This window comes from Thermobia domestica, chromosome 10, assembly GCF_964235325.1.
Source record: "Thermobia domestica chromosome 10, izTheDome1.hap1.1, whole genome shotgun sequence".
Taxonomy (NCBI): Eukaryota; Metazoa; Arthropoda; class Insecta; order Zygentoma; family Lepismatidae; genus Thermobia; species Thermobia domestica.
Genome location: NC_137463.1, coordinates 72,846,457 through 72,990,635, shown reverse-complemented (window position 1 = coordinate 72,990,635; position 144,179 = coordinate 72,846,457). Strand labels below are relative to the sequence as shown.

At 35.6% G+C, this 144,179-nt stretch overlaps 1 long non-coding RNA gene across 2 annotated transcripts; it reads left to right on the top strand.

Annotated features, from left to right (window-relative positions):
- Nucleotides 1-45,721: 45,721 nt before the first annotated feature.
- Nucleotides 45,722-106,427, top strand: LOC145662014 (uncharacterized). 2 transcript variants are annotated; one of them, XR_014126948.1, is made up of 3 exons: nt 45,722-45,857; nt 103,160-103,294; nt 106,288-106,427. It is a non-coding gene; the product is annotated as an uncharacterized LOC145662014 (long non-coding RNA). The 2 variants fall into 2 exon arrangements; XR_014126947.1 differs by lacking the exon at nt 45,722-45,857 and adding an exon at nt 47,225-47,511.
- Nucleotides 106,428-144,179: the final 37,752 nt, after the last annotated feature.

Genomic DNA, 144,179 nt, shown 5'->3' with positions numbered 1-144,179 from the left:
TCACCATTGGATTTAATGGCCTGAAATTAGTTAACTTTAGAAATTACATCCGGTTTCTCTTGATCAAATTCGCGGGTGTCGCTTGTAAGTATTTTTATACTGCCGTTGACTGGTAGAGCCTGTTTCAAAATTGAGTTTGCTTATTATTAAAGGCTTCATGCTAGAAAATTAATTAATTAATTAATTAAATATAATAATATCTAGACTTATAGGCCTTCTGGTTTACATAAATTTATTTTAACCCTTTCGCTGCGAAATTCGACTTTACTGACCTGATGACTTTTACCTTTGGCTGTGAAATTCGAATTTAGTCCACAACGTCTATTTTTGTTTCTACTTCGCTGCGATATTCGACTTTAGTAGAACTGATGATACAGAATATTTCGTAGTGATAATACATTGCATTGTGCTGCCAACTCGTGGTGATTCTTTGAACTACGGTAGAGTTACACGAATTATTACGAGAGTCTTGTTTCATTTGGTAAGGTGTGCTTCAGTGCTAATTGGAGCGATAAGCTATGGCATTCATAGAGAAGACAATAAGAGACAATCAGGCTGCTCTCTTGTTAGATTGTGAATCCGAAGATGAAGGTGGTTAATTCAGCATGGAAGTGATGATTTTTTTTACCACAATTCAATTTGTTTTTATAAAATCTTGCTGATAGATGGCAACACTGAAATCTTAAGGCCTACTGGATTGGTTGCCATAGAGTTCTTTCTAGACAGTAGCAGGAAATACTCTTGCCGAACGTCATGCGGAAACTATGAATGCTACATAAGAATTTTCAGAAAATTCATTTCGAAATATGCTGGCAACACTGACAAATGAGTTGTATGGGGTGGATGAAACACAGTACAGACGTCTGTCGATATTAGGAAATATACTAGTATCAGATTGAGTTCGAATAATGTGAGGGATGCAGATAATCATAAGAATGGTTAATAATAACAAAATCTATCTATAAAATATCAAAACAAGAAGAAAATATTACAATAGGATGGGAACACTGTTAATCGAGATGCGCAGAGAGATCGGAAAAACCAAATATACTTGTAGTGATAGTAATATCAAATTACCTACACCTACGTTAAGAAAATATGACATTCTCTAGCAAATAATGTTATTTAAACATACTGTTCTAAATAGGTTGGCAACACTGACAATCGGATATGTCAGGAACATAACAAACTAGATTATCTGCATCCTGTGGTGACAAGGATTATTTCTGCAACGTTTGGTTTCGATTCTAAGATTTTCATTTTCCTATGAATAAATGCCAAAATTTGGGGATTGTCTCAAAAATAACTATGCAGCGAGAACTCTAAACTTTCGAGTTACACCCCATGAAGAGAAGCAACGCACCACTTGCGAAATCGTGCATTATAGCGCAATTAACAAGTCAAAACTTTTGACGAGCTCTTTTCCTGATTCTACTCAATAACGCACAAAATGTTTGTTTTGTACTTAAAAAAATTGTTTTCCTGTTAACTCTTCGTTTTGTAAAGTGCGCTTCAGTAATTCCCCAACGAGATTAAACGAACTGATGGTAACGATTTCAAATTTGAACATACATATGTCATTAATATTGGCGAAGTTACGCATGTATAACCTTGTAAACATCTGACTTTACCAACTTACAGAATCTCTCCATTTTGTTTAAAAATATCATGTTTACAATATATAATATTTAAATTCTTGCTTTAAAACATTTTTCTCTGTTACATGGGAAACTGATGTAGTCATCATGTAAAGTATAATTGTATATACTGTATTTTAAATGTACACACAATTAGCTTTATAGAATAATAATTCCGCATGATGATTGGATAACAAATTATTAATAGATACATCATAGTTTACAATGGATATACAGAATTATTGGCTGTATGATAAACATAACGAGATTAAAATACTTTAAGTAGCTTTAGAGCATGACACATTCCGTAAACTTAGTCTGAAATCACTATATCCTGCAGGTTATGTAAGCAGGGAATTCAAAACAGCTTCAGGAGAATAACAACCATTTCGTGGGAACCGGCAGGTGACACTAATATTAGCTGGGAACCATGTGTTGACGAGAAACACCGAACATGCGGGAACTTCTCTGTAAAGTGTAAAATTTAAATCACAAGGTTATAGGTGCTGGACAGAAGGAAACTAAATTTTACTTTCGAAACTACTTAGTTTTAAGAAAAGGGCGGAGAGTATTACCGCATTAGCCAAAATATTGCACGACCTTAGTTTTCGGATTGGTTTTAATAGAAAAATAAAAATGCTCAGCTTAAAATGTTACACATAGTTTGAAAATAGGATGGGTAATGTCATTTGACAAAAATTCGTTTCAAATAGCTTACAGTAGACTTCCGATAGTACGGCACGTTTGGGATTTGGCCAATGTCGGATTATCGGGCAGTGCCTTCCGCGATCGCTAAAGATTAAGTCGTGAAGTTAATACAACTGTTTGGCAGGAAATATTGTTTACCAATATTAATAATCATACAACAAAAACTTAATTTTAATTGTACATTTTAAAGAATAAAAAGACTGATTCAGAATGATTGTACTGTTATAGGCCTACAATGAATTAAAATAATAACTGATAGCCTGTAAACATGTTGCAAACTTACATATAGGCTGAATAAGTACCCCGTATAAAATATTACGAAATGTGGCCATTGTGACTTGGCATAGCAATCCTTGTAGATAATGCAAATGTGAGTATTGTATGCCATCTGTGATAGTATATATACTTGATACAAGTGTTTAACCGCATGAAAGCTGAGGATTACGTGTCCATTCTGGATAATGAGGTATTTGGATTTGTCCAGTTTCTGCGAAATGGTCACGTTCACCGAGCCAGGATTGTACGGGAATGGTTTTCTAAACATGAGGTAGACCTCCCAGATCTCAAATAGCCAGTGATTTAGCCTGATATCAACGTTATCGAGATCAACATCCCCCACGTTGGCCGCTTTACGGGACCAGTTGTTCAAGGAATGAGCCAAATTGGACTTAACGTCATCCTCTTCCACATTGACAGCATTCAAGAAAATCAATGCTATAATCCACGCCCGGGTAATATAACGGCTTATTGAGCAATAAAGTACGCACTTCATAATTTTTTGTCTGATGTGCGTATAATTAATCAGGTCTGTAGCTTGTGTACTAATAACAGAGCTTGTATAATAATAATAATAATAATAATAATAATAATAATAATAATAATAATAATAATAATAATAATAATAATAATAATAAAAGAAAAAATTCTACTATGCCGGTGCAGGACCATGGGGCTGTCCGGATTGTTGGATGCCAGACCAACGAAAGTTTACTATATTTATCAATTACAAAACTATGAATTTTTAAAATTTGATAAGAATGAAATGTGCACATTTAGTGTTTTATTTCCAAATGAAGAAAAAAGAACTACAATACCTACTTAATCAAAATATTCCGCTGTAGTATAGCCAATGATTTGGTTCCATAAGGAAGGAAGTCCAGAGTGTGATACAAAGGAGTCCTTAGCCACACGTCCATCGGGGAAGGTTTCACTCCCAAGAAGAGATCGAGATGCCAGAAGAAGTGGTAGTCAGTGGGAAAAATATCGATGAAATACGGTGGGTGAGGAAGATTTGGGTACCACCAAATCTGCTGACTATTCTGGATAATTGTGAACAAATTTACGGTGCATTTCGAAGTATTCAGATATGATGAACCATTTCCGCCATAGATCACCATACCAGTAAAAGCACCCTCTCTTTCTGGGGGACAGCGTGTTACAAAAGAAGGCCGTTTATGAAACTTAAAATATCGAAATTATTCAACTTTTCCAATAGCAGAAAATGTTTGTTGAAGGTAGTGAGTAACTAGTTTATAAAAACGTAGTACAATGTACATATATGAAACAAAGCGTGATGGAAGAAAAGAAAGCAAGGGACAAAAGAAAGCAAACAAGAAGTAGAATGAGTAAGAAGATAACAAGATGATGAAGAAGAATAAAAATGTAAGAGTACCCTTCCTTTTTAAAAAAAAAAAAAAATAAAAAGACAAGGAAGTCAATTAAATTTCCGTTCTGGAATTCTGTTCACTTCCAGCAGCACCAACACACGGTTCTGGGAGCTTCCGGTTACAACAAGAGAAGCACAGAGTAGAAACGGAGAAAGAGAGAGTGATCTAGTTGATGCTATGCCCTTTTCTCTTTCTCTAGGTCTCTCTCTCTCTCTCTCTCTCTCTCTTTCTCTCTCTAGTATGAGCGAGAAAGATGTGTGACGACCGGGGCAGAATAGAAAGGCACTCAAACAAGGTAGGTTAATCAATTCGCAAAATTGCTACGGGATTTTGAATCTATTTCTGTCTCTTCTCTCTGTTCCCCACACACTCACTCAATTGATATAAATTGCATCCACACACACAAACATACACATCCTAATATATACAGGGTGTTACACGAAATATGACCAAATTTCAACAGGCTATTCCTCTAAGAACAGTCAACAAAAACGTCCATATCAACATCTATACGATACATCATCATTTCGGATATATATACACAAAGGATATTCGACAATATACTTACAAGATGGCAAAATGCCTGTCGAAAGCATAACGGAATTGTACGTTTGGAGTCATGCCAATTCTCTTGTCTAATTGTTCATTCGTCGCCTGTCGAGGATATTCACGATCTAAAGGAACACATGTTTCAAAATTGCAACACAATTCAAGGAACGACAGGTATCTTTAAACATGTGCGTGGATTCGTTATGTGCCGTGCTTGTGCCTGTCACTGCGCATGCACAGGTCGTGGTTATTTCGAATATATCTGCGCCCAGTGTGCAACCATATTCTGCCTCCTCCAGAAAAACGTGTGTCATTCCGAAGGTTGCAATTAACAATTAGTCCCATTACTGGTTGTCATGATTCCACCTGCCTCCTTAACTACGCTTACTGTACACTGATGACTGTTTCCACTGTTAGCAGCATTTCAACACATCTCTCAGGATAATTGATGGTCTGTTCATATCTACTTGCATACTTTGTGGTGTCTCTTTTGGTACACCCTGTACACCTCTGAAACGGTGTGGTATTGAATACATATAAATATAGAGTTTTCTTATATTGCCTGTTTTTGAGTAATCGCTCATGAAGCTTGAAATACATTAGACTAACGTACTACGTGTTAAGTATCCCACGTAGTAATATGTATAAACAAAATAAGAAAACATTTTGATTACCATCGGATCTTTGGGAGTTCGTTTCAGAGCTAAGGTCTCTGTAGTGGAGGAGTATAGAAAAATTGGCTGGTAGTAAACCTTGTTGTAGTGTCATGAAATGTGTTAGTTGGAAGATGAATGGCAATTGTTTGACTTATTGATGTATTTGTATTTTTACAATCCATGTTATTTACCTATGTGGGTCTTGTCACCACAGCATGGCGCGTCCTCAGATTACGGACCGAGGGATGGCCTCTAGATACTGAATAAGCTGCGAATATACTGAATAAGCAGTCGCAGACAGACGACTAGGAGTGGTCCTCCAGTTTGGGGGTTTGGGTAAGGCTAACAACCTCATCCTGTAAAAAAAAAAAAAAAAAAAAAAAGGCACTTGTTCAGAAATATTCACAAAAGCCACAGACAAGCACTGATAACTTGGAACGACCTTAGCAAAAGAAAATGGACATGAGATTTGGAACATGGAATATTAGAAGTCTTTATAGGGCAGGCGCGTTAAAATCCGTTACGAGTGAGTTAGAGAAATACAGAATGGACCTAGTTGGAGTTCACGAAGTTAGGTGGGAAGAAAATGGATCTGTTAATTCCGGGAATTTTATGTTATTTTACGGGAAGGAAATAAAAATAGCCAATTAGGAACAGAGTTTTTCGTTCACAAACGAATATTACCAGCAATTAAACGGGTTGAATTTGTTATTGACAGACTTTCTTTTATTACTCTTAAGGGACGGTGGTGTGTTATTATTGTTTTAAATGTACATGCCCCAACGGAAGATAAGGATGACGATATAAAAGACAGTTTTTACGAAGAAGTGAAACGGATATTTGACCAACTCCCGCGATACCATATGAAAATTCTATTAGGGGATTTCAATGCGAAGGTAGGACGAGAGGATATTTTCAAACCGATTATAGGGAACGAAAGTCTGCATAAGCAAAGTAATGACAACGGTGTTAGACTCGTGAACTTTGCAACATCTAAAAACCTAATCGTGAAGAGTACAAAGTTCCCACATTGTGACGTTCATAAATACAGTTAGGCCTCATCAGACGGAACAACACATAATCAAGTTCTAGTAGATAGAAAAAGACAATGTAGCATAATAGATGTTGCGTCGTTTAGAGGGGCTGGTTGTAACACAGAGAGCTCATCGCTGCATAAAGGAAATATTCAAATTCTGAAAACAGAGAGGTTTAATTTAAAGAAATTAGAAGAGAGCCAGGTAAGAGAGTAACACCAGATTGAAGTTTCGAATACATTCTTGGTTTTAGAAGATTCGCAGTGCACTAATGTTGAGGATATCTGGATTGAAATTAGAGATAGCATTAAAATTTCAGCAAAAGAGAAATTAGGACACGCGGAAATACATAGGAACAAACCATAGTTCGACCAGGATTGCATTCGACTAGTAGAAAAGAGAAAAAAAGGCAAAATTATCTTGGCTACAAAATCGGAATGGAATAACTACACAAAATTTCGTAGACATCAGGCGGGGAACTTCCAAAACTTTTAGAACAAAGAAACGCGATTTTTTTTAAAACTAAAATTAAGAAACTTGAAGATAATATAAAAATAAAAACATTCGGGACATGTATAAGGGGATCAACGAATTTAAGAATGGCTATCAACTTCGTGCTTATATATTAAAGAAAGCTGGCGGAACAGTTCTCAGTGATATAGATAGCATCTTCAAAAGAAGGAAAGATTTCTTTGACGATTTACTTAACACGCAGCCAAAAACTAATATGTGTGAAGAAAGGGAAATTCCAGAACCTAACCGAATAGAAGTAGAAATGACTATAAAGAAATGTTAAAAAACACAAATCTCCGGGTGTAATAAATGACATTCAGGCTGACTTAATTTTAGCTGAAAGCGAAAAATTGTGGAACAAGATACACGAACGCATTTTCCGTATGTGGAACAAGGAAGAATTGCCACAAGAGTGGAAAGAATCAATCATTCTTCCAATTCACAAGAAAGGCGACAAAACTGACTGTAATAATTATCGAGGAATTTTTCTTGTCAACATCCTATAATATCCTATCAAACATTCTATTAGCAAGAGTGACCCATACGCAGATGAACTTATTAGACATTATCAGTGCGGATTTAGACGAAATCGATCAAAATCGACCAAATATTTACCATTCGACAAATACTGGAAAGAAGTGGGAATACAATACCCCGGTACATCAACTATTTATTGATTTTAAAAAGGCTTACGACTCAGTTAGGAGAGAAATATTGTATAACATTCTTACAGAATTTGGAATACCAAAAAAGTTAATTAGATTAATTAAGACTTGTTTAAATGATCGCAAAGTGAAGTCTGGGTAGGAGAATTTTTGCTCAGGAGCTTTCACGTCGACAATGGCATGAAACAAGGAGATGTGTTGTCGACATTATATTATTCAACTTTGCCCTGGAATACGTTATAAGGAAAATCAAAGATAGAACTAGGGCCTAGAGTTGAATGGTGTTCACCAGGTTATGGCGTATGCCGATGATGTACATTTAATAGGGGATGACAGGAAAACAATAGAAAGAACGCAGAGGTCTAATTAAACACTTACAGGGACATGGATTTAGAAGTAAATGCAGATAAAACTAAATACATAGAAGTTCGTCGAGATCGTAATACGGCAACTTATGGATGCGTTAAAATATCAAATAATACTTTTGATAAAGTGGTTACTTTCAAATATCTAGGATCAACATTAACAGACGAAAAGCATAGTCACGAAAAAATTAAATATCGACTAAAAGCAGGGAATTCGTGCTATTATTCAGTTCAAAATCTTTTGTCGTCGTGAGAATTTGAAGCTTAAAGGAATTTGAAGCTTAGAATATACAAAACGATAATTATGCCTGTTGTTCTGTATGACTGTGAACCATGGTCGCTTACTCTGTGGAAAGAACATAGACTGAAAGTATTTGAAAACAAGATTCTGAGACGAATACTCGGACCCAAGAGGAATGGGAATGAGGAATGGCGGAACCTTCATAACTAGGAACTACATAATTTATACGGTTTACCAAACATGGTTAGCATCATCAAATCTAGGCAGGTCATGTAGCCAAAATGGAAGAAACTAGGAACGCTTTCAAAGTTTTAACTGGAAGACCAATTGGGAAACGACCATTAGGAAAACCTAGGCGCAGATGGGAGGAAAATATTAAGATGGATCTCGCAGAATAGGACTACAGAGGTTTTTCAGTCTACATTTGGCCAATTTCGACTTACCTAAAAATTTAGAAGAATCCATGGCGCCAGGTCTGTAAGTGCTCGATGTGTTTCCCTTGGTTCCAAACAATAGCCCGACAGCGTAATTTCCACTGTAATAGGTTTCTCTGAAGAACTGGGAGGGGAATCTTGTCCCATTTCCTTTGCACAACTTTCCAAAGTCCTTCCACACTTGTTACACGCCGTTTTCCCAAAGTCCGCTTCAGCAATCCAAATCCACAATAGTCCATATAACTTGCATCTGGAGATTTAATAGGTACCTCATTGAAAGGTATCACCTGTATACCACTTGCCTTCTCCATCCCCCTGTGGAATGAGAGGGACGATCGTGAGGTATGTGATGAGGCCTTGTCCATGTGAATGCGCACCAGATTGGCGTCATTTCCGTACATTGTTGGAATCTCATGCTCGTAGATCGGCCGCATGATCTGCTCCTGAAAATACTGCGAATTTATTTTGCAGTTCTTCGCCACCCTACGAATCTTCAATTTACCTCGGTAACAGTAGCCAGTAACCCTTTTGCACTCTTTTGGGAAGGATTCTTTACAGACACGGGCCCACTTTCTGAAATTCTTGGCGCCTTTCTCTTGGTACATGATAGCTCTCGGTTTGCCCCAGTCGGAAAGGTAAATCCATGCTTCATCGAGCGTTACGACGTACATCCACCTTTGATTTGCCAGATGCCGTTCTTACAGCTTCCGGGCGTTACACTTTCGTTCCTTTTGCTGGGCATCCGTGAGAAGATGGCCGCGAGCTTTCATAACTTTTTCCAGCTTGAGTTGATGGTGTAACGTCCGGCTCACAGTCCCCAACGACACGTCAAGACGATTAGCCATACGCCTTTGTGTTGGCGGATTTTCTTGCATTGCCATTTTGCAAAGTTTCCTCTGCATGGTGGAAGTGGCCTGGGTGCATTCTCGCTTCCTAGGCAATTTCATTGGTGATGCAAATGGTAGAGCTTCGTTGCACTTATACTTTTTAATAACATTTTTATTCCACTTAAACTGATGTAGCAACCATTCTTCTTGCACTGTTTTCTAATGACATGAAAGAAAACGTTAAAAAAAATGTAAACGAAGAAAAAAAAGTGTAATGTTCTGGAGAGGAGTCGCTACAGTTAATTCTCTTTAACGAGGGCGATTACCAAACAACACCTACTAATTGAAATCATGATTATTCTCCAGTAAAGTAAATTCCAATAAACCTTTTGTTATTGTTAATTATTCCATATCGGACTCCCGAAGAAAACTCATCTAAACAACTTATTGACCGTGCCAATAGCGACTACTCTCAATCATGACTCCGTTTTCTTTCATTTAGAAATAGAAAAGAAGGAGAAGAAAGTAGAAGGGTAAAAGAAGGAGGTAGGAAAAGAAGAAAGAAAAGAAATAGGGTATTTTAATAAGAAACAGATTACTGGATAATTCCGGAAATATAGTAAAAGGTCGGGAAAGTCGTTGAAAGATGAATCATTCTAAATGTTATTAACGACTAATCAATTTTGGAATGCTTCGGAATAGACACATGTTCCCTCATACCACCCAGACCTAGCTCCAGGCACTACGATCGTGGGGTTGCCCAGACCTAGACCTGGAGATGAGAAAAGTGAAATCATTCTTTGTACTATTATTCCAACCGGTGATTGATAACCATCCAGCATCCGAACTCTGTTCTCTAGGATCGACCACACATATGAATTAGCCAAGAGGAAAAAAAAAATCAAACTTATAAACTCAATATAAATTTATGTATCGTATCAACGAGAATTTCAACTTCCTGGAAGAAAGATGTCGTATTTAGGCTCATCCTGCTATTCTTGTTTCACTCCTAGAGCCGATTTAAACCATTAGTAGCGGTCCTTCATGACCTAGGTTATTTACCTTAACACATCTATTAAAACATGACACATATATTACAGATGTTAATATGACAAATGATATCACTAAAATTACTTAAATTAAATCTATCATGCATTCACACGCTCACTCACTCAGGACAGTGTATATATGTTTAAAGGAAAATCAACTAGCTACAAGGGTACAAATAGTTTATTACATTCATAGTGAAAAGAAAAGACAAAACAAATAATTATGAAGAAAATATTAAAAGCACAAGTTCTTGGTTATATATTAATAGAGTACATAGTGTTATATTTTAGTAAATTTTTATATATTCAATCATATTGACATATGGAAAGAAAAAGAAAAAATAATTACATGTATCATATCTTAGGCATGCTAAAGCAAAATTATGATTTGCGACATACGCAAAGAAGACACTTATTTCACTTTAAAAAAAATGGACAAAGAGGAAAGAAAAAAAAAACTTTTAGGTGTATTAGAACTTATATGAGTCTCTACCTCACATTGAGCAATAAAATATTAATAATTTTGAGCGTTCAAATCACAAATCACGCACTAGTCGTAGTGTCCAAAACATTTCGCTCCATTTAACTTAGTTTGTGTATATATCTATATATATATATAACTAGTGGTTTACAAAAACCATTCATCGACTATATTTGGTTTGTAGCTCTTAACAGTTTATATCTGCAATCGCACACTGCTACGTTTATACCCATCTAGGGATTTCGAAAAAATCACTTTCACCAGAGGATGTTTCTCCTCTTAGACGGTCCATTTCCAACCTTATTAATTGAATAATTTCAAGTTATTTATTCAACACTGGGACACGTCATGAGACCTTTCCTTTAGATCACTTTTGTATATATGTATACATGGTTCGGATTTAAAAAAAAAAACGATCTTCCACAGGTGTACGGAGTATGATGGTTCAAATTGAGGATAGAAAAAAAAAACTGGTCAAGTCATAGGATACATATGCAGGTGAGAAGGATTCAAGGTGCACTTTCCACAATGGTTTTAGGTTAGTAGTTCAGGGATAATATTCGTTATGATGTGGGTTACGTTTAGACCTGCCGTTACTTTTCAATACATTCCATTACATAATTACAGAGGTTATCATTTACATTGATTCAGAAGAAAAGGAAAATTACTTGAGTGCACGGCGGTATTCTTGACAATATCTACATTCTTAAATTCGTCGGAAAACTCACTGGTAAACTATAGCAACCAATACACGTTTAGGGGGACAGACATGAGCGCTCTTACATATATTCATAATACATTTAATATCATACTTTTACTTTAAAATCATATTCACATACTAATTACATATACATTTCGACGTATTCATTTCTCTCTCTCTATATATATATATATATTTATAATAAATGCGCACACATTTAAATTAATCACCCCAACAATAAATTTTTTGAAAAGGTTGCAAGTACAAGAAAACAAATGACTTCCGACATTACATATGAAAAAGAAAATTGATTTTTTTTATCTGATACCGCGCGTATATAAATTTTAACTTTTATATAATCAATTCGTGCTTAAATAAAAAAAAAACTTTGTGAGGCAGGCACGTAACACAGAACATTCCTAAAGATATAACTAGATAAACCAAAATACAATTTCTGGGCCCAGATCAACTACAAGGTAATCGAAAACCAAAACAGAAAGGAAAGTGACCAACGGATTAAAAAAAACTTAAAGGGACGACGGTGAAAAAAACGTAATTGAAGTGTCGAAAAATATGAAGTCTTTGTTCATTTCGGCGATAGGTCAAAATGTGATGGAGGACCCAATCAATATCTACTTTATCCATGAATCGTGTCTTGCAACGTCTCAGCTGGTAATTTCAGATCAGAGTTGTACGTTAAATAAATCGTAAGCGACAAGTTCAAAATCGGGGGGGGGGAGGTTGAAATTTTAAAAAAAATCTCGAAGTAAGAAGGAAGAGACAAGAGAGAGAAAGCGGCGCCAACGAAAGGAGAAAGATTAAAGTACTACTCACTACACAGAAGAGTGATCGAATTTAAATATATAACAACTCATAGCCAAAAATATTCACATATGCCGAAAGAGGGTGGTTTACTTAAATACGTAAACTAGGAGGGAGGTCCTGCTGCCAAGGATGCAAGTTCTGTGTCCATCAGATCCCAATCCCACAAGAATTTGCTTGTAAGATTGAAATCCGATCCCCGTATCCGGCCCAGACCAGCAGGATAAAGGGAGAGGGGGAAGGGACCAAGTAACTGCGTCCCCAATTTTGAAATCTCTAAGTAAGAAAAAAAACATTCGATCCCTCAGAAGAACTAAGGAGGTTCTAGGACAGTAATGAAACTAGAGTAAAAGTAATAGCTAAGATATCCCTAATTAGTGATTTGCCAAAATAAAAAAAATTAAATAAACTGAATTTTGGATCGGTGATTTCTATTGCCAAACTTCACCGATAGCTCCCCTTCGCAGAATGCGCTAAATTCTGAGGCATCGATTAATTTCCATCACTATCTAGTTTGAAAACTAAGAAAAGAAAACGAAAATATTCAAGGGGGGAGGGGTCGATGCCCGGGTACGGGACAATAAATTTCAATAACTAATTGTTTTGATTCTGTAACCCTGTCAGAGCTGTCGCCTCCATGAACATTGTAAGCTAGCCCGAGTAGGTAACGTGAAGAAAAAAAAATCTCACAGAGCAGGATATTCTATTTTTTAAAACCGACCAGAAAATATAATTCACTACAGCCCTGATGTATAACTACTACTGTCTTTTCATAATTTATTATTCAATATGTCTAGTCAGCGATTATATGATGCTACCCATGCTATCAGATGGTATTACTATGGTTGATTATTATTATAACACATTAAACTACAAAGTATTACCATAGTCCGACTATATATCGCCCTCCGGTCCGCGTGATATTATGGTGCAGGGGTCAGAACCCGAGATGTTTGTAGCTACACGTATCTATTCAATATCTATATATCCACACGCGGCGAAGTATTCACTGGGCGAAGTATTCGCGGCGAAGTATATATTTAACTATATGGGTGTCCTATCTTCTATATTCATTTACTACAATATTCATATACTTTCATATTCATATTCGTATTAATATTCATATTATATTCATATCATCATTCTTTTCATTTACTATCGACGCTTTATTTTACAAACACCCTGTTTCCTCTATCTACGCCCAGCCTATATACACATTTCATCATAACACTTTAAAATCTATAATCACTACAAACATTTCCCATTCCGATCACCGCACGACAACCTCACTCGAACTCAAGACTCTTTCACCACACACACAATACTATGTAATACCTGGTAGCTTTATTAAGAACGAAAAAAAATCCTACGTATGTTCACTGAAAATAGAATTATCTGCGATAATATTTAATGTTTATGAAATTCTGCAGCAACAATGAAATTATTCTGCAGCCACAAAGAAAGAAATGAACATTTAATATAATTTCAAAGCGAAGAACTAGCATCATATCGCCCGACTTCTGTTAAAAATTACGTATAGTTTATTTACTTAAATATTTCGATTTCTAGACTAAGCAGAATGTTGAAATTTTCAGGATATATTAATTTTGGGTCACTTGACCTAACTGTACATCCATATGGGCTGTGAATTATACCTTCTAGGTTTTATTTCGAAAAGAAAGGTCAATTTCATGGAAACTAAATCACTAAGAACATCGACATACGAATGGCGGTTAGTACTGACTTTTGACACTATGGGCTAGCGACGATATAATCAACCCTTGAACAACTGAATGTGACCTTGTACACGGAATTATTGTACTATATTACGTTCACTTTTAAATATTGTGTATGAGTTCACTTAATGACGGAATAATAAAAAATTTATCGCATAGTAAATACTACACTGTCCATATTTAATTATCACACACACTCTTTCATCACTTAACTACCACTACCACTGATACTACATTACAAATATACACATACTACTTAAACTACAAGACACATCATGCCAATACACACCAATCGTCACTATCATTAATACATGTTATACTAATAATTATACACAGAAAACATTCAGATTTTACCATTTTAAATCGGCTCTATGCAAGGTAACGAAAGGAAAAGGGACAGAAAGGAACAGGGCCAACTAGCCCTTGTATTTACTAAATCACATTCTTAAAATCAACCTATTTAATCAATGCCCCGAGGGGACATATCGAAGTATTAGCTAACAATAGGACCCCTGCCCTGAAGGGGCAGGAACCCGGAACAAACTACATGTTCAACTCATCCCGCTGGAAGCCGTACTCCCAATTTGGGAGTCGGATAGGAGCCCTTACTGTAAATTTACACGTGCATTGTGATTACTATTCTAACTACAACGAAATTAAATACCGCCATGTATGTTTAAAAAAAAAAAAGAAATCACTCGCTACCTACATAAACAAATCTATAATGGACAGGTCTTGTAACCCTCAATTAGCAGGAAAATTGGAAGGTGAAAATATTAGGGGAAACACTGATCTTCAGAACCGGTTTTAGGAAAAGAAAAACGGAAATCACACTACTTCTGAATCCTGTCCATAGCGATCGGTAGATGAAATCATGGCGTCACTATATTGCACTTACTATTTCAGCTTTTTAGTCCAGTTTTTTACTATGAAATTTAATAGTTTCTGGCTCCTTGAGACCTCCAGTGATTTTACATGTTAATAAAATCCCAAATATTACCTTGTTTGCAGCTTTTCTAGCTCCTTTTCGACTTTTTAAGCTAGGCGATCAGAATCTAGTGTCTTCAGTAACACTTCCCGGCATGGAATGGAATAATTGCGCCCTAATATCATAGCGTGGGTTTATCATCCAATCAAAACAAAGCATTTTTGGCGGTGGGGCTTTGAAACGAATGAAATTTGGTAAAATCTGGATTAAACTAGTTTTTAGAGGGACCTAGGTATCTAAAAGAGAGGTGAAGGGTGGTCCTGAAATTCTGTCGAATTTTAGATTGGTTATTTGATCTGGAAAGTTCCGTCCAATAGTGGACCTATGTTTTCAGATAGCACTGACACCGTAAGAATTGTAATAATCCATTTACACATCCATATACAAAACTTATAACTAATTTAAAATATAAATAAAGATATTGATTCCCAAAACTATAATTCCCAATAAATTTTTTACAGTTTTCCATGTTAATTTGAAATAGAATAACGAACAATATTACGAATTATATGAACAGCCAGAAATTTTTTGTTAAACGTCAGGTACAGTCGGTGCAAAAAATTTCGGGCACCCTCCTATTAAAAACATAATCTCATTAGACTGTAATGGCATATTACAGACAGAAACACTAAAGTGGGCGTCATAAAGAGCCACAACATAGCCTTCCCAAAACTGGCTTAGTTTGGGCGGCATTTTTGCAACAGAGCGGAAACCCACACACTTGAAAACAAATTTACCACAACACTCACAACAATGGTCCTGTTTTGTGCGTTATTGTCGTCCGCGCGGAAAAAACAACTTCGTTCTCAGGAAGCGAGTGCACAACACTGCAGGACGCCACGAGCCAGGTCGGATGAGTCCATTCTGCCCGGGAGGGAGAAGGAACGAAATCGGCCAAACGTAGGCTGAACAACCTCTGTACAAAGTAAAAATGGACCCAGTTGACTAAGGAGAAAAGTCGATGGAGAGCCTTTGTGAACGCGGCATTGAACCTCAGAGTTCAATAGGTCATAGAGTTAGTTAGTTAGTTTGTTTGTACTTTAATAATTAAAATAAGGTTTCAGAATCATAAGTGCCTTACAAGAAAACATCACGTAATATTAACATGTATAATGTCGGAATTACGAGTTCATGTTAGGAATAAGTGAAAAAAGCTTGAAGAGAAGTATATGAGTGATTAGATCAATAAATATGATATAGGAGAACAATCTAACGGTGTTTGCATATTGCAGCAATTGGACTTAGCTTAGTCACAATACCTATCTATATTCAAAAAGTATTTCAACTTCTAAAGCCACTCCATTTTTTAGTGTAACACCACGTAGATTTTTAAGAAAGTTTATCTCTGAGATTAGCCATTACTATTCAACAGGAAAAGTAAGAAATAATTTATAGTACTGATAGAGGAATCATCATTAGGTGAAACTTGAAAAGTGCTACTTCTGCAATTGTGCATATTATTTTTCTCGTTAATACTGAATAAGATTCTCCACTTTCTGCAAGAAATATGATCTTACCAAACCTAACATATGGTTACTTTATGGCTTCATTTTGTGTGTGAAAATTAGTGTTTCGAGGTTTAACCTAAAGCAGAAAGACCATAACAAAATACAATTATAACAAGTGAGTTTGATTGGTTAGTTTGGTGTTTACCGTCCCTTTCAGTATTAAAGGTATGTAAGATATGGTCCTACAGTTTAATGTGGGATCTGAACCACATGGGGTACCACAGGAAAACAGATAAGTTTCCTATCACATTGTATAAGGATCTTCAACTAAACCTAGATAAGGGAAATTTATTACTTCAGTTGTTGCTATTATTTGTAAAATTTCATCGTTTCTTTTCAGCAGCAAGGCTATGTGACACATGAACCTACAGTTTAAGATAGTATTCGAACTACGAAAATAATTGCAATACTCTTCAAATGGGAATCGCAACAAAAACTTGCGTGCTAGCCACTAGAACAGCTGGAGGTCATTTACCACTTCGGGTTTCAATAGAAGGGTAATTGCGGAAGTTCATCCTTTCTCATTACATTGAATATATCTTTTTTTTTATCATTTACGTTCTATGGAGATCCAATACTAGAAATCGGTCGGAAGTAGTAACCTCTATCACTTCCGGTTTAATAAAAAATAGAAGGGAAAATGGAACGTAATTTTCCGACGCTGCTCCATATCAAAAGATCGTTGCTATTTATATCTTACCTTTTTATCTGATAACTATGGACAGACAGACAGTCGGACGTACAGTTGTGTTCTATAAGATTTGCCCTAAATTTGTGTAGCAGAATATGGAAATTCAGAGAAAAAGAAAAGCAGGAGCAGCAAGGTTGCCAGCGAGGCAAGAGTTGGTGGTGTCTCATCATGAAAAAGTGTTATGAGAATGGGGTCTCGTCTCGGAAAATGTATCTGTTTCATCTGGAAGAGCGCCTCTCGTCTTGTATCTTGTTATGAAAATTGTCTCGTCTCGTGTCGTGGGCAACCCCAACTATAAGTAAGAAGACACGTGTTGCGACGAAATGAAATATTTGTTTTACGTCCCATGTTTATGCCGTTTAGGCTAACGGAAACGGTGATGAGAACGATTAACGAGCACGTTAGCTACTACTGTTTTAATATAAGAAACACAGTAGATTTCAGGCTGTTATTGGATTTGGATACCATTGCCTACTCTTGTCCTTTTACAAGCCGGCGAGTGGCGATGTTTTAAAGAAACAATAGTTTCGTATGTGGAAAGTGGAGGTGGAGCCGGAACGCTTTTGAACTGCATTGTCCTCAGACCAAGCTTCCAAGAAAGAAATCGGATCAGGCTTAGTTATTTTTGTTTTCAGTGCGGTTAAGCGAAAAGAAATTAGTCGCCACTATCAACGATAGTTTTATATAAACCTCACACAATTACTATGAAGTTGCTGCCCTCGGCTCGTGTTTTATTTGTATATTACATCGAAGAGAAAATCCGATAGCAGCAATTCAATTATTGGAACACCAGTTACGTGTCGTTTGTCGTGGAAGACAGATGTGGTTGTGTCAGTATGGATGATAGGAGTGATTGTAAGATTACTGTAAAGAAAAAAATATAAAAGTGGTGCTAAAAAGCGAGAACACAAACGAAGATGTGATTTACAAAAAGCTGCACCTGACCCAAAACAACGTAGGCTATTTGAATCTGCGAAGTCCCAAGAAACAAATGAGCGTGATGTGACTCATTCGAGTACTGCAGGACAGTTGCCAGGTATTTTTTTTGTTTGTTTTTTCTGTCTAAGGTGTTTATAAATTATAATGTATACACCAAGTCTTTGGATGATTTCAGTCAATTGTAGCTTATCTTTTATGGCTATTTTTACTTGAAATTACACAACTTTAACAGGCAAACACGAAATTAACTGAACTGTTTGCTGCCGCGTAGTGCTTTCAAACGGGTCAGATCAGGCTTTCATGGGTCAGGGGTCGAGTCGAGCTGCTTGAGACACGGGTCGGGTCAGGTCACCTACGCTAGGGTTAGGGCTGCTCTAGCCACGGGTCGGCTCGGGTCAACTTTCTTATTCGCCGTTTCGGCTAAATCCTTCTCGGGTCGAGAGGGTCGGGTCGAGTTGAACGTCAACCCGACCCGACTCATGACCTGAATAGATTTTAGCCGAAACGACGCATAAGAAAGTTGACCCGAGCCGACCCGTGGCCAGAGCAGCCCTGACCCGACCTGCAAGACAGTGTAAAGTGTGTCTAGTTTGTACACTGCACCTGCCTCACGAATTAAATTTTTATGGCCCATTATATCCATCGTTGTATAATGCGTATAAGTATGTTCTAACTCTATCGTGTACCCAAGTATCATGTGAAAGAATTTTCTCGATTATGAAAGTAATCAAAAATCGGTTGCGTTCATCGCTTGGACAAGATTTGTTGGAAGACTTTATTATTTTATACATAGAAAGATCATATACGTTTGATTACGACAAAGTGATTGACGATCTTGTATCTAGCTCCAAAGAATTAGGTAGATATTTGAAATTGTGAGTGTAACTGGGGCATAATGAAGATATTAATATTAGGATACATTTCTGGCATTCATATTAATATTATATAATATTAGGTTACAGTATACAATTCAGTAGAAAATTTCAACCAATTTGATATTACAACTGGTTTACGAGGAAAGAAACTTACATTATTTCTGTCAGTGCTTTAATTATTTTGTGTTTTAAAGTTGACTTGAGATTAGTTTTTATTTATTGCACATGTATATATTTTGGGTTTTCTAAAACATGACATTCATTTGTTTAAATAAATGGTTTTAATTCATTACATAAAAAACAATAGCACTATATAAATAACTGAAAGCACCAATTCCGGTATTGTGTGTGTTTACAATAAAAAATGATAATGCCAATTACACACTGTATGAGTTACTATTAAAATGTTCCAACTTCATATTTTTTGTAATTAATGTTTTGCTTTTGTATGAATATATGGGATACTATTTATGGGTTCAAAGATGAACTTTTATATGTAATCCATATGAAGAATGCCAAGCACATTTTTTTACATTTTTATACAGTGGACCTTCATTTCAGTTTAGCAGGGTGGGCCCTATGGTTGCCAGTCCGCCCCTGAATGAAATGATGGAATGAAGAAAGTGGAAGGAAGCGAAAGAACCCGAGAAAACCCATGCACGTGGTGTTTGTCCACCACGAATCTTACTTGGCGCGAGCTGGGATCCTACTAGGAATTCCACGCATCAGAGGCGAACGCTCTGCCATTGACCCACCAGATCCCTCATCGCTACGAAATTAAAATCTGTCGATAGACTTCTCGGAAAGCCCTACAGTCAATTTAATCTGTCTATCCATTATAGAACTAATATAGCCCACATTATCTTTGGAGGAATAGTGTGATGTATGGGTATGATTTCCTTATGTTCACTGTTATACGGACAATGAATACATATATAAGGATTAATATCCGAAAATAGTTTTCAAAATTTGTGAAATAAAATTCATATTTCGGATGGTGTAGCTCTGGTGACACATATTTTGTACTTTTCTTAATTTGTATGTGTATTAGCATTGTTTCAGAGTAAGATTTGTTTGGCAGTATCTAAGTAAAGCACTAGCGTTTATAATTTTGTATATGCACAGTGTTACCCGACATCTTTTGTGCATAAATAGACGCCAATTGCAATAGTGTCGGCAGTGTGAGTTTTATGGTATGCAATAGAAAAGTTTAGGAAGATCTACAGCTTGCTGCCTGTGAAATAAAATCTGTAATTCGATTCCTGACTCAAAGAAATGTGACAACCGGCAGAAGTTCATCGCCAAATCTGTAAGACGTATAACCCAAACGTCATGAGTAAAAGAAAATTTCATAAGTGGGTGAGACCTTTCAAGGAAGGGCGAGAGAATGTTCGTGAAGAAACATGGTGTAATCACCAATGGGTCTCCGAAATCACCAGTGGCGTATTTAATGGGGTACTTCCGGGCTTTAGCTCCCCCGAAATCGTATTTACAATTTTAAAGTAAATGAAATATCTTGCAAAATCGTAAATACGCCACTGGTAATCACTAACAGTCTTGTGCATGTAGTAGATATTGATATTCATGAAAATAGAAGAGTCATCATTCCCAGACTTGGCGCCAATTAATCTCCATGTCTTCCTGTGCTTGAAACGGTTCCTCGACAGCAAGCATGGACGCCTCTTAGGTGGAAAAGTTTTATGACAACAGTCTGCAGAAACTTGTCTCAAGATATAAAATATGTTGAAAAGAGCTGAAGATTTGTTAAATCTCCTAAAAATATAGTCGAAATATTTAGTAGTTTATTATTATTATTATTATTATTATTATTATTATTATTATTATTATTATTATTATTATTATTATTATTATATTTGATTTCGATTTGACTTGATTTTAGAATCCCTTCAGCAGTAAAGCTGTATGCAAGTGGACCTACAGTTTAATGTGAGATCCGAACCACATGATCTCAAGTATGTTTTGAGGTCTGTCTTATCAGGTAAATTACTGTACACTGTGTACTAGGGTGGGTCGAAAAAAACGATTTCTTTCAAATCGAATTCTAATAGTGTGGAAAAGTTGGACCATCTATCGAAACGTATGAGTTTTTTTTTAAATCGCCTAATATCTTCAGTTCACGCATCCAGGTTAAAGTTTTACCAAATTGTCAAAAATCGTACTTTTTTTGGAACACCCTGTATAGAACACAAGTTGCTACTGATAGTTGTAATAGAGCGCTTATTCTCAAATAGGCATGTAACAATACACACAAGAAAAAAATCAACATCGGATAATATCTTTAGTTCTTGCTCTATCGTACCCTGGAACACCCTGTATAAAATAGTTTATGTTGCTATAGTTTTAATATGGCGGTTATATTTTTCCCAACCATGCCTGAATATTCAGAAAAAATAAAATATAAATTGGATAATATAATCAGTTCGTGTATTGGAACTTAAAAATCGAAAATTTTACGAAAGGAATCATTTTCTGTTTTCGATCTGAGCGTGCAGCTCTTCGCTTATTTCTGATCTTAGAAATGACCCAGAACTCACTACGAGGAGGTGACTGCACTTCGAGTTCCACCCACACCCTTCCCAACCACCCTACTATTGTAGAAGTTTCAAATTTATTTCGGGCACAACTTTAAAATCAGACTTCTTACTAAAATCTGGCATTATAGAGCGTGACAAAAGTGTGGTCCGAATAAAACCATCTCTGTTTAAGAAGCCACACACTTTTGTAGCAACCTCTGTTACAAATTTAACACATCTTTCTACGGACTGCGTGTGACATGGACATTTTACGTAGTCAAACTGTGGTAGTTCTTTTGTCTTTAGAAATGATAAAATACTAGCTGTTGTTACATGGGCTATTATTGGTGGTGATGAAAGTTTACACATTGGTATCAATTTGGTATAGTCAGTTGCTTCAAAATTGAGATCAGGTGGTAAAAAAATTTCACACACTTTTACCTGATGGTGGTTGATTCCTCGATTTCAACAATCTTCTGAAAGCTAATTCTCTTTTGTGTTTTCGTTCATTACATTTTAATGAGTTACCTTTCAGACATCTTTTCGAGTACCTAGATGGTGACACTTCAGGCCCCAAATCAGTTTCTGGAACTATCGGCAAACAATTGAAACATTGTGAGCAGCTTCCTGTTGTTGGTTATGAGAATATTCAGACCGAAGATATCTCCGTAAAAGAAAATGGTCTGAGTTAAGACTAAAAATATCTTCTTGATATTGTTAGAGCTATAAACAGCAGCGAGTGTCCAAGTAATCTTGCAGTAAAGGATCCAGGCCCAATAAGTCATTTAAGGTGGCTTACTATAGCGAATCGTATTTTAAGGTTATATATGAAACAAAATTCGTCGGTAAAAGATGGTGCAAAACGTGTTTAAATTGATTCAGACATCACGATATCTACCGGAAAGTTTACTAGAAATTATCGATTTTGTAATACAGCGAAACGCTTTTTTTCTCTTTTTTTGCGCACACTGAAAACCTTATTTTGGCCATGGCGATGGATGAACGGAAACACATAAGAGAATTAGCTTTCAGAAGATTGTTGAAATCGAGGAATCAATCACCATCAGGTAAAAGTGTGAAAAATTTTTTACCACCTGATCTCAATTTTGAAGCAACTGACTATACCGAATTGATAGATTGGTCAACGTGTAAACTTTCATCACCACCAATAATGGCCCATGTAACATCTGCGAGTATTTTATCATTTCTAAAGACAAAAGAACTACCACAGTTTGACGACGTAAAATTTCCATGTCACACGCAGTCCATAGAAAGATGTGTTAAACTTGTAACAGAGGCTGCTACAAAAGTGTGTGGCTCCTTAAACAGAGATGGTTTTGTTCGGACCACACTTTTGTAGCGCTCTATAATGTCAGATTTTAGTAAGAAGTCTGATTTTAAAGTTATGCCCAAAATACCAAAGAAATAAATTTGAAACTTCTAAAATGGTAGGGTGGTTGGGAAGGGAGTGGGTGGAACTCGAAGTGCAACCACCTCCTCGTGGTGTTTTGGGTAATTTCTAAGATCAGAAATAAGCGAAGAGCTGCACGCTCAGATCGAAAACATAGAAAATGATTTCTTTCGTAAAATTTTTGATTTTTAAGTTCCAATACACCAACTGAAGATACTATCTAATTTATATTTTCTTTTTTTCTGAATATTCCCGCATGATTGAAAAAAATACAACCGCCATATTAAAACTATAACAACAGTTACAGTTATATTATAACATCCTGTATTATTTTATACAGGGTGTTCCAAAAAAGTACGATCTTTTACAATTTCACGAGATTTTGACAGAGCAAGAACTGAAGATATTATCCCATGTTGATTTTCTTTTCTTCTGTATATTGTTACTTGCCTATTTGAGAAGTAGCGCTCTATTATAACTATCAGAAGCAACCTGTGTTCTATACAGGGTGTTCCAAAAAATATGATTTTTGACAATTTGGTAAAACTTTAACCTGGATACGTAAACTGAAGATATTACGCGATTAAAAAAAACTCATACGTTTCGATAGATGGTCCAACTTTTCCACAATTCGATTTGAAAGAAATCGTTTTTTTCTACCCACCCTTTTCTGTACTCATTAATTTTCTTTTTCATGTATAGTAAAGGTTCTATGCCTTCTTAAAATACGCACATTTGCTTTGTTTAAGGATAACTGGGCAGTTTATTCTCTGTTGTATTCTCAAACAACCGATACATACAATTACGGTATCGTATTTTCTGAGGAAACACTCGTACTTATTCTTTTTTAACCCCATACCCGATAACCTGGCATTTTCACAAACTCGTCCACCCCTTCGGTCCACATTAGACCGAGTGTTCGAAGCTCTACTGTATTATGAAATAGACTTTACTTTAAAAGTCCCCCGTATATGGAAAAAGAAATATGTGTGGGAATGAGAGAAGCAGTGTATTATGTAGTATATACAGAGAACAGAACAGGAATACAAACTGTTACTTTTACCTAATATGAATAGATAACACTGTTCAACAACGAAAATGTAAATTGAACAAAATCAGCTAATTCTTATTGATTTTGTGGTGCTGATCACGAATTTGAAAGTTATTTTCGAATATATAACTCTACTTTTCGTTTTACAGGCATGTCTAATAATAACGCTTTAAAAATAAATATATTCGCTTCGTTTGGGGTAAAATGTTACACTGATCCGGCAACACTGGAGAAACTATATGAACGCTTGGTTTCATTGTGTCCCTTATCTCAGTAGTGTTCTGCTATTGTTAGAAAAGACAGGTTTAGTGCAGTTATCAGCGTTTTGGGTGTGACGTTTGTGTAGTGCAGAACATAAAAATACAACTACAAGTACGCAAAAATACTGGTATTTCGAATGTATATTTTTAAATAGTTGTCGGAACTATTTCAAGTGACATTTTGAGGATTTCAATAAACAAAAATGCCGCGAAATTGTGTAAACAGTGCGGATAGCTTCTGCTACGTGTGTGGGGAAGTGACATTTTCCTCACAAAAGCAGGCTATAACACCACTAATAAGAAAAGCCTATCAATATTACTTTGGTTGTAAAATTGGAGACCAAGATAAATCTTGGGCACCCCACATTGTGTGTAACACTTGTGCCAGCAATCTAAGAAATTGGATTAATGGGAAGGGGCGCTCAATGCCTTTTGCAGTGTCCATGATTTGGAGGGAGCCAAGCGACCACATCAGAGACTGTTATTTTTGTAGGTTCCTTCCATTAAGAAGGGAATTTCCACGTAGAAGAAGCGGGCCTTGATCTATCCTAACATTCCTTCTGCAATGCGCCCTGTTCCACATGGAGAAGGACTACCTGTTCCTGACCCACCTAAAGAATACGATCTTTTTTCTGATGATGATCAAGAAGTTGAAGCTCCTGAATCAAGTACTTCGAAGGACCCTACGTTTGTTGTAGAAGAACCTCCATGTAAATCACATAGACTTACTCAAGAGGAACTAAGTGATCTAATCAGAGACTTGGACCTCTCGAAAAGCGAAGCCGAAATTTTAGCGTCCCGCTTAAAGCAATGGAATTTATTGCAGGAAAAAGTAAATATTTCAGTGTATCGGAATAGGGAGAAGATGTTGACTTCATTTTTTACTATGGAAGACACACTTGTGGCATGTAGAGATGTAAATGGTCTCATGAGGGCACTTAAAATTAATTACGAACCTACGGAGTGGAGGCTCTTTATAGATTCGTCCAAGGTGAGTTTAAAGGCAGTGCTTTTACATATTGGAAATGAACTTCTTTCAATTCCTGTAGGTTACGCAGTTCATATGAAGGAATCTTATGAAAACTTGAAACGTTTACTTCAAGCCATTAAATATTACGATTTTCAGTGGCTCATTTGTGGTGACCTTAAAGTAATAGCACTGTTGCTAGGTATGCAGTTAGGGTATACAAAGTATTGTTACTTTATATGTGAATGGGACAGTAGAGATCGTGGATCTCATTACCGCAAAAGTGATTGGAGTACCAGAGAAACTCTTCAGCCGGGAGTGAAAAATGTGCAGCATGAATCACTGGTAGATCGTAACCGAATTTTGCTTCCCCCTCTACATATTAAATTAGGTCTTATGAAAAGTTTTGTTAAGAGCATGAACCAAGAGGATGAGGCCTATAAGTACCTAAGAGGACAATTCCCTCGATTAAGTGATGCCAAAGTTAAAGAGGGTGTTTTCATAGGGCCACAGATTAGGCAACTATTTAAAGATCACAAGTTCGACGAAATTCTCCAAAGTGAGGAGAAAGCTGCGTGGTAAAGCTTGAAGAGTGTTTGTTCACAGTTCTTGGGAAGACACCGAGCAACAAATTACAAACAACTGGTAGCAAAGTTGTTATTGTGCTACGAAAATCTTGGTTGCAATATGTCCCTGAAACTCCACTTTCTTCATTCACATCTAGACTTCTTTCCCGAAGATTGTGGAGCAGTAAGTGACGAACATGATGAGCGTTTCCATCAAGATATTGCAGCCATGGAGAAGAGATATGAGGGAAAGTGGAGTTCTAACATATTGGCCGACTACTGTTGGACTATTGCAAGGGATGCTCCAGATGTAACCTACAAAAGGCAAGCCAAGCGAAGACGCTCAAAATAAAATAAACATAATTCTGTACAAGGGATCACTTGAAACTTTTGTCTACATTGCAGTGTAGTTCTCGCACAAAAAGGTATTTGTACATATTTTTCATGTTTTGATGTTAATACTGATTTTTATTACGGAATTGTTAATGTTTAACTTGACCACGGTTACTTTATTTTCTGTATCGCTGTGAAACTGGTATTTGCGCAATTTTGACAAAGGAAGTACAAGGGTATAGAAAGCTATAGGTTAGGGTACTTCTTAACTCCCCAGCTTATCACATCACAGTGAAATAGATAAAAAATAAAGTGAAATGTAGGTTTTTACAAGGATTTTGCTTAAATGTTCTATAAATATTAATACATTTGTATATATACAGCTGTTGTTGTACAAGGGCGTTTTTTTCACAACCTGAGCTAAGGAAATTTTTCTATTATCATTTCCTTTCATATTATGCTTAAATGAATGTGAAAATCGCAATTTCAAAGAATTTACATACTTTCGATCAAAATTTGTTGAGCAGTGTAATTTTTGTTCGCTTTTTAAAGCAAAACGCGGCTACGGAATTGATGTCTTCTCTTTCAGAACATATTCATAGATGAAAAGAACTGATGGTGATAAATGTTGCTGCAAACATAATGATGCAGATGAGAAATTAAAATGTATTCTGATAGTTGTACTGGTAAATGAGGGGCAACATCTATTAAGTAAACTGTCCTCCCTGAATGGCTGGATATGTATCTCTCTCTCTCTCTCTCTGTGTGTGTGTGTGTGTGTGTGTTTCATGTATCATTAGTCTGCAAACGCATAAATTAATCACTAAAGTGAAATATAATTTAATGGAATAAACTTACTAGAGTTTTAAGTAACGAAGCTACATTATTGACATGAAGCAGGCCTAAATTATTTAATAATTACATAGCACAAACGGATCGACCTTTTCTGTACAGAAGAGAAAGAAACTAAAACTTTATTTTCATGTTCATGTTTATATATATATATATATATATATATATATATATATATATATATATATATATATATATATATATATATATATATATATATATAAAGCAGGGATGCAAGAAACCACTCGCTCACTCGTTCGGGGCGAATGGTTCATCGGCGCGGGCGAGTATTTAATATCATACCGAAGGTAAGTATATTATTTCTATTGTGGGATGTAGGCTAGTAGCTTTTTTCTTGGGCTACTAAAATTTTGTTGCTTATTTGCATTCCTTATATAAAGGGTTAGACAACAGTGACACAACTTACACTGGATTAACACTGTATTATTGGACGGAGTATCTGAAAAGTCACACTGGTCTGAGGTTCGAAGTACATAAGTACTTTAAGAAACTATTAGATGAAAAGAAAACCTTTGTGAAAAAAATAAAACATGTATATTGAACATAAATTTTTCCGAATTAACAAATTACTCATTGTTGATGGTTTTATGATAATTATTAAATTATAAGCTCATTTTTCTGTTTCTTTCCTAGTTGCCTGTAGCTATATCGTAGCATGGCGAACGTTACTTGTTCTAAATATAAGAGAGGTTTGTTTTTGGTGTTCCGTGGCTTACAGTTTGAGACATATGGATGTCTTCAGTATTTCCTGGAACAGAAGACCTATCGTCATAGTTCGGAGTGAGAAAAGAATTAGCATGTTGAAGTTCCAATGTTTAATTTCTAATGCATGGTCTGCGAATGACAAAATTATATGTAACATAAAGTCTACCTTTTTGTGATAATAAATTATGGAATTAACAATAAATGTTTTCTAAAAAGCTTGTGACAAAATGTTGTTTAAAAACTGCAATCTCAAATAAAAAGAGATGTTTTAGAAACAAAATCAGTTTAACGATTTTTTTATGTGAAAAAGCAAACCAACTGACTTGTAAGTATAGAAAATTACTCTTTATTATGTAATAATTACATGTGTAAGCCCTTACTGTAAATAAAAATTGTACAAATGTATTTTGTGCTGATTTTGTCCTTTCTCGGCCACTTTGTGAATTATCCGCGGTTGCCACAGCACCAAATATATTTAAATGTAGATAGATATAGGTAGATCGCGGAAACGAGCAACGCAATGAGCGGATCGGTAGATCCGTTTTTTTTTTTTGAAACTTTTAAATCACTTCCTAAAATGTTTTCAAAGCAGATGAAAGTAACCCACGAAAAAACTTAGCTCAATTGAATAATATTGCATGGTATCCCAAACGACCTGAACTCAAAAATGTATTGGCAGTATACAATTTGACATCATATCGTCGTATGGGAACCAGAGGAACGTAACTCCATTTTCGTAGGTTTACAGGAGAGAGGGAAAAAAGTTGTGTTTTTCAAACAAATGTTCTTTTTAAGAAAATAGTAAATACATTATTGCATAGCAGACAAGTCAATGGCAAAGTGAACTTCAATAACACTCAAATAACATCAAATGAGGCTTTCAGAATTATGTTCATAATCCAAGCAAACAAAAATTCTATTCTTGGAGTTATTTTCTTTGGTTCTCATACGACGATATCTTGAATACGGGTAATGAAGGTTGAACCGTATCTATTACTGTATTGTACCATCATGGTCGACATCTTGAAGTCCGTGATCTTGAATTCAGCTTCGAAATTTGTAATAGGAAGAAGGTCATGTCACATGTCGTTTCCAGGTTATATTCAACTACAAATACATATCTGAAGTATTGTCCAAATTATCTTTAAATTCTTAATAGATATTACGTTCGTAATATCTCTTTATAAACTTACAATAATTGCCTTTCAAAACTACAAAGTATATTGTGGCATATTCTATGTTGTAATACCATGCATAACATGACGTCGTTTAGGGCACAATTTAACATTGGTAGATTAAGGTAATTTTTTTATAGGTTACTTTAATCTGATATGGGACCATGAAACAGAATGAAACTAAAAAAAAATCGGAAGTGAAAAAACAAGGAGTAGTTGTTTAAAACAATGGTTTTATTATCTACTGAAGAAATAATTGAAGCATTCTACCGAATATCTACCGGTAGTATGACACATTTTATAATGTGCTGAGTTACGAGTGGTATCAAGAACAGTACAGAACGTGAATGATATTTACTGATAGGCTCGATTTTCCATTGCCGAATACATGGGACTAATGTTCTGGCAAACTGGTCTCTGAGCTAAACAATGCTGTAGTCTAAGAACATACTAACAGGATTTTCTCAGCTTTTCTCAAATTTACTAAAATGAGCCATACAGCGTTATTTGGTGCAATGCTTCCAACTTTTACTATGTATGACTCACATTTAAAAAAAATACTCATCACCTAGATATTCTGTCATTATTGACAAATCATTTGTCGCAACTAAGAAGCTTCCATACTCCACAGTCTTCAACTAATTTCTTCATCTTCACGTATGCTTTTTTTTTTTGATACCGTCCTTCAATTGTAGCTTCCTTCGCTCCCTCCCTCTCTTTCTTACCACTTTACCCTACAGTCTGTTCGTAATGATACAGTTCCTTCTTAGCGAATGCCCCAACCAGTTTCTCTTCCTTTTCTCCATAATACCTAAAATTGTTCATTTCTCCCCCATTTCCAACACCCTCTCATTCTTTTTCTGCTCCATTCAACTAATTCTCTCCATTCTTCTCTACATCTACATTTTCAAAGCTTCTTGTCTTTTTTCATCTTTTTTTTCGTAATGTCCACGTTCCTGCCCCATATAGTAGTATAATACCCCACACGATGCATTTTATGAGTTTTTTTTTCAAGGATGTTATAAAATAGAGGATCTGCCCATACGTATCTTCATCATATGAACTCAATGAAGCCAAAAAAAAAAAAAAAAAAACAACTGAGCATCGTCCGATCCGGCACGTCTGATTGGCTACTCTCGTGTCCGCCATGATGGTTGGCTCAAAACATTGAAATCTTAGTGGCGCGGAGTGGGCAGAGTAGGTGTGGCGAAGCTGTGACGTCCATCGATTCACGATTTTGTTGTATGGGCAGATCCTCTATTTTATAACATCCTTGGTTTTTTCCCAACTCTTTATTCAAGGACCTACAAAGTAGACTTTTCTTCCTTCTAAATGCATCTTATCCAATTCTTATCCTTACTTCAACCAGGAACGTAGCCAAGGGGTGGGTCCGGGGGTTCCAGACACACCCCTTTGGAACCAGAAATAAAAAAATTAAGGAAGGATAGAACAAAAAGAAAAATCAGAGGTTAAAATATAAAGCTACAGCAAGCGTTTGGTTACTTTTTCTTGCGCGGATCTTTGTGTGAAGGAAACGGGGGACGGTCAAGTTGAAAATGGATGTTATTGTAACGGAGCATTCCGAAGACCATCTACCTCCATGCTAATCCTATGGACTACAAATGACGATCGTCAAACCGATACGATCAGAGGGACTTTCAGGTTAACTTAAGAAATGCTCATAATCACCAATAATATGAGCCTGGCAACATAGATTCTAGTTACACTTAGTAAAGAGATCTTCAATTTCGCGGCAACACTAATCTTTTTTATAGGATATCTTTACTGCCAAAAGAGATTTGGTTATTATCCTTGACGGCATTAAACGAAGATAAGAGAAAGAAGAAGGAAGAAGGCAAGAACAGAGTTCGAATGACCTCAGAAGACTATATCTTTTTCATTAACTTTTTTTTTTTATATTCTTTTACTCGAGATTTCTTCATAGCATGTTATTAAAATACTTAAACACAAATTAAACATAACTTTCTTACAAGGCTGTCTAATTCTTTATTATAAATTAACGAGAAATGTTACAGTTTATAAAAATAAAATACTTACTAATATATCCTCATTTTATTGTCCTAACAAATCAATATGGGTATGTTGTCAGTAAAATATTTAGATTGATCGAACCCCCAGTGTGTAACCACAGTATTTCGTGTCATGTCCCCTCCCCCCATTAGAAATCTTGACTAAACGAACCAATATATGTTGCCAGTAAAATAGTTTAGAATGATCGAACCCCTCGTATAATAACCACAGTATTTCGTCACGGACCCCCCCTATTACCAAATTCTGGCTACGTGCCTGGCTTCAACTCTACGTTCGCACTAATAATGTGTCGCAAACTGTCGAAAACTAATCACTTGTTCTATTTTATCATCTGCTACTCTTATACTTGACTTTAAAAAATACCAAGTAGATAACAACTAGTTACTGTATTAAAAATAATGTTATTACCATCTATAATAATTTGCTTCAAAAATGTTTATTTTCTTTAAGTTGCTCACTTAATTAAGTTAGTTATTTTTCGATGAAACCGATAGTAGGCACCATAAACATGTTTACGGGAATTTCTAAATTTGTACCAATTCTTATTCCTGCCATTAAAATGTTACAAATAACACTAATTATTATAATATTTCGTACAGACAATTGTTTTACCATTTCGTCACATTATTATATATACAGAATATTTCCTGTTCTCAGAGTAAACATATTCGTTTGTAGACTACCTTCTGAAGATTTTTTTCTTTGATGTATTTCTTGACCCAGTGTGACCACCACTATTACTTTCGTACTAGATCGTCGTACGTTCACCAACACACCTAGTACTTCTCTCTTCTTTTCTTATAAATACATTTGGGAGAAGAAAAAGGAATCTCATGAAAATTTGGCAATGTACGAAAATTTCACTGTTCCTGATAACTTTTTCTGCCTTTTTTTTTTTTTTGTCAACAATGGTACAGCTCACAGATGACGAGAAGAACCCTAGCAGAAGTAGTGTGACGTAGGTATGGGCTCGCCCACTTTTCGCACGGGTGTTTCAAATGACACCACGGAATAGCACGTATAACTTTACCCGGAGTGGCAGACGACATCTAAGTATAGACCACACCTCAAAAACCGAAAATGGACTTGACCTTGTCGTTGACCTTTCCCCGCTCCCCTGTTGTAGGGTTTTTCTCGTCATCTGTGAGCTGTACTTACAAGAGCGGAAGTGGAAAATAGGTGCCATCCGGTCGCATCCTCCAACGAGAAGGAATTCTGGCAACTTATAGTTCATTCTATTGGGAAAAATAGGAAGTACAAAGGTGTCAAAGAACGAAGGGTTAAAGCTAATATATTAATTGCTTATCCGTTTAAACAGTAGGTTATCAAGGAATTAAAACTCGATTTTATCAATAAGCTTATTTTAAGATATTTCTAGTTTTCCCTCAACATCCTCTATATTTGTCATACTTGTGTTACTTTAGTAGTTTTACATTGAGTTCTACCTAGGTAATACGACAATTAAGCAGGGATTTCGCCAGGATTTTTAGTTTGAGATGCAAAGACAAAATTGGGAGGGTGTAAGTGGTTTGCACAGTTTGTATCGAATTTTGACTAAAAAAAAATAAAGTTTGGTGTACTTTCAAGAATGTGATAGGTCACTCCCCCATCCACAGAGGAGAGGGAGCTGTCGGAAATCTTCTAAAATGTCATAAATTGGGTGAAACGGGAGCATATAAAATTTAATACATTTTCCTTAGATCTAGTACTTTTTTTTCTGCATAGGTTAGTACGAAATATTTTTTGCTGGATGGTCACACTGTCTTGACCTGATCGTTCGATTGCTATTAGCCGGAATCTCTTCACGATATATAACGTTAACATAATACTTCCTGTCATAACACTTCCAGGGAATCCTTTGTTCATCATTATCGCTGAGACAATACAAGGATATAACATAACTCTTGCAATGTGCTGATGCCAGCATAACATAACTCTTGCAATATGCTGATGCCAGCATAACCGTATTTATTATAGCACAATAAAAGAAGGTTTAACATTCAAAGTATAGCCCGTTGTATTTGATTGTCTGCAGCTACCGTCCTGCCAGTTGCTAGAATCCACGTCGAAACATGAATAACTAACTCTTTTACCTCTAAGAACAGGACGTGGTACCGACGTGGATTCTAGCAACTGGCAGGACGGTAGCTGCAGACAATCAAATACAACGGGCTCTTTTATTGTGCTATAATAAATATGGTTATACTGGTATCAGCATATTGCAAGAGTTATGATATATTCTTGTATTATCTTGTATTATCGCAGAAACAGATACAAAAAAATGTGTCATGCACAGAAACAGATAGTTCAGAATGTGCAATATCAGGGCTATGCTCCGGGCGTGGCATCATTTGATGCCATTAAGTTTTTGGAATTTTTGTTGTGTTTTTCGAGTCGAGTGCAATGTTGCGTTTTCCTATTCCGCGCTTCCATTCACCGTTCTATCATATTTTTGGCGTACTGCAACATACTCCTGTTCTAATTGTTTATGGTACGACATTGATGGTACGACCGTTAGGAACGAACTTGAAGTGAATTACCCCCCCCCCTCCTCATAGTTCCACCAAACACAGAGCATGACTTTATGCTCGAAAGGTCTCTGTTTGCCAACTGGTTCCGAAAGTTGACCCATGCTCAACCACTCTTTTTAAAAATTTGAATTTCGGAAAAATACACACTTTTTGTCGCATGTGACAATCCGCTTCAGGAAACGAACATCACGTGAATTTTGCAGCTGTTGTGGGCATCCATTCACTTCTCTGGGCCTGAATTAGGAACAATTGACGTAACACAGGCAGCTTTTGAGGGTTTTCAACAATTCATGACAGTAACGTACTACAATGAAATGAGACATACCAAACTATTTGACAATCGTCGTGTGCTGGTGGATGAATTTTCCTCAATGGAGTGTCGTACAACCTTAGAATCTGTTACACTGGGCCATCCGAACTTTGGCTGATCTTCGATATTTTAACAACGGGCAAAAAATTTCTGGAACCAAGGAGTTGCTATGGTATCGTTCATTGCACCGTTTCCTTTCGCATAACTAATATTTTGGATTGCTGTAAGGTATTTTCGTACCGAGTAGTATCATCCATTTCACGTCATTAATCCACTTTCTCGCAGTATGATGACATCATGACGCAAACTAATAATAATAATAATAATAATAATAATAATAATAATAATAATAATAATAGTAGTAGTAGTAATACGTATGGAACGGTTTTCGGTTCCTGAAAACCCAGTTCCGGAACCGAGTTTTAGGATCCAGGTCTGGAACCGGTTCCTGAGAACCGGTTCAGAATTTGTGTACGATGTCGTCTCGTAAGGAGGAACGTGTGAACGTAATCGAACAGGAATTTTTTGTGTGTAAGCTAAAACTGATTTTATTTTTCACAAACGAGTTCTGAAACAAATGGTGGAATACAAAATCACGAGGGTCGGATTTAGGGGGGGTGCAAAGGTGCACGTACACTTCTCTTTGTTGCAAATATACACTACCTAAAGTGGGAAACTAGGAGTGAGTTTTGTAAAAATCAATAGTTTCAGTCAATTTTTTGAAGGTTGAAGGAAAAGGATTCACCGAGAGCAGATATTTAGCATTTCCAGGGCAATTCCTCATTCACACCACAGATGCCTAAAGGCATTTAAAAAACTCAAATTTAATTCAAATGTACTGGCAGTTATTTAGTGCACTCCCCTCAAAAAATCTTGGATCCGGCCCTGAAAATCCCTACTGAACATAAATAGCTCGGGCTCATTCCAGCTTTCACTACTAAAGTAACTTGTACTTTTCCTGTGTATATTTAAGTATTTTCAATGAAAAATTACCACAATAATGTATCTACGAACAATTTCAATTTCCTGCAAATTCTAAATACATTGCAATGCAAAGGCAAAATTACAGCTACAGAGAAAAAACCCTAGAAATTTTTGCTTTCACACTGCGCTGCATCCAACAAATATTTTTATACACAAACATGTACCTATTCACAAACATGCATATCTAAAAAATGTAAAACCTTTCTGACACAAAATTCCCCTTCTGCTGATTGCTTTTAGAGATGGCCAGAACTGGCTCCTGATGTAACCGGTTTTCGGCTCTGAATAGATCCGGTTCTAGAAGATCCAGTTTCGGAACCGGGTTTTCGGATCCAGATCTGGAACCGGTTTCTATGATCTAGTTCTGAAACAGGGTTTTTCGGATCCAGTCAGGAACCAGTTCTGAAAACCGGATCTCCAAGAACCGGTCTCTCGCGGGACCGGTTCCGCTGGTACTATTCTAATTTTGGTACTACAAACTGCTAAATATTGGCTACAAATTTTTTATGCCGTTTTGATTACTATTAGAAAGAAAAATAAGTTATGCGTGACAGCTTGACCCGCAATCAAACTTCTAAGTATTGGTGAGGGTTCTAATTCGATTTTTGATGGTACAAATTGGTACATAACTGGTAACAATTTTAGTTCCGTTTTCATTCGAATTGTAAAGAAATTGTGTTGTCCTCAACCAGGTTAACGCAGTCCCCCCCCCCCCCGAATTTTTTTCTTAATTTTTCATAATCTATTATGGTTAAACTAAAACTCATTATGGTTATACTAAAACTCAAACTAAAACACACTAACCAAATACAAGAGTTATGTGTACCCGGTGCATTAGGACCTGCTTGACCCCCATTTTGTTTCGTTAATTTTTCATAATCCAGGACGGTACAAACGAAACAAACTACGGTGCAATCCGGTACAAACGAAAATCTTTCAAATGAGTCAATTAAATCGTTCGTAGACATTGTGGGAGGGCTGTGTGAACTTGACCTCCCCTACTTTGTTTTCTTAAATTTTCTCATATTGCAGTACAGACAAAAGCATTTGTCATACAAACCGGTACAAACGAAGTACTTTTTATTGATATTCTGAAATCGTTTGTACCGAGAGGTGGGGCGGGGGGGGGACAGGTTTACACGGGTTAGAAAAGTACATCTACAATACATATTACATGTATTTTGAGAACTTAGTATAAAACTGTCCTGAAACTCAAATCAGATATAAACCCACTTTTGCTTTCGTCACTGAAGTAGTCAATTGAACCTAGGCACGTTCAAGACCAGGGATGGGAAACCATTGGCTTTTAGACTTACAGTATAAAGCGTGGGTTTCTGGGCCTTTTGTAAAGTGCTATATTATACAAGAAATATGAAATATACGAAAAAAATATAATTCTAAAGTTACATGGATTAAATAATATACGTTATAATTATAATAAGTTTTCGCGTACAGTACATTCTTAACGCAACTATGAGATAACCACAAAAATTTGGTCTATTCGAAACAGTGTCTTCCACTATCATTTGCGACCTTCTTGAGAAATGGGCATTGTTAATGCGGCCTTTAAACAAAACAGATTCCCCACTCCTGTTCAAGGCTAAAGCAGTGCGAAGGAGAGGGGGAAGTTGAAGGTTAATGGAACTTCATAATTCTATTGAGTCGCGAAAGGAAGACGGCCCGATATTTTTGAGCACGAAGTTGCGTAAAAATAAAACTCGTCTTGAGTTCAGAAATATACGGTATTTGATTCACTTTCTAAATGTTTGTCATACTTTTTTCTTGTCTTAAAAGAATTCATTAAAAATTTTAGAAAATGAAAATTCTTAAGAACCACCCTATTTATAATATATCGCGTCCTTAGAGCGCAAAGATTCTATGTCCAATTTTAGAAATTTCACAGGAGAGCAAAAAGAATGGACATAGGATATATGAGGACATATGGCATATGACAATATTTCATCGATTATTTCTTGTAAATAATAACGATTTTGAACTCTTTTTTTGTCGCCATGTGAAAGAGCAGATCATGCGCCATCTATAAGTGTAAAAATCTCAATTTCGGAAAAAGTTGGACATAGAACCTTTGCGCTCTAAGGACGCGATATATATAACTACTAGAAATTATATTGTTCTGTACATTAACTATAGTTTTAGGTTTGTGATCTCCTCCCTCCAACAGGTAAAAGCATCAGTGACAGAGCTTCTGTAACTCTGTAACACCCAACAACCGAGCAACTATGCAAGAATATGAGAATGCTGCCTGTTATACGCGTTGGAATAGCGTGGGTGGAATGAGGCACAGAATACAGAGAATGAGCATTGATGGGAAGAGGGGGGAAGGTCGGGAGGCAAGAGGGAGGGGATAGCACACAAACGGGCTAACCAAGTTACCGTCGACGCGAAAATTTCCAAGCGGACTAACAATGCAATACCTCGCTTAACGAGAAAGTGGGAGATCAGAATTGCAAATCGCACAAGCATTTTGCCTGGCCTCTCGTGCAAAAATAATAGCGATTTTGAACTTGAGAACAAAGAGCTTGGAACTCTGTGTTGTGCTCGACATGAATTAAGGAATAGGAATCACATGCAAGATAAGTACAGCTATAGCTTCTGCATTGTAATGCGATGTCGACAGCAACTATAGGAGAGATCGGCAAAGAAAATAGTAGAACTAAAATAGGGAAATTACCTGTCTATCCCAGTCGAGGGAGTATAAATTTGTAATTCACATGGTAATATTATAACAGTCTCTGTTACATCAGGAGCCAATATTTATTTATTTTTTGTTCAACGTTTAGTTCTTTTTTAAAAACATAGAGTGCACTTGACGTTAATGAGATGCTTTTATAAATGCAATTTCATTTAAATCATCAACAAGGGAAGTAACATCAAAGAAGGGACAAAATAAAGTTCAGAGTTTAATTAACAAAATAGGACATTCTGGTAAGTACAAACTCCTAATGTAGTTGTTTTAACCCCATTGGATTTCATAAGTTTTATTTAAAAAGAAAAAATATTACAGAGTTTGGTTTATCAAACTAAAATCTTCTATATGTGTGCAGATATGTGTTTATGTACAATAATATAAATATTTAAAATTTTATAAATAATAGCTTAAATCATTTTTGTCACTCAAAATATTGGTAGATTCAAGGTACCCCAGAGGCCCAGGCTAGAATCTGCTTCTGCTGTACCTATACGTCAGATTGATTCCACACCACTCAAACCACGTTTCACGTAGTACTCTTACTTGTTATTACTACTGGCCCTAACCGTTTTGTTTGTTGTTAACCTGATTTATTTTATTTACTTACAAAAATAATTCCTAATCTAATATGTTTATGTTATGCATTTCATAATTGTTTAATTATCCAATGTTGAATTTCCTGAGTTATTTACGAGGGGGAGTCAAAAATTGTCTATATTTTTGTCATAACTTTTCTTACATTGCGCACTTTGTATTCTGTTCTCGCATATTTTATTGTTATACTGTTGTGATAATGCTGCGAAAGTATGATCTTAATTCCTCCATTTTTCTTCCTTCTGTTGCAGATATATCATGGCTGCTCCATTAGAAGTTTGCACCAAAGAGAAACAACGAGCAGTGATCCGATTCCTCTGGTCGGAGGGTGTTAAAGGTTCAGACATTCATCGCAGACTATCATCGCAATATGGAAGAAGTGCACTATTACGTAAAACTGTGTTTTTGTGGCTCGAGAAGTTTAAAAGTAGTCGAACAAGTGTAACGCATTAAGAGGGAGCAGGACGGCAATCAACCTCCACTACAGATGACAATATTCAGCAATCTCGAGAGATGGTTCTGGCGAATAGGCGAATCACTATCGACCTAGCTCCATCTGACTTTCACTTGTTTGGGCCACTCAAGGATGCTTTGCGTGATCGCCGATTTGCCTCAGATTTAGACGTGCAGAATGCAGTACAAAAGTGGCTTCACGACCAACCAAAAACCCTTTATTTGGAAGGAATACGTAAGCTCGTTGACCATTGGGTCAGGTGCATTGATAAGGAGGGAGATTACGTAGAAAAATGATGCGCATAGTATAACCCTAGCTTCATGTAAATGATGTGTAGAATAAAAAGTGTAGATAATTTTTGACTTTCCCTCGTAATTTGTTATATTATTCTTTACCTGCACCATAATTATAATTATTTATTATATTAATTAATAAATTATTTAATTGCTCGAATAAGAAGAAGAAGAAAAATTTAAGATTTAAATTGATATAAAAATTCGATATAATTAAAAAAATAAAATTAGAAAAAAGAATTGTTAATGTTTTTGAATATCGAATTGAACCAATGTGAATTATTTTAAAAGTGTTAAATAGAGCAAATTTTGAAGCAATTTTAATACAAAAGAGCATCCAGAAGTTAATTTTCAGACCGTAACGTAAAGATAGTCTGTATATGATATTTATGGTTATAAATTGATTATTAATTGTGATGATAGGCCTAACTGCGATCAAAATGTCGTATTAGAAGGTTTCTCTTAGGAGCTTAGGCCCTTTTCTTTAGCGTAGGCACCCCAAAATTAAATAACATGTAGAAATAGTAATTAATATATACATGAAACATAAACTGCCTAAAACATGGTCACAAGCTGTATAACCTTGTACATTGTCATAAGAATCCTTTGTTAAAGTATCTAAGTATTAACAAGTAAAGCTATTAGACCTATAGTTATATTTGGTTTCTTTAAATATATAAATATTAAGACTGGAAACTACTAAATATTTTTGAAAAACTAATATTTTTTCTTTTGCCCGTTTTTCGTAAGTGAAAAGAGGTAATAAAATCTAACTTACCACGATAATAGATAATGTTATTCTACACCCGAAAATACGAATCGGAAGAATTTTCAGTGTTGCCATTCATAGAAATTACAGTGTGACCAGAATTTGAATTACTCAAAAATCTAGGTAAAGGCAGCGACTACAAAAATGAACTCAACGGTAATTGATGACTTATCATGCTGTCTATATTTCTTGTTTACTACTTTTTAAATAATGCTTCTATTTATTTTGTAATAACTTATTTATTTTGTAATAATTTATGTAAGGTTTATAAAATAAATAGAAATATTATTTAAAAAGTAGTAAACAAGAAATATAGACAGCATGATAAGTCATCAATTACCGTTGAGTTCATTTTTGTAGTCGCTGCCTTTACCTAGATTTTTGAGTAATTCAAATTCTGGTCACACTGTAATTTCTATGAATGGCAACACTGAAAATTCTTCCGATTCGTATTTTCGGGTGTAGAATAACATTATCTATTATCGTGGTAAGTTACATTTTATTACCTCTTTCCACTTACGAAAAACGGGCAAAAGAAAAATTATTAGTTTTTCAAAAATATTTAGTAGTCTGCTCCCTTAATGTAATTAACTAAAGTTGGCATCACCTATAGAAATAAATTAAGTCGCGGTGTTCCTTGTCCCGCGCGATGTGATTACATTCAATATCTCTGACACTTACCGGAATCTTCTGAGAAGATTTTCCACGTCAGAACGCGTGGCGGGAACCCAGGCAATACTATATTTAAGTTAAAACAATTTATAAATTACATCCCAAATGGCTACTGACAGGAGTGGAATTCAAGGTTAAGGAAGAGCATCTCAAAGCTTAAACCAAATGCAAGAAATTTATATAAAACATAATTCCCTATATTTAAATAATCATATAGTTGTTATAGCTTGTTTTATATGCAAGATACAACATTTTTAAGTTTGACTTTTTCGAAATTTCAGGGAGGAAGCTCCCTCCTCCAGGCAGGGTAATTTTTGGCTCTCATTTCCTTGAGGTCAACACATATTTATTCAAAATTTTAAAACTTTATTATTTCTTCTCCTATTTTACCTAATTTCAATGGACTATAATGGATTACAAACATGGATTTCCGAATACAACTTATGCATACTAAAACTATCTTGTATATTAACAATCAAATTTATTTAAATTAAAAATTAGACATACTAAAATGAAAATTTTTATTATTCAAACATCTCTATATTGTTTAAGATCATTGTTACTTCGTAATTAATTTTAAATAATCAACAAGCAGTTGCTAAGAAATCAGTTTCTTTTGTTTGTGCGGTGTGGTTATACGTAGTTTACACAGGTAAGTCCTCCCCACTTTTTTTTTCTAGTGGCGTTGAGGAGAAAAACGTCACTAGGAATATGTGAAACCCATTTATATACTAGAACTACCATGAATTTACGTAAATATGGTAGTTTGTTAACTTGGCTGTTAAGATTACTTAGGGGCAACGGAGGGAAGGGGAACAGCGCCCCGGAACAAGACCCTCTATGAAAAGGAAGCTTTGATGGTTGTTTACCTTAATGGTATCTTCCTCAGGTTCCTTTCCCCTTTGTAATTTGCAGGCCATGGGCGCTGAGGGCCTATATACAATCAATTGGCATCTTCTCAGGCCCGGCAAATTCCCGAAAGATGCTTAAATATAAGAAATTAATTATGAACTCAGTTCCTTAAACTGCAATATATATGTTTTAAATTGTTAACTTTAGTTGCACAAAATGCTAAATATTATTATTATTATTATTATTATTATTATTATTATTATTATTATTATTATTATTATTATTATTATTATTATTATTATCAGTGGCGTATTTAGGGGTGGCCATCTCCAACAAAACACACATTCCGCCTTATGCAGAGTCGTTTTGACGTATGATTAGCGTCATATTAAAGGCCTGACTATTGCAGGAAACATATGTTAGTCGATCTCTTTAGTATGGTACTAATCACGCGCCAGAACGACTCTGCATAAGGCCCATTATGTTTTGTAAAAGTCGGACTACTATATTTTAAGAAAAGTTACAGAATAGTGTATTTACAGTTGGAAGAGGGGAATTTCACCCCTCATTATTCACTCTTTTCAACACTAAGCAGCAGAGACGACTGGAAATACTCCTCAGAAAATTTTATGTAATATTCCACCATAATGAAATGACTTTTGCTCCCAAATAGGTTTACCAGAGATTCTCTTTTACCCGATTATGTCCTCCCTTTTGAGCCTTAAAAATAATCTCGACGAAGTTTTAGGAGAACGTAGTTTTCTGGCTACAAACAATTACTTCAAGCTCATAGATTTGTAATGTAAATGTTTAGTTTCATATATAATCGGAAACGATGCGATTGTTTTCTCGGTATGTCTTTAACAGATGTTAAAACATGTCATATTAGGGAACCTCGTTTACAAAAGGTGTATTTTTTCTGTCATGAAGATGAGTAAAAAATGACTCCTCATTCCCCACCGTCTTCAGCTCCAAAGATTAGGGATTTTGTGAAAGCTTCAATAAACACATACACCTTATTGTGTCAAAATGATTTTTTTTTTTAATTAAAGTATCGTGGGACATACGCATGCCTGAACACCGGATATTCAAGACTTCACTTCGATGGACTCGTCCAGGAAAAAATAGGAAACAAGGCTGGCTTTGAAAAACTTTGGCGTCACAATTCGTCGACGTCTCCTGATACCATGCTGAAACTGTTCTCATTCTCGACTGATTTTAAATCCATTGAGTGGTAATAGTTGAAAAGCCTCAAAAAAATAACAGCCACATTGCATGGGCATCTAAAATATCAGAACGAAAGTTATCGAAAACGTATCTTTCAAATTTGGGAGGTAGGGAATAAGTATTTACTCCACATTTGGTATCTAAATTCACCATTCATTTTTAGCTGTATTCAAAACTTATTAATTAAGAATGTCTACCATAATAATAATATTATTAATCTTAGACTGAAGATTTTTTTTTTAAAAAAAATAGTAATCAATTCTGCCATTCAATCCATTATTAGTCTGTTTACTTCGTAATCGGAGAATACACTCTGAAATGATGAATTTTATCGGGCTGCCAGTGGAAGACAAGCGAACTTCGTAGCTATCACGAAGGATTCTTTAAAGTGAATATTTTAAAACATTTTCTTTAAGTTATAGTATTACGCAAGAACCAATGTTAAACACAATCTAACCTAAACAGGAAAACCGGTATAAAATGTACTTGTTTCTTCTAATTTTAAAATATTATTTTCCAACAAATATTACTGTATATTCCAAGTTTGGATATATCTCCCTGCGCTACCTACTACTGCAATACAATAACAAAATCCTAACTACAGGGTGACCTAAAAGTAGTAAAGCCTAGTATATACCCCTCCATTGATCAAGTATAACATTCTAGTTTATGGATTTATTTGCTTCGGCTGTTCCGAACTTAAGATATAAGTAAAAAGACATTAAAAACAAATAAAAAAATAAACTAAGTCTACCTGATGGATAACAATAAGAAATTATATGAAATACAATGAGCTACGTTTTCTTTAAGATTATTTAACGAAATCACTAAAAATAAAAAAAAAATCCAACTTTAGAGTAGTTTCATGGGTAAATGAAAAATCTTTCCCGTGTCATTTATATCGGACATTTTTATTTTCTACACCTCAAAATGTTTAGGCATCTCGGGCAGGATTAGAACTATCCTCGAGTGAAACCTTAACGATGTTATAAGTCAGTATAGTACTATCTATAATATTCATGATAAACTGTATTCTAGTGACAATGTGTATTCCATTAGAATTGGCAGAAAATTATTACGAATAGAACTTTTAAAAAATCGATCTAGTCATTCGTAATGATTAAATAGCAATGATACTGGGTTACTTATCCTAGAAAGAAAAGACATAACTGTCACAGCCGTAGCAATTACATTCAAATTGTCTCCAACGTCCCAATAACGCATAATCAACGCATAATCGTCCCATAATCGTAGGACGTTAAACTGAGAGAAAGAGAAAAAACAGGAAAGATAGCATTTAAGCCAGAGTTTAAGAAGGCGTTGCAAGTACACGCAGTTCAACTGTAAAGAAGAAATTAAGACAAATGGAATCCTATTTTGATTTTATAAAAAAAAAAATTAATTGTTCTGTTGGGTGAAAATTTAAGAGGCCTCATCCCGGCGAAATTAAAATACCGCTAATTTTTACAGTAATTATGTGATATCTTCAAATGGATGAAAGATAATCGAAATGTAGAACAAGAGCGCCCTAGACAATATTATTTTACATGATATACCGTTATCACGACTTACTTATCTGCTTTCGATTTTGAGGCATTTTGAAAATCGGCACTTATTTTCGCGTTTCTAAACAGCCACTAGGTGATTTGTGATAACAGGATCTCACAAAATAATATTGTCTAGGGCGTTCTTGTTCCACATTTCAATTCTCTTTTATCTATTTGAAGATATCACATAATTACTGTAAAAGTAGCGGTATTTTAATTTCGCTGGGATGAGGCCTCATAAGAAAGAATCGAGAATAAGTTTTCTATTAGAAAACGAAGGAAAACATTGGAAAATGAGCGCCTCCCCCATTTAAAGAAAAGTGCTACAGAAAGCAGCTGAGAGAGATCATGATCGAGTAAGATGATCAGATGTATTTTGAACATTTCGTGCTTGCAAGAAGAATAATGATAACACGAGATATTTATAACCAACTTATATATGCAGTATAAACTGAATACTTTGTCAATACATTGAGATACTGTTTGCATTTGATGAGATATACAGCTTAAACGGATATGATTTTCAATTCCATAATAAATTAATTCTTAGGCATCGTAGACAATAGATTCACTTACAAAACACTGCGAAGATAAGACAGAAAATGGATCTTTAAATTGTTTATCCTTTTCAGTTCAGCTAAATAAATCATCACGTCCCAATAACTGGATCCCAAAATATTTTGTCCTCATTAGACAATTAGAAATGTAATGACTTATATCGAGCGCTTATCAACCTATACTTCAACTAAATTCGTATTTCCATTTTATTTGAAGGTAATTGTTCACTGCTTTCTAAATGAAGAATCAATGCCAATACACAAGAGCACTTTCTTTTAATTTGACTGCAAAGTCACCTGAAACCAGCTTAAAATTTTCTTCTGATTAAGAATTGTTAAATGAAAGAGATGTGAAGTGGAGTTTTTTTTATATAAAACAAGGAAAATACTCTGGAAATTTTGGAGAAAGAGTATTCTTCTTCTCAGGATATTTTCGCGGAGATCTTACTTGAACTTTATGTACCGGTACTTACTTAAAAAGAGAATATTCAATCTATCATTGTGCTGTTAATTCGGGTATGATCATCAATGCTATGTCGTCTTGGTGGCATTTTCGAATTTTGTGGCCATGTTTTCATCGTCTTCTATTCTAAAAACAAAACCAGTGTTTAAGTAGGTTAATGACCTTTAACTCCTTCCGGGCACAGATAGTACGAATATTTTGATGAACAAAATAAATAACATTCACGTTCAAATTTAAAAACAAGTGAAATATCCATAATCATGAAAAGTCACCTCTCATTTCACTTTTATTCTTTATTGTCAAAAACTGGCATCTGATTGCAATTTAAACGGTATTAATTATTTTTATTATATCCAATGAATTGATTTGGATATTCGATTGTGCATAACTCGGGCACTAAAAGCCTGCACAATATATTTCAGACGCATATATGGCAGTTAAAGTTCTACCACCATCACAAATTTAATCGCGATTCTTAATTATTTACATATGTATGTGCTTTTGTTTTCGAAAATGTGGCGCAATTTTTTCCGCCCATAATTCGAAAGGGTAAAACATTAATAATTTAAATATTTATGTGATAAGTCAAGTTCTACAGCCGTGCCGTCCAATTGGATGTGTTCGTTGAATGAATTTTGCTTTGTATAATACGATGCTGGAAGCCGGAAGCCTACATAGCAAAATATCAGGTTGAGCCTTTTCGCAACAGATGGCGTTAGTATTCCCAATCTCTAATAACATAATACAAAAAACATATTTCGATGAGAAGTCCGTCAAGGTATCACCTTATCACATTACTTGTGAAACTGAGACAGAAGGTGAAATATTGTATTCAAAAAGGGCTGGACTCAGGATTAAAGCAAGATACTTATCGTTAATGAGGTGAGGTTAACTGTTTCGTTAAATATTTTTCTAATGTGTTGCTTGAAATAATAGCCTGTCTACCGTTGTGATCCGTTGTATGTTTTTGACTTCGCTTATTTTTGTTGATTGGTTGGAATTCAACGTCCCTCTTCAGCGCCAATGCTATGTAAGATGTAGACCTACAGTTCATTGAATCCGAACCACCGTGATGCGTTAAAATTTTAAAGCTGTCCCAGCGGGAATTCAAGGAACCTCGTGCACCAAAGGTGAGCACCCAAGCCACTAGACTAGTAAGTAGGCCTAGACAAAACTTATTAGTAGTAATTAAGACGATTATTCTCAGGGGGACAGTGATGATAAGAATGAACGAAATAGTGTAAGGAAGTGGGAGGAAACGGAAAAGTCCAGAGAAAAACAGGGGTTTCTGCACCGCAAAATATTATTATTACACACACACAAAACGTGTTCTTTGGGATGAAAACAAAAGATGGAAAAGGTCTTTTTACTGTTATGTGTAATAATTTACGACCGGTTCATACGGGATAAACATGATCAACAGAATATAGTGCAGAAGAGATTTTTAGATAATACACTATAACCCCCAAGAACTTTTCTAATTTCAAAATCGTCTACTCCCATTGGTGTACAAAGAAACTTTATTGTTACAATTTGCACATCAATCTATAAAACTGTATGTTTCAAATTTAGCTCAAGTGGTAGAAAGTTGGCTTTGCATTCGGGAGGTCGTGGGTTCGAATCCCGCTGCCGACCATCCTGACTGAGGTTTTCCAGGATTTCCCTCAGTCCTACCAGGCAAATGCCGGGATGGTACCTACTAAACAGGCCCTGGCCGATGCCTTCCAAAATCCTTTCCATTGTTGTTGTTGGATATCCAGTGTAAAATGGCCTCTGAGCTGTATCTGGAGATTGTTAAATAAATAAATAAATAAATACTCATTTCCGTCAAAAGCATGCAAAACGTTTCCATATACGTCTTTGGTACATATTTTCACATACAACTACTTACAGTATGTATCCATTTCTATACTTAAACATTATCAACAGAGAACTTGAAATTGTCACTATAACACTTGATTAAGTTCAGCGTACTTGGTCGCTGCAAAACGCCACCAAAATCATATTTTAAGGTATTTACCTTTTTGAACGCCATGCTGCATTGAACTACCTATGTAAATTAACCACGAGAACAAGGAAAGTAGCAAACCTGACTGCTAAGGAAAACAACGCTGAAGGTAAGCACGTTAGGACCTATTGCAGCGCGCGAAGACTTGTCTATACACTTCAACAACCAAACACGTTATGAGCCCACTCAACTATTTTATCTCTAAATGATACTCTTTCCTTGCTAGTTCATACAGAAGGATCTTGAGTGAAGTGTGCGATTGATATTTTCCTAAACCTATCTTTAAGGGTTAACACCATATAAAGTAAACATAACAAATTCATGTTATCTACCATTATTTCGATAGTGTAGATATTGTATAAGATAATTTCATTATAGAAAAAACGTTGAAGAATTCATGAAAAACGTCAAGTTCGAATGATCCCAGGATTGAAGATTACTGACATCAAAAAAACTCATACAGGAGCCTTAAATTGTGCAGTATAAAGAAAATATGACGTAGAAACATCAGTCTAAGAACACATAAAGGTAAGTGTTAAACATTAGTACAATTGTGGACTTTAATTTAGAAGATGCAAAGAAATAAGAGAAGATGCAAAGCTTTCATATTTATCGTGGAATCGTTATTAAGGGTTTACACTACAGCGAAATTAAACTACCGCTAATTTTAGTGTTTTTCTGTAATATCTTCAAAACAAATAAAAATATTCGGAAAATAGAAACGTAGTGAACTAGACAATACGATTTTGCATATGATACCGTTATCACAACTCATCTATCCCTTTTCGATTTGCAACTGTAGATAGATTTAGCATTTTTTGCGGGTTCTGTAAATAGCGGAATACCAAAAACAGATAGGTGAATTGTGGTAAAGGTATCACATGCAAAATCGTATTATCTAGTTCAGTACGTTTCTATTTTTGGAATATTTTTTATTTGTTTTGAAGATATTACAGAAAAACTCTAAAATTAGTGGTAGTTTAATTTTGCTGTAGTGTAAACCCTTAAGTGAGAAGTGACCTAAATGTGCACAAATATAAGCTACTGAATTCTAAGAAGGAATACTATAAGAGAAATCGTACCTTTCTTTTAATCGTACAAATTCTAATCTCTCTTCCTGGCAAAAGATAAAATTGCTGTAACATTTAGTTTAAATTAGTTTTCTCGGTCCTAATTTAACGTCCTATGAGTATCTACCGAGGGAAAATGAGACGATGGTAATGAAATGGGTGATTATGGTGGAATGAAGAAAGTGGGAGGAAACTAGAGAACCAGTGATGTAGTCCTAAAAATTTTCAGAGTGTATACGCTGTTTTGTGATCATGTATGATTGTCACAAAAGATATAGAAGGCACTTTTTTTTTAATGAACAATGTAAAACGCACGTATTAATTCAATTAAAATATAAAGGATACACTACTGTTTTATAGTCTAAAAGCATTTCGTGCTATTCTCTTCATGACACTTCTTACTTAAACCACCACTTCCCAAGACTCTCACCAACCATTCACGCCACCATTTCATCCATTCCTGCTTAATGCGCGTGCACTTCACTCCTCCGTCTCATTGCTTTGGGTCCGTGCGTTTTAAAACCACAAATCCATTTATCATAAACAGTCCAGAGCAAGGTTGGTATCCAAAAAAAAGCAGTCCACATCCGAGGCTTATCTTTCTATTGTGCTCGATGGTAGGTTTTAAATGCCAAATGATCGGCCCGGTACAACTCTAACCTGGAGGACCAGTGGCTGCCAGCAGTTCCGAAGAACTGGGCGATGGGGGCGCCCCATCCTGACGCCAGGTTATCATTGGAGTCATGACCCAATTCAATGAATATAAACGAAACAAAAATAGAAAGTACTGTATGCTTTGAAGCAGAAGGTACACTCTAATGATTAAAGATTAAGCAGAGGGTATACGGCGTGTACTGCCGTGCACCCTCGACTACAGCCCTGGAGAGAACTCCGAAAAAACCTACACTCATGTCTGTCCACCCCGAAGTCCAGGGACCCCAAGCGTGAGAGATACAAGTTAGAAAGAAATCATAATATTTTTAAAAGATTAATAATTTAAAGTTTTTTTTTTCAATATGTTTGTATGTTTACTTTTAATACTAGTTATGGAGTTATGTGCTGAAAATTTTTACAGATACTAAATTACAAAAGTCTTTATCTGCTTTCCTGAAAAATTGCGATTTAAGAGCCAAGCTTAAAAATGGAAGAAAGGCAGGCAACTCCCCTTACGTACAACAAAATTTATTCAAGTTTAGGTTTATTTTCTGTGGTAGTATATGCTACCATAAGATAACTGTATTGTGGCATGAATATTGTAATACTGACATTACAAATAAATGTAGTTTTACTCTTTTTCTGAAGTCTACAATCCTTTTCTAAACATTGATTCTTGAGATCTCCAAGTCTTTTGGAAACAAAGACCAGTTTCCTATTAACCTTTTGTGCAAAACACGGGTCGAATGAATCACATATTATACTAGAAAACAACAGAGTACTTTTTAAAATATTATTTCTTTTATTCTGCTGGATTTGATTTTTTAAATAAATTTTCTAAGTTCTGGCTTTAAGGATCATAAGTGGATAATGGTATGTTTTGGGGTCACTCAAATTAGAATAAACAGTTGTGAAAAATCAATAATTTACACAAGGCATATGATAAATCATTACAGTTTATTTGTAGTTAAGATGTTTCCCTACATTTATTGCTTTTTCAGTCAACCTACATTAAAAATACAAATAATGTACCAAATTTGGGACTTAAAACTACCTTAATTTCCTCTATTGTAGCTTTATTTTTATTTACAACATAATTATCATATACATACTGCATACTATCCTTCAATATCTAACCCTGTCTAAGGCAAAAATGGTGGGAAAATTAGGTAGATCTAAGAGGAATTCGTAAGAAGCATGAACTATTTTTTGGACTTAATCTCTGGAAGAAAGTCTCGTTTTGTGTGTGTGTGAACAGAAGTGTACAGTCATAACCAATGTGACCTATTTCAATAGAAGCTAAACTTATTTAAGCTTCTGTTGCATCAGCCTCTAAGAGATCATGACTTACCAGTCGTTTTGTGGCACTCATGTCTTTGGGATGATGTGTGGTCAGCTTATCAATAGCTCCCCAATTTTCTTCACGAGACTGAGTGAATGCTGCAATGCCAACAATATCTGGTGAGTATGAATGGTCACTCATTTTTCCTCGGACCAAACCCGACACTGCTTCACTTCATTGATATTACGAGCAGCGGTATTATAGTGCGGGTTAGCTAATATATTCACTCAGAGCCGTAACTAGAGACTTCGGCGCCCGGGGCGAAATAGAATTCGGCGCCCCCTACACTCACCACACCAAGCTTTCCTTATATATATATATATATATATATATATATATATATATATATATATATATATATATATATAGATAGATAGATAGATAGATAGATAGATAGATAGATATATAGATATATATATATATATATAAGAGAAGCAGCTGTTGTTATGCTATGTTTATTATTTTTAATCATGCTGCTTGCACAGACTATTGCAACAGCCAAAAGCGATCATTATTTATTGTTTTACGAATAAGAGCTGTTTTCAAGAGGCGTATTTTGGACTTTCTGTTAAACTTGACAAAACCACATTTCGTTGGTATACAGATCCACTTGGAGACCAGTTATGGAAATTTACAGTACAACTATTTGTAACGTTTCATACTATCGATAAGAAATGAAATTTCAATACATTAGAAACTATTCGAAATGAGTGATAGTATTAATTTCCAGTAATAATTGTAAGTTTTTGTAATTTTATTCTGTATGTGACCATACAAATAGCATTTTAATTTCGATTCTTTTAATATCAGCAATTAAACGGGTTTAATTCGTTAACGATAGACTTTCTTTTATTACTCTTAAGTGTAGGTGGTGTGATATTATTGTTTTAAATGTACATGCCCCAATAAAAGATAAGGACGATGATATAAAAGAAATTTTTTAAAGAAGTATCACGTTTATTCGACCAACTCCCACAATACCTTCTGAAAATTCTATTAGAAGATTTCAATGCGCAGGTATATTTTCAAACCGGTTATAGGGGAAGAAAGACTGCATAAGGAAAGTAATGACAACGTTGTCAGTTTCGTGATTTTTGGAACATCCAAAAACATTATCGTGAGGAGTACAAAATTCCCACATCGCGATGTTAATAAATACACATGGACCTCGCCAGATGGAAAAACATACAATCAAATTTATCACATTTTAGTAGATACAAGAAGACAGTCTAGCATAATTGATGTTTGCTCCTTCAGATGACACGACTGTGACACTGATCACTATCTGGTAGCAGCGATAACAAGAGTAGTGAATTTTGAACCTGCTGGTAAAAAACCGTTTTTCCGGTTTGTTTCCGGAAAAAATGGGAAAATAACAAAAGTCTTTGTATTAGGTTAGTTTTACTAGTAATGGAACCGTCTTTCTTTTCAGACGCATCAAAAATATAAGTTGAGAAATTTCAATAGTGTAAATATTTAAAAAAGAAGCATTCGGAAATAAAACTGTTGTAGATATTCTTGAAAATTAATAGGCTGCACTCATCAAGGGCGCCGATTTCTCTTTAAATTTGGGGGGAGCATTCAGATGCAGAAGGCATATATGAGGATTTTAAGACAAATTGCATTCAAATTATCCAATGTATATTTTTAAATAAAAAAGGGGGCCCCACATCAGCTTTGTGGGGGGCCGGGGCCCCTCGGCTCCCCAGGATCGGCATCCTTGGCACTCATTTCTTTTATGTGACTTTTAGTCGTTTACTCCTGGTTGTGCGTTAATTACAGAACTTTTACAATTGCATACACATCTACCACCATGAAGCGTTTCTGTTGCAACAAATAGGGCTCTTGAATAAAACTATGTTCTTAATGTGCTCTTTGATCTGGTGAAATTTTGTTAATTTTAACCAAATTACTTCTTAAAAGGAAGAGCAGTAGGATAATTTCACTAATACTCATGCACTAAGACATATAATTACTATTATTTAATATTCAAATACAGACTTTAATATAAATTTTATTTTAACAAAAGAGACACTGACCAAAGCTTAAAACCCACTTTATTTTAAATTATAATTTGGAACTGTTTCGGATATCTAGCATATCCTTCTTTAGACACTATCGAAAATAAATGAAAATACAGACATATATATATAAATATTGTTATGACAAAGATAACGGAAAGAATTTAAACTTTGTCATAACAATATTTATATATATGTCTGTATTTTCATTTATTTTCGATAGTGTCTGAAGAAGGATATGCTAGATATCCGAAACAGTTACAAATTATAATTTAAAATAAAGTGGGTTTTAAGCTTTGGTCAGTGTCTCTTTTGTTAAAACAATCAATCCAAAGCCATGAATAGTCTTACTATAAATTTTATGTACAAAATTTTGTATGTAAACAAATACTTGTTTTTAGTGCGACAAATTATAACTCTTGAACCACCAGACTAATCTCGATAAAAATTTTCAACCGATGAGGTTCAGGCCTAAGATGGATTTTACCATTTCACTTTGAAGGCGCAACTTGGAGGAAGGAAGTGCGGATAACGTATTGTAAAAAAAAATTGCACAAATTTGCAACACTGCAAACTCTGGCAACAGTGGACCGTGGCACACGATATGAGCTATTCAGGAAGATTAGTATATCTGTCGTGCATTAGCAAGTGCAGGAGAAGAATGACGTACAATGAAATGAGTTTGGCATTAAAAGAGGAACAGCGTTGTAAAATAATCGTGCAATATTGGAAAGACAATCCGAATGTTAAAAACTCAAACCTTGTGAAACGCTTCCAGAGTGTGGGATATTCAAGACAAACGGTGTATAATATTGTGTCGAAAGTAGGGAAGGGTCTGAACGTGAAAAATATGGTCGGCAGTGAACGGAAATCAACTTTAAGTGATCCCAAGGTGTTGAGACAACTTCGACGAGCTACTGCAGTAAGGTGGCAAAATCGTACCAAAAACTTGGTAGAAAATTTCACTGTGATAAAAATACAGTGAAGGATGCTTTACAGAAAATGGGAATTGCCAGACGTAAACGAAAACTATGCCGAAGGTTACGGAACAACAAATTGTGATTCAGAAACAACGTTTAAGAAGTCTGGTCACCAAAACGTTCACTGCTAAAAATGATGTACTCTGCATGATGGACGATGAGATCTATTTTACATTAGACGGTCACGAGTAGCAGCCAAAATCGTACTACGATCTAGGAACTGGTGATATGCCTGATTCAGTGCGTTTTCATCCGAAATCAAAATATCCACAAAAGGTGCAAAAGGTGTTGCGATGGCTTGCGATGAGTGAAAAGAGACTCTCTAAACCGCAGTTTTTTTTTTTTTGTTTTTTTTTACCACCGGTCTTGCGCTAAACACTGAACGTTATGTGAAGTTCTGTCTGCCGAAAGTTAAATAGTTTATCAACACGTATAATCGTGGAGACAATGGGATGTTTTGGCCAGATTTAGGCTGCCACTACGCTACAGCAAGTCTTGCAGCCATGGCATACGCTACATACCCAAAGATCAAAATCCTCCTAATGTTCCTCAACTTCGGCCTATTAAGGACTTTTGGGAAATTTAAAGAGACAAATGTATGCCAATAGTTATCACCCAACATTCGTTGCAAGTCTTATCCGACGAATCCGTAGATGCTTGAATGAAATTGATACATCGTGTTTCGCGTCACCCATGCAAAACGTTCCCCACAATTTTCGTAAGGTCAGCAGATATGGCGTAAAAGTGTTTGTACATTAAAGTCCAGATGCTATTCTTGTTTAACAATCAGAGAACACAACAAAAGTGCGGACGTTCAGTGTGGCAAACGGATTATAATTTTGTGCAATTTTTTTTCACCATTACAAGCAAAGGGAACGATATCAGGACTCGAGTTGCACAATAAGAGTTACATATCTTTAAAGAGCATCAAATAGTTAGTTAATTACCAAGTTTTTAGCTGCAGTCCGCCTATAGGGAAAAGTGATGGAACTTAAAATGTAACATTGGGGCCTATGGCAAGCACAAGAAAGAAAGCGTTTATTCCGTCTCTGCTATATGCGGTATTTGGAAGGTAGATAGTGATTCGAATGACATGTTCAAGCCATACAGTTGATGTGAAGAGTAGAAAAAATCGAATGATCCAAACAAAAGTAGTTTGTGCAGTATTTGCACATCTTACAATGGCCGTCGACTCGGAGTGATAACACAATTTAGTGGTAAGGAGTCGAAGGAGTACTAAATGGGTGTCTGGAATGTTTCCAGTTCGATATCCAGGTATCCTGCTTTTGAAAAGCAAATCGAACCATGTTGCGGAACAGGGGAGCACAGAACTGATACATCGTAAACGATTGGAGTTTCAAGAAATCACGGTGTCAGAAGTTCGTGTTCTGGGATTGTGTCAGTGACGAATTTGACAAAGTTCTCGTAAAGACGGAGAAAGTACACATCCAGGGTTGCTCTAGTCCTGTGCGTCCAGCCGGGATCAGTTTCTTCGTGAATGTGACATTCGCAGGAACAAATTTGTCGGAAAGCTCGTTGTCTTTGTTCGTTGTTGTAAGATATGCACATTGTGCAAACTGATTTTGTTTGGATCATTCGATCCTTTCTACTCTCCCCATCAACTGTGTGGCTTGAATATGTCGTTTGAATCGCTATCTCACTTTCCTAAATACATAAGAGAGACGGGAGAAACGCTTTCTTTCTTGTGTTTGCCATAGACCCAAATGTTAACTGTCAAGTTCCATCACTTTTTCCCTATTGGCGGACTGCAGCTAAAAACTTGGTAATTAACTATTCGATGCTCTTTAAAGATATATAACTCTTATTGCGCAACCCGAGTCCTGATATAGTACCCTTTGCTTGTTAGTGTCAAACCCATAGTTTTCGTCGTTGATGAGATGAACAGTGACATTTTCGAACAACCTTAAATTCAATTTCAGCACTGCAGCTTAGGGGAAAGGGAGGGGAGATATACAAAATGATCGAAAATGACCGATATTAGTGTCAAATCCATAGTTTTCGGGCTTATTGAGATGAACAGTGTCATTTTTGATGCAATTTAAATCCAAATTCAACGCCGAAACTTTAGGGAGGAGGAAGATGGTGATATACAAAAAAATCTTAAATGACTGATAATAGTGTCGAATCCATAGTTTTCTGGGTCGTTGAGATGAACAGTGACACTTTTAATACCGTTTAAATCCAAATTCAGCGCCTGACCTGGGGACGGGGGAGAGGGTATATATATATATATACGAATGATCGAAAATGACCGATATTAGTGTCGAATCCATAGTTTTTGGGGTTGCTGTGATGAACAGTAACACTTCCGATGCTGTTTAAATCCAAATTCAGGCCCGCAACTTGCGTAGGAATAATATATATATATATATATATATATATATGACAATGACTGAAAATGGTCGATATTAGTGTCAAATCCATAGTTTTCGGGATCACTGAGATGAGCAGTGACATTTCCGATGCCGTTTAAATCTAAATTCAGCCCCCATTAGTACTCCAAAAGGGTTAGGCGTATATGTAAAAGTAATTGAAAATGACTGATACTAGTGTCGAATTGATAGTTTTTGGGGCCCCTAAGTTCATTGGTGACAGTTTTGGTGACCCTTATACCCAAAATGAAACGTATGGCAAGATAGCCCCCCCCCCACTTTAGAAAATTGAAACAATGACTAGGTCATTCGTTTGTACTACGTTTGCACCGTTTCTACCGAAAATATTTTCGTTTGTACCATTTTCCTTATAGCGGTACCTGAGAGGTCAACTGGGGGGGCTATCTTGGCGCCAAGATGTCTCCCCCCGGTCACAGCACGAAAAATTGAAATACACCATTCGAAAGCAAATTGTTTGTACCGTCTGTACTAAAAAAAAGTTTTGTTTATACCCTGATATTTTTCGAGAAAGAGGGGATGACATTTGGGGTGGCTATCTTGTACGCATAGGCCCCGTAATGTGTACTTTTTCCATGCCCATTAATAAGTATTATGCGTTTATTCAAGTTAATTTATGTGTATTTAGAACTCTGTTCACTCACCTAAACTGCGTCCTTCCACGTTTAAGTTTTACACCAACTGAAGAAATCAACTGTTTATATCTGTCACATTAACGGCTCAAGAAACTCGCTGCTTTGATAGACAAAAGTCCAAAGCAAGTAAGTCATTGTTGAATAAAAAAAATACGATATTTACTTACGGAAAAGGGCAGAAATAGAGAAAATTTAATTGAATCGGTGAGTGGAAAAACACTATTAGTCCACAAAACGAATTTTGAGATATTTGAAGAAAGAAGTTTCGTTTGTTAATGCCACAAATGTACAGTCGGCATTATAGCATTCTGCTATAAATTGCGAGGTCTTGCAAATTGTACTGGTCTTACTTGAAGTTCTACATCTTTAGTCTTATTTTTGCCTTTACCTCAAAATGGTTTATTTTGGACACACTGTTTTCCCACTCGCCGATTCAATTTTAGCGTTGAGTTATTCCCAAAACGTTTTTTTTTTAATAGTTTGAGTATGCACAACCAGAGTTCTAAATACACATAAATTCACATGAATAAACACATAATACTTATTAATGGGCATGGAAAAAATACACATTACGGGGCCTATCTTGAGTACGAGTACAAGATAGCTCCGCAAATATCATCCCCTCTTTCTTGAAAACTATCAGGGTACAAACAAAACTTTTTTCGGTACAAACGTTACAAACGATTTGCTTTCGAATGCTGAATTTCATTTTTTGTGCTGTGATACGGGGGGCTATCTTGGCGCCAAGATACCCCCCCCAAATGTCATCCCCTCTTTCTCGAAAACTATCAGGGAACAAACAGAACTTTTTTCGGTACAAACGATTTGCTTTCGAATGGTGTATTTTAATTTTTTGTGCTGTGATACGGAAGAGCTATCTTGGCGCCAAGATAGCCCTCCCCCCAGTTGACTTCAAGTAACCCTATAAGGAAAATGGTACAAACGAAAATATTTTCGGTACAAACGTAGTGATGATCTTCTTTTGTGTGATTTAGTGTCGGACTCCCTGCATACAAAAACCAACAGTAGTCGCCCATCATTGAAGCAACCAATTTGCCTTGGTACCGGCGTTCCATTTGGGAAATTTCTTGGTGGAATCGCTCTCCGTGTTCATCACTCACGTCACACAAGTTTGGAGAGAAAAAGTCCAAGTGAAAATCAAGGAAAGGTAGCTTCAATGACATGCGACAGCATAGAACTTGATAGGTTGCTATCAAATCATCGACCAACTGTACATAGTGAGGACTCCTGTATTTCCCTAGGAAACCGTCACATAACGCAGCAAATGCATTCCATGCAGCGACTTCAAAATGGTTCATTTTATTTTCAAGACCTGGGTCATGAAGTAATTTCCTTATCTGAGGGTCAGTAAAAATTCCTGCTGCAACCTTTGCTTCACTTAAGTTGGGAAATTTTTCCTTAAGTACTTGAAAGTTACGCTCTCCTTGTCCAGAGCCTTCACAAATGTACTCATTAAACCAAGTTTAATGAGAAGTGGGGGAAGTAAGATTTGGTTAGCATTAATCAGTGGAGTGGAAGATGTATATTTTGCTCATCAACTGTGTATTGCTCACGCTTAGGCCAAAGCCTTTGTACATAGTGGTTTGCAGTGTCTTGGCTGTTCCACAAACACAAAAAACGACTATACTTTGTGTATCTTTTTTGAAAATCCTGGAGGATGGCTACAACTTTAAGATCACAATACATTTTCCACTTAAAAGAGTTGTATTTTATGGCAGACAGCACTTCATCCATAGTTTGATACGACTCTTTCATGCCTACTGCGTGGGCAATGGGTATGGACGGCCACTGATTGCCGTTATGCAGAAGCACTGCCTTTAAACTCAACTTAGAGGCATCAATAAACAGACGCCATTGCATTGGGTTATGTTCAATTCCAAGTGTATAGAACAGTCCATTCACATCGGTACACACACACATTGAATTCTCCATCCGATAGAACTGTGCGAATTCCTTCTCTCGATCCCTGTACAGTGAAATAGACGTGCCTGGTGCTAAAAGACGCCACTGTTCTAGCCTAGATCCAAGTATCTGGGCCTCATTTTTTGTCAAATTCAGGTCTCGCACTAAGTCATTAAGTTCAGGTTGCTGAATGAGGTGAGGCAACTGGTCATTTTCAAATTCCCATTCTGATAGATAATCACTTTCACTTTTGTTGCTACAATCCTTTCTTTCAGTCACTGTGCTTGATGGTGCTGAGGGTATTGGCAAATCCGGCTCGTGTGGTACCGGTTTCATTGCTGACATCACGCCGGCATACACAATAGAATGTTTATTTTTACTGGAATAACCTGAAACACTAGTCAGACAAAAGTAACAATCCGTTGTGTGGTCCCTCGGTTCGCGCCAAATCATGGGCACTCCGTACTTCATTGCTCGCATCTTTCCTTTCATCCACTCAGTTAGGCCGTGTCCAAAAGTGCATAGTGCGCACTTCGAGGATGCACACTCGAAGTTTACAAATGGAGTGTACGCTAAATAGTGTACACTTTATCAAATTAGCTTTTGATCCACACTTGTTTACAGCACCTCATCGTGGTGGAATATTGAACATGGATAACAAAAGAAGGGAGAATTTCGAGTACTAGAAAAAATTAACATGCTTTTTTTTTTTTTTTTAGATGAACGACCTTCCAGTTATATTAGAGATAAATATATCGTACAGATTGACAATATGGGGTAACCATATAATGACAAGAGATTCTTTTATGTATGTTAAGAGCTTCAGCTTTGCCTTATCTGCAAATATTTATCAGCATAAAAACCACTAAACTATTGATGATGTTCTATTTTATTAGGCATGCTTGCGCGAGGGAATATATATTTAACCCCCGGAAGAAAAGTTGCACTAGTGGTTAGTGAGCTGATGACACTGTTGCGTAGTAGCTTAGGAATTTCATTGCAGGTGAAAGTAGGCAATTTGCAAGAGCGTTAGGACACCGAAGGTACCAAGGGGAGCACTATTTACAATAATGTGGCTCAAAACTACTTTAGGATAGAGTTTATATTGAGTATAATTCCTTTCTGTGCGGTAGATACACAATAATGAAACTATAATTGTTGTCGTTCTACTGTATTGCTTCAGCTACAGGCATACTGATTAGACTATTTCTACCATATTGTGCTAATGTTGAAGTTCCTTATATGTTACTTTTTCTTTGTGAATCTATAGATTTTACCCGTAAATCTTAAAAATAGTGCCTCCATATTTTTAATCTACACCAAAAGTCAGGGGTGCCCACAAGGGGGGGCTATGACGCAAACTGCGTCATTGAAATATTTGGGGGGGGTTAAAATCTATATAAATATGTTTGATGAGGGGGGTAAAATTAATCGAAAAAAAGATTTGTTCATGGAAGAACACCTACGGATAGACAATTGGGGGGTGCGTCATAGACATAAGGGGGGGTGGGCACAACTGCCAAAAGTTAACACTTACTAAGATGACAAGGAAAGAAGTGGTGGAGTTGAACATGAGGTCCAAAATTTACAGGAAGAAGCTATTATGTCACTATGAAATACCAATTTATAAGAATCACGTGTACTCAAGGTGGATAATCCTAATTAAAGTAATATGTTGAAATATATATATATATATATATATATATATATATATATATATATATATATATATATATATATATATATATATATATATATATATATATATATATATATATATATATATAAGATTACTATCTTACAAGCCCTCTTAAATGAGTTCTGTACATTGTATACAATTCAAAATTTGCGTGCATTGCACTAAGCTTTCGGCGCACTACATCTTTCTTGAAGTATACCCGCTGTCTCTCCTACATACTTCCCACAACGAAAATGGTTACTCAGTAACGAAACAAATCCCCTCGTCCAAATATAATCATAAAAAGCTACTATCAATCTAATAAGAATTTTATGAAAATTAAGAGGCGGTTTTATGAAAAAATACAGTATGCAATGTAGTGGCTCTCATTGTTCAACTATACGAAAGGAATTATTTGTCAATAATCAATTCATAATGGGTAGCGTAATGGGATTATATAGATTAAAAGGAAGGCAAGTCTTTACTTTGGCCATTTCATTCAATGAATCGTTCAATGAACCGATTCGTAACCAAGGCTGAAAAGAACGTGCACCGCGAGTTTCTATCCTGCCTTCACTCGCTGACGCTCACTCGGCAATAATATGTGAATTAAATATTAAACTTTGATAAAGAAAGGAAGCAATTTAGTTATATATATATGAGCTTACAGGCAAGTTTTCAAAAGCGGAACCGAAAGATCAAATCGTTGAATCGAAGAATAGAAAAAAAAGGCCAAAGTAAAGACTTACCAAATGAATGATAAATGTGGAGAAAGAAATTTTTGATCTGTATTTCACTTTTGGGCAGCTGTCAAAAATGCAAAATGTATGGTAATTGGTATATTACAGTCTCTTAAGTGCAAGGAAATATGGTAGCTTTGAAAGGAATTTGTTTAGAATCAAAACTAGAAAATTAGGCCTATCTACCTACGAATTAACATTTGCAGCTGCAGCTGTAGCTGTAGGTATAGATAAATAAATAATCTAAGTATTCATTATTCTATGATAGAGCTTAACATTTGAATTCATACGCCATTAAAATTTGTCATTTACGTGCAAATAGCTCCATTACCGATAGTTTAATTATTTCAATTAAGCTACATAAACCATGTAATATTTAAACACAAATGCCTTTATAGCATTATTAAAGAAACTACTTGGTTGCTTTCCCTATACTATTTTAAATTCCATTGCATACTCAAAGAACTTAACGTAAATACGTTTATTATTTGCGTAACATTTTTATATTCCACTTCTAAAATCACTAATTTGTATATTTATCAAGTAAACTATTATTAGATCAGCCCACAAATATATTCATCTCAACAAAAGTATTAAAAATATGTCTTTTAAAATTTTGTTAAGTCACTTTGACATTATTGTTGTTCCTACTACGAAGAACTCCCATCTTAAGTACGCAAGTGTGCTAACGTAGTGTACATCCTCGCACACTACGTACTATGCACTCGCAGACTTGTGAACTTGGACCTTTTGACGCACACTAGGTGACGTCAGTTCCGGAATTTAGCGTACTTCAAATGCACACTTGTATCTTTTGGACACGGCCTAAGTGTTACTACACATGATACACAACACACATGAGGTGCCCATGATTTATCTTGAAGAGAGAGAAACGCGATTTTTTGAAAGCTTAAATTAAACTTGAAGATAAAAGTAAAAAAAAAAAAAAAAAATTCGAGACATGTTCAAAAGCATCAACGAATTTAAGAAAGGGTATCAACCTCACCCGTATAAAAGAGAGATGACGAAACAATTCTTACTGATACAAATAGCATCATGAATAGATGGAAAGAAGTCTTTGACGATTTCCTTAACACGCAGCCAAAAACTAATGTTCGTAGGAAAAGGGAAATGCACAGCAGAACCATACATTTCAAAGCCTAGACAAACAGAAATATAAAGGTAACCAAGAAAGTTGTGTCGTATTTTCACTCACTACCTTCCAACATCGATATACTACCTAAGACGTACCTGGAAGATCAAAAATAGTCCTCATCATCATCGTCAACCTTCTGCGAACGTTTTGAAGCCATGGAATCGATCGCGGTAGAAAAACATGGGCCGTGAAGCGACGAAGGTACCAAGTGCATTTTGCATCTCTACTAGGCATATAAACTGGCATCCTCTAAGCTGATTATCTAAGGAATGGAACAGGTGATAATCGGACGATGCATTGTCCGGGAAATATGGCGGTTGCAATTGTGTTTCCATACAAGGCGTAGAATGGTGTCTCGGGTCATCCTAGCCATGTGGGGCTTAGGTTTGTACTGTAACAGAAGGACCCCTTTGCGATTCAGGAGTGCTGGTTCCAGAGTTTTTTTTTCTTGAACGCGGATCAGCTGCTGACAGTACACAACTGCATTGATGTTCTGAACAGCTGGTAGCAGTTCCCGATGTACGATGCGCGAGCAGTCCACCAAACACACAGGAGGCCCTTCTTCTGGTGCAATGCTGGATTCGGCTGTTTTGGAACAGTTTCATGGAATACTATCCGATCATGACGCCACCATGGAGCTTCGTGCAGGATCCACTTCTCACCACATATCAACACCTTGTCCCAGAAATGGCTCCTTTCTCAAACGAGACAGCAAATAAACATAGGTGTCTGCTCCCGTTGTCTTCTGGCCCGGAGTCAAATCATGTGCGACCCATCGACCCAACTTATAGTGCTTCTCAAGTTAATGGAGGTGCTGCTGAATTGTTTCTCTACTCACACTGAATTGTAGTCCCAGTTATTCACATGTCTGGCCACTGTTCGTCACAATTGTTGCTGAAGATCTTCATTTTGACATGTACTGCTCTTCCGGCACATGATGCGTCTTCGAGTGCCTTAAACTTATTAAACTACCGCTACATTGTCCGCATAGTCACGACACCCTCACCCAAGATACGACATACCTACCACCCCGCTGCAGCGGCGTTTCAACAGTTTGAACTCGTACAGCATACACGCTCTTATGATGCTCTATGGAGGTTCATATTTACTCTGTCCTTACGCAAGTTCAGAATTAACTGAACTGCCACAACCAGGTAATATGTTGGTTATACTTTCACAAATTACTGACCTTCGTCTTATTTCCATTCGCATTCAACTCACAGTATGAGGGCCAATTCAACACAGAATTCCACAAAAAGCAACATAATTTTCTTGGATACCTTTATAGAAATTCCTATAAAGAAATTAAAGAAACACAAATATCCCGGTGCAGACGAAATTCCGCCTGAGTTAATTTTAGCTAGAGGGGGAAATTGTGGAACAAGATACACAAACTCATTATTCTCATCTGGAACAAGGAGGAATTACCACAAGAGTGGATAGAATGAATGATTGTTTTAATACACAAGAAAGGCGACAAAATGGATTGTAATAATTATTGAGGCATTTCTCTTGTGTCAACATCCTATATAGTACAGTAAAATTAGACAGAAAAACACCTAAACCCGGGCATCAAAAAAAAAAAAAAACAATGGTTTGGCTGTTCCAAATTATTTATTTTCCTTTACTCTAAGTGTGGTAAAAAGTCTCCGCAGAAATAGTGTTGGGTTTGGGAGAGGGAAGGGGTAGAAGGAAAGAGATTAGAAAATTATTTTTTCTCTTTGTTAAAGATACAGTTATAGTTTTGCTCCGGAGATGTCTCTAAATTATAAAATCTCGACATTTCCTCTGCGTATTTTTAAATCAACATGCATAATTATTATTTTAAGATTAATGTTTAAAAAAGTGTAAACGACATTCTCTTGTGTATCTACTTTACCTTTTACGTTGAGTTGAGTTGATTTTAGTTTAGCGTCCCGTTCAGCAGCGAGGCTATATGAGACGTGGACCTACTGATTAACGTGGAATCCGAACCACATGAGCTCCCGCCGGGAATCGAACCCGGGACTCCCGCGCCAAAGGCGTACCTTTTACGTTTAAAACCTATTTCTGATAATTTACTATGTCTTCCAAACAAAGGCACACTGATCAAGTATAACAAGTGGTATTACCGCTAGTTGTTTCATAACAGTTTTGATTTGCTTTGTGGACGTGAAAACGATATTATTATCATTGTAAGTATGAGTTGTGTATTGCAACCTTGTGTTGATAAAGGTGGTGAACTTATTCGGTTAACTCAAAAAGGGAGAGATAGAATAATAGAGTGTAGTGAAATTACGCAAGATGGTGTGAAGGAGAAATTCGAAACGGAAGTAGTGTTGGAAGTGCATAAGGAGTGTCGTAGGCGCTACACTTTAAAACCCAAGCCACCTCCAACTGTTCCAAATCCTGAGCTTAGACAAACTCCCCGTGCTCATTTGACTTCAAAACACAGTGTTTCTTGTGTGGTCGCCAATGTGTGGCCGTATCGAAATGCAAATATCCATACCAAGAAGAATGGAGTGAGGTACAGACAGTTGAGTTGATAAAAGGTATCCGTGAAGACGCAATAAGAAGAAATTGTGCTTGGGGACGAGAAGTATTTCTCAGACTTAGCAATGTCATTGACCTAGTCCAATGTGATGGTAGGTACCATAGGTATTGTTTGTCAAGATTCAATGTGGAAGGCTCAAGTAAACCTGGAAAGCCAGCAACTAGAGGCGGATCAATAGCAGACTCTGAAAGAGCTGCAGCATTTGATAAATTATGTCAATATTTAATTGAGAATTATGAATGCCAGTACACATTGAAGTAATTGCAAAAACTGTATAACGATCTGAACCCTAACGTGGAATCATACGATGACAGCCACCTGAAAAGAAAATTGATCGGGCGTTTTGGTTCCAACATACATGTAACAGATCTTCCCGGAAGAAGGGTCGTAATTTGCTTCAGTGGAACAGCATCCAGAATCCTGTTGGACGTCTGGTACCAAAATCGACAAGTTGTTGAAAAAGATGATGAATTGAGAGTGATCAAAACTGCAGCAGCAATAATTCGACGAACACTAAAATCTCAAGCTTATGGTTGTTCTCAGTTTCCAACTCTTGAGCAAATTCAAACGGGAAGTCCAGATCTTATTCCAGAATTACTGAAGACACTGCTTTATGAAATCATTAAACCTACCAGGATAACAGAAGAAAATAAAAAAAAGTACTGAACGGAAAACAATCGCTATTGCTCATTCCATAATTGCAGTATCTCGGCCAGAATCATTTGTGTCCCCTGTTCAATTTGGTATAGCAGTGTTCCTTCACAGAAGATTTGGGTCCAGGCTCTTAATTGACTTACTGGCAAATATGGGGTTCTGTTCTTCTTATAACGAAATATTAAAATTCGAAAGGTCAGTTACCAGGGGGGACAAATTAAACAAATCAGGGCTATATTCAGTATGTCTTTGATAATGCTGATTACAATGTACATACTGTGAATGGTCATGCCACTATTCATTCTATGGGTGGTGTATTGTATGTGACACCTGAATCTGCACTCAGTGTTGACACCTGTGTACCTCGGAGGAATGTCAGAACAAAAGAAATTGAACACAGTGGGTTAACAGAATTACAGATATACAAACGTCCAGATACATCTGGGTGTACACGTATAACTGCTTTAAATTGGAAAGTAATGCAGATTAAACCTTTATCAGCTATTACCACCCACACTTTGAATATGTTTTTGTTGTCTGGTATTTGGATTAATGGTTCGTGTACCGATAGTAGGTCTGGTTGGAGTGGTTGTATGGAAAGGCTGCATGCTGGACAACCGTATGAAACATCAGCAGTTTTGGCTCTTCCATTTGTGAATTTAGCACCCTCAAACCCTTCCACTATTTACACTGTTTCCTTCATGCTGCTCAGGAAGGTGCTAAGCAGGGTCAGGCTTGCACGATGGTTACGTTCGATCAACCATTATATGCCAAGGCTCGGGAAATTGTAGCTGCAGCCCCTCTCAGTAGCCCTCTGAACTCACTATTCATTCGCCTTGGAGGGTTTCACTTTCTCCTTTCTTTTATAGGATCAGTAGGTCACATAATGGCTGGAAGTGGTTTGGAAGAGGTGTGGAGTCAAGTATACGCAAAAAACAGCATTCCGCAAATGATGCAGGGGAAAGCATATTCCAGATCTATTCGTGTTTGTTCCTAACCCAAGAAGCCCTTATAACAGTTTTTCTTGATACACACGATCCTGATGTTAACAAGGAAGATTTAAAGACACTCTATTCGCAATTAACTTCTTGGACAATAGGTGCTGATGAGATAGTGAGGTCTACTGCAGTCAAGAATTTAGCAAATACTTTAGATGAGCAGCTGCAGAATTTCAAGGAACATGGTAGAACACAAAAATTGTGGATTTAGTTCATAGAAATGGTACATCTTATCAAGATGTTCATAAAAGCAGAGAGAACTGGAAATTTTTACCTCTATCTTCACTGTGTGCAGCAAATACTGCCTTTTCTCCATGCCACAGGACACTTGAATTATGCGAAATCGGCGCATGTTTATTTGCAAGATTGCCTACATCTACTGAGTATATTACCCGAAGAAGAGTTCGACAAATTTATCACCAGAAGGTTCTTCACCATTCGTCGAAGTAACAAATTTTGGTGCGGTGTTTGGACCGATATGACCATCGAACAAGTGTTAACGCGGGCGATGAAACGCAGCGGTGGGTTGACTGGTGGCAGAGGAATCACTGCATCAACTATCGCTACATGGGTGAAGTCGATGCCTGCAAGCTCCAGAATTGTAAAGGCAGTTGAGAGATTTGCATCTATTAATTATGCTTCCTCAGAGCAACACGTAGAGTTACGTGATGCAAACCAGAAGCTAAATGCCAAGCACCTAAAAGTTTTAATAACTTGGTTTCGACTGCGCAACCCTTTTACGAAACCTCCTCAGCTGTCTTCTCTCTCTACAGGTGTATTGGCTGGCTCTACTACAAATTGTGACGAGGCCAGTGATATTGGTCTTTCTGCAATAAAAGAGATCGAAGGGCTGAAATTCAGTGAAATCCATTTAAAAAGAAAGTATACCGTCAAATCGTTAGCAGCCGTGACAAAATCTGTCACCATCCGAAATGACACCACTCACGTCAACTCCAACCAGTTGTTCCATCGCATGGTTGGTAATGTGAGAACAGAAGAACTTTTAAGAGAAATATTTAAATATGAACTATGTACATACCCTCCCTCACTGTTCGATGAAACTGGTTTGATGAGGAAAGAAACCAAGTCTTCGATCCTAAAAGTGTTACCAAGTGCAGGAACCAATCCACCTCCTGATGATGAGATGGCACTGAGGGTGCCATATGTGGTCGATGAAGAGCATCTTCTACATCGTGTTGTTTGGCAACTCCCTGCAACGTTTCAAGTAATATGCCGACAATATAGTGACTATGTTCTCTCCCATTACGGAAGAGCTACTGTCGTGTTCGATGGTTAAAGGGAAGAACTCAACACAAAAGATTAGGAACATCTGCGAAGGTCTCGCTCAGCTAGCAACATAAATGTGAAAGTAGAAGACCACATTCACGTCACCTTTGGGCAGAGTGATTTCCTTGCCAACCAGAACAACAAGGAACAGTTAATATCCCTTCTGACATTACACTGGAAAGAAAGAAGGTGTCATGTGCTTCAAGCATATGGGGATGCAGACCCTTTGATTGTTTCGACAGCAATCGCAGAGGCTCAAAATGGGATGGAGGTGCGCGTAATAGGTGATGATACTGATCTGTTGGTTTTATTAATTACTCTTGCTCCCCCATACTGCAGCTTACGCTTAAAGATAATTGTGCCTGGTAAAGGAAATAGTCAAATAAAATTTACAATATTCAAGAAATGCAGCATGAAATAGGGGACATGAAGGAAGTTCTGTTGTGTGTTTCTGCCTTTACAGGCTGTGACTCTGTGTCCTCAATATATATGAAAGGTAAGACAGCCCCATTTAAAAAAGTTAAAAGTGATGAGGAACTCAGAAAAAAATTGCTTATTTTTAATTATCCTAATGCACAGGCAGACGATATTGCTGAAGCTGGCCATGATTTTTTTTTCTATTTTTATATGATTCCCACAATACACGAAATTTGGATGCTTTACGTCACCAGATATATTTAATAACAGTTGCAAAACAACCAGTGCAAGGTGAGTTTAAGTTAGCTACTCTATCTCCAACGAAAGCTGCAGCAAGGGAACATTCACTGAGAGGCTGCCACCAAGTTTAACAGTGGAATGGATTCAAGAAAACCCCACTAAAATGGGGCTGGAAGAAGGTCAGTGGATATCTGCGTCCAACACCAACAACTCTTGCTGCTGCTCCAGAATGGTTGCTACGCCTCATCTTTTGTTCATGCACAGGAGAGTGTTTAAGCGACTGTGATTGCCGAAGAAGTGCCCTTCAGTGCACAACCATGTGTACTAACTGCGCTGGATATGGATGCAATAATACAGATTTTGCCACTGATTCTGATGCGGAAGATGTGTTGATAGATGACGAGGATATGCAAGAATTTTCTGAAACAAATTCAGATAGTGATGAAAATGATAAAGAGAAATGAAAACTCTCTGTGCTTAATGCGTTAAGGTAATAATTTTCGTTTTAGGTTTGTCTAATTATATATGTTTTTTTGCTTTCCATACAGTAAACTCTAATTATCCTTGTAATTGGGTGGCGCGGCAAACTTATACCGGACAGTGCGCAAAATGGACAAAGAAGAATACATCTACACGAAATCGCTTTTGGAAAAGACGAAATTCGTTTGGTTTAGTTCTGACCATTTTAGCCCTACTCTACGATTTTGAATGTTATTATTCCTCTTGTTTACCTGGACTTGTAATATTCCGCAAAACAGCAGCTTACGTTTATCTCTTCACTTCTCACATTTTCATACCTTCATTCTCACCATCATGATTAATCTAATTGGGTAGAAAAGCGTGATTAACTAAGCAAAATCATCACCATCGAACGCTGATACACGTGTTTCAGACTTTGACCGTTTCCGATTTTGAGAACGCTCCTGCGTACACGTAAGTAATTACTCGACGTATCTTGTTTAACACACCGTCATTAACAAATCGTATATACTAACTTTCCTTAATATAAGTAATAAGTAAACATTTTTGTGACTCTTATTTTAAAATTTCGGTTGCGAGCGAAGCAAGCAATAAAATTTTTAACTGATGTATTTCTTTGCAAACTGACAAGAATATTGATTTAAAGGGCGCCACGTCCTTTACTCTTTTCCGACACTTTAATTTCTTCTTGCTCGTTCGGCGTCCCCTTGCTATCTGCGCCCCGGGCAACCGCCCCGCTCGCCCTCCCTTAGCTACGGTTGTGTCCACTACGCCTAAGATATTTTTTTATTAATAATTCAAGTAACATGAAAATAATTACCAACAAAATTATACCCAGAACATTCCCTTTGTTCAGAAGTTCGTAACACAATAATATGTATACACAGAAGCATACTCTTTTAATGGTCGTACTGTTACTACACAATTTCAACTTTTACGAGTATGCTGGTTTTGTAGATAAAAAAAGAAGACATTGTTACTCTATTCGTTGAATAAATTCGGAATTCAAGAAGAGAAATAAAGAGTCAAATGGTTTGCTGGAATAAGTAATAACGTATCAAACCATAACAGAACCCAGATGAGCTGGTGATAGAGATTACCCAAAGCTTTGAGTTGAAAATCGCTGGAAATAAAAGACACGATCAGAAAGGAGAGAGAGCAGAATCAAAATTACTTTGAGGTTTTTCTAGCCATCACATAAAATATATTCTAACCACGTTTTATGATTATGACTCCTGGGCGGCATCTACCTTCTATTCGAGACCTTTCACTTAATACTCCTTCCTATTGCCTCTCGTTGATGGCCCTTAATGTGCACGGGTACTTCGTTCCGTCTGGTTGAACCAATTCAAATGCTTTACCGTGGGACTGCAGACAGTAAGTAAAACCAGAAGACTTTTTTTTTTATTTCTTATGGATATTATATAAAGTCATCGCTAAGTTTTCAGGGCGACCGCTTTTCCTTGTTTGAATGTTCATTCATTTACTGGTCTATAGAACTATCACTAGTCACAGCTATAGCCATGAAGTACATGAGTAGATTTTTATATCTTTAAGCTCTTAATTAATGATCACAAGTGTCACTTTTATCGTAACTAGCTGAACCTACAATGATAATGTATATTTGATATGTACTTTCTAAGTATTGTTTCTATTTACAGGCAAAAGTGATATTTATAAGGCCCAAGCGGCTAAGAAAAAGAAGAAGAAGAAGAATATATAAAGGAATAATTTAAATATTTGTATTATATCGAGATATTTCTTGTTTTCGTTGCTATGACAACTTGTTTATCTGGTTGATATGGTAATGTAGAAATAGATAGAACGAAGAACCATCTTGTAAGGATTGAATGTTAATTACTTTGATGTGACAAATTCGATATATAGTACGAAATATATATTCTGAAGTGTATACTCATGGAGTAATTTTACCATAATCTTACGTAGTATATAAATATTCCAGATATGTTTGGAATCAGGGAATGTAACGGAAGAAATAACGTTGCAAACCTGTGCTCTCTACACAGCGCATCATTCACATATGAGCATGAATCTCCTTGTAATTCCTAACATCTGTACATGACCCTTTACAGACAGAAATGAAAGACATCTTCATAAAAATCGGCAAGGAGTACCATAAAGGGGAGATTTTTACGATTATTTTTTTCAATACCTCGCAGCGTTTCCATGATTTTAGCCTACTTCCGATTGGAGTTTCTAATTTATGTACGATCGGTGTTTTCTTTGTTCGTGTATGCTGTAGGTAATAAGCAAATACATTATATACACAATTAGTTATAATATCAGTGATATGTGATATTCATCGGGCAAAACACGCCAAACAATAAAGATTCCTCTTACAAGGGAACATTCCTATTTTGTGAATTCAATTGCTGAAAATGATTGCTACAACTGGATTCAGCACCAAAAGAAACAGAGAAAAAGAGAGTGTTTAGTGGTAGACCGTATACAGGGTGGGAGATAAGTGAGGGCAAAATGCGAAGATAGAACGTTGAAAATATCTAGAAATGCCATGTTAACTTTGAAGCTAGTAGAGGGATTGAGATCAAATGTTGGATATGAGGAATGCATGTAGAGCTCCACTGAATAGGGGTAATGTAAATCATAGGGAACATATGAAAAGCCGCCATGTTGGATTTAGCGTATGAAGAATATACGGGAAAGAGGTCATTTGACATATGGCTTTTGACGCGCACCGTCTATTGAATTCAATATTGGCCAATACGGTGTGAGACCTCTGTTTAATTGCAACTGTTATCGACCTTAAGAATGATTCTGTAGTTGATACAAAACTGGAGACAACACGTGGACACATTTGAAAAACGATAAAGATGGTCATTCGGGCTCGTCACAGCTGTGTGCGGTATTGAAATTGAAGCAGTAGTCGACAGGTTTCATGAACGCGCCAGCTGCTGTTCGCAAATAACCAGTTTTGTAGAAACCATGGTGAGTGATTGTAAGTTAATGAAGTTGTCCCGTTGTTATATTTTGAAGTCAGGTGACAGAAAAACAATATCTGTTATATATTTTACGAAATTCTTATACGGGCGGAAGAATAACACATCCAACGGTTGTATGAGTGACGTGCAACCATCAGGGATAAGGAGTTGTGTAAATTCAACATTATCCGGTTTTTGCACCAATTCTTCATCTTTATTGGTTCTCCATGAATCAACGAGGAACAGCAGTTTTATCTGCTCTAAAGAAAGCCAGAAAACGTCAGCTATGAACTCTTTCAAGTTGCCTTTGGTCATATTTGCACTTTTACCAGCATATGAACGAATATTGGGTGGAACGGGATGTTTGTTGGCTAGAAAGTGGCCACATTCACGTTTATGGTTGTTCCTCATTCATGTCACCTTTACGACAGTATTGCTGCATTGCCATAGCGTGGAACACCTACTGTTATAGAAGTTTCAAACTGTATTGGCCACTATTGATTTCAATATACAATGTGTGTCACATGACCCCTTTCCCGTATATTCTTCTTACGCTAAATCCAACATGGCGGCTACTCAGAGTTGAGTTTAGTTGATTTTGAGTTTAACGTCCCGTTCAGCAGCGAGGCTATATGAGACGTAGACCTACTAATTAGCGTGGAATCCGAACCACATAAGCTCCCGCCGGGAATCGAACCCGGGTCTCCCACGCCAAAGGCGCGTACGCTAACCGCTTAGCCACAAAGGAGCTCGCGGCTTTTCAGATGTCGCCAATGGTTCTTATTACGCCTATTCAGTGAAGCTCTACATACATTCCTCATATCCAACATTTAATCTCAATCCTTCTATTAGATTCAAAATTAACATGACATTTCTAGACATTTTCTACGTTCTATCTTTGTACTTTGCCTTATCTCTCACTACTCTGTATACGGTCTGCCACTAAACACTCTCTTTTTCTTTGTTTCTTTTGGTACTGAATCCAGGGCTAGCAATCATTTTCAATAATTGAATTCACCAAATCGAAATGTTGCCTAGTTAAACTGGAGAAACGATTATCCTGCGTTTTTCATAATTTGGCCCTGAAACAAACGCCTGAGAGATATACCACCCTGTATACAATTATGTGATGTTGGAATGTGTAACTCGTAGTATATGATGCTTGTTAAAATTTCAGCACTTCAAGTGTATCCCTAAAAAATGTAATAAAGAAATAATGGCTACGTTTTTTTAAAAAATATTCAATTGGAACTGGACAGTCTACACAAAATTTGGAATCCATCAGTGAAAACGGCGCGTTTCTAGCTCTTGTGGTTTTCGAGATCTCATTGTCGAAAGGATTGGAGACAAACATATAAACCTAGCACTTTAATATATAGAGTCTTGAGTAAGTACACTCCTGTGAAATAACATGCCCAACCACATACGAAAGAAAAGCATGTTATTATTATTTATTGGAGAATGTATATCATACTAGCTTTCGAGTAGCTGGGGGCCCCGCTCCCAGAGTCCCTCATTTGTTCGACGAAAGGTGTCGTACTTCTCATATCCCTGACATATCTCTAATCTTATGGGATTTCGAGATTTGGTCATTGTATTATAACAATTGCAACCTTCTTTATTTTTCTCTCCGTCTTTCTCTTCCCTTTCAAGAAAATATCGGAAGTCGTTGAAACACATCTTTAATATGAAAAGTCTAAATTTATTAAGGCTCAAACAGGTTTACTCAGTGCTGGTAAAAGTTTAACAATTTAAGAAACCGCCTTGAACCGCTTCTAACGTACTTTTATATTTATGAGTTTTAAAAACCAATGCATATATTTACACTAATGCACATTAGCATTATCAGTGTGCAGTCGTGATTTGGAATACGTGTATGTGTTCAAGATAAAATGGATAAAATCATCCCGGGCCTTAACATTGCGTACAAAAATTGAAGTCCGATAGTAACTACTACTTTTCGGATTCCATTAGGTTTGTGATACAGTTAAATAAGAGTGAGTAAAATGTGAGTTTCCTCCTAGGGGAAAAATAAATGAACAGTGAAACATGTATCTAATTATTTTAAATGGGAGTTTTATATACCAAATTTAAGGTCTCTACCCTTCAGAAATTTGGAGATATGGATATTTGATTACAATAATTGCCCCCCAATTCCTCCTTCCTCGTCGAATTAAAAAAAAACACTTCCTTAGGGGTGTCTTACATCACAAATCCTATGAATTGTCAAAATTTCAAGTTTCTAATTTAAGTGGTTTGGCCTGGGCGTTGATCTGTCAGTCAGGATCTCTTCTTTACTGTATACAAGGTGTTTCAAAACAACATCGACAACGTTTGGGAGGTGATTCCTGACACCAAGATAAGACGAAACGTATAGGCCAACCTGGGTGCACAAATGCTTCGTTTCGGAGTTATAGGCTGCCAAAAACATGAAAAAATGATCTTTAAAAATCCATAGCTCCAAAACTATCGGAGCTACCGTAGTTGGGTCAAGATTTCACTTAAGAACTAGTATGTACCCTATAACAAATACATGTTTCAGAATCCTAAGGTATTCATGCAACAATTTTTATAGAGGCTGTTTGGCTACGGGCATATAATTCGAAGTATTCACAAACTACCTCTTTAAAAATTGTTGCTGAAGTACCACACGGTTCTGAAACATCGATATTTAGATAGGGCACATATTCGTTCTTAAGTGAAGTGTTGACCCGACCACAGTAGTTCCCATAGTTTTGGAGCTATGGACCTTTAAAGTTCATTTTTTCATGTTTTCGGCAACCCGTAACTCCGAAAGGAAGCATTTGTGCACCCAGGTTGGTCTATGCATTTTGTCTTATCTTGGTGTCAGGAACAAACGTTGTCGGTGTTGTTTTGAAACTCCCTGTATATGAGGGGCTCGGGTACTTCCACTGAAATTAAGTTATTAGGTGGAATACTTGTAGGTTGTGATCGAACCACAGAAGAGTATGTAGGTAGTTTAATTTCGGATATGTATCTGCAAATGGTGAGGAAGTTTGTTTGACATGCGTCATTGCGTTGAATTGCATGGGAATGCTCAAGCTTTTCTTTATTTCATTTTACTCAAAAGTTAGATATTGTGGCATACCATCATATTCACCCAAGCCTCTCATATAGAGATTTCAATATGCTTAGTTTCCTTATATTTTTCAAGCCTTTGACTACAAACTTATTTTTAACAGAGTTATATTTACGCCTGAAATCATACGAGAAGACGGTTTTTAAAAGACGGATCAGTTGATAGGTTTTATGATAGCATGACTTTTTTTTTTTTTTTTTTTTTGAAAGCGGTTTAATGCAGTTGACGTGTTATTCACCTAATTAGTTAGCGTTCACGTATTGTTAAGAATAATTTGTTTCATTAATCAGCAGATCACACTAGTGGTTAATTGGCTTGAGCAGGAAGGTGGGGATTTCAGCCTGATACCCTGTCTGGCAATATGCTTGAAGAAGGCTAAGGTTAATTCATTGGTATTTACGTCCAATTCCAGCAGCGATGCTATATAGGAAGAGACCTAGTGTTTAAAAGGGATCTTAACCATTGTAGTTGTTTCGTGTTCTTCTATCGGAGACAAAATTCGAGATATCGCGCACTAGTAGCCAGTAGATCAGCCAGGAGAATTAAGAAGTCGAAAGTAAAAGAGAGCTACTACGAAAAAAGAATAGACGGTTAAAACTTACAGGTGCAAGAGGTTAGGAACGATAACGCGATAGATACTTCGGTTCTTAATCCTAAAGGAGACAATGAGAAATGAATGATAATAATGAAATAAGTTCTAAGGGGAGAATAAATAACCCCAATGCTCTCAGCAAGATACAAGCCCGTAGGTATTGGGATCGCTTCCTCCTAATGCGTTAGACAGGTTGACAGTGAAGGTCAGCAGTTGTTGGAATAGTATCTTGTAATTGCAAATAATTGGAAATTGATAGTATCCCAGTATTTTTAGGCAGCATGTAGGCCTAAATGTTAGAAATAACAACAAGCAGTGATCAGTCCCCACCAGGCTACTTCATACGGGTGAGGTTAAAGCTACATTGAGGTTACATCACCCTGTCGTGACGTAATATCACGTACTATTAGTCCACTTTGCACACACAACTTTATTGATAAAAAAAAAAGATTTACTTACGCTAGGAAACATAGCTGAGTGAGCGTCAGCGAGCGAAAGTGGTTAGATGCCCAGCAGGGTTCGTTTTATTCCATCTTTATCACAATTCACATACCACGTGATATTACGTCACGACCGGGTGGTACAACTTCAATGTAAATCTAACCTCACCCTCTTCATACAAATAAATACAGTGGCTTCTAAAATCTTAAATTTACTTTTAAGTAAATACAGAGAAGAGAGCAGAGACTAACTAGAATTAGAATTAGAATTATAGAAAGTCTTTAACTTTACATAGAATTAGAATCCTAACCGTTAGCTTGGTATACTTCTAGGAAACTGTAGGCAAGCTACCACAAAATATTTTTAATTTTTTTGCGTGATTTCTTTATTCACGGTCAAAGCCGGCTAGTTTCTCTAGTTACTTACTAATTAATAATACAATCTGTTACAAAATAGTTCTACTACGAACGTGAGAGACGTCTACTTCTTGTGTAAACAGAGCTTTCAGCATGGAATCTGCGGTTTTTGCTGTCTTTCACTGTAGGAGTAGAAGCCCAATCTAGGTGGATGTTTTATCTCTCTCTCCCTCTCTCTCTCTCTGCTCTCCAACTCGCAATCTGCGAAAACTTTTTAATTGAGTTATGTGTGACCTACTGGTGAGATTTTACAGGAATCGATACGCCCTATATGTAGTTATCTTTGACGTACGGTGGAAATGTCCTGAGCGAACCGAAAAGTGGTCGACCCACAGCACCGTGGTGGCAGAGAGAAAAATAAATAACGTGGGCGGGCAGTGAGCGAACAGGTGTGTTGTTACTCGAAAATGCAAACACACACCGGACGTCAAATAGGGGAAAATTAGAGAGAGAGAGAGAGAAACAAAATATGATGACGTTGGTTGAAAGAGCACAATATGATCTTGGTTTCGAGAATATTCTGTTGTTCAATATCATATTTTCATTGACTCTAAACTGGTTGAAATATGAAAGATCTATTTTCACGCTGGACATATTACTACAAATGTTTGCTTTCCATACCCTTTCTATATGTAACAGTTTATTTTTTAGTTTCATATTGTATGAACTGTATGACACGAACTAAAGAGTCAGCGGGTTAGAATGATATATTTACATACGCATGAAACTTCAAATTAATAATGAAAAATTGCTATTAATATTCGTTATTTTTATTTTCCTTTGAGAACTTTTTTTTTTTTAATTGTGGGAAAACTAAACAACAAGGCATATTTTGTTTTATACAAAACCGTACTTTCAAAAAGTATTCAAAGTGAGAATTCTTGTTTAATATATAGTCTATGTCTCTCTCTCTCTCTCTCTCGATATATATGCTTGTATATGCTTGAAAAAATTCTTGGATATTACAACGTTCAAATTACGTAAATTGAGATAATATACTTTACGAGTTGTTGATTGTAGAGTTGATTTTGAGTTTAACGTCCCTTTCAGCACCGAGGCTATATGAGACAGACCTACTGATTAACATGAAATCCGAGCCACATGAGCTCCCGCCGGGATGAGGCCCAGGCCCGTATCCAGGGGGTCTAGGGGGACGGGTCCCCCTAAATTTTTGCTGGTCTCCCTAAAATTTTCACGGTAGGCTTGAAAATGAACTATATTATGGTGATAAACTGTAATATAGTTGGATCCCCCCCCCTACATTTTTGGGCTGGCTACCGGTCTGACCGAGCCTCTCACGCCAGAGGCGCGTAAGCTAACCGCTTAGCCACAAAGGAGCTCAATTTACTATATGAGAAAAAGAACGCAACCTAAATTTAAAAATTAGCTGGAAGGGATATTGAATACGAAAAGTAAAACAATTATTTATCAAGTTTTCGTTGCGAAATACATCTCAAACCCAGGTATTCTAGTTTAAAAGTAGTTTTTTTTTTAAATATATATTTTCTTTTTAAATAAAGAGATTTTATTCCCACAAAGTGGACGGACTTCAGACACGTAGCGAGAATTTCATTTCGGGGATACAAGAACATAAAAATCTTTCGAAGTTTCCGCTTCAAAATCTTCCGTTATAGGCTATAGGTCTGGACGTTGCGACTGGGAAGCACTTAAATTCATTAAATTTCACTTTAACAACTAACTGCTGGTAATAATAATAATAATAATAATAATAATAATAATAATAATAATAATAATAATAATAATAATAATAATAATAATAATAATAATAATAATAATAACCTCTAATTTCTCATTGAAATATAGGTATAAACTCACTACAAAAAAAAAAATAAAAAAAAAGAGTTTAGTATTACTAAAAGCGTTTCAGACAGAGGAAAGTTCGTACTTCCTGAAAACTAGGTTCTTGTCTTGTTTAAACTATCCATGCTACTAGCACACGAAATTCGTTTCTGAATACAGATACTGTATACGTAAATATTAAGGTGTTTATCATTCGCTTTGTACAGTGTGCCGCTTGTCACCTGAAAACACGTTCAGGAATGAGACTGAAAATATTTTTTGATCTTGTACTTAAGTTTGAATCTTCAATATTAAGTGTGAGTTCGTGATGTTGGACTTAATTAGTTACTATGTTATTTACTTCCAAATATTAGATTTGGTAATATGTAAAGAGACGAACTGCTTAGCAAAGTACTTTACACTAAGAGCGCCCTTGTACTCAGTGTTTAAAACTCAAATATGCACACATGTATTTACTATTCAAAGCATTCAGCATTAAGCACAATCCCGTCTGATACAACTTATAAAAATTAAGTGCGACTGTGTTCTTAATATAAGGTGCTTGCTTTTATAAGCAGTCCTTCTCCTAAGTATTTTCATACCTAATATTTGGAAGTAAGTAGGCCTAAGTGATAAAAATCAAAGATCACGCACTCATGTTCTACATTCAATATTCATACTTAAATATATAGACGTAATTTTAGAAAATGTCGAATTATTGATTTTCTATTATTACACCAAAATAGCACCAAAGAAAACAAGAAATAAATTACATGTCAGAGAAAAATTGTAACTTATGCTCAATGATGCTAAGTAGGTACACGTTACTGTCTGTGTTCAACCGAAAATATTACAAGTTTAGCATCATCATAATTCTGAAACAAATTTCTCTCTCTCTCTCATTCATATTGCTCGCCCAACTCCATCATAAACATTATCTTTGCTCGAATCATTAGCAAAATAGTTATTGTCTCAATTTCCTTACCATTGTCCTGTCTTGCAAGAATTCACACTTTACTTCTGGATTTGAATTTACTTGCCCATATTTGGCGGAGTAAATGTTATCCCTAGAGTACAGGGTTGGATCCAGGGGAACCGATTGGGTAATTCCCCCCCCCAGAAGAGGAAACTTTCCTATTTATATATAAATAAAACCTACCCAAAGTTTGGAGCTCTTAAAAGTAGCTCTAAGTAGCAGTATTACAACCCATCGTCCGCCCACAGGTCCGTCCTGGATCCGCTTCTGCTAGAGTAGTAGGTTTATTCGGAGTAATCACGCCAAGAAACACAACTGTCTCCTATTCCTCATTAAGTACCTATTTACTCCAGAGTAGCAACCTAATATAATTTGGGGAAACTCATCCTGTGACAATTAAATTCCACTGTACTATTGTATTACTATTAAATCTGAGAATATATTTTATTAGGATTGTTATTTTGCACTATATTTCATTTCTTTTCTCTTCCCTCAGTTTTCCTTTTAACTCCTTTCCACTCCTGTCCTTGACGAAAATTTCGGGGAGACATGGCCCACCGTCCCTCCCCTTGCCTTGCCTACGTTCTTGGCGGACCTCAAAAGGTTGTACTTTCTCATTAAGCAGCGACACGTTAATGTCAATTCATCTGTATGAACACAATTCGTTGTTCAGTTTTGTGACAACTTCTTATGCCTTTCACAAATGCATATTACCAGCTTAACTGAAGTAAGGTTTTAAAAATATATTTTACTTTAAAAATCCTGAAAGATGGTGGGTTTTGAAGATTTAAGAGAAAATAAGCACCTTGTGATTTCACAATATTTTAACGTTTAATATGATTTGCTCCTTTAGCCGTGAAGATTACGGGATACAGCGTGTCGTGTTACAGTCTCTTGAGCTGATTTTCTTATCAATGCTTAGTGACACCTAGCGTTAACTATTATGGTATTCTAATTATATACGAAGTTTCTTTTTTCATATCATAACCTCTCTGCTTCTAACGCATTTTCAAATTTCTTTTAACTCGTAGCTTATACAGCTTACACTCTTCTTTTTTGTTTTTATCCTTTTTTATCTTTTTCTTCATCATCATAATCATCTTCTCTCACATCTTATACCTTTTTTTTTTTTGGTTGTCTGCTCGTTTCCCCACAACCTTTCATTGCGTTTTTCTTTTTATTCCCGTTCTGGGAAAATTGCTAATGCAATTACCGACAGGCTCAACTCTGGTGACAATGGCCTCAGGAATTGAGTTAACAAGGGTAGACGTACGGGACCAGAAGAAAAGTCGAAGGGTTTCGAGAAGTCGATGTCGAGAAGGAAAAAAATCTATAGAACATCGTGTAGAAAGGCTGAAGAAGGAAGGAACCTCCATTGAATTTTCTTTTACGAAAATATGGAGTCTCTCGGAATATAGCTTTCACTAATAGACGATATATATATGTACAGGGTAAGCCAATAGAAAGTATCCACTCGACTTTTCTCTTTTAGTTCAGCTGTAAATATATATATTTTAAAAATGCCAAAAACTCTGTTCAATTATTGTGAGCACAAATTGGTTTACTTCTAGATTAGTAAAGCAATAGATGTAATTGAAGATAAGTAGACAGAATCAACTGAAAATTTTTAAACAGCAAATTAAGTCATATTCTTTTATTTTAGTTTCAAAGGTATTTTCTTTTCCTGATTTAAGCCCTGGAAATCAAACTCTCTTCATCTGAAATTAATTGAATTACTCTTCTTTTATTCCCCGTTTGGCTGAAAAAATCCTGAAACTTGCATTTTATTATTTTGAATTAGTCAAGGTAAAAAAAAATTAAAAATTAAAAAACTTTAATCTTTTCCCCTCGAATAAGGAGAATCATGACGTACTTTTGTTATCAAAATTTTATTGGGAAAGAAAACGTTTAAACTCGTTATTAAGTAACATGTTGTACAGCCTGTATATAAATTACTACCAAGCAACATTTTTAACTAGGACAGTATCACGCAATGAACGGTAGGAATAGGATTATTGGACATCGGAACCAATAAGAAAATTAGAAAAAAGTTATTGCTTGTGTGTTCACTCTAAAAGAAACTCCAACAAACACTGAGAAAAAAGTCTAAAATTTAAGAAGGATTCGAATAATAAGATTTCTGGTGGGAACACCATGCCAAGACTAGAGTGCAACGTACTCGGAGGGTAGAGTCCTACTTAAACGAGTGACACATCGTATTTGAGGTGGCATCACACGTCCACAGATGCAAGTAGCATGTATCTTGCTATGTACTTCATCTTCTATTTCAATCATATTTAATAGGACACTACCGTCTGAGAACATTACACACCAGGCGGGCATGGTCTACCCACCAGAAGCATATTATTCAAACATTCTCCTTAAATTTTAGACTTTATTCTCAGAGAACTCTCGCTTTGAAATTTGCGTGATTCAATACATGTGTTTATATAAACATTTTTTTATGTTTTGGTAAGCAGAATCATCTGAGAAATTTATGACACGGTATTCATGATCACCTTGTATGTGTAGCACATTTTGTATGTAAGATGTCAGTGGTAACATTTTGTTATGCGTATGTGTGTTTTCATGTGGGAATGTTAAACTGGTTTCTAGCGTCTTTTTGTGGCGGATTACAGTGTGATTGAAGTAATGAAATGATGCCTAGCCATCGTTAAGTGGTCCACTAGGGGTAAGTTTAATGTGCATGCGGTATGATAATTACTTGTGTACAAGCCAGAAACATAGGAACCAGGATAGTGAGAAACCCGCCTATTTTCGCGAAACCATGAATCCTCTTCATCAATCGTATGTGAAATTCAGTAAATCTGAAGTGTTATTTACGTATTACTCCTTTATTGCAAAATAACTTAGCGTTTCACAACAGAAAAGTATTGTAATTGGCCATAATATTAACTCTGAAAATTGGATTTCCAACGTAAATAATACTATCTTGCACTCAGTGTGCTATACTTAGTTTATCTTATATTGCACCCGAAGTGCAAATTAATTGTTTATAAATCAGTATTAAGAGAAAGCTTGTGAAATATCAACGGAAGAGTGCTATAAACTAAATTCTATTGGAAATTTGTTCAGAACTGTAATTTTTATTATACTTAAAGAAGAACGTTTGTTGACTTCCCCTTCTTTCGCTCGTAAGTTTTGAATGGAGAAATTGATTACCTTATTCAAGCTTCGTCATTGACACGTAGCCTGAAAGCAGTAACGTTACTATTGTTCTAAAACTTAGTTTCGATGTTCGGTAAGCAATGTTAACATGCTTTTACATACTTGTAACCTACTTATTTCAGGCAAAAACTGTAAGGTGGAATGAACTTGAAAGATTAAGCGTTCAGAAACAAATTTTGCTAATCAATGTGTTCTTTTTTTAACTATTAAACATAATGGCTATATCCTTTAAGTTTAGGCTATTCTTTTGAAACCAAAACAAAATAATGTCACACTTGTTTGATACCTCAGAGTACTTAGTTAAAAATTTTTTAAGATTAATGCCATCTGAGGCGGCATGTAAGGAAAGTCACACGGGTAAAAAATAAAGTTTTAGTACTTGAAACTAAGGAAATAAAGATTATCCAATGTATTAATTGTTGTATACAACAGTTAGGACATTAAGAAAGGTTTCTTCTTTTAGTTCCAAACGAAAAAAAAACTGTAATTTTGATTAATGTACGGTACTTCACGAGCTGCCTCTGAACGTCACATAAATAGGTACGAATATTTATAGGAAAAAAAAAACTATCAGATCACATTATGAAAATTAATAAACTTATCTTTATCTATACTATCTTACTTCAATGTAACAACTTCTTTCATTCTCCATGAGACGTGTTAACATTAAAATCAATTGATTATTTTACGTTACATTTCTGTACCACAACAAGTTACAAAGTGATGCCTTAAAAAATGAATAAATAACATTCTTTTAGGTATTGCATTTTTATATTTTTTTTTTAAATTTTTGGTATTTGCATTCAGTCACTTTCATAAATTTAAAATTTATCATTATTATCAGTTGAAACTTTAGATGTTCTATTGTTCTGTATGACAACAAAAACTACTAATTTTTACAACCGCATGAACTTCCATCAGGTTTTGAACCCGATTCACCAGCGCGTAAAGTAGCCTTTGATTGGTTAAATTATATAGTTTAGCCTCTCTTTCAGCAACAAGATTATATGAGACGCAGTCCTACAGCCAAATGTGGGATTCGAGCCACATGAGCTTCCACCGGAAATCGAACCAGGGCTACTGACGCGGAAAGCACGCAAGCTAACCATATAGCGGCAAAGGAGCTCGGTAACCGTACAGTTTAGTTCATGGTTGAGTTAAGGTTTAACGTTCTTTTAATTATCGAGATTATATGAAAAGTGGGGCTACAGCTTAACGTGAGATTCGAACCAAATAAACAACTCCCATCCGTAATCACACCTGGGTTTCCCCGTGCCTTACGCCAGTACACTAACCATGTAAGTCTCTGTGACATTAGTTGAATGACAGTTTCTAACATACATATATACATGTAAAACTACGAAATATCAGTTATTGTGTTTGAAGTAAAGAAACGTTCACCATAATTTATAAAGTACTTCTTTTGTTTTTATACAAATTTTAATTAGACAAAACTTTTGTAACGCTTTATGTGTATAATTTTCTTGCTTGTTTTATTGTGTTCGCACTTTATAATTACGAAAACGTCCTGAAAACTAAAATTGTTAACATGAAGTAACTTATTACTGTTTCGGTTTTAAAATTTTCTTTCCTGGTTAAAAAAAAAAAAAAAAAAAAAAAAAAAAAAAAAAAGGGAGGAAGAAGAAAATCCTTAATTTTTAGTAACTGATGACATTCGAGCGAACGAATGCAACAAAATAAAACTGTTTATTTAAAAGATATTTAAGCGTTTCTTTCATCTAGATAACTAAAAAAGAGGTCAAATCATAACTTTAATTACTTCTCTATGAAGGATTGCACTCTAAGAGATCTTTTTTGCTTATTTTTTAATTAAGGGGAACTCTGTTTAACATTAAAATTAAGCGTACTTTTTTCCTCAGGGCTTTTTTTTTTAAAATATCTTTCTATCTTTTACACAGATATTTTGATTCATCTGTCTCTTACCGTATTAAAACACACAGACACATACACAAACACAAAAATGTAATCGTCTTATAAAAGTTTGAATTAAAAACAGAATCCTCCTTTTTGTAACTGTAAATTATGCAAACGTTTTAAAGCGGGTTTGCTGCTTTGAAGTTACGTACTTTGCAGATTGTTTTCTAATTTAATGAAAAATACGTGTTAGTTAATAGTCTGCAACATATGCTCTGCGAAGCAATTAAAATACACGTTTCGTTTCACACTGTGCATATATAGTAGTCTTCCAAAGTACGGGAATTTTAATACTGACATTAAAAGTAGTGTATGGATAACCACTGGTTGCAAAAAGAAGGATAAAATCAAACTTAAAATATGTTCTTTGGACAGTGAATCCATATCAAAAATAGCATTACTTGCTATCTTTTACCGTTTTTGCTCTAAGGAGCTTAGAAATTAGCAATTACGAATTAGATTTCTAGGCTTTCAGCATCTATAGCTATGTTAGCCCGGCACGTATGAGGGATGCCATCCGTCGGCAATCACACCATCCAAGGAAAAGGAAGGAAGAAAGGATTGGAGAAGGAAGGAAGCGGCTTGGGACCTATACAGGGTTTTCATAAAGTCTGGACGGATTTAATTCGCTTATAATTTACATAAAAATGCTCATATTGAAATCAAATAAAGTGCAAACGGTAGCGGAAGGATTAAATTTTTACCTGTAATCTGCACCAGCTCAATTCAGTCACCGCCACACCTCCAACTGGGCGCCATTTACGTCCACACATTCGCGTAGGCGGCGCTGGAATCCACTCACAGCGCTCAGTGTTGCAGGCGATGTTGGCGGCCTCCCACTTCGAGGACGGTCCAGGACGCTTCCTGTCTCCAAGAACTTAGCATGCCACTTTCGGATTGCACTCTCAGTCGGTGCCGGCTTTTTGAACTCTTTGGTGAACTTTCGACACACCAGAATTGGTGATTTTAGCTCTGCGTACCACAGAACACATTGCGCTTTCTCTTTCACCGACGCCATCTTTGATACGGTAAAAAAATAGTCTTCTCAGAGGAGTTTTTCATTTATTTATTTCTTTAAAAGACACACACACCAATACAGCTTACAACTTACTTTTAACAGTCAACATTGAAACAACAATGAAAACAACAATGGATGGAATTTGGTAAGAAACTGACCCTTGCCCTCCCTCTCCCTCTCTCAACGTGTTCAGAGTTGCCGCTTATCTAACAGTGTTGCCAACTAAAAATTTAATCCTTCCGCTACCGTTTGCACTTTATTTGATTTCATTATGAGCATTTTTATGAAAATTATAAGCAAATTAAATCCGTCCAGACTTTATGAAAACCCTGTATGTTAGATATTATCCCGGCATTTGCCTGGTGTGAATGAGGAAAATCTCAGTCATGCTGACTGGCTTGAGAAAGCTCTTTTACTTTTTCGACCGAGTGTCCCCACCGGAAATCGAATCCGGGACCACTCGCACCAAAGGTGAGAGCATTAGTGACTACGTTACTTAAGGTCACTCTAAAGAGGTTAATATCTAAACCGGAAGTGATAGTGGATGTACACCACTTCCGTTTCCAATAGAGATATAACGTCAGAGATGAAATATAATCTTGTGGTACTGAATTCATTTAGAAAACTTTTTTTCTTTTTTTACATAATATCGATTTTTCATGAGTGCTGGAAACGAGAATTATTAATTTTTACCACTTCTGGTTTGAATAGAGGATTAACGAAAGAAATGAAACCTATTTTTTTTTCTTTTGAACAATTTTAGGACGATTAAATTGGGTAGGTTTCCCTTAAATATGTAAAAAGGTTGCGTTGAAGGTAATAATATGGACAATCAAATGTGTTTGAAATCACTGCAAACCTTTTTATTCCTGAAGATATAACAGTGGTAATCTGTCAAACTAAAAATATGTATTTACACATAAATCCTAGGTCTGCTAATGAAAATTCATTTAGAAAAGCAATATTATTATTCCTAATAGGAGAAATAAATATCCACATGGACTTCAAACAAAGGCAGACCGTTACTGGTGAATGGTGAATAGGGAAACTGTCAGATAGAAATGAAGCGCTACGTGAAGAGTGGAGATTCAACGTCCAGTGTCAAAATGACCACTCAATAAAATGTTACCTAGTTCGTATTAGAACGTCTAATCACAAACGACCGATGTTATCTCTTGATCTGAGTGGCAGAATGTCATTTTCTATCACGAGGGCCCGAAAGTTGAAGAAAATTCTTCTTTTTTACGAGTGCCCAAAGACGAGGCTTAACATTAATATATGTTTATTTCGGGTCATTGTAGTTCAAAAAATGGTGGATTTTATTTGTCCTTTTTTGCCTTTTTCTGCGTTATTTTCTTTATTGGTCTTTTAGAAAGCTTTTTATAGGTCTTAACGTCTTTCTTTCACCTTCATCTTTCGACAATAAATTTACTGGCCATTAACTCCCATTAGAATCGCAGTAGAACCCGCCCTACCTCATTCTGAAAAATGGCGTCTAAATTATTAAAATAACTGTAATGGAATGTAAACAATAGATTAGGACTTAAAAAAAAGGATCAACAAATCTCTTTGGCCAGGTGAAAATTTTATCTTGAGCTGCTCCTGCGGAAAGGCACATAAAAAATTTATTTTCGTACGTCTTGCTGCTCAAGGCTGCCGAATTCATGTCCAGCGGGGAAGTAATTTTGTTCTTTACCTACAATTTAAAGCATAAAGTATTTAAATATTTTTATTATCTCCTAACTGATACACAGATCACTTATAATTTCAGAGTGTCACGGAAAGTGTGGTGTCCTGGCCTTCGTTAAAAGTGTCCGGCTTCTAGTTGTTCTCCAAAAGTGTTCAAAATGTAGAATTTAACTTGGACAACAGAAACAATATAACAAAAATGCAAATTGAACGACAAAGAAAAACATTTCATTGATAAAGTTTTTGGCATTGTATACTACCAGAAGCTTGTATTCCTTGAGCATCATATTCATAAAATATGTAATTCTGGGTAAATTGGGTCTTATTTTTATGCCCTTTTCTCAAGTTTTAAGGCCCTTTTAAAGATATTTGTAGGTTTTTTATAGGTCCTTTTTAGACATGTTTTTACGTCTTCAACTTTCGAACCCTATCTATCACAATTGTCTACGTGGAGCCACACAAAGCACAGATAATTTTAATTTTCTCTTATTTCATTTCATTAAGTGTTTCTTAAATAGTATATTATGAATACAAGACCTGTTAACATGCAAAATACTGCATTCTATACGGGAGAGCATGGTAGCCCAATGCTAGAGCTTAGTTCTAATGAGTGGGGAGTCCTTCGTTCGATCCCTGGACAAGTAACTTTCTGTTGGGCGGCCGTGGGTTTTCTTGGGGTACTCCCATTTGCTCCATCAACGACATTCCACCAATTCTTCCATCATAATTTACTTACCTTAATGATACGTCTCTCTTAGCCTAAAGGGACGTTAAGAAATAATTCATTTTTTTTGGAATTGTATATGAGACCACGCATGCTCAAACATCTTTCGAGGTTTTCATAGTCAGCTAAACTTAGGTGAGTTTAGCTCTAATTGAGCAAATACCGAAGTTTAAGTCCAAATATATACTTTCACACCAAATGCAATGAGACAATTTAATTTTTTTCTTTTTCTATGTATGCATGTGCAATATCTTTCCAAATCCACCCAATTAGTAAAACTGGGACAATGCGCGAGCTACAATGAGAAACTTTTTTCCTTTTTTTTTTTTTTAGAAAAAAAAAGACTGCAATAAAACATTTTCATTTCAATGCTATTTTTCTCGATTTTCTATTGCTGCAAAAACATATGATTTATTTATTAATTCCTTACAGGATAAGAAAGAAATATCTAATATGTATTTTGAGAATACAAAAAAAAAAAAAAAAAAAAAAAGAACAAGCCAGTGTGAATAAGTCTGTCCAATCAGTATGGTACGGTATAGTTTAAGATTTACCATGTATAACTTACGTAAAAATCACATTTGACATTCCTAAAAATGAAAAAAAAAAAATGACGTTATTAATGAGATATCAACAGTCGTGTTTTATTAACCAGTTGTTGAAAATACGGTAGACAATTGAACGAAATTAAATTTTTAACAAGAACAGTTTTCAACTTCTTTTCAACCGCTGTGCTCGTATGTTTTCTCGGAGTTCTCCCGTTTTCCTCACACTTTCTTCATTCCACCATTTCATTTATTTCTCCTCATTACCGTCTCCTTTAGCCTAACCGGCATAACCATGAGACGTAAAACTTAAAGATTTCATTTCATTTTATTTTTCTTTTCAACCGTGATATAACAAAGCTGTGATTTCTTGATTTTTTCTCTCAGGTGTTTCATCAGCATATGGTCCCGGTTTGAATTTTTTTCTGAATCCTACAAAAAAATAAGCAGTAAGTATTATCCAAGTACCTTCAGCTTAGAAAATGTCGTTGAACCAGAAACAATTACAATATATTATAAAAATATTTTTTAAAAAAATATTAATCAGAGTTTAACAAAAGAGCTTAAAAGCAGAAAATGATAATAACAAAGTGCTTAAAAGAAGAAAATAAGTCCTTACCATTATCTATAAACAAAAATGTGAAGTCTATGCAAAGAATCAATTTGTTTGAATGACAGTGTGGACTATTTTTCTATATCCATGGGTAAAAACTTTGAGAAGCAGATGATATTCCGTAGATGTCTGGTTCCTCCTGTACATGAAGGCTGTTGACGAATTCCAAACCATACCGATGCGTAGACACGAATGACATATTCTGCAGAAGTGTAAATTTGTTTTTTGAGTTGACGTTGCTGACGTAAAGTCGTAGTATTCTGCACGCAAATGTTAGCCACCGTGACTGCACCACGGGATTTGGTTTCTTATTGGCTAGATCTAAGGGGCATATTCCTGATAACATAGCATGGCAGATTTCGAGTAGATACTTCTGATCAGTACTGAGATCTGATATATTCTTTATCTACGTTGCCCATGTTGCTGTAATTGGGTGAAACTTCACAGCTTTTCTCTTTTTACAGTCTCCTAACTGGGCATCTATGGGTCCTGAGAACGTGTTTGGCCCTGTTGTAAACATCATCCAAGATATTCATCAGATGTTTTAACGACAATTCGTTTGTATGCAGCAATGAAACAAAGTGCTGAACTCCTTTATTTAAGTTTTTTCGAAAATGAAATCTTTGAATTTTACGTCCCGCAGTTATGCCGGTTAGGCTAAAGGAGACGGTGATGATGAGTAATGAATGAAATGGTGGAATGAAGAAAGTGGGAGGAAACGGGAGAATCCCGAGAAAACCCACGCACACGGTATTTATCCACCATAAAGTCCATTTTCGGGGGCTGGGATCGAACCCGGGACCCCAAACACCAGAGGTGAACGCTCTACCACTGAGCCACCGCGGCCCCCAAGTTTTTTCGAGACACGTTACAACACCATTCATTCTTCCAGTGACGGGACAGCAGTAAATGCTGGAAGAATGAATGGTACTTCTGAATGAAAGATCAGAAGTATCTATTCAAAATCTGCCATGCTGTGTTATCAGGAATATGCTCCTTAGATCTAGCCAAGTCCCGTGGTGCAGTCACGGTGTCTAACATTTGCGTGCAGAATACTACGACTTTACGTCAGCAACGTCAACTCAAAAAACAAATTTACACTTCTGCAGAATATGTCATTCGTGTCTACGCATCGGTATGGTTTGGAATTCGTCAACAGCCTTCATGTACAGAAGGAGCCAGACATCTATGGAATATCATCTGCTTCTCAAAGTTTTTACCCATGGATATAGAAAAATAGTCCACACTGTCATTCAAACAAATTGATTTATTGCGCAGCGATGATTTCTGCCCCCAGCAATGAAATAAGGGCAGTAGCTTGGAGACGGATCAAGGAAACTTGTGCAAAGATGTAGAAAAACCCGAAAAAGATTCGTAAATTTGTTGTTCCTCGGTTAAGATTTGAAGCGGATTGCTACCTCGAAATGATCGACGATGTAACAGAGCCTCCCATTATCGGGACGTTATCAGATGCAGAAATAGAGGACAATTCGAACCTGCACGATTGTAGAAGAATCTGCAGCGATGTTTCCTTGCAATATGCAAGCCGTCGAGCGAACTATAAAATTAGTGACAGAAGCAGCACTTAAAGGCCATGGTTTCAAAACTAGAGAGGCGATAATTAAGGCGACACTAGAATCGAGATAACGAATGTTCAAGTTTCAATCGAAGAAGTACTTAAGTCTAAAAATTACAACTAAAAGCTGTATTGGTAGAAAAAAGACAAATCTAGTTATGGTGGTTGGAGCTCGCAGTGCAGTCACGTCCTCGTCGTGAGCTCTGGGTTATTTTGCGTTCGGCCCGAAAACAAAACGAGCAGAGAGCTGCACATTTAGAATATTCTAAAAACAGTTCTTAATGTCAATGAGACTAAATTTATGCTCTGAACATTTATCTTTTATTATAGACAATCAGAAGCCGCCACATTCGACGTTTCTGTAGAGCTAAGCGGGTTGCCGCTTTACCAAAATCTTAAATTTTCAAGGCGGATGCGGCAGTGTAAGGGATGTGCCGATAATTTTTTTTTGTGCAAAGTCTCTGTCACTAGTTGCAACGTTTGCGCTCTACCCATTTTCAAATTAAAAAAAAAAAGTTTTTTCAACCAATCGTAGTCCAAGGTCTAGAAAAAGAGAATAGAACAATAATAAGAAATTGGAAAGAAGCGCTAAGGATTAAGAGAGAAAAAAGTGAAAGATTAATGAACAGGAAAAATAGACTTCAAATTCATGAATTATGAGATGGATTGTTAGAACAAATGGAAGGACAATAATTACAGATATGAAAAATTTTTAAGAGCAGTAATAAAAATAAAATTATGTGATACAACATTGAGTTGAGAAGAAACTTCAAAATTAACTGATATTTGGAATAATTTATTAAAATAATGATAATAATTAAAGAGAAAAGTGAAAATAATAGGTCTAATGATTATGAAAAAAACTATTGTAATAAAAATTTAAAATGAAAGAGTAAATTATAACAACATCTGATTGTTACGTATTAAATTTAAAATTATGAAGTGAAACAGTTGAAATTATACAATAATAATAATTTAATCTTATGAAGATGTTTTTACTAGTTAACGTCTGATGAAGATAACATTAAGTTATTGAAACTGTTAATAATTATTTTTCAATTTTAATAAATAAGTATATACAATGATCACAAAAGTATTTATTATTCAACTCTTCTCAGTGAGTTTTAATAGATATTTGCTTTGTTATATTTCCTGAATAGAAATCAAGAGCCTCCGAATCTGCATTTTTCCAGTTACAAATACTGTGGAGGATTAGTACACTTATCTTCAAATATATGTTTTCGAGAATTATGTGTGTAAATAATTATTTTACATGCATTTCTATTGCTTTAACCAAATGTTAATCATATACTTCATGGGTGCCCAAAGGGGAGGGCAGTGTGGGACCCTCTGTGTCTGGTTCACGAAAATGTATACGTAATATAGCAAACCACGTATATTAAATATACCATACGTAATATAGCAACCATAGAGATGGACCCCTCTCTAGAAAATTTTCTTCGGACGCCCCTGATACACTTCAATACTGTCCTTTGAAATAAAATCTAGGTGCGTCTATAATGAGATGAGAATAAAATCCCAAGAACAGAATGCGTGAAAATTGTCCTCCAGGGAACAACGTAATGAACTTGTTCTTTGAATGTGCTTTTCAGTTGTTTTTTTTTTTTTTTTTTTTGTTAAGATATGCATATTACGGGAAGGTCAGGGCAATTTGCACAGTCTTACAAAATATCCTCTTTTTATGTTTCCGTTTTCTACCGCAAGAGTGCGCCTTTAGTGTCTTTCTCAGCTTTATACTATGTTTCACGCTCTCTCTCTCTCTCTGTTTCTCCCTCTTGTGTTGTGTAATTCCACATTCTGTGTAAATCCTTGTAGTTTCCATTATGTCGTTCATTATTCAGAACCTTTTTCCCTTGCTGCTAGGAGCTAATTGACTGCAGAAGCTGCATGCGGCATGCGGCCTCTCTCGATGTTGTCATGCCGATGCTCCTCTCGCTCTGCGTTGTTTCTGCTTCTTTGCCTTGTCTTTGCTCATTCGTCAGCTCAGTGACGGTGCTCGCTGGTTCATACAAGAATGCTTCTACAATCTCTTCGTCTTCTAGGGTGACAAGAGACGCAAGGGGAACTAAAAAGGCCTCGGGTAACCATTAGAGAGGTTTCTACACTACATTGTATTACTAATTCACGTTACTTTTCATTTTAAGTATTACTCCATGGTTTAATTTACACATAGGGTGTTCCAAATAAGAAACGAAATAAAACTTTTTATTTGTTCTTTCCGACTCTTAAGAGCCCTAATCACTGCGAAATTAAAATACCGCTAATTTTACAGTATTATGTGATATCTTCAAATAGATAAAAGATAATCGAAATGTGCAACAAGAGCGCGCTAGACAATAGTATTTTTCATGAGGTACCGTTATCATGAGTCACCTAGTAGCTTTCCGTTTTCAGCGATTTATAAACGCAAAAATAAATGTCGATTTTCTAAATGGCTGGAAATAGAAAGCAGATAAGAGAGTCGTGATAACGTTATCTCATGTAAAATAATATTGTCTGGGGAGCTCTTGTTCCATTTTCCAATTATCTTTTATCCATTTGAAGATATCATATAATTACTGTAAAATTGGCGATATGTTTATTTCGTCGTGATGGATCCTCTTAAGAGCATTTCGAGTCAAGATAGGCCAGTAGAACAGCATTTACCTCTTAAATGAGGGTGAAGATTTTGAAACTTTTCGTTGTTTATTCTCGTACAATACCGAGGTTACGAAGAATGTGGTTTCTGAACCACAACTGGGAATTGAGTCCAGTACACTTGGTAGATATACGGACCGCCATGCAAGATCAATCCGTACAGTATAGGCCGTTGCACACCACATCATCTCCGCCTCCAAGAGAATTGAATTGCATGGTCTTTCCACCTACCCCTGCCGCAGAGTCAAGAATTCGATTTTATGATTGTGGTGCAACGGAAACTTATGCATAAAAATTGACAATATAGTATTGCAGTTATGTGCCAAATACTTATAATAGTTTAGATTAGTGTTTCCCATTTGGTAATCCGTGGACCCCTAGAGATCCACGGAACAATTTTAACGGGTTCCTTACATTACAGTATTTACATTCCATAATTAATAAGACCAACTTTTCCAAACTAGCAGTTTATTGTACAATGAACGTCTCAATAGTATAGGCAAAAGAATGCCATGGCGTTATCCATATGTCAGTAAAAATGGAAACAAACTGCAAACTAGAAGTGTGCATTATCTACAAGTGAGTCACCTAGTAAAGTTGAGTTGAGCTGATTTTGAATTTGACGTCCCTTTCAACAGCGAAGCTATATGAGACGGAACCTACTGATTACAGTAGAATCCTAACCACATAAGATAGCACCGGGAATCGAAGCCGGGTCTGTCACAACAAAGACACGTACGCTAACCGCGTAGCCACGAAGGAGTTCTGCCCTCAATGATATAGCAACTAAATTCAAGGATTGTTTTTCTCCACCAGATTTTGAAAACTTATGGATAAGAAATACTTTCGAGTGTGATGTGGTACAATTTGACTTTATCTGAGAATGAGCAAGAGCAACTTTTTTCATGTTACTTATAATTGCTCATTCTCCCTTACTGATATATAAAAGAATGTCTGTGTGTGTGTGTGAATAATGTGTCTCTATCTGTTATCAAATTTTCTCACAGAAAGCAGTCATCTAAAGACACTAAATTGTGTGAATATATAGATCTTCAACATTGTCCGAAGCAAAAAGATTACGATTTTTCCCCTGGCATCTAAAATCTCACATATGCGTACTATATGGCGCATGCTTGTAACATAAATATAAATAGATATTTGAAGTGTTAATATTGTTCAACTATACTTCAACGTAGATACCAATATATAAAGGTGCAAGGTACGAAGCCTAAGATAAAGATAAAAAGTGGTCAGCAACTTTGAATTAATTGGGAACCATTCGTCTAGATGACTCAGATCTGTTTTCACACTTTAATAATATGACACAATTATTTTATTTACGAGGTATATCTGCTCATTTTTTTGTTTTGTTTTACGTTCAGCAATGAAGAATATGTCATAAAAGGTTAATTACAATATTGCGAAAATTATTGTGTGTAAAATTAACATATTTACTTCTTTATGTTTTTATATTGAATAATAGAGAATACTAGAACACTTCCTCTTGATGTAAGATCTCTGATTCAATCAAAGACACAAAATTATTGCTAGGTTGGTTGATTAAAAGTTTAGCGTCCCTTTCAGCAGCGAGGCTATATGAGATGAGGATCTACAGCTTAATGTATGATCCAAATTACGTAAGTTCCCATTGGGAAGTGAAGCTGGGTTTCTGCTCCAAAGTGGCTTATGCTAACCATATACTGTATATCTGCTAAACAGCTCACCATAAGATTGTGATAGATAATACTGTGTTAGTGGGTTTTCTTCAAGATACTTTCATTATATTTGTACATCCTTATTTACTTATTTTTTGTCCACCCCTTTAAGTCATAGAATACAAGTGTGACACATTAACACTTCCAATCCTAAGCCCGAGCAAAATTTGGGGTTCCTTGCCAGTGATGATGCCAGAGACATGAAAGAGAGAAACATCGTGATTGGGAGAGAGAAAGAAGTGAAGTGACCCTTCTAGTTATTTAATACTGAAATGTAAAATCGTTCATTTTTTTGTTATCGCCAACTTTAATCTTTAATATATCAAAGTAATAAATAAACTAAAATAAATTTTCATTTTTCTGTTCTTCATATCTTTCTTTATTAGTTATTTAATATTGGACTCCCGAAGGAAAAATTAATTGAATTATTGACCGCGCCTACAGCGACAATTCCCAGTTACGATTTATCTTCAGTTTTATTTAAAGGTTGAAAAAACTGAGAAAGAGATATATGAAAATCAAGAGGGAGGTAGAATAGGGAGAAGGAGAAGAAGGAGCATAGAAGGGAAAAGGGAAGTTTACAAAGGTCTTCTAGAAAAATCTATTAAGTTGGAGGTAGGGATAGACCAGAAGGAAACTTTGGGATATTGGATAGTCTAGGGTTAATACAGACGAAGATAAAAGAGGAAGAGAAAGAAGAAATTAGAAGTGAAGAAATAGTTGATAATTATGAAAATATAGTAAGGAAGCTTAAATAGATATTGGAATGTGCTTCAGATCCATATTTTATTAATTGAGAACCAATTCTGAACTATTCCTGATGACACACATGTTCCGTCATACTACTCTGACCTGGATCCAGGTAGCTGTCCTAGTTGGGGTTACCCTGACCCAGCCCAGATGATGAGAAGTATTAATTCAATTATTTATCTGTTATTTCTGAGTATTAAATAACTTTCATCCAGTGACTGATTTTACATAGTGAAAGTCGAATACACGCATGAGTTAGGTAATGAAGAAAACAATCCCAAATGATACACATATTTACCACAAATCGGAGTTCTTGAAATATTGAAAAAACTGTCATTGTCCCCAGCTTATTCTGCTATTTCGGATTGCCTTTCAGAGCCGATTTGGATTACCTTTGGATTAGTTATGTCATGACCTCGGTCATGAATCAGATATACACAGGTTATAGTAACATATACATAATAACGTTATTACTCTATATTAACGTTAAAAGTCACCACTTAAAACTAAAGTTATCACTCATTCACACACACACACACAAACATACAGGACAATGTATTGATACAGGTAAATAGGTTTAGATTTGCTTTGAAGGAAATTATTACCTAGCTACATTTTGGTAACATTTATTACATCTATCAAGAATAAACACAAAGATGTTAATTACATGCAAATAAGTATACATATAGTTATATCATTATACATAGAATGTTAAATCGTGTCAATCTAAATTTAATGTTAGAAAGAAAAAAATAAAGAAAAAAGTTTAAATACAAATTAAACATTAGAGACATCAAATTGCATCTCATATATTAAGAGGGTTTTTCGAAAAGAATATTATCAAAAACGAGTCTTTCCTCGTCGTTTCGCATAACATCTTATTTCACGTCCATACCGCACCTTCTTGGCGTCCATGCACGTAATTTATCTTTAATCGAATATATACATGACGTAATATTTATGTATTTGCAACTAACACGCATTCAGTTTATAGAATCACTTATTTATATATTTTCATCCATTCGTAAATTAGGAATGACTAAAATTCCTGTCATTGGCTTTGATTTGACTAAGTCACTCATTTAATTACTTCGTTTGTTATTTCGTTAACTCAATATCTCTTAAATCATAGTCATATTATGTCATATTGCATACACACATTTTGCAATCGTATTTGTATATACAATTTAAAGAAAACGAAAATTTCATGAATTCGTAGAGATTTTGTTACAACCGTTGACGAATAATTTGTATGATATTACAGATGTTGCTAATCACTTTCACTCCAAGACCACGATCACTAAATGGAACACTATTTGGGTTTTGAAGGTTTGTATATGACAAGGGAAATGGAGATATGAATATATGGGAAGATTCCAGGTTCATCGGATTATGGATATACTTGACGATAGTTTCGGATTACGATAACCTGCCTTATTCACGTGTAACATGCAATTAAAGCAATAATATTAGATGATAATATACACACATCGTTAATCACATTACAAGACTAAGGATGATGTTAAACATAAGGCTGTATATTCCAAATTTACATTTTACAGTTGTCGAATTTGAAAATATGGCAACCAACGTAACCGTTTGGGATAGGTAGCAGGACCCTTTATTCACATTAATCAACGTATTTCGATATCATAGATTTATTTTCAATATCACACTTACATTCGTTAAATATTTATATTCAATATACATATATTTAATTATTTCCTTACAATTTTAAAATTGATTACACTGCTTAATAAAATCTTAGGGTAGCATTACTGCATCATATTCAATGAACTGGATTCGACCATACTATGGATAACCGCGCGATAATTTTAAACGCTTACATCCTTAACTACTTCGAAGTAATGAACATTCAAGGTATAAGGCAGGTACGTAAACTGCATTACGGTACAAAAACTTTCATTTTACATTTTGCCATCCAGATGATTAAACCTCAAAATTTAACAAACACTCATGTGCCCATACTTTACACGAAAAAATTCATCTTTGTAGCACAGTATCGAAACAAGAATGGAGACGATGACTATCACAAAGGTAAACTTCAATCAAAAATGGTAGAGAAAACGGAAGCAAAACTTGGTCGTATACTGGACGATTGGTCACAACTACAGTGGGCTAAATAGCGATGGAAACGGTCCCTTAATTTCTGACGAAAGTAAATAAGTCTACGAATTATGTCCTGCAATATCTCAATTGAATATTCAAGTTCAAATAAAGGTATGTCAAATGGTTAAGAATTGTCAAGTTAAAACGGGGGGAGATTGAAAGAAACAAAGAAGTCTTAGGGAAGAAAAATAGAAAGATAGCTAGAGAAGAGAAACAGAGGCGCGCCAAAAGAAGTAGTAATAAAGAACACTAAATACTACAAAGAAAAACGGTCGAATTTAAATATGCGACAATCGTCGACTTCAAGGCCAAAAATATTTTTAATATGCCTAAATAGATGGCTTACTAAATGGGTAGCCAACTGGGGAAAACCTCGTTCCCAAGAAGCAAGTCTGTGTCTTGTAAATAAGAACTTCACAAGATATTTCTTGTGAAATTGGTATTTAGTAACCGTCTTCGGCTCAAACCAACAAGGAATGAAAGGGGGAGGGGCAAAGTGACATTGGCCTAAATTTAAAAATTTCTAAAATAATAAAAAAAAAATATCCTACCCCTGGAAAACTGAGAAGAGTTCAAGTTAAATTATGAAGAAAATAGTATAAAAGTCGGTAAATAAAGAAAATCCTAAAGGGAGTAGCCAAACAGTTAAAAAAAAATAAATAAAACAATTTTGTACTAGCAAGTGGTTTGCCAAATTCTTGCTAGAGCTCCCAATCCCACAAAAGCGCTAACCCTGCGCTTCTGGTTCCAAATCATCTTTAAAAAATAGAAACAGTAATAGTTATACAATAGAGAGACTAGGAGTCTAGTTCGGGATAATGTAATTCTACTGTAATAAACCTACTATACTATTTACTCTTATCCATCCTGTCACCTCTACGAACAGTGACGAATTTAGCTTAGTAAGGTAACGTGGGAAAAGAAAAAAATCAATGTAACGAAGTACTAACGCGAATAAAGGCTGGACGAGTATACTTAAACTGCACTAATTGCGGAAACAGCTATACTGTTCTGTAGTTACTTTTGAACTATACCAAAATATTTACTACATAAACACCACTCACATCATTAGACCAGGTAGGTAGTTAATACGTACAAGTATTTACCAATCAAGTTTACTTGCAATACTGAAATATGTAAAGCAGAAAAATTGTATAGAATTTACGAAATATGAATTATCCTCACATAATTCTTTAAACACTTCTTCGGGTCAAATTAAACGATTACGGTTGATCGTTAAACTACGAAGTGAAAATATAGTCTGTCATTTCTACACAACACTCTTTTCATACGAAATTCTGATGTAGAGGTCACTGCTCGAACATTCATTAAACAATCACTAATTCAACAACTGGCAAAAGAATACACTGGACTCATATATATATATATATATATATATATATATATATATATATATATATATATATATATATATATGAGTCCTATCATTTAATTACACTCACTATATTAACTATATATATTTATTATTATTATTATTACTCACTTATATTTATTCACCTATCGCATCATAGATTCATTTCTAGACACCCTATTCTCTAATTACACTCAAAACTGTTCAAAGCAGTTACACTCTAGACATTAAAATCTATATGCCACTAAAGATATTCTCGCGCACTGACCAATACATGAAAACTCGTAGGGACCAAACTCAACTTTTTCAATACAAACTACCCTATATTCACACTTCAGAGCCTAATGATCGTATATACGATATTATTTGCTGTATTCTTTTATAAATGTGCTTGTATTCTGAAATAAACAATGGGATTAATTACGGAAAGTAAAGAAAGGAAACTTTTGAAACTATTGTCTGGCGATGGAATAGCGCAATGTATACCAGCTTGTAGTTAGCGACAAGAGCGAAGCTAAATTTTGTCTATTATCTAATTATTAAACTACATAACGCATCGTACTTTTCAGCATAGTTAACTAGTAATGTATTTTATTAATTTGACTACTCACGTGAACCATAGCTACCATATTTTTCTAAATAATCCAGAAAAAGAGGCGATTTTAAGATCAACTATTATCTTAACTATTCGTGGGAACAAAACACTAGCGACGGGCGTTTGTTTACCTAACGCGAGGTGGCGTTATAGTGTAAAATAAACTTTGTGCTGAAGAACATTCTTTGTACTCCATTTAAGATAAATACATGTTGTATATTACGAAATCACAATAGGTTTAAATTATGAACGAATTTACTTATTAAATTGGGCCAGAAGAGATGAATAGTTAAGAATCAACAATACACTGTCCTTAAACAAATTAATAACACTCTCACACACATCAATACATACATGCGTTATCACAATAAGCCAAAACTACACATATATTACATATCACTGCACAAAATTAACTACTACATGTCTATGCTAAACAATTCACTAAACATCACCACATTCCGAATCGGCTCTGATGCTAAAAGGGAAGGGAATAGTTAGGGCCAGGTGGCCCTTACACCGAAACTAACAAATTTGTTACTAGAGTATTATTTATAGCCCCAGAGGGACATATCAAAACTATTAAAAAAGATCCCTTTCCTGAGGAGAAAGGAACATTTACTGAATTATTTAACCCATTCTACGTTGAAAGCCGGATCAATTCAGGATAAAATAGGAGTCCCTGTTAGAGTTTACAATGACACAGTAAAACTTAACTCGATTACAAAAGAACCCACATGTAAAACAAATCACATAAACTACATACACAAAACTGTATCTGACAGGCTACCGCAACCTAACTGAACTTGGGAGGGTGAAAGGAATATTTTAAAAGGTTTTAAATCACTAAATCTTAGGTGGGAGATCACTTGAAGTCGGAAAATCAAATCACTAGCACTGTATACCTGTCCTTGAAATTAAACATGGTGATACTGACTTGCAAATCCATATTTCACTGATTTCTGTCTGATTTAGATAAAAATTCTCATATTTTAGAATTCCAACTGGCTTCCAAACTGTTTATGTATATATAGCAACTACTTTTACCTGTTTATTTACTGGAAATTCGGTCCTTTAATTAAAATTCACTGCATCGATTCACCCTGCTATGTTGTTCCGATGGCTGATTCACGACAAAAAAAGGAAGCAAAGTCGAGCCCGAATACTGAGATAGAATATAGTTCCCAATCACAGCTAGGGAATTTTCGCGGCGGAAAATATAAAGCGAGTGAAAAATAGTAAATCCGGATGAAACTGAATTTTAGCAGAATATGGACATCTCAGCGGGACGAATGGGGTCTAAAATATTCTACAAAATATTGGATTGGTGGACAAATTCAAAAAATTCTACCCAATTGCTGACCTGTGATTTACATTGAAATAAAAATGTATAATTTCCATAATCATCCAAGTGAGGTGCCCATATACAGAAATTTACGATGAAAGATAATATATAAATAAAGAAATTATTTCCCGATTTATAAATTTTTCCTAATTATTCTTAAGCTTATTGATTAATTTTTATTTGGACAAGAAACAAACGGAATTAATATGTAAACCGAAAATTAAATAGTAAAAGCTAATAATACACAGTACGATCAAAAATTTACTCGGACCCAGAAAAAAAATTATACTACCTTAACTGTAGCAGAAGGTTACAGACAGGAAAGGAGGTCTGTGCCACCCTTTCAATGATGACTCTGTCCATAGATTGCCTACAAACATGTTGTATTTTAGTAATTTAAGAAAGTAATATAAAACTATCCTTTTTGGTGTACAAAAAGATAGTTGCTCCCAAAAAAAGGTCTCTGTTCCTCCGCTTGCCTTCCCCTCGTAGAAAACTGAGACAGACATCGTAACTGTTTTTAGTAATGCAAATGGGTGGAGCCCCAGTCTACCACGCAAAATACATATGTGTCTCTCAGTTATCGTTCACAGGTAATTGTGTGTTCTTGGTTGTGAGGAAAATTTTCGGGCTTGCACCTAAAAGAATACGTAATTTTTTTTTAATACATAGTGATGAAATTCTGAAGATCCTGTATTCTGAAATTAGTTATCAGTTCTACTAGCAGGTCCACTTTTGAAAATAATAAATATTTGCATCCCATACGTTTGTACTGCATTTGTATCGGACTGTACCTGTAAAATGTGTCCTTTGTACCGGTCTCAAATTCGAAAAAATCGAAAAATAAAGTGGTCTTGCTAAGTTCAAGTGAACATAGCAGGACCAGAATACAAATTTCTATAAATCTGAAGATTTTTCTCTGCAAATCGTTTGTACTGCGTTTGTAACGGTTTACACCGTATAAATTGTCTTTTGGACCGGTTTCAAATTCGAAAAAATCGAAAAATCGTCCGCTATGTTTATGTGCACTTAGCATGATCACTTTATTTTTCGATTCTTTTCGAATTTGAGACCGGTGCAAAGGAAACATTTTACGGTACAATCCGGTACAAACACAGTACAAACGTATGGGATGCAAATATTTATTATTTTCAAAAGTGGTAGTGCTAAGTTCACACTCATATCTGTTCTGCTGTTTTGTACACCATACGTGACGAGCATAGATGAATGTTTTGCGATAAGGATGTTTTACGTTTTCTTTCTGTAGTGATGCATGAAGAATATAAATGGATGAAAAACAAATAGCGAACCTTGTTGCAGTTTAACTTAATGATAACAATACTAAAGCAAGTTTTGTACTTTCTCCATAGTATGATTCTGTTTGTAAATATTTCTCACATGCAAGTGAAAAGGTATTTGTTTGATGTGATATTGTAGTAATTCCATCCAACAATACAAAAAAAGTATTCATGTTAAAGTAGAATGTTTAGAGAAATATTTCCCATATATTAGGCATGGCTACCTTTTTGCTAGCAGATCAAATCCTTTAAAAATGCACTAAACTGACAAGAAGAGGAGCTGGAATTCACGTAGCTATATAAACCAAGGAAGGAAAGTGTGAAATAAATGTTTTATTTTATAACAAATAGTACTTCTTAATTATTTAATGCCAGCATAATACCCGCTCTTCGCACAGGGAAAATAAATTTCATTTTGGGCATAAAGAGACACATTTGGACTTAAACGATACCAGAAGTATCACTGTTTGTCTCAGCGACCATAAAAACTATGGATTCTACACTAATATCGATCATTTTCGATCATTTTAAAATATCTTCCCCCCTGTCTTAAGTTGGACCGTCAAAGTAAAATTATAAAAAACAACCCAGACCTGAGCATCTATGTTGAATATTTCATCGAGATCGGTACGGTTGTTCAAGAGTTATTGGGCATAATGCAGAGTCGTTCTGACGCGTGATTAGTGGCATACGAAAGAGTTCGGCTAACACATGTTTCCTACAGTAGTTAGGCCTTTAGTATGACGTTAATCATACGACTCTGTACAAGGCCAATTAAGTTACAATCGTAGTCACTTTAATTTTTATGTATTTTTATATATCTCCCCTCCCTCTCCTCTAAGTTCCACCGTCAAAGTAAAATGATAAACCATCCCAGGCTCGAACCTCATCTCTGTGACAAATTTGGTTGAGATCGGTCTCGTGGTTCAAGAGTTATTTTATTTATTTTATATGTCTCCCTTATATCTGAGCTGTACCATCGAAGTGAAATGATAAAAACCAACCCAGGCCCTGACCTCATCTTGATTGAAAATTTGATCGAGATCGGTCCGGTTATCCAAGAGGTACCAAGTCACAAACATAGTCCCTTTCATTTTATATACATATGTAGACAAGGTAGGCAAGTTTGATCTGTGATAACACACAGTGATGAGATGTACTTCTTTTTAAAAATATTTTTTGTTGTTAAAAAGACAAAAAGCCAATTTTATACATGAGCTCCTTCGTGGCTAAGCAGTTAGTGTGCTCGCCTTTGGCATGGGAGACTCGGGTTCAATTCCAGGCGGAAGCTCAGGTGATTCGGATTCCACGTTAATCAGTAGGTCCCGTCTCATATGGCCTGGTTGCTGAAAGGGACGTTAAACTCAAAATCAACTCAACCAATTTTATACATGTTAGTGTGGTTTTGTTTGTTTCAGTTCACTCCATCCTGACTCTTTACCCATGGATTAGAAAGGATAGTTTATTATGTTGCCGGCTCTTGTATACTCGACATAACCTCAATGTGCTTTTCTTCCCTTCAGGATGCGTAGTAACACCATTGTGCACTGAACATATTGTGCTTCCTATTTAGAAGATGTGGAATGAAGAATTATATCTACCTATCAAAACAGCTGATACAAGAGCCTGAGAGCGTTTATGGTGGAGACAAATGAGAGGTGAGTGAGTGTTTAACGAAAATTGGACCTATAGAGATGGATGTATGAGTAGAGATCCGATACATACGAAAACAAAGAGGTACTTTAATTACTTGTTATTGCTTGTTCTATACATAATTATAAGTTATTTTGCATATATTCAAGTTTATCAAAATGATAATTAAGTATTATGTAAAAGCCAAGGTGAAAATGAACAATGTTAAGTTGAAATCTATCTATCTATATACATCTATATCTATCTATATCTATATATCTATATCTATACCTATATCTATATCTATATCTATATATATATATATATATATATATATATATATATATATATATATATATATATATATATATATATATAGTTTGTTTCAAAACTACATCGACAACGTATGGGAGCTGATTCCTGACACCAAAATAAGACGAAAAATATAGACCAACCAGGATGCACAAATGCATAGGCTGCCGAAAACATGAAAAATGAATTTTAAAGGTCCATAGCTCCAAAACTATGGGACCTACTATGGTCGGGTCAAGACTTCACATATGTGCTAAGAACTAATATGTGCTCTAATATGAAAAATACTAATATGTGCTCTATCCAAAAATACATATTTCAGAATGCTAAGGTACGAATGCAACAATTTTTGTACACGCAGTTTGGTTACGGGCATATAATCTGAAGTACTCACTAACTACCTATATAAAAGTTGTTGCGGAAGTACTGAAAGATTGTAAAGCATGTAGCTGAGATAAAGGACTGCTACGGATAGTCAGATACAAGTCTGCAACAACGCCTCTAGCAGATAAATGGGAAAGGATATGACAAAGTTTGTCCTCTAAAAGTTGCATAACATTTAATGTCCTTTCGAACGATTCCAATAGTTATACCACTTTCCATTTCAAATTTTGAAGTAGCCCACTGTTGGAGGTATTCACGAGACGCCACTGGCCTCGCTACTATTTTTATTGCATTCTACAGATACGATTTGGTAACGTAAATTTTTGTTTGAAGGTTCTACGTGCAGTATTAGCTGCGATATAGGCCTGGCACGTTCTTATTGAATCACCGGTATATATATATATATATATATATATATATATATATATATATATATATATATATATATATATATAGAGAGAGAGAGAGAGAGAGAGAGAGAGAGAGAGACATATGTTCAACATAACTAAATTTAAAATAATTAAATATTTTTAAAATTGAATCGCATTTGTATCTTTTTCTACAAAAAATTCTAATTAACAATGTGGAATCATATCTATAAAAACTACGTATTTCTAAAAGAATTTGCTATGTTACTGTTTAGCTTGACATGGCTTCGCGTTTATAGATCTACTCTGAATCCATTGGTTGGATACAACATGTTTTCCTCTTAACCCAGAACTCATTAATTTTTTCGCTATAGTCTCTCTCTCTCTCTTTTTTCTCCAGCTTTCCAGGTGAAAATGCCTGGAAAGCTCCACTGGACCTTGATGTCACTGTTGTGAATCTTCCATGTTGATGCTGTGGGATTAACATGACAGTGTACCATGCTATATGAGCTTTAAACTTGATTATATGGGCAACACACGAATGTAATATGAGCTCTATCTTTTCTAAATATGAATAAATGTCTTCAGTTGCTGAATTTTAATACTATTTGGTACCTGCACAGTATGTAAGAGTAAGCACGATCTTGACACAATTTGAATTGAATTCCGTCTCTGATATTTGTTTGTTTAACTTATATTTTCAAAGAATATGTCTCTGTGGTGAAGAATAAAAGAAGTCAATTTTGTCTCTAATTGAGGCTTTTTTTTTTTTAAATCAAGTACGACCGAAACAATATATCTGGAAGAAAACATTGTTTGATCTTTGCAGTATCGAATTACTTTGTTCATAATATAGACGAAAGTGTACAGTAACAAAAGTTCAGGATAGACTATTTAAATTAAAGTTTACCCAAAAGTACGACATAACGTAGCGAAAATTCAGTATAAATAGAATAAGATAAGATTACTTTAACTTATTATATACTGTAGCAAATCATTAATACAAGAAGAGTAAATAAATCTCGTCTAAACGTTTTTGAAACAAGAAAGAAAAACTTCTTTTTACACGAAACGAATTTGAATTAATTTTTAATTCGTATGTAAGAATAACAAATGAGTTTCGTTTCACAATGTAAAGGGATGGTAGATTTCCAAACTACGGGAATTTAGTACTCAAACTTGTAGTAAAAGATGGGACAAATTTAAAATGCATTTATGGAGCATATTAAAAATAACATTTGTTATCAACTTGGATCACATTGCCAAAGGATGGGAGCTGTGCACTGTTTTCAGTGTTTGAAGATTACATCCCTTACATGGTCACCACCTTGACGAGGACGTTTTTTGGCCCTAACAATCGTGTTTAGTATAGTTTGGCACATATTTTCGGCAGGGGTGGTTACTGTTTTTCTTCGAACGGTGTTTTTCAGTTCATTGGTGGTAGTGGGGCTTGTGATGTATATAATTTCTGCGACGCACGACAATGGTCCTGTGCATACAGCCTCTGTTTCCAAAGCTGTTACTTATCCTCTGAAGAATAGGGTAGATGGGAAAGAAGCTGGAATACGCATTAATGAATAGCAGGTTTGGAGAGTAGCAATACGAGTACCATGCAGCTTTGTAGACTTCGCTCGGCATAGAATATTATAAACATCCCTCGTAATTTAGGCATTGAGTTGAGTTGAGTTGATTTTGAGTTTAATGTCCCTTTCAGTAGAGAAGCTATATTAGACGGGACCTATTGATTACCGTGGGATCCGAACCACATGAGGCAATTTCGGCTTAAACTTGAAAGTTTTCTGATATCGTAATACATTCGTCTTATACAGATCCCTTTATTCAATTTTCTCACATTTTTTCTTTTTCCTGTCAATCACGTTTTCTAAACTTTTATCCAATTTCTCACAACGTTGCTATCGTCCTTACTTTTTCCTTTTTTCTGATCTATTTTGCAGAAAAGATAATTTCAAAATCCCATATATATATCGTCTCAAATATATTCCACCTATAGAAGTCACTGCCAAAGAGGTTGCAAACCATCTAGGGGAAGCAAAAGACAAGGAAAAGAGTATGATAATTAGGCTATTAACGTTATTCAAATCTCTATGGAAGTCACCAGTAGAACATACTGTAAGTACTTAACCAATGATCTTTTAATACTCCTGATTCTTATAAATCGCTTGATACTCTTGTAAGCATTTGGTAAAATAAAATATTCAAAAAGTCACATTATGCAGGTTAGAAATACTTTAAAACTTTAATTTTAATTCCAGTGAGGACGATGATTGCTTTTAGATGATTGTTCTATTCATATAGAATATACTGTTAACTCCAATCACAGCAAGGAATCTATGGTCAGTAAGATTGTGTGGTTCTAGTGGGTGTTGTGTGGTCAGCACATTAATTTTTTACTTCAGTGTTCACAGTTTTCTAGACCATCAATACAGTCCACTATTTCCTAATTCAGCAGATGTAGAGTTGCTATAATACGAGGCGATACAAAATTTTCATGACGAGGTATGAAACAAAATAGAGTTTTTATTTTAATATAAAAACATAGACTTTCGAACAGATCCGGTATTACTTTCACATCTTTTCGAAACGAGATAATCTAAACTCTTATCTCGTAACCAACCCTGAGCTCCTCTTAGGTATACGGCTAGTGTATGCGTCTTCGATATGGGAAAGCCAGGTTCGATTCCCGGTGTGTGCTCATGTGGTTCGGATTCCATGTATAGCTGTTAATCCACATCGTATGTAATCTTGCCACTGAAAGGGACGCTAAATTGTAACCCATCACGGGCAACCTTAAACAGATAGGTATACTGTATTAATTATACAACGATGCTATTTCACTACCGAACTCATAACAAGGAACAAAACCGGACCATGTTAATAAATTATAACCAGAAACGTTATTCACCAATGTACTAGAGAATATATTTAACGGAAAAAATATCCACTTCATGATCAAGTAGGCAAGGAGGATATTTTCAGTGCGTGAGGTTCAGGACTCGATCTGTGTTAGGACCACTAGCCTGATTAGTGTTGAGAATTTTCAATTTAAAATGTTTTTTTCCGTACCATGTAGCTTCAGTGTTTAAAATGAATGTTTAGCTTTCGTCAATCTATCAATCAATGGATAAGTAGCTTTTAGTTTGAGAAGAATGTAAATTCAGAGTATAAATGTGGTCAAATAATTGTATTTTCCTCTCAACTTGATTATTCATCACGTAGATTCAGCTTAAAGTTGAGTGAAGTTTATAAAATTATAACCTCCCAATTAGACGATTAAAGACACGCAATATTAGATTCATGATATTTTTTTCTTTCTTTCTGACTTTCTTTTCAAATCTCAAATATACATGCATGTGTATTATCTATATGGGCTAAGATGGATAGACTCGCGACCCGGCCACAAACTTACACACGTTTTAGGTTAATAATGCAGTTGTGAGGGATCATCAGTGATTAGAGATTGTTTAAGGAAACGGCCTCCTTTTGATCAATGGTAATGTGGTAATATTATTTTTATTTCTTTATTTTTGTTTCATAGGCTAATCGAGATTGGGCCTCCGCCAAGAATTAAATCTGGATTTTTACGTATCAAAGAAGTATGTATGTCCAATCTGGGAAACGCTTTATTGTGTATTTTTTAAATAATTTTTGATTATTTTATTTTATTTTATTTTATTATTTTATTTATTTATGTGTGTGTGTGTGTTTAATAGTGTCTTCTATTTCAGTATGTTAATATTTATCTGATACATTCATGGATAGTTTTCATACTCTTATAAACTTATAATTACGTCCAATCATATTTAAATTTCGGAGTTAGTAATATTAAATAAAAAAGTTGAATATATTTTTCAATCTTGAAACTGGTCACAAAATATTTTTCATTCAAAATGCTTTTTAAAATTTAAAATGAAATTTTAGATCAGCAAATGATACCCTGGGTAGTAGACAACCACACACAGCAATATTGCAATGTGTGTTGCATAACCACCTGCTTAAGGCAAACGGAGCAATCGTCCCGTTAAAGTATGTTAGAGGTTCGTCGCTAAATTTCTCTTGAAAACCGTTCTGAATCAGTTTGTTTGTCGACCATCGTCGTTGAAGGAAGATGTGATGCCACCAGGGGCGTATACAGGATTTTCTGACGGAGGGTGTACCAATAACAACCAGTACATTTGAATCAACTTTAAATTTTTTAAGTGCCTTTAGGCATCTGTGGTGTGCATGAGGAATTGACTTAAACTATTGCTTTTGCAAAACTCCGCTTCTTTGAAGTCCGAAACGAAAACATGACATGAAATTTTCGGAAAGTATTGCTATTTTCACTGCTAGCTCCTCATTTTAGATAGTGTACATTTACAACTGAAGGGGTGAACGTGCTCCAGTGCACCCCCCTAAATCTGGCCCTGGGTGCCACATAATAATTTTTCATTCTTAAGAGTAGAGATGCAAAAAAGCCGGCTTTTTTGAATCGATGGTTTTTTTCACCTTAAAAGCCGGCTTTTTGGGAAAAATGAGAATTTTGGAAATTTTGGCTTTTTTCATTTTCATGATTTTTCTATCTAAATAGCTTTCTTATAGTATATTCTATAATTAGATAAGAATTCCATGACCTAAATGCCATATTTCGCTCTGAAATTTACCATCAAGATGGATGGAGCACATGTTTTACGAATTAAAGCTAACATGAAGAATGTAGTATTTGAGGGCAATTTTAGAGGCTATTTAACTTTATTTTAACTTTTGAGTTATCGACATCTTTTTTTTCTCTCTCTCTCTAGATCATTTTACTTTGTCATCCGTGTTTCATTTCTAAGAGCTTTTAGTACTCTAGCTTCTAACTCAAAAGTTAAAATTGCCCGTTTTTCTATTTGTCCGTCAAAGCGTACGTTTTTCAATATATCCGTAAAGCCGTACTTCCACATTTCTGTTATACTGTAGCTGTGAAGTGATTTAACAATAATCTTCCGGACATAATCTTGAATACCAATTTATAAAAATAATCAGTAGCAGATTTATAAAAGTACTTTAGGAGTTTTTTTTTGATTGTTTCGTTTCCTAAAAAGTCCTAATTTTATTTGGGAGGTGCTTGAAGTTTATGAGTACAGGCATAACTAATATTTCGTTTCGTTTATATGTTTAGCAATAATCTTTCGGATACAACCTTAAAAATCATTTTATACTGAGAATCAGTGGCGGATTTAGAAAAGTATTTTGGGAAGGGTTTTTCGTACTAATGTTTAGTTTTTCTAAACATTCGTAATTTTTATTTGACTGGAGCTTAAACTTTATGAGTAAAGGCATAACTAATAGATATTTCGTTTGTTGCAGACATTCCGTAACTTTGGGGAACGGGCTTCAATCCGAAAGACCGCCCCCCTAACCTTCGCTAAACCGTCACTGCTGGTAATTAGTAATAATAACGATTTAAAAACAATAAGAAAGGAAGTCGGCCAACTCACAGTACACGCACTATTTCTACATTCACAGATGGAATGAAGAAAAGCTTTGTCAGAATGGTCGAATGCTGGTTGAATCCCGGACTTACCGATAGAAGCGCAAAAGCTCCACTCAGTCATGTTTGTTGTGCAGTTGTATTTAGCTTAACTTAAATATATATCTTAGACCTTTTTTTGGGGGGGGGGGAGTTCCGTAATGATATATTGAATCCCTCTTGTTAAAAATTCAGAAAACTTGAGGATTGGGTAAACCGTGATGGTGTTTATATAAAACTTAACTGCAGAATTTCAAGAATATACAGAACCAAAAGCTCTAGATGTGCAGCCTTTAAGTGTATCATATAAATCTAAGTATTTCTCTTATGTTTTATTTTAATTTTATTTTGTTTCAAAAAGAGGGTATGGAATATTTTGAAGTAAAAATACTACATACTATTTTGCTAGTTATTTGTGTATTTTTTTAAAAGAAGTGTTTACTTTTAGGGTTGGCTGGTTTACACCAACTTTTTTGTAATAACTGGTTTAAACAAAAAAAAATAAATAAATAAAAAGAACGGAAAATGCGAATCGTGTGAACTTCATGGTGACGTTTCTAGATATCAAACCACCTGCAATAGTTTTATTCCCCTTTCACCTTTTAATCAGGGTGTCCCATGTTCAATTCTCGGTCGAACCACAACCCTTCTTTCATGCGTAAACCAAGTAGTAGTTCGGATGTCAGTTTAAGCGAAAGTCTTCTCCTTGATAACCTCGGTATTTCGTAAGGATGTTAAGCCTAAACATGCGAAACGAAACCAAATTGTATATATCTGCATGCCTAAATGCGTGTTGTTTTATAAAGAAGCCAAGATTGCTTAAATATATTGATAGAAATTAGCAAAATTTATCGATTGTCTACGTAGCTTCCAACATTAGCTTGGATTGGACTTTCAATGATATCTACGTACTAAATTTGTAATTTAATACCTCAGTTTTAGCGTACTGATTATGATACGTTGACCTTTAAATTTGACATGCAAAGCAGATTTTCCCGTTATTGTAATGACGGGATTTTCCCGATGGCTAGGGCGGGAGATTCTCAATTTAAGAAATTTACTGACTGGACTTCTTTAAGTTTATGGGAGTTCTTCCGGCATAACCCCGCTGTTGCATAATAATACCAAGGCGAAACAAACTTATTTCTGTGAATATGTAATATAAATACATAAAGCAAAAAATCTAAATCAAAAAGCCTGGATTAAACCAAAAAAGCCTGGTTTAAACATCCCCAAAAAACGGGTTTTTGGCATTTTTAAAAACAACCATGGTTCTTGCCAACTCTGCTTACCTTTGTATATAGGAGGTTAAAAAATTCTTATTATATACATTGGTTAATCCTGTGGAATTCATAATGTAAATATGTTGAAGAAAAATTGTTTGAAATATCTTTTCGAAATTCATAGTTTATTTTCGAGGTTTTATATTATCAGCATCAACCACTAATTAAATGACTCTTTGTGTTATAGAGAAGCGAAACAAAGTCTGATTTATCAATTTAAAGCAGAATTTTGAAAAAAAGCCCAAAATTTCCCAAGCAAAAAAGCGAAGCAGAAAAAACCGAGTTTTTTTTTCAAAAAAGCCGGTTTCTTTCCGAGCCCTTGCATCTCTACTTAAGAGACTGTCGCTCATTCATCGAGTTTTGTACTGCGTGAAAAACTAGAAAACAGCGCGCGGTTGTGATATTTTGTTTCCTGTTAGGGAAACTAGTTGTAAGCTTGAAACCACTTAGAAGGAAATTGCTCTGAGGAAAACACAAGTTTATGGGTAGTTTTATCACTTCAGGAGTGATGAATTGTAACTTAGAGATAACCTCACTCGGTATTACCTCGAACTCCCAAGTTTACACTTAAATATCAAGAATTCGAAAACTGATTTTGGAAAACCGTCGCAGAATAGTTGACAAAGTTTTGGTTTGACTGATGTGTTCTGGAATTGTGGCTATCGGATTTTAAGCGATGAATTTGTAAATAAAAAAGGATTGCAGGAAAAGTAGTGCTTCACACGCTTACTGTTGATCAGAAACAAAACAACATGAAATGAAATATTTGAGTTTTACGTCCCACGGTTATGCCGGTTAGGCTAAAGGAGACGGTGATGATGAGTAATGAATGAAATGGTGGAACGAAGAAAGTGGGAGGAAACGGGAGAACCCCGAGAAAACCCACGCACACGATCGCCAGTAGAAGCATGTTGAGAATTGAAAGAGCACTCGGTAATTGACCCTACGATTTCTTCCTCTTCCCTTGAATAAAAAAAAATGCTCTAAGAACATCGTTTCCTTCACGTGAAAGAATTAAGAGGAAACAACTATGGCATTAAAAGACATTGCTTTGCAAGAGTTTAAAGTTGTGCTTCGAAAAAAAACTTTCAGACTACTGTATTGACACAAATAAACAGAACTTTAAATTAAATTAAATTTATAACAGCTAAAAATAAATAAACATATTTTTTTAAATTACAAAATTCCGATTTCTTTTAACTCTTCTCCCCTAGCAATAGTTTGATCTTTAGCTACGGAAAGAAAGTTTAATTGATGCATTAAATCTTATATATAGATTTCTAAAGCTGTATGAAGTTTTTATTTTAGCCTATAGCAATAATATTTAAAGTTTTACCAATGCGGTCTTCAACAACTGTCACTGAGAAAGATGTAAATTTTCTTTCCTTCTCCTACTGCAGATAACTGCCATATTGAGACCATACTTCTATATTGTTTGAGTTTGAACGTATCCGGTTCAAGTATACAATAAGTCGTTTGCAAACAAACCATCTGATATTACTACCCACAATGGATCAAGCCCTCAACCATAACCGTCTGTATTCTCTTCTCGAGAGCAATTCACCTCTCCTCTTACTGCAAAGCACCGCCAATCTCCCTACTATACGCTCTACAACGCGTTCTACTCTTGACATATACCTGATTCTTTGACTCTATCATCAACACAAAATACCCAAAATACATTACTTTGAACGCCAACATCTGTAAAGAGAGAACTTTTCTCCTGTAAAGATATTACACATAAGATATAACGATCTTACACATACCCATTTGGCGTTATTTTTGTTTCCTTTTACATTATTTTTACTTTCTCTATTTCATTCTTATTTTTATATTCTACTTGCCACAGTGAACAATACTTCATATCCGTCTTTTCAATATAATTACGTTTTATATTTCATTGTTTTGATAGATAGACCATTTGCATTGCATACTTTATTTAATGTACGGTATTTTATTTGAACTGCATCTATAATGGAGTAATCATCTGAACAGCTCTCTCCAACTGAATAATTACCATTTCAATTCTATCTATACATTATCTGTTCTCATAATGAGAAGTGAATATTCTTTCTACTCAGAACCAACTGCAAGTTTAGCTATAGTGTTTGCAGATTTTTTTTTTTTTTTTTTTTTTTTTAGAATATTAAGTAGTGAAATTATTTTGTGTTTTGGACACTTAAAATCGCTATATCTTACGTTTCTTCTAAAACAAAAGTATAAATATGGTAAACATTACCATGGTGTTTGAGTAAATTTGTTTTCTAGCCCCCAAAATTTAGAGGAATGACACGAATTTTGTGTTCCATAATGTAATATATTTAACAAACTTTCTTATTGATTGAAAAGGAACATTATAATTTTGTTTAGTTTTCCGTCTCAGTTGTACTTAGTTTGGGTTCAGTATGTTTCAGTTATTTCATAGTTTCCGTGTCTTATTTTTTTTGTTTGCATATAATTTGATTTGATTTATGGTATTTAGAAAGGTAAATGGAATAATTCTTAATTTTCCATTTTTGCGCCGGTCACTATTTCTTTTTAAGTAATCAGTAATAGTGGGTAGTTAGGATAGTGCGTAGTGAAATTGATGCTGTACGATTTATAAAAATGAAACTAATTGAAAGGTACACCGTCATCAAGGTATTCATTGTGATAATAGCAAGGTAATAGTATTTAGAATGATTAATGATTTACACCCCAAAATTATGGTTTACCGTTAAACTTTAAATTTTGTTTATCTATAATATTTTCCACACTAAAGACGTAATTCATAGATCACATCGCGCTGAACAAAATTACATATTTGAGAGTAAATCCTGATACATAATCAGAGAAATGATTTTTATGGCTTTAAAAAGCATGTTCTTGGTTACCAATGTATGCCACTTGATAATTTCTATCCTACTGGAATAAATTATTTATTAATTGGTTCAAGTCTTGTCTGTGGAAAAAAACAACTTTAAGAAGCATATTGTATCTATTGGTGTTTGCACGAACGTTTTGATAGTACCTCTTATACATGTGTATGTATTTATCGGATTAGGTTTCCTAGGTTGTTAGTAGTAAATAAGTTGCTAGGAGACAGATTAGCTTAAAAAAACAACATACAGTACATTTCTTGATCTAGTTGACCTCTCCTACAATGATCTACATAATATTTACAGTGACACATATACTCTTAACAGTGTCTCACAATGCTCTAGCATCGAAGTACATACTTTTAATAGTGACACACAAACTCTTATCAGTTACATACAATGTTCTAAGAGGAGCGCACATACTTTTTGTTAGTGATACACATACACCTAACAGTGAGATATACTGTTCTATCAGTGACGCACGTACTTTTGTTTGTGACACACATACCCCTCCCCCGCCAACAATGACACAATTGTTTAATGGTGATATAGTAGTTTTATTAATAAGACACAAACTCCTAACAGTGACATACAATGTTCTAACATTGACGCATGTTCATTAAATAGTGGCATACATAACCATTACAGTGACACAATGTTCTGACAGTGACACAAGTACTGTTAATAGTGACATATATACCCTTAACGGTGACACATAATATTCTACTGTGACGCACGTACTTTTACTAGTGACACACTGGCAGTGACATATATACTACTTGTAACGATGAAATAGTTTAAAGTAGAATGTTTGCCCACGAAATTCGAAGAACTGACCTACTTATTGTGAATTCAGAATGAAATCCTATGTGTTCCCGTTGGTATACACATTAAACTAATTTCAAAAACAAATGTACAACGAACAACATATAAAGTTAATGATATACAAGTTAGACAGCAAATAACTATTGCAAAATATTACTATTCTTTCAACTGGTAACGTCATAAGGGTTAACGATGACGGATCGACTAGTGCAGTAGCTGAAGCAGAAATCGTGTGCTGTCATTCGATTTGTCAATGCAAAGACTGTATAAATCAAAGTTATACCAGAGCATCTCAAAAATAACTTTCATAGTGCATAAATTGACCAGACAATAATGAAGATGTTACAACAGGGGCGTAACGCTGGCTCAGTAGTCAGGAGCCCACATTTTACTTGAATGACATCCACAGATAATTGTTTCAATTGTCCTGGTGACTACATTGAAAAGTAAAGTGTTGACTGTAGCAGATAATTTGCATTGGTTTATGCACAACAAAATATGATTATTACCAAATATGCCTTGTAAGCTTATTTTTGGTGTTACCTATATATGTATATAGCATACCGTATATACAATATAATTTAGAGAAGTTCTACTGGTTTCCTTATACATCGTATCATCATAGCAGGTCAGCGATTTAATGTGGATCCATTTTAGGTACATTACCTACCACCTGACAAATTATTACGAGAGGTGTTTCTTTTATAACTAACTGTGTAGAGTTAATTACTGTTTTACATATACTATAGATTTCAAAGTAATATAATCATTGACAATGATTTATGTATTTTGCACTTGCTAACGTATTGTGTAAAAATTAAATATAATAATCATTAAAAAATTCAAACTTGGAGAAACATCTAAAAACAAAAGCAATCAAAAAATTAAAACAAATTTTTTGAATATTATCCTTAGTTATTTTTTATAAAGTGTATTACTTTATAAATTAGAGCGAAAAGAAATATCTACTACATACAAAAATTAAAGGGAGAAACATTAGAGTGTTGTTTCGAAAGGACAATGAATTATTTTATCTCTACCTTGCATGAAAGAAATAATTTAACGACTTCTTTTTAACATACATGTGAAAAATGTAAATGTAATATGTGAAAAATTGTTTTCCTGAGGCAGAAAATGGGAGTAATATTAGAAGCATATCAATCAACTAAACCTACTATCTACTCTCTTTAATAATAATAATAGTAATAACCATATAACAAGATAGATGGAGGGGAAAGAAAATTACTCTTCAACCCTCTTTTATACGTATAGCAAACAGAGTTTATACCAACTGAATAAGGAACACCATATTTACAATTCATCTACCAACTTCTAAACCTTATATATATATATGTGTTCGTTTAGTATCTCCTCTCCCCTTTATACAGAGGCACAACCCTACCCGCCACCCTCTTTTAAAAACTTCGTGAAACGAAAACCCAGAAACTTTTGCTTCTGTCTTTGAACTTTTCTCAGCCCGTCTTCTTTCTACTGAAATTAGATTCACAATAAGAATGAAAAGCAGATAATGAAATTTCATGGAGCTTTCCTCTTTTAGATCCAAAATTTACCCCAAAAGCTCAAGGTAAACAAAAATAGATAGAATACTATATACTACAAGTCACAATATTCGTCTTAAAGTATCTCACTATTATATGAAAGGTGTTCTTATAATTTCAAGTTTCTCATGAGCTCTTGAGCTATTGATAAAATGTATCCTGTATCCAACTTCCCGATCAACTCTTAAACGAGCAGTATGTATTTGTTTGTTAATTTAAATCAATGTATGGTCTTCCTCGCTGTTCTACTGAGTAGTGCTTCCTGCCCCGGAGTTAAATACATTGGTTTGCATACTTCCTTAAAGTAGAGGTTCAGATCTTATATAGCCTCGATTCGTAAAACTTCAAAGAGCAAACAAAAATAAGAATGGATATTCTGGGTAGGATCACCTATAAATTGCTTTAGGATGTGATGTTAATCTTTGGAGCTAGACAGAGCTAATTACAGCATAGTAACGTTGCTATAGGCAACCATATATTCTTAAGCGTTATTAAGGTTGCATAACAGCACAAGGGTTGTACTGCAAAGTTTCGAAACAATTTCATTATGCTGTATCTGTTCTTTGAGACATTTTAAACAAGTGGATTACATGTAGAAAGTAGGCTAAGATTTAAAAGAAGTTCTATAACTATATCAACTTCCTAAAGGCTATTTTTACATACTTATATTTTATTGGCAAGCCTTTATCTATACCCGATTGATAATACTGTCTAAAACTAATATTTAGCCTGCTAATATATAAGTGACATTCTTCTATTTATTCCTATACTCCATGGAGACATACAATAACTAGTGCCTACAATCACAACTATTAAGAACTCCATCGTCTATACATATATATGCAGCTAAGTTTTCTTTAAGACAGTTATAATTAACTTCAGGATAACCATACAACAAAAACCATTAAACAAACAATTCACAGAATATGCGTGCCAATCTTAAAATATCTTAGTATGTTAAATCCATAAAAACACTTCCTACCGAACAACATATCAACGGACAACTCACCCATCCAACTGTATAAAGTGTTAGCCCAGTCTTATCATCCCTTTATAAATTAAAAGAATGGCTAAAGCTTCTTTATTCATCAGAAAGCGCTTGGTATTTTTGAGCCAATGATTCTCAGCCAATCTAATGCAACCATTTAAATTCAGTGTATTGTCCCCTTTTAGCTATTCAGGCACAATATTGTATTTTATAGTATTACTTTTAACCCATATTTATTACAATTTTTACTAGTTAAAACAATTTGTATTATAGACAATTTATATTCTAATGTGATTTTTATAATGTGTAAACCAAATAAAAAATATCCAGTGCCTTATTACTAAAAAACCTAATTAACTATATGGCTTGTGCAACCCGGAAGTTCTATGCCGTTGTCACAATAGCTCTTCATTGACTTCAACTCTTATCCAACTGGATCCAATTTCCACTTTGTATTCCTATTTCTGCAAGAGAGCTCATTCGTGGCTAAGCGGTTAACATACGCGCCTTTGGTGTGGGAGACCCGGGTTTGATTCTCGGCGAGAGCTCATGTGGTTCGGATTTCACGTTAATCAGTAGGTCTCATATAGCCTCGCTGCTGAAAGGGACGTTAAACTCCAAGTCAACACAACTATTTGTGCGAGACCCATCTGCACCTAAGTCTTTCTAATCCTCGCTTTCGATTGGATTTCCAGTTAAAATTTTGAAAGCGTTCCCACTGTCTCATTCTGGCTACATGACTTGCCTCATGATCCTCCTTGACTTGCTGACCGTAACATTGTTTGGTAAACGGTATAAATTATGCAGTTCGTCATTATGAAGTTTTCGCCATTCCCCATTCTCCTTCCTTATGGATCAGAAAATTTATCTCAGAATTTTATTCTGAAATACTTTCAGTCAGCGTTCTTCCCTCAGAACAACCGACAATGCTTCGCAACCATACAGCACAACCTGCATGATTATTCTTTTACATATTTTAAGCTTCAAATTCCTCGACAGAATTCGCGAAGACAAAAGATTTTGAATTGAATAATAACACGAATTCCCTGCTTTCAGATGATATTTAATTTCCTTGTGAATGCGATTTTGATCTGTTAATATTAAATACCCCTTGTGAATACGGGGTTTGATCTGTATATTTGAAAGTATACATTTTGCCGAAAGTATTATTTGAAATTTTGACGCATCCATAATTTGCAGTATTATGATTCCAGGTGAACTTCCATGTACTTAGTTTTCTCTGTAGTCCCATCTTACAGTATACTAGATATACGCGTCTGAGGAATGTTGCGTTTGATGAATGTGGCACACTGTTTCCAGCTGGCATAGATAATATTATTCTACATCATATTATTACTTGAGTGATAAAATCAAATATGACCAAACGGAGATTTGTGTTCCTTCGTGGCCGAGTAGATAAAACACGTGCTTTCTCTGTGTGTAATTCTGAGTTCCGCTTATGATAAGGATATTTACTTCGGATGTGAACCTAAAAAGTAAGGTCTATTTAGTATTTCATCAAGGCTGGAAAAGAACCAAGTAGAGACCAATATAAATTCTATTTTACCAAAAATAAAGAATGGTATTGACTTACATTTTTACAATAAGTAGTTAGGAACGTGCATGATGTCTCTAAGCAATTGACAAACTTTGTCTTGTCAAAGTAAGTTTTAGAGTAGAAACAAGTGTCGTTTGAAAGACAAACTATGAATTTTTGCAAACCTTAGAGATACTTAATGTAAGCTCCAACCAGTGCATACTTATCTTCTAAACAACCGCACAGAAAGAAATCTCAAGTTGTAAGACTAAAAGATTGAGGAGCACCCTTCATTCACATTTCGTCCACATCTTTATCAATTCATCAATGGTGTAATATAAAGAAGTAGGTGTTCTGTCCAGTGAAGATGTCGTAGTAGTATACTTGTTCAAAGATGAAAATGACCTTTCAAAGATGAAAATGACCTATGTGCTGTTTTATATGGATGTATGTCGTACTTTTCTCCAATTTTTGAAGTCATAATACCGAGGATTAAAATTTATAAAAATTAACTTAAAGATACAATGTGACTTTTGTGCTCTACTGCTCTTACAAATCGTTACTTCTGTCTTTGGGGTTATTTCAACGGTACGTAGCTTGCCACTTATATCATTAAACATTTTAATCCAGTTCGTTCGTAATGCTTGTATGAACTGTCTGAATATATGTTGATAGTACTATTAAGAATTTCAAATCATGAATATCTAATGGTAGTGGATGCACAAACTACTTATGTTTGAAGCAAACTCACAGATAGAGATTACGGTTTGTAAGATCAAGAATGCGAAGAAGTCATACTGCACTTTTAGCTCAAGTTCTATTTCTTCCACACTTGTGGTAGTGTGCCATTTAGAAATTGAAGCAGTATATTGCAAATCTATATTTAGCAGCAGACAGATCATTTGCATCTTCCAACAAGATGTAGCACCAACTGATTTTCACCGAACGATTTACTAATTTTCGAATGGCACGACATCCATGGATTGATGATAGTTATATAGATGCAATGTGAATGAAGTCCTCTTAAGTCTCCTGATCTCATAATATATAACTTCCTTTTGTGTGGTTATTTGTAAGATAAAATGTTTGTTCATATCATGACATATGGATGATTTAAAATTAAAAATTAGGACAGCTGTTCAGGCATTTGACAGACAGTGGAGTATGTGAGGATAAGAATAACAGTGGTATCGGGTCACCAATGGAATACTTACTGTGTTTCTGTAATGTATGTAAAACATACAAATTTGCCAAGAAATGGTGATATGGCATTGTTGCTCAGATCATGTGATCATCCTTCCCCTCTGTGTTATTACCTTTATGTAAGTGGGTTTTCAGAAAAACACACTGCTGAACAAGACTGTACTTATTTAATATAAAAACACATTTACACGTGACGTTTCGATCTTCTAGCCAAGATCCTTATCAGACGTACACTGAGTGATACAAAAAACTACCCAAATATAAATACACAATTCATCTCCCTATCTGCTCTCTCATTAGCCCGTGCAAACAGCCAATCAGAAGCGTGGAAATCTATCTGAACTGACCAATGGGAAAACATAACATTCTATGAGAAAGAAACAACAAGGAGCAAGCAACCATTGAATACATTAATTCACATACATTTTTCTGTATTTATCAATAATATTTCTCCATTCTTTATTAATGCTGATACCTTTGGTCCAATTCATTAAGTTTACATCCCCTTCCTTTTGTATCCACCAGGCCTCTTTCCACTTTCTGGGCCACAACCTTTTCTCCCGCTCCAGCACAATAACTTCTTCCCAGTTCACATCATGTCCATTTTCTTTTATGTGTTTAAAGATTGAGTTAGTTTCTCTGCCATATTTCACATCACTTTTATGTTGTTTAATTCTTTCTTTCAATAATTTCCCCGTCTCTCCAATATATTTCATATCACAATCCTTACAATTTATACAATAAATGACACCTTTCTGATCTCTTTTTTTCTTTTTCTTTCCTTTGGTTTTGACCATGTCCAACAACGTTCTGCTACCTTTTCTATACACCTTGACCCCTTGCCTTCTTAACATCTTTTTTAAAATCTCGGTATCTTCTCCTAGCCCTACAATGCCTTTCCATATCTCCTCGTTGTCCTCCCCACTTTTATCTTTCCCAGAGACTACAGACGCTTTTGAACGGGCCAATGAGAGAGCAAATAGGGAGATGAATTGTGTATTTATATTTGGGTAGTTTTTTGTATCACTCAGTGTACGTCTGATGAGGATCTTGGCTAGAAGCTCGAAACGTCACGTGTAAATGTGTTTTTATATTAAATAAGTACAGTCTTGTTCAGCAGTGTGTTTTTCTGATTTTATTCGCAAGACGTATGACTATGATTGTGTGTCAGTTTCAAGTGGCTTTTATTGTATGTAAGTATGTCCTTCTATCTGTTCATCCACACGATAACTGTTCAACGAAAGTGAATTTTTAAATTCTATTTTCTGGAATTGACAGCTTGAACGATTATCCCAGTCAATTTGCAGAGATTATGGTAAAAATGGCTTTAACGGAAGCTCTCCATATCCCACACATGGAATACTGACCGCTTCAGCTACTACCATAGATACTTCACTCCTAAATATAAGTTTAATTGATTTTCTTAACAGTCTTAAGCTGAGTGTATCTTATGCGGGTTGTCTCAAGACCAAGATCTATGAGAATAAACCACGATCAATAAGTGAACTTAAAAGAAATATCATTGCGAATTAACCGTGCAAAATGTGTGTAAAAGTGGTGCAAACTTTCTTTCCTCGACATCGAAGCAGACGAGAACCTTTAAAGACATTATCTTCAAAACATAATTCCATTGATTTGTTTTCACAATGATAATACAAATATTTTATTAACACTTGTAGTTTTCATTCTATCTCATTTTAAATTTATGACATTCTAATATTGGTAAACCCTTTACCTATAGTATATAATTATGTTTCGATAATTATACCTTTGTATCTCGTTCTGTTTTCTACTTCAGTTCGATAAAAAAATATTTGTGCCTGCAGGTCACAATATATTACCGCCTGCATAAACGACAAACGATATTAATAATTAACTATTCTCTTTGTGGAAGAAGAATATATTCATTATGCATAACTGTTACTATCATGATGTCAATTTCCTGCTGTCACTTTGCTTCTTCATTAATCAGTTTAAAACCCTGTCATCAGCTACCGTCAAGGCCATTACTCTTCACGCAGGCAGCTCCCTATTCTATTCCTTATAAAAATATTATCTTTTCTTTACCTTTCTCCTTACAACAGAAAGAAAAAACGTTTTCTTTATGGTAGCTCAGCTTCTTTGACAGTGCTGTCAGCCATTTCAAATAAATGCAAATGACTAATGTAAAGAAACGTCTTTATCGTCTAAAATTACATTATAAAACTCAAATTTATGTATGTACGTGATATATAGAGTGTCCACCAACAATAAGGACAAACTTTGGGAGACGATTCTACAAGTGAAAACAAGACAAAAACTCCCGATTAACCCATATTTGTTATAGTTCTGCAATGACAGGCTTCCTAAATCGTGGTAAATGCATATCCGTGTTAGGCTATAACCTATTTTAAGCAAAAATGTTCGTTTCGGAATCGTGCAATGGAGCCGTAGATTTCTTGATACGGCAGAGAAAGGGTGCCTGGTAATTCTGGGAAGCAAAATGGACTCAAATTATCACGTATGAGACCACGGTCGTATTCATGGAGAATGATGTAATCTTCTTTCGTGTAATTGCTTGCATACCTCCTACATGGAAAAGAAAATCCATGGACACATATTGAAAGATAAAATGGTGAGAAACAGAACGAGGAAAGGAAAATTATTCTAAATGGTAGATAAAATCTAATGGGAAATCTAGTTTGTGAAAATTTTTCAAATTTTTCGGGCAAATTACGATCCTATTGATACCAAAATAATTATAGTAGTGATTCAGTGTTTACCAGCTACTGTTTCAGTGTTCCCACACCTGGTACAATTGTACCAAATTCAGCCCTTTTTGTCGTTCATCGGCCCGTTGGTACCACGCTGGCATTTTCAGCCCCTTTTCTGAAAAAGTTGGTACAATTCTACCCAATTCAGCACCATTCAACAAATACTTGTGACATTTTAAAAAATGTCAGTAAGACTTTTCCTACATCTCACGTTACTCATACTGTGTATTGGACTCTCAAAAATACTGTTGAGCATTGATTCTGTGACGTTGCACCGCATAACGCTACGAACTTTGAGAAAAATTCGTAATTCGAACTATACCGGGAAACAAGTGTCGCTTGAAATTAAAGAAAAGAAGCACACACACCTTGAATCAATATTCTGAAGAAGACCAGCGTGTGCTCAAGTAAGTCTATAATTTATGTGTCGTTGCGAAGATTCTACACCAAAACGTTTTTAAAAGTAATTTTAAAGGATGTGTTTAAAAAGTAATTTTTAAAAAGAGCCCTATCTTAACTTGGACTCTTGTAAGAAGAAGAGGGGGGGGGTTCTAGAACTTCACCTCTTTTATTTTCGTTGGTATAAAAAATCAGCCCTTTTTGTTTCAATTTGGTACTATTTTTCAGCCCACTCTAGAGGTAGAACTGTGGCAACACTGTAGCCTACTATTTATTATCAATCAGATCGTTGTCAAAACGTACGTCAACAATTATTAAGAGCTTATTTGGTGCAAAGGGAAACATCTATACAACGGTTCAAAAAATAGTACTTTGTGCAAATGGGGAAGAAAAGTCATCTCCAAATGAAATTTTCTCAAAGTCCAATTAGTGAAATTCGATTCTTGCATCCACATACGGAACATTCACTCAATTCAGTCAAGCAATAAAACATATAAAGAAACAAATAGTTGTTACTTTATTTTCATATGTCACTTATGTTATTGGTCATCTTTCTTTTTTGTGATTTAAACAGTATAGAGTGGGGAAGAAGTGTTGTGGCAAATGTAAGCACATTTGATGAAAGAAGACTTAAGCTGAATGTTAATGCTGAATTATGTATGTTATGCTTGAAATGGCAAACAGTACATGTCAGAAGTTGATGATTGTAAACAGGAAGGTCCTTATTCAGAATCCTTCTTACTTGTGATTAGCGTTATACTAAAAAGTTTGATTATAGAACGATTCAATTGTTAGCCAAGTCCTTAGTATGACGCTAATCAATGTAATTATGACTCTGAATAAAGTCCTATATGTTTGTCTTAGATATAGATATTATAACAATGTTATAAGAAGTAGTTTGTACAATGTCGAAATCAATGGAAAAGATTGTATGCAATAAATATAATAGAGCGAATATGTAAAGTCATTAACGAAATAAAATATTTTGGACTGTTATGGATAATGTAAATTTGCTGTTAAGCATATGAATGTAACACCAGTTATTGATATATTAAGATTAGAATTCTTACTTATTTTGTTCTGATCAAGGGTAAAGGTGCGGGGAAACGCAGGGGTCGACGTCCTTCACCTCCAAAAAATATACGCGGCTTTTCCCCAGTTTCTAAAAAGTTACAATGGGCAAAGATAGGCAGGGGGACAGCGTGACGTCATACCGCTACCTACCGTCCCCCTGCCTTTTCAGATCTACTTTTACCTTGGTTCTAACATATCAGAAACTTCAAAGATTATTATTTGTAATCTCTAATCAACCTGAGACTTCATGAATAGGCCGTCGTAAGTTTAATGAAATCAATCAAATAGTTATCAATACTAATAAATAAAAGTATTGCGTGTGTGTCTATTTGTCATCAGATTTTCGCATAGAAAGTCATCCAAGACCCACCAAATTGTACACAGGTTTAATCGCGTACCAAGCCGTTTTTCTATTTTCGACTAGAGGGAGGATAGAGTGGTCAAAATTTATAGTACCGATATATACAGTGAAACTTAGCGCTTGTGAGTTAGGCAACACACACTACTCTACTGTGTTGCTGGCCCGAGAATCGATCGGCATTGGTCGTCGTTACATATTTCACGTATTTCTTTACATTCAAATACATGGTGGCCCAAAAGTAGGTATACAGTACCGTACTGATCAGCTCATTGCATTTTATATAGCCTAATTTCTTATTGTTATCCATCAGGTAGACTTAAGTTTCGTTATTATTTGTTCTTAATGTGTTTTTAGTTACACTGTACATCTTAAGCTCGGAAGAGCCGAAGCAAATAAACCCGTAAATTAAAATATTATACTTGATCAATGCAGGGGTGTATACCTACTTTTGGGCCACCTTGTATTTTGCACAAACATTTATTCTTTCCATGCGAAGAATGAGAATTTCTGCTAGTTGTTTAAATAAATACAAATATACATTTATTGTTTTTTTTAAATGATACAATTGTCTAAAAATACTTATTATTTTTAAGAAAAAATCAAAGTACTACTCAATTTTTGTAGAATCACTCGAATAAGTCATTTATAACATTTTTAAATTTAAAAGAAATAAATGGAGAAGATTTTTTTGTGGTTTGATTCATCTTTAAGAAAATTGATTAGTATTTACGTACTTCGTCAACAATTAAGATACATAGTGTGAGACTTACTATTGAAAGTGGGATCTGAACCACTCCTCTTCCACCAGAAATGGAACCTTCTGTACCAAAGTCACACGCCCAAGCCTTTAGACCAACGAGGAGATCTACAACTTGGAGGCAAGAAAATTCTAGTTACACTAGAGTAAGATGTGTTCAAATTACTTTATCTATTTCAAAGTTACTCGGAACAGAAGTTACACGAAGTTATCAACTTCTTCTTGTAACTTTACTTTGATAAAATACTAATTAGGCTTATTAGCAACCACTAACTAAAATGAAACGCACTACCTTTGCAGCCCACGAACTATCGCCGATCATACAGCTCGGGATTGTTATATAATGTATAGCATACACATCAATCCTGATCATTTTCATATCTGGCATTCTAGATTGGAGTTTCTACCCTCTTAATTCAAGTAGTTTTTCTTTCTGTTGTCTCATAGTGCTGGGTTAACGCTAAAAACTCTCTGCTCCTTCTCCTAGCAGAAATTGAATCAGGTACCATGACCATGCGCGTTAGTGGCATACGCATTATTTTCTTTAAATAAAAAATGAAGCAAATTAGTTCACGAATAGTAACGCGCTATATATTTAATATTGTAAAGAACCAAATGTTAAAAGCTTGGGTAATTTCTCTTTCTAAATGAGTCGCTTTAAAAAAACATTTAAAAAGATATTTTCCATTCATTTTTTTTCTATCGTCGTTCACTTTATTGAATCACTGTAAAAACGAGTTGGAAAAAGCCAGAGCTACGACATATTAGCTACAGAGGATTACAATTCTTAGCCGGTGGCCAACGCTCCGTTCACAATTCACTAAAACGCTAATCTCCGCGGGCAATATAACCGTGCTACTAGTGCTGTAACCTAGAGGCAAAATTGAGAAACATCCTTCGAACATTTCCAGTTTAATTGCAGTTCTCCATACAGTGGGTAGCTGCTGATACTTTCTACAAAAATGAAATAAAGACGAGGAGGTATAGTGAGACGATTTTGTTCGCCATTTATGGAATACATTGAATTAAAAGAAGTGGTTTGATGAAACGTTACACTTTGAGAAAAAATTAGTTAAAAGGAATTGAAATTAAATGATTAGTTCTCTAACGTTCCTCGATAATACTCTGATCGCTAAAGGAAAATAAATAGTGAGAATTGGTGAAAAATAAAGATATCCAGAACTTCCAAGACAATTCGTGGACATGAAGTTGTCCACCACAATTTCACATCATTAGCGATTATATCCAGAGTTTTTTTGCACCAGATGCAAGAAGTATAACTCTCAAACTCAAATGTTCATCAACTCACAAACGGAAACCAGTCACGGGCTTATGTTATGCCTAATGTTTTATGAGTATATTATGCTATCAGCCGCTTTCCGCCCTACCAAAAGGTATCTTTCCAGTCATTTTCCAAGTAATTCTTTGTGCACAATTCTAGTGAAGTACAGTATCTCAGCTTAGACTTTTATACTGTATTCTTTCTTTAGCTTTCTTAGAAACGCTTTCAAAGTCTTGACTGGAAGACCAATCGGAAAACGACCATTAGGAAGACCTAGGCGCAGATGGGAGGACAATGTTAAGATGGATCTCGCAGAGATAGGAATACAAAGTAGGAACTGGATCCAATCAGCTAAGGATAGAAGTCAGTGGAGAGCTTTTGTGAACGCGGCACTGAACCTCCGGGTTCCATAGGCCATAGAGTTAGTTAGTTAGTTAGTTAGTTAGTTATTCTTTCTTTAGCACTGTAGACTTTATTTAATGACGAGAACCTATTGTGGTATACTTCTATAAATAGATCTCCGATAGATGATAGTGATAGATTAATGGCATATTGTATAAAATGTTTCCTTAAACCCTAGGCTGATGATAAAACGAAAGTTTACGAAACATGATATAGCCTGCAGAGCAAAGGGATCTATCCTCGACTTCACTTGTTTCCGAAACTGTTGAGCGTAGAAATTCAAGACTTGAAGGAATGTTTTCGTTTGTAACTCTGGCTGAGGGCAATTCCAAGTTTTACGAAATGTAACCCCTGCAGGAGAAAGGTGAGCTTTTGTATAAATGTTTTCCTTGAACTGTAGGCTAAGAATAAGCCAATGTTTTCTTAAATACAATCTTCCGATGGGCAGAACGGGAAATGGCATGGAACTCTTTAAGATCTAAGAGTTTATTATCCGCAGAAACTTGAAATTTTGTTTAAAAGTTGTTAATGAATTCTAGGGTAATGATAAAATTAAGTTTTACAAAATACCTGTACTGCTGAAGAAAACACGGAATTAAAACTTTTATTTGACATTTGGCAAGCCTCCTGAACTCTTGAGTTTAGGAACTTTAAAGCTAGTATAAATGTTATCCTTGAACTCTAGACTCTACAGCAGTTTTAAGAAAATTTTCCACTAAGAGAGAAAAGGGGACCTTGAAGGATTATTGGGCACAACAAATCTAATCTGAAATAGGAACTTGAAATTTTGTGCAAATTTTCCGGTTCCACGTTAGACTGAGAATAATACTGAGTTTAATGAAATGCGATACATATGTAGGGAAAGTGGGCTTGGAACTATTTCCGCCATTCACCATCTTCGAAACGGTACTAAGTAACTGAGATTTTGTATGAACAAAGAGGTTAAACGCGTTCTTGGTCTTGGAAGTTGAAATTTTGTACAAATATTCTCTACATGTCCTAAACTGTGTGTAATACGGAGCTTTTATTAATTCCGCACTGAGGTATGCGTATATTGATAAAAAAAAAAAAACTTTTCCATTATTACTATTAATTTCTTTTGAAGCCCTCAGCGTATAACCAAGAAATTTGAATACTATGTATTTGGGTGAAGGATACGAATATTTCATGCGATAAGTTAATTTATCTAAGTTTCGTAACTGGGAAAATATATTCAAAGAAAAGTTATTTAGAATCGATTATTTGATAGTTATGTATCACTAGTGAAATCAAATTTGTATCAATAGGTATTTTAAAAAGAAAAAAGTACGTACTATGTATCTATCAAATACAAGGAGAATTCAGTAAGTTTTTCACAGATGGTAATGTGGGTTTCAAGCTGCGTGTGTTGGTGTTATGTATGTCGTTGATGGACACATGAATTAAATAATCTTAAGAAGGTAAGTTTGTATCATTAATAAATTTATGTCAATAATACATTTACTTTAGACGTGTAGTTTGCTTGCCGCATTTATTGTTATTCAAATTAGTATGCTTGCCATTTTTCTGATTAAGGTTTCTCCATTATAAAAAATAAATAATTGTTTATATAAATAAATATCATTTAGCCTTTTGTTTGAAGTATCTTCATTATGTCTTATGTTAAAGTCAGATGTGATTATTAGAGAACGGATTCTATGTAATTACATATTTTTTCCTTTATATGTAGATGAGGGTAATTAGAAAATGTTGGCAAATTACGTCAGTAAGGATGTCATAGTCAAGTTTTATACATTAAGATATGAAATATTCTTTACATTAAACAGTCCTTAAGAGGAAAGCCCAGTGGACTTTTGATTTTTATATGCTAGCAGGGTTGCCAACCGTCCCGATTCTGTCGGGACTGTACCGATTTCTGACTTATTTGTCCCGCGTCCCGACCGGACACTCGTCATGATGCATATTGTCCCGTTTTATTGAAGTTAATTAATTTTTACTGGGCCATTTTTACAAAGGAATAACATATTCTTTTAAACACACAGTTTTATGTATAGAATCAATTTAACAAATTTGTGTTTTAATTTAAGTCATGAAAAATAGTCAGCATCTCGTCCTTAATTTATAGTTATTCCCTAATTTTTTGAGAAGATAATCCAGCCGATTATAATGATAGCAGCGCTAAAAAATTGTTGTTTTTCCAACCTCTACATAAAAGCGACTGCTACGGAAGTGGCAGTAATATTGGTGCTCATTTCAGCGGATGACGGCCATGCTAACTATACTGGGTACCGGCCGCTGCAAGACCTGCCACCACTGTCTGTGTCTAATGCTTCACTTTTGGTTTGGTACGGAATCGCATTGTTACATTAACCTGTGCTGTGCAGTATTAATCTGTTCTTCGACATTAAGTATAAAGTTATTTTTTACATACAGTGATGGACGATAATGAAGACAACATCAATAATGAACCATATAGATCGAAATCCTGTTAGGAAGGGGGGCTTCAATACCGATTGTCCCGTCCCTATTTTTTCTTAAGAAAAGTTGGCAACCCTGTATGCTAGTGTAATAGATAAAATGTAAAATATAGACAATATCTTCTCCGTTCCCTCTCCTCTTTTCAGCTCACGACAATGCAATAACTAAAAAGTGCAATTTGCCTTCATTGTACTTGTACCACATAGCAGTTCTTTGATTCACCACGTCGTAAAAATTACATCAGGAGTCAAAGGTGTTTTAGTTTTCAGTTCGCGACAACAAACGGCAATCAACACACAGCGAACGAAAAGAATCAACAATGGAAGGCGACAAGTACAAAGCTGAGCATTACCTATCTTTCATTCCTACTTTGTCGTTGTGAAAGTTTTTTATTTTTGCAGCTGGCGACAAGAAATCCAGATTGAAGCATTGTTAACTCAGGAGGAATTGGTATATATCATTCATCGGCTTTTCATTATAACCATTGAAGTTTTCAGAAGAGCTTACTTCAGTATTTAACCCGTGATTAAGCTGCAAAAAGCTGGAATGGCTCCACCTGCTTCCTCGTTACCGTATCTCAGAAGTTGGTTCTTAGATAGCAGTCGATAATGCATTTATCATCGATTGCAATTATTTTTTTGTCTAGTGTGCGATAAAAGTTGTTGTTTGCACTCCGTCTCATATAGCCTCGCTGCTGAGATGGACGTTAAAATCAAAATCAACTCAACTCAACTCAAATGGCGCACCATATTCGCAATTCACTCCATGACGAAAACCAAGGCCGTCGCGTGGGTGGGGCGACGGGGCAACCGCCCCGGACACCACGACCAGGAGGCGCCTACTGGACGACAAATCAACAAAATTCAAGGTATTCAGATTATGTTGGTGAATGATTTTTTTAAAAAATAATATTAATTCAGCTATTTTAATAATGATCAGGCCACGGCTAAGTAAAATTACCGGTAATGTAAAACATCGTATAGAATTTTATTCAACGGGAACTCTCTCCAGCCCTCTGTAGAAGAGATTTTATCTTGGAAAACTAACCGAGATCTGCTATTACTTACTTCTTATCCGTATGACAGTTTGGTATAAACTGAAGAACAGTAGGATTCAATAACATTTCTTTATTCCTATTCCGTTCAAGAAATGCTCAAGTAATACCACAATAATTGCAATACTACAATTATCTGCTTATTTTGACACCACTTGATAATAACCTGTTAGCAGCACAAATACAACTTCGCACGTACTTTCCTATCAATAATAGAATAAATATCTTTTCAGTCCTTCAATTCTGTACTAACCTCATACAACAACTGTGTTTATCAACTATCAGAAACGTAGCCATGGAGGGGCTTAAGGGTTCCCCCGACTAAAATGGAAAGAGAAATCTTAATAAAATTCAAATTTAGGTTATACTATATTGATCTAAACTGAAAACAGTTTTTAAAAATGCATTGTAATGAAATTTTAAAGCTTAAGTTGTTAAGCCTTTTGTTTTTAAAAAAATTATGTAGGCGGCAAGCAGGTTACCCTGTTCCCCCCTCCCCCATCGAACCTAGTTCCTTCCGAATTGGGTCAGATAATTTGATAGTTATTTGATCGCGTTTGATCGCCAACAATTATCGTTTGATCGCCACACGTATTGACGTACCTGTTAGTCCCCGATCTAATCAAATTTGATCGGAATTGGGTCAGATCATTTAATCATCGTTTGATCACGTTTGACCGCCACGCGCATTGACGTAATACAAGTAATTATGTAGGGAGGCTAACAGATTAACCGGTTAGCCCCCTACATAATTACTTGTGTTACGTCAATACGCGTGCCCATTAAGCGATAATTGTTGGTGATCAAACGCAATCAAACGACGATCAAACGATCTTGCTCAATTCCAATCAAGTTTGCTTATATGGGGGACAAACAGGTTAATCTATTGGCCCTCCAACGTAATTATATATATTACGTTAATATGCATGGTGATCAAACGCGATCAAACAAAGATGAAACGATCTGACCCAATTCCAATCAAATTTCCTTACATGGAGGGGCTAAGAGGTTAGCATGTTGACCCCTCCTACATAATTATTTGTGAAACGCCAATACGCATTTCGAAGAAACGATAATTGTTGGTCATCAAACTACGATGAAACGATCTGATGCAATTCTGATCAAATTTGGTTCGATGAAGGCCTAAGAGTTTATCCTGTTAGCCCTTCCTACATAATTAGTTCTGTTATGTCAATACGCGTGGCAATCAAACACTAACTGTTGGCGGTCAAACGAAATCAAACGATCTTGCTCAATTCCAATGAAATTTGTTTACATTGGGGGCGAACAGGAAAACCTGTTGGTCTCTCCTATATATTTATAACACCCAAGGCGATCAAACGATAATTGTTGGCGATCAAACGACGATCAAACAATTTGACTCGATTCCGATCAAATTTGGTTCGATGTGGGTCTAAGAGTTTATTCTTTTAGCACTTCCACTGCATAATTAGTTGTGTTACGTCAATACGCGTGGCGATCAAACAATAATTGTTCTCGGTCAAACGGAATCAAACGATCTTGGTCAATTCCAATCAAAATTGCTTACATGAGGGACAAACAGGTTATCCTGTTAGCCCCCTATATAATTATTTTTATTACGTTAATACGCAAGACAATCAAACGACGTTGAAACGATCTGACCCAATTCTGATCAAATTTGGTTCGATGCGGGCTAACAGGTTAACCTGTGATCCTCCCCTTCATAATTACTTGTATTACGTTAATACGCGTGGCGATCAAACGATAGTGGTTGGCGATCAAACGCGATCAAACGATTTGGCTCAATTCCAATCAAATTTGCTTACATGGGGGGTTTACAGGTCACCGGTGGCAGTTCCTAGGTATGTACTTCCGTCTACACGGTGGGCTAAGCTGTACCGGTACACACTGCTCAAAATCTTTTCACGGATCCCAAACTTGCTTCGGATATGGAGTAGATAAACAGCAATTTTGGTTGGATTGCAAAAACATCACCAAACTTGAAACTGTTGGGTTTCCTCTCCTGGAAGCCATGGATATTTGCGAGAATGAAGGAAAGAAACTAGCTGCTGTCAGAGATGTGAAGAAGACAGCTCAAGGAAAATTTCACGCAATGACTGAAAGGAACCCAGGTTACAGCAGCTTATTGATAATGAGCCGCAGTGCCAACGGTGAAACAGTTAACCCTCCTAATGATACTTCTCTTAACCACATTCACCTCCTCAAGTATGCTTCCTATTTCTTGCGACGTAGAGATTTTTTTCTTTTTACGTACAAGAACATATTGTTTGATTGGCGACAAACACAATTACTTCTGAACATTTGGAAAAGTACATAGTGCCATATTGTAAGTTAAATACTTGACATTCTCAAACAGTGTCTGCCTCAAGATCAAAGATAACTTGAATTCTTGTAAGTGCTTTTCGAGTGAAAAAATATGAGCAACGAACATTTACTTTTGAACATTTTAAAATGTACTTGGTGCTGATATGTTGTAAATTACATAATTAAGTACATTCAAACTCTGATTTAATATCTGAATGTACTTACATTGTAGAAGATCAAGAACAATTTATATAGATATCCTAATATTGTGATTAGAAGTCCTTTTAAAATAAACATATCCTTTTTGACAAAAAAAGAAAAGAAAAATAAGAATTAATTTTAAAAATATTTATATTACATATTTTATTATGAATTTACATTTTTTTATTACATATGTATTCTAGTTCTAATTCTACTTATTAATACCTGTACTGAAATGTTTTCTGAATGTTATCAACCTTTAGCACGTTGTCCTTTCCGTTCAATTTTACACTTATTCTTTTCAACCTTCAGTAAATCTTATACGAATGCATGTATATTATTATACGCTATCGTCTTCGGTGCGAGCGATCCCAGGTTCGATTTCTGGTGGGGATTCTCGGTCGAAAAAGTGTAACAGCTTTTTCAGGCCAGTCATCTTGAGTGTTTTTTTCTGGGTTTTCCTTATTTACACCAGGCAAATGACGGGTTGGTACCTAACATAATTTTCCCAGGCCGCTTCCTTCCTTCTTCAATCCTTTCTTCCTTCCCTTTGAACGGATAGTATCATCATCGCCGAGGGACGTCATCCCTCATATACCTGACGGGCTAAATGGCCTTAGATGCTAACAGTCCAGAAATCTAATTCCTAATACTAATCTATATTATTATAGAATTTTGTCCCTACCTTATCTATGTAATAATGGCGAAAGACCTGATGCAATTAATCCGCAACAGATCTTTTAGTGTCTGTTATGTCCTTACCGGATTTCTCCACTAATGCCAGCATGTCGTAAACGAAATTTATTATATGTTCAACCTCTTTTTGTAACGTATCTCTAATTCTTTCTTCTATGTCTAAAACAAAGCTGGAATTTCTAAATTCCTCTATCAGCTCTTTTTTCAACTCATTGTATGATGTTTCGCCTACATTTTTCTATCTAAAAAAATCTTAACCTACTCTCTGCTCTGACCTTTAAATTCAACTGGCAACAACGCTTTCTTCCTGTTATTGCCATATATATTTGTCTCACAGCAATCATCAAGTTCTGAAAAATATAAAACTATGTCCTTTCCGGATTTATCAAAACACTGCAATTTACGTAGTTATGTTTGAGCATCAACACAAACTGCATTTGCTTGCATTTTTTTTAAACTTTGCTCACTTACGTTTCTGGGAACTAATTGCTGGTGTAAATTTTACTCTAGTGTCAAAAACCTGAGTAACTATATATTTCTGTTTGTCTTCTTTTCTTTGCCTAGACGGTGTTAGATTGAATGATCTGATCTAGAGTTCATTTCAACAATTGTTTGTGTTTGGTGTTGAATTTCTTTCCGAAAAGACATGCCATTAATATATTCTATTTAACTCGAGACCACAAAATCAAAGATACATAATAGTTCTGATTTCAGTTCAAGATACAAAGATACTTCTTTGTATTTTTGTATCTTTGTATCTCAGACTGAAGATACAAGTATTTCAGTTCTGGCTGTGTTGGGATCGATGCCACTGAAATCGGTAAGTTTTGTTCAGAAGTTTATGCCTCATCATAAGGTTATGCTATATGTTATCTATGATTTACATAGAATGTGCGAGAGGCACCGTAATCATACCAATAATCAACTTTCTTATGAGTCTAGATATCGATAATTTGTACACTAAAATTCATGAACATTCTTTTTCTGTTGAAATGAAAAAAAAAAATAGAATTTTGAGGGAATGATTTTAAAGTTTTACGTTTATTCGTGTCTGTTGAAACTTCCCAAGGACTGACTCATGATTAGGCACTGACAAATATGAAACAGGTACTATTTATGTAGAGAATAGATGGTTGATTGAATACGTTTCCAATCCAAGTAGATCAATCAGGTATGGTCCCAGCTCCAGTAATATGTCCTCCTCTTAGTGTTACGTCGCAACTCTCCCAACTTCGGAAAGCGTAGTAGTTTTCATCTGTACTTGTGGTGGAATTGTAATGACTTGTACCTATGAATCTACTTCTTTCATCATTTGTCAACACGTGAACTTATACGATGACTTTTGAAAGATAGCTGACTTCAGTACTTGGAAAGAATTTCAAAGACAGTCTTACATAACAGTTTTTACAGATAAAGAATTCATTAATCACAATTGAAATTTGAAAGATCCACCATTTTCTTTCGCTGTTCTTTGAAAGTCATTTAAAAAGTAACGAACTAAAAATACAATCACGGACAATAGTTTAATAATTAAGGTGAATAGCGTCCTTTACATTATGTATCATACATATTTTAAGGGTTGATATTACATAAAAATCCGGACTCAAGTGATTATAGACAGTAGGAGACATCTATAGCAACAGACATCTATAAATGCTAATCGACCCTCTGCATTTAATTGGTATGCTACCCTTCCTATATCTATTCCAGCGTCCTTTTCATGATACCAGTCCACCTCTATACACAACCAATTAAAACGGGGCGCAAAATTTCAAAATCAGACGCACTCGCCAATCCAAAAATGATGGTCGCAAGTATCTCTCATGTACACATTCCTCACGGCCTCTGGTTTGACAAAGAAAGAAATTACATCAGGTCATAAAATTTCAAAACCAGACTATTAGATTCAGGATTATCAATTTTGAATTGCACAATTCATATATCTAGTGAACACTCAGGTCGCCAGCTCTAAATTTCTAGTCGCCAATGGCGACCTGGCGATCGGAAATTTTGGGCCCTCTGCTTTTTTTATGAATAAATTTATATTTCTTTTCATGGTCATTAATTGGCACATCTGAGAACCTGTATTACAAAATACTTTTTATGTTAATGGATGAATACTAGTTTGGTATAAGGATTAGAAAGAGATTTAAATAAACGTTTCATATTATGTCTTTCTGTTTAGATCGCTCTCAATTTATTTTATTTACATTAATACAATCCACTTCCAAATTGATAATTAGAGCTGTGAGAGGACCCCAATCTTTTTAGAAATAAGCTTCAATTAAAAGGACTTGGTTCTATGTCCATTGCTTTAGGGCTTACTAGGTTTTAATTTATTTCTATTAAAAAAAACGAGTCTCCAATGTTCCTCTGAGATCTTTTTTATAGGCTTATCTCTTCAAAATACCTAACTCCAAATATGTGTCTAGTATTTGCATGTATGTCTCTGAACTCATACAGTATAAGCATACAAATAGAAAAGTAAAATCTGATGCGTACGTACACGGTCGTCCAGGTTGTATAAACTACTTCGTTCTCTTTCTCGTTTCCACTGGCTTAGTTTAGGTCAGATCGAGGCAGTAATTTGTCGAGAAGAACCCCTTTCCACCTCATCCCTTAGTCACTCTTTCATGTTTTCTATGCAAGTACGTTCTCTGTGTAACGTCCTCGTGTATCCCTGAATGAACTTTTTGGATAAGCTTTTCCAAAAGGGAGAGAAAGGCATTTTAAAAAAAAGAAATTGGGGATAGAAAAGCAAATCCGTGTAGTAGAAGCAGGTATTCGTACGAGTTGTCGCATGCAGGAATTTTCATCTCTGCCTTAGGTTAGAAGCAACGAAGCTTGTAGTATCTCCGTTACATATTCTTAAATGCATTACGTGTTTTAAGATCTAAATCCATGAAAAGGTTGCCATGAGTTTAAAAACCGCGTTTTCTGTTTCTTTTTCTTTTGCTTGTACACACGGTTCAGACCATTAGAACATTAATTAATTGGAAAGAATTAAAAGGTAGACTGCAGATAATACCCCAAAATTGAAGCATACGAGGGCTGCTATATATATTTCTGGCCTAATAATGAAAATACGAATATTTATCAACGAAAATGGTTTTATTGTTTTTCAAAATATTCTCCATCAAGATTTATACACTTTTGCATGCGCTCAAACCAATTTTCGAAGCACTTTTTCCACTCCGATTGAGACACCTCCAAAACATGGTTTTTGAATGCTTCAACAGCATTTTCTGGCGACGAAAATCGTTGACCACGCATTTTTTTCTTGATGTGTGGGAATAAAAAGAAGTCATTGGGTGCCAAGTCAGGGCTGTACGGCGGATGACCCATCACTTCGACGTTTTGGCCGGTCAAAAATGCGCTGGTTTGAGCCGATGTGTGAGAGCTCGCATTGTCATGGTGCACAATGATTCGTCTTCTCTTGTTCATTTTTCGAATTTCTCCGAAGACTTCAGGCAAACAAATGGTGGTGTACCACTCAGAATTGACCGTCCTACGTTGCTCAAGCGGAACAGTCGCCACATGACCAGTTATGCCGAAGAAACAGGCGACCATTTGCTTCGAAGTGCTTCTTCCACGAACAACTTTCGTTGGATTTGGCTCGTCTTGGAAGACCCACACGGTCGATTGCTGTTTTGTTTCGGGCTCATACGCATAGATCCATGATTCGTCACCTGTGACGATCTTATAAACGTCTTTTGAAGCACCGCGATCGTATTTTTTCAGCATTTCTTTACACCAATCCACACGAGCTTTCTTTTGAGCGATTGTCAAATTGTGCGGGATCCAACGAGAACAAACCTTTTTTACGGCCAGGTGTTCATGCAATATCGAATGTATGCTGGTGGAAGAAATGCCTAGGCATGCCTCTATCTCACGGTAAGTCACATGACGGTCTTGCATTATCAGTTCACGTACGGCATCGATGTTTTCTGGCACAACGGCTGTTTTTGGACGACCTTCACGGAATTCGTCTTTGAGCGAGCGTCGGCCACGATTGAATTCGTTGTACCAGTTTTTCACAGTGCTATAGGATGGTGCTTCGTCGCCATACAAAGATTTAAGTTCATCGATGCACTCTTGTCGTGATAATCCACGTCGAAAGTTGTGAAAAATGATCGCACGAAAATGTTCACGAGTTAATTCCATTTTTTTGCCAAGTTGATTTCTTCAAGTACCTGTAAAAGAAAAAAAAATTGTCGTAAGTCAAAAAGTTCTGAGTACATTTATGCTACAAAATGTCAAACTTTCCAATGGAAATGTCAGATTGCACCTGGCAACACTTAGTGTTGCCTAGGCCAGAAATATATATAGCAACCCTCGTAGAAGGAATGTGTAAAGTATTAATTTCATTGGAAGTATATTTAATTAATTAAATAGCTACTCATCCTGAGAAATTCAAAACTGTTTCCCCTTATGTCATAGCATAAAATCTAATAGGCTCCTAATTTGCAATTTTGTAGTACTTATCTTCATCAATTGTGATGGGACAAAACGCCTTCCTGCTGAGTAGTGGCGCCGATTTCTGTATAACTTTGGGGGAAGCCTTCAGGATATGTATTTCGTTATCAGATATCCAAGGAAAGATTCAGATATCCAAATTCTGAGGGCTGAACTAATTCAAGGGCTTGGGGCAACAAGTGGACAAGCCACACTTTTGTGAAAATCCTTTTATTTGTTTAAATGGTGTATTGTAAGTATATCTACATTTTTAAAAATATATTTCGTCAGATTCCGACACGATGGCAGCACTATCGTGACAGTCACGTTGCTGCCCAAAGGGTTTTTATTTCTTTTTTGATAAAAACAATGACATGCCACAGAGAAAGATGGCGTCCTGCAGCTGGGATAATGTTGCGAGCCGAAGAAAAATGTTCAATTATGATGATTTGGAGAGCAAAAATGGTGGAGATTTGAACGTGTTTGATGACTTAACAGATCAAGACTCAGATTACGAACCGTCCGCAGATAATGCATCAACATCGAGCCAGGTAATTAAATCATATTATAAAATGTGGCATGTCATAGTATTATATCGAAACTTTTTGAGTTTTATTTAGCTTGTGGCTAATATTATAATGTTGCTATGATAGCCACAGAGATCGACGACGTGTTCATTTTCTTTTAAGTTTACTGAACTAGTGAATCATTTGGTTAAGAAAAATGAAATGTCTGAAGTAAAGAAAAAATTACTTCTACTCATAACTCCTTGTACTTCTAAATATTCGCATTAAACAATTAAAAAATGCAAATCATATGGCAAAGTTTTTCCTTACTCTAGGCACTCCTCTTTAATCAGGAAGTGGTACTAGTGTTCTGATTCCTAATCACTCAAGATGACGTTCGCTTGCTGCATAATATGAATGAAACATTATTTAAAGCCTTCAATACAGCCCCCACTTTGCCATTTATTTGGAACCAGAATTGTCACTGGTCGGAACATATTTATCGTATCACTATGGTTCTTGTTAAGTGATTCTTGTAAATGCAACAGAGTAAATTCCATTTTTTTCGCATCAGAAGTAGGGGAAAGAAGCCAGAACATAAAATGTGTATGCCTCATTAGTATATTATACAAAGATAAGGAGTATGTACTTAGCAGCCTTGATCCAAAAATAAGTAGACATTTTTAATGGATTTTGGCATCTTGGTTCCTATGACATACAAAATGCTTACTTATTTGGTTGCATTAAAGTAAACCCTAAGAAGAGATCATATCCTAGAAAAACTAAAAAGCATATTTCTTCACGAAAATTTACAGCCGAATACACAGTTAAAGTAAGTGGTGAGGAAATCAAAATTTGCAAAAGTGAGGTTTTGAGTGTTCATGGATTGCATAATTCAAAAGGAAGAATAAATTCTATTGTTTCTCAAGTTGCAAGTGGAGTTACAACACCCAAAGCGGATAGCAGAGGCAAGCATAAGAACAGGCCAAACAGAATCGACGAAAATCGACTTCAGTCTGTTAGGGATCACATAAACAGCATACCAAAGTACCAGAGCCATTACAGCAAATCGGATAATCAGGAAAAAATATTTTTTGACTGTGATATATGAATTTCCCGGTTATACGAAGATTTTTACTTACCATGGTGCGCTGAAAAGGGCATTCAGAATCCAGTCAATTAAGATGCATATCGTAGAATTTTTTGCACCGAATATAATATTAGTTTTACATTGCCTGAGATACTTGCAAAGTATGTGATATGTCAAAGGTCAAAATTGCTGCTTTAAGATCAGAAGGCAAAGAAGATGAAGTAAAAACTATCGAAAGTGATCGGAAGTTGCACCATAGGCGAGCTGAAGCCATGCAGGACATTCTAGAAGGGGAAACTCTGAGCAAAGATAATAAGAAAGTCGTGATTAGTATGGACTTGCAACAGGCCTTACCAGTCCCAAAACTCACTACCAGTACTGCCTTTTACTGGTGGAAACTTTGGCTATTCAATTTCAATATTCATGATTGTACGAACGGGAAAGGTTACATGTTCGTGTGGAGCGAAGAAACTGGTCGCAGAGGCTGTAATGAAATGTGTAGTGCTCTCATAAAATTTATAGCCACGAAGCTCGAAGTGGAGGAGCTTGTTTTCAGTGATAATTGTTCAGGCCAGAATAAGAACTTAGGGAGAGACACTTCAAGCAAATAACTCATTACTTTCTAATATCAAGACACACCATTCTACCATCTGATAGAGACTTTGCTGTTATTGAGAACTTTCAGCGGAAACACCAGCAAATTTATAATCCTAATATGTGGATGGACATCATTTCCAAAGCTAATAAAAAGTATCCTTTTCACATAACACGAATGACTCAACAGGACATATTAAATGTTGAAGCATTATTACAAAATGTGACGAAGACAAAGAAAACGAAGTGTGGACGCCAAGTTGATTTCTCAGCAGCAACTGCATTCAAATTTAATGCTGATTAGCCTTGCAGCTTTTTCATCAAGCATGCAGTTAACGAAGAGCGCAAGGAGGTGCAATTCCTCATAGTTGGTCGACCACAATCAATTTCATTGGGTAAACTGAGACCAAAATACAATGCGCCACTAAGGATAACTAACAAGAAACTTGAAGATGTAACAAGTCTCTTACCATTCATTCCTCCCATCTACAGCATCTACTTCCAAACGCTTATGCCAAATGATGATAATGATGAGAGCAATATGGAACTTATTTAGTATCTATAGGGAAAGCAAAATTGAGTTTGTCTCTAATGTTATACAAACATGAAAAAAGTAAATTTAACTATAGTGTATTAAGAAAAAACATTGTGTAATTGTTTTAAATGTATATAGTTACTTCAATGTTCGGTTTTAGTGTTACAAAACTGCCCAAATAAAAATTTTTTGTCCAGAAAAAAATGGTTTTGAAAATTTATTTCATGAAGCATGTCATAGTCTTGCCCCAAAACTTTCATTTCATGTGTTATCTCTAAGCAAGAAAGTGACAAGCCACAAATGTTAACATTTTCTGCCCCAAAATAGCGATTTTTACAAAAAATTATTAGTAAATCAGACTTTAACTTGCAGTAACGTATTCATGATATATTGATGCGTAAAGTAACAAATAGTGACACATATAGAATCAATAACAAAAATTATGGAATTTTTTAAAACTTAAAAATCACTGTACTGTAAAATTTGTATATTGTGGCTTGTCCACTTGTTGCCCCAAGCCCTTGAATTTTAAAAAAACTCGGGCCCTTTCAGGCCCACCAGGATCGGCATCCATATTGCTGATAACCCCATTGAACCATAATGATTCTTTCATTCATTCATTCAAATTATACAATCTTCACTGTGTGATACTTTTATCTTCACACAGTGTCCTACTGTAGTAAAGTGTACTCTGAAGAGTTAATTATGGTGTCAGTTGGGGTGTCGAATTTTTAATTAAGTTGTTGGTTGTTCATGGTCGGGTACACTACAATATTAGTTTATACTCAAATATGACCTAAATCAAAATAAAAATATGCTCATTTAAAGAAATCGTAGCATTTTCTAATGTGGTTTACTTAATGTAAACACGTATATTTGACATGTACTCACAAAAGCTCTACAATAAAGATTCCATATAGATATCAACAGTGGCGTATTTAAGGGGGACTTTCGGGCTTAAGTCCCCTCCCCGAAATGTTATCTATATATATAAAAGAGAACGCACAAAATCCTTTGTCCGCTCATCACGCTAATACGGCTGAACCGATTTCTTTCATTTTTGGGGGGTTGTTAGGATTTGGACCCTAGATGGTTTTTATCATATCACTTTAATTTTCAATTACCAGTGTCTTGAGATAATTGACCAATCAGGTGTCAATACGTACAAAAAATCCTTTGTCCGCTCATCACGCTAATACGGCTGAACCGATTTCTTTCATTTTTGGGGGGTTGTTAGGATGTGGACCCTAGATGTTTTTTATCATATCACTTTAATTTTCAATTACCAGTGTCTTGAGATAATTGACCATTCAGGTGTCCATACGTACAAATCCTTTGTTATTAGTTCATCATAGGTATAAAAATAAACGTATTTATATGCAACCCGCATGACCCTGTGACTCGGCGGGTTAACATAACTGACAGGCGCTATAATGTTAACATTAGTGCAATCTTCTATGGTTTTTATCATATCACTTGAAAGCGAAAAAGTAAAAATTATCTAAGTAACAAAGTTTATTGCGTTCCGGGATGACCGCAGCGAAGCGGGGCGGGTTGGGGTGACCGCAGCGAAGCGGGGCGGGTTAACATAAATGACAGGCGATATAATGTTAACATTAGTGCAATCTTCTATGGTTTTTATCATATCACTTGAAAGCGAAAAAGTAAAAATTATCTAAGTAACAAAGTTTATTGCGTTCCGGGGTGACCGCAGCGAAGCGGGGTGAACGCTGCTAGTTTACTATATTAAAGTAAATGAAATATCTTGCAGAATTTTCAATTTCCAGGACTAAAGTTAGCGAAGCACCCCTCGAAACAAAATCGTAAATACACTACTGGATACCACTATCTTTCGACTATCTGGCCGCTTTGCCACTAGACTAGTTGCTCGGCCCACGGTCTCGCGCATTTCATATCCATAAGATGTCTCTCTAATGTTAACTGTTTTTCAGATATCGTCTTATTAGAACAATTGCAATCCACAAAATTTTCTCTTCAATTCTAAAGAACACATCTGGAAACGCTAAAAACAGGGCCTTTAATTATTTTAAATCAAAAGAATTAACGTCAATGTTCATCCCTTTAACCTTAAGTGATTTCGAGATATGAATATCTTATTACAATAACTGCAACACTGACTCTTTTTTCTCTAACCACCGTTTTTCTTTCCTTCTAGGGAAAATATAAAACAACGCTGAAATACGTCTTTAATTATTATACATGAAAAATATAAATACCAAGTTTAATATCCGTCATCTCAACGAATTTCGAGATATGGCCATCCAATTCTAACATCCAATTCGCACGCCGCAAATGGTGCCACGACCATGCAACTTGGACCGTTGAGGACTGGAAACGTGTGATATGGTCGGATGAGTCATCCTTCACCCTATTTCCAACCACGGGCCGTGTTATATGTATGGAGAACGCCCAAAGAAGCTTATGATCTGCAGTGTCTCCGCCCAACTGTGAAACATGGCGGCGGCTCGGTGATGCTGTGGGCCGCCATATCATGGTTTTCATTGGGTCCTGTGGTCACACTTAGCGGACGAATCACTGCCAACGATTATGTCGCAATTTTAGGAGACCACTTGCATCCTATGGTCCGGATGTTGTTCCCGGACAATGACGCCATCTTCCAGGATGATAATTCACCCATTCACACAGCTGGCGTTGTTGCAGCGTGGTTTAGGAAAATAGGGATGAAGTTCAACACCTCCCCTGGCCCGCCCAATCCCCAGATCTCAACATAACTGAACATCTGCGGCCCGTCTTGGAAACACGACTCCGACGACGATTTCCACCTCCATCCTCTCTTACAGAACTGGCCGATGTCCTGCACCAGGAATGGTGTAAAATTCCACTTGCTACCATTCACGACCTCTATGCCTCCATCTCACGATATCAAGGCTGTTCTGAAGGCGAAAGGTGGCCCGACATGATATTAATCTGGTAAGTTGCAATTTCATTCAGATCCATGTTTCCATTTTTCTGATCACCATCTGTATATATATATATATATATATATATATATATATATATATATATATGGTAAATTTCATATCCAATAAGGTAATAATAATTTCCACCTCTCTTTCCCCTTCCCATCGAATTTCCAAATTTTTCCTTAGTGGGGACCTTACATTACAAATCCTATGC